Source organism: Drosophila gunungcola, chromosome 3R (genome assembly GCF_025200985.1).
Source record: "Drosophila gunungcola strain Sukarami chromosome 3R, Dgunungcola_SK_2, whole genome shotgun sequence".
NCBI classification, from domain to species: domain Eukaryota; kingdom Metazoa; phylum Arthropoda; class Insecta; order Diptera; family Drosophilidae; genus Drosophila; species Drosophila gunungcola.
In genome coordinates this window covers 4,779,904-4,905,970 of record NC_069139.1, presented here as the reverse complement: position 1 = coordinate 4,905,970, position 126,067 = coordinate 4,779,904, and the positions used below count along the sequence as shown (strand labels likewise).

Sequence of the window (126,067 nt, the reverse complement as noted above, 5' to 3'; positions counted from 1 at the left end):
GTACTTGGCATTGAGTCTGATGGAATGATTAGGCACTGACACAGCATCATTAGAGTTGGAAACCCGCCCTCACTTTCCGCGCTTCCCCCCAACCGCCCTCAGGCCTTTCTCTTTTCGCCTGATCATGTTATGGCATATTCAGTTAATGTAGTCAAATTACATTGCCTGGAAATGCAACTCGCAGCCTACAGACGCATATTCGTTTACCCAGACCTAAACTCCAGGCCCCAGATCTCACATTCGATGCTGCTTTTGGCCGAAACCATGACCATGGCCCATATGGCAGCAGCAGCAGCGGCGGCAGCGGCGGCGGCAATTAACTGCAAAATGTCATTAACCAGCGTCGTAGGTGAGAGGACAAGAAGAAAAGACGGACTGACATATGACAGGCACATCAAGCTGCCCGAGCTGGGCCCATCCCCATCCCCATCACCATCCGAAAACCCGACCAAACCAAACCAACCCAACCCAGTTGAACCCGGTTCAGCATCACTAAAAACGCCCTCGCTCGGGCCAAGCCCCTCATCCACCCTCAATGCACAGTGAAAAATTGTTTATATAATCTAAAATGTGGCATTAAAATATCAACTTCTGCCTACTGCCTCATTTACGTATTAAGGAATTCCTTAATAAACCATCAATTTTGCGGTATTAAACGATGGCTAATAAATTTCGTTATCAATAGATGTGTTAAACTCCAGTAAAAAGATTATCACTTTTTATAAAGCTTCTATTATGTATGTTTCTATGTTGTTAACGCTTTATTAGCAAATAAATATTAGTATTGCATGTATCAAAATTTAACACGTCAGCTTGTTATTTGTTTGCTAAATAATTTTACATCCAGTCATTGTACAATGTAACAAAAAATTAAAGATTAGCTTAGCCATATACGTTTTAATTTGAATTTATTCATTAATAAAGAAATTTATTGGCGGTTAAGTACGCAATGGTTGTAAACGGTTAATAAAATTTTTAATTTTAATATATGAACATTTGACAGATGCTTTTTAATTAAGTTGTAGTAAATAGCTTAAGTCAGTATTACACTTTCTTGAAGTTCTTTTAGTAACAAATTAAATTATTTAAGGACCTTTTCTCTGTGTGCATCCACCCCTCCCTTGGCTTCACTACTGATGGCTTGTGTATTATGTTCCCTGGACGTTCCACCTTGGCATTAAACGCTTGATTAAATTTCACTACAAATGGGTTGGGCAGGGGGAAGTGCACACACACCAGCAGACGCTATAGGGATAGGGATACATATGCATATCCATTTATTATTGGAAAAAAGGTCATCTCAGTTTCTGCGTCCATATGTTGTGCCCTGGACAGCTATCCATCCATCCATCCATCCATCCATCCATCTATTCATTTTGTATCTGGTATCTGGTATCTTGTATCTCACAGCTGCTGCATGTTTTGACTGTCATCGCAATTAGAAAGCTCTGCTGATCTCTCACATGATTTGTTCTTTTTGTTTTTATTTTTTTTTTTTTAGCCGATAGCACTTGCATTTAATTTCCCATGAAACAAGTTCCTTTCCGGCGGAAAAAGAGGGGTATGTATGTATATGTACAAAAAAAAAAAACAGAGAAAAAGATATAGCAAATTGTGGGGAAGCCTGAAAAGTGCGGCGCAGCGAAACGCGGTGAGAAAATGTTTTGCATTATTTACATTTTTACTGCAGTTAGTTATGTATGTTCTCCGCTCCGTTTTGTTCTGACTCGTTTTGGCCATTACTCCGCTGCAGGACATCCGTCATCCGTTGCGCTTGCATTGCTTTCCTGCTCGCATTTTTTTTTTTTTTTTTGATCGTTCTCGTTTGTTTCGGCTTGGCTTTACCGCTTGGCTTCCTGCCGCCTTTGAGACCTGCTGATGTTGCTCTCATTAACAAATTGTCAGGTGTGCTGGCCGCGTCAGTTATCCGTCATGCTTTGGTTAATCAGCACAGAACCGATCCCCACAGAACCCAAGCTATTTGAAGCGGAGACGCAGACGATTTTAAAGTCGTCAAATAAAACACAGAACATTGCACATAAACAATCTGAAAAATCCAAAAACAAAGCCTTTTCGACTAGGAGATACTCATTGCCTATAAAGCATGTTATATATATGTTCAACAAGCTCTATACAAATCAGTGGCTTACCTAGGTCATCAACTTATTCATCAAATTACAGGCTTTTTATCAAGAATTCAAGAGGCATATAGTCACAAGATAAAAATAAACTGTTTGTTTGGTTCCTAGAAATCAAGATTAGATCGTCAGATCACCTTTTAAGGTTTAAATAAATTCTATTATATGATTTAATGAACCATTTAGGGGAAAAACTAATGATTACATTATTCAAATGATATAACTAATTGACTTGCCAACTAAACCCAGTTGTGTTTAGCCACAAAGATCTACCAGTTCTGATTGGCAACCAACATCTGGTCGAGTGAAATACAATATACCCATTGAAGCCCACAAGTACCGGGTACAAAAACTGCCGTTCAGAACATGCTTGCAATTCAACTGTAAAAGCATTTAAACGGAAAGTTTGTCGGCTTCCCAAAACTTCGTTTCCCTCCCTGGATGTGCGATCAGGTCCGGAACCCCTTTACTATCCATATAACCCTTTCTCAACCGATTCTCCCTTTGTCTTCCTCATTTCACTCACTGTTTACCTGTTGCTCGTAAACAAATGCCGCCTTAATCAATTCGTAAAACTGCTCAAACTTCAAGTGATAACAAACAAAGGCGAGACAATCGCTTGGCTGGTTGGAAAGAAAGAAAGTCCCAGGGATCAGGTTCCCCACTCCGAACCCCACACTCACCCCCTTATCACCACTATTCCCGGAGTTTATGGCCAAGACATCGGCAGACACTGGGATGCTGCTCCATGTTTATTTTCTCACACAGGCGGCAAAACAAATAAATTCCGTTGCCTTTGGAGAATTGATTTTTGAAAACCTAATCAAATCGAACAGCCTCTCTGCACTTCAGTTCTAACCCTTTTCTCGTTTCGGTTGAGGGTATATTGCTTATGGCACTTAAATTGTAAAATTGGTGGGGATATGAAAAAAGAATCATAAAGTAAAAAAATCGAAAGTAGTAAAAATAGTATTAAATTTAACTGCCAATGCAATTTTTTTTCAATTAGCTGTGAAAGAAAAAACGTAGTAAATGTTTATTAATTAATAAAGGCAGGGTATGTTATTTTAAAAACAAAATTATAAATATGTATTACCCATTCTTTTAATTCATTCGTTCAGTGTTCTCTTCCTCTTAGATTTCATAGGAAAATATTATTATGCATATAGACCCATTCTTCAAAAAAAAGAGGTATCCCAAGTGCGGCACTATGAAGTTTACCCCTTCGACTCCCAACTTTTTTATTGACGACCACCAGGCGACTGATAGGGCCGAAGATTTCCCATCCCTACTCGTAATTAAATATCCAAATTGAGTGTAAGCAAATGCCGCCGACTTCTAGCCCTGCCAGCTATGCAGGGGTTGGATCTGGATCTGGATCGGGATCGAGATCGAGATCGAGATCGAGATCTTTATGTGGAGATGTATCTGTTTGTGGCTGGAAATAGCGATGCATCCAAGTGAGGCATTTTGTGCAACACACGCCAAAATGCGAAGAAGTCAACGGGGGTGGCAGTGGGGGGTGCAGCAGAATGGTGGGGGTAGCATTTGCATGGGCTGTGTTTATGCACTTTCCCCCCACCCACCACTCCACCCACTCCCTTTTCTTCGGCTCTTTCCTATTTCTGTCTTTTTTGCTGCTGCTTATGCAAACGCATGGGGCATGTCTCCCGCAACTGTGATGACTCCAACTCCTGCACTGAAATCAACTATCCATTAAACTAATATAAATATTTGTTGTTTAAAATTAAGAGTATATAAAAAAATTTAACCAAATTTGTATTTACTATTGATTTAAACTATAAACTAAAAAGGGTAATACCACTTTTCTCTATATTTAGTTTCTATGAGTAACAGTATGATTATAGGATCTAAGAATAAAGCATCGGGGTCACCAAAAAAATATCAAACTGATCTTGCTCCACATCCATTTAATAGTTATACAACTTTAAAATTAAACAATTCAAATAAACTTAGTAAATTTGTAATGACCTTGTTATCCATTACAAGTTTATTATTATATATATTTAAATTCTCAAGGTTTTAAAGATTTATTCCATACTCGTATGTAATTTTAGGTTTCAAAATGTTAGATCTATAATATGAAATTTTTTCCAGTGCACCAACGATACAACTTCGGCTCCATCTGGCCGCTTTTAGTTTTTCTCCAACGGGCATAGACAATGAAAAACATTTTCCTGTCGCTGTCTCTGTTTTTGTGTTCACTGTTGTTGTTGTTGTTGTCCATGTTCCTGTCCCTGACTCTTTTAGACCCCCCCCCCCTTCCTTTGGCCCCTTTGCCCCATGGACCCTCGCCCCTGTCCTTGCTCCCCCCTCCCCCACTTAACCCCCTGTCGCCCATCGAACATCAACATAAAAATCCATGTGATGTCGATGACTTTTTTGTTTGGTCTGCTCTTTTTTGTTGTTTTCGTGCTCTATGCGTTGTCGTTTGCTTTTTTTTTCCTTCTTTTTCTTTCTCCTGCTCTCTCCGTCACTTACATATTTAAATGTGCATATGGTATCCACTCTCTCCCCGTTTTTTTTTTTTTTTTTTTTTGTTACCGCCGTTGCGTAGTCGCATGTGAATGCTCTCTAATCTCCTAATGTCGTTGAACCTTTCCTGTACTTTTTTATTGTGCCGTAGTCGACTTTATTGTTATTATTATTTTGCGCGACTCTACGTTTTGTTTGCTTATTGTGTTTGCTTTTGCAGATTCACTCGCCTGTTCTCCTTCACCTTCTCCGCCCCCGCTCTCTTTTCCCTCTCGTTGCGTACTTTATGTCATAGCGGACAACAACAAGAACTGCCGATGACAATGATAACAGCAGCAGCACAAGCACAAGCATCAACAACAACAACAACGACTGACAAGGGCGGTTGCAAAAAGGGCGTGGTGGGGCTGGAACTTCCAGCTCTTCCAGCTGCAAAGTCTTCCTCTTTATTTTAGAGCATGATTAATTTGATCGACTTATGAAAAGTGCACTTTCATCATTTAAATAGTAATAGTATTTTAGATTTTTATTACAAATAAAAATATTTAAAGTCACATTGTTTTGTTACTTTTGTATATAATCTTAATAAATCCTTTAACATTTTGAAATTAGCCCTAAAGATCTTTCGAAACATTATTTATTTAATCCTGAATAAAAAAGAAGCAAGAATATTTTAATTATTATAAAACATTATATCAAAACATTTTTTAAAACGATTTTATAATTTAGAACTAATTTGGTTTTACTATTGAGATTTATATTTAAAAATTTTGATGTTTTTTCAATTTGGAATCAATTTTAATTTTGTATGAATGTTTATATTAAAAAGTGATCCACAAGTTTGTTGCAGGGTACGATACAAAAAACCCTGGAAAATATGTTTTGCCATTGCCCCTGACAAGTGCACACGTGCATTCTGCCGCTGCCTCTGGGCAATTATTTCCAATTTAGCAAAACAACACAACACAACACAACAACAGCAGCAGCAGCAGCAGCAGCAGCAGCAGCAGCTTGCAGCAGCTTGCAGCATGGAGCATAAGCATCCAAAGCTATAGATTGGGCCTCTGTTCGAGATCAGGGCTTGGCTCTTGGCTCTTGGCTCCGGACCTGCTCCTATTGTCTTTCCATCAGTTCATTGCCCGATGCCCAGATGCCCAGATGCAGCAGCTCTAGCATCATACTATAAAAGCACACGAAAAAAAAAATGTATTTAATTGTTAATTTGATAATGCCAAATCAAAAGATTTGTTGCAGAACCTATTATTAGTGTTTTAACAATTTGACTTTACAATAAATATCGAAGAAATTATTTAAATTGCTTTAATTATATTGCTTTCTCTAATGTTAATACCTACTAATTTAAATAATGAAAATTGAATACTTAAACTGATACCATTGTAAACAACATATTAAATAAACCAATTTTTTTTTAAAACCTAATGATTGATGTCAAGCAAATCCTTTAAAAAGTCATTGATTGATATTAATGATTTGAAGAAGATTTATTTATATAATTTAAATACAATTACTTTATATGTAATAATATATATATAATATAATGCTTTATACTTATGTTTCCCTATTACCATAAATTAATTTGCTTTATATTTGAATCAGTTTGGATTTGTTTCGGTGCATCCCCAACCCAAAAGCGATCCCCATCATCAGCTTGGTCATCACGGAGACTGAAGACTAGAGACTAAAGACTGGGGACTGGGGACTTTGACTGGGGTCAGGTCTTCTCCAAGCTTCAAGCTTCGAGCTCCATGCTCCATGCAATTACTCCATGTACTTGGGACTGTAATAACACGGACGCGAACTGTACGTAAACTGGTTGCAGGATGCTGCTCCCGCTGATGTTGCTGTTGCTATTGCTGCTGCTGCTGATGATGTTGCTGTTGCTGTTGCAACTTGGAGCCGGGCAGCGACTTTCTAGCCGGTGTTATCTGTCTATATCTATCTAGGAAAACCAGTTATTGGGGGCCCAGGCTTGTTGCACGCCCATTTCGAGCCGCTGCTCCTCCCCAGAGCGGTTGTTAAAGTTAAATGTTGATCGGAGCAGGACTAGACCTGTTGCTGGTTGCTGGTTGCTAGTTGCTAGTTGCTAGTTGCTAGCTGCTGGTTGTTGCTGATCGCCGATGTTGCTGGTTGCTGGCTTTGTTTTGCTGTCTGCAGCTATAGCAACTCTCAACTTGCAACTCCCAACTGGATTTGCCGAAGGCTGTTGACTCCGTTGTTTTTCTATTGCCAGTTCAGAGGCTCTGGAGGCACGACTTCCTTCTTGGTTCTTCTGGCTGGGGATATATGTATGTTCGAAAAAAAAACAATTCCTGCCAGCTGCGAGTTTGTTGACCCCGCAAGTGGGGCTATTCTAATGCCCGGCAAACGTGTTTGGCAACTTGCAATTCGATTGGGAGTGGGGGTTTGTTAAAATGGGAGTGGGTACGCTGCTACATCAACTCACACTCCCACTCCAATACGAACTCCCACTCCATTGATTTCCAGTGCCAAAGCAGAAATAGTCGGGCCGAGAAGTCATCGCCTTACTAATTGCCCACTAGTGAATTGAAATTGAAATTGAAATGAAATTCGCATTTCGCATTGAAGCGTTAAGGGAGAAATCAAATGAAAATGGCACATTGGCGCTGGTGTTTCGCAAAAACGAAATGGAAACAAACGGGGAATGAAACTAAACCGATTTAAATGGCAACGAACGAGGAAAACGGGTCGAGGTTTTTAGTTCGCCAATAAACTGGATTCCCTTGATAAGAAATTATTACATATTTAATGTTGATACTTGCTTGCACACACTGAAATTATAAGCAATTCCGTAATTTTTACTCTGGAATACAAAATTTAGTCGTAAAATAAATATTTTATAATTTGCTGTTAATATTAACAATCAAATTAGAAAATATATTCAAAATTATAAATAAAATAACATAGACATTTTAACTTACTCATGAACTTATGTAGGCTAATGAATACTTAATTGTTTATACCTAAAATTGCATTCAATTAGTTTATCATGTGTTAACATTCGAATTAGGAGAATCAAGATAATGAGAAGAATTAACGTGACTAATTGCTCTAAATGACATGCTATACAAGATATAACCAAAAAGAGATTGATTATCAACTTGTTTTTGGTTGATAAATACAAACAATTAGTAGAACAACATTTAATAAATCAACAGTGTAAAAGCAAAGCCACATAAAATAATAATATAGCATGGTGGTTTTCAGTTGTTAGAAGATACTTTTGTAAATATATTTACATGACATGTATAGATATATTATTAAGCTTTAAACATATTGGTTTTTTTAATAATTCAAAATATGTTTCTTATGAGTTCGTTTCCATTAACCCCGAAATATTTTCAAAAGTAATTCAAATAAACAAAAATAAATTGAAGAAAAATTATAGAATAATTTTTTGGTAAATACTCGTACGTTCACCTCCATTACAAAATTCGTCTGATTTCTGTAGTCCATCAACCCGAAACAACTTTATTGACACGGGCATAAATATCAATTTACGCCCATTTTTTTTGTTGTGCCGATGATGGTTTTATTTTTCGAGCACCATCTGTTGTGTGCCAGTGTGCCTGAAGGGCAAGAACTGGGACCAAGTGGATCTGGGACTGGGACTGGGACTGGGACTGGGACTGGGTATGACTATAAGTCCCGGGGCTGGCCTGTCCATCATCATCGTCGATTCCCGACGACCAATCCCCGAGCTCCGAGTCCCGATTGTTGGTGGCTGGGGACTGGGGGCCAATCAGTCAGCGAGGCACTCAGCGGAGCGTGAATGGCAATTGCCGATATCCACACATTCAATTAATAAAATCAACAGCCTTATCGCAATGGCAGGACATGTCATTAGCCAGGCTTCAGACTTCAGACCTCAGACTTCAGGCTTCAGGCTTCAGTTGTGGCTCGATTATGGCCGGGAAACGAGTGGAGAGGTGGTCGCGATTCCTGCTCTTGTGGCTATATCGTATGGCACTCGGACTATCGCTGCTCTCCTCGAAATTGGACAAGGATAAACTGCAGCTAAGGCCCCCAAAAAGGGGCAGCAACAATCGCATCCTTAGCATCCTGTGGCGCTGTTTGGTGATTGTAATATACGCAGGTGTTTGGCCCACACTTACCTTTCCGCTTTTGGCAACAAGAATAGAGAGCTATGCGGATTTGGTAGCTTCACTTCAAGTCCTTTCCGTTTCCATTTTGGCAACCATATCATTTATAATCCAGGCAACGGGGGAGAACAAATTTCAAAAGGTGATGAATAGATATTTGGCCCTTTACCAGCGGATATGTGCTGCCAGCCGTTTAGAGCAGTTGTTTCCACCGAAATTTGTGGTTTACTTTTTGCTCAAATGGTTCTTCACACTGTGCGGTTATTTCCATGAGTTTATACCGCTGCTCAAGGGAGAAAACTTTGCAAGCATTTTCCACTCGGTGGCTGTCGTCATTGGCGTTTACATGTGGTTTGGCACGGTCTTTGTCTTGGATGCCTGTTTTTTGGGATTTTTGGTCTCCGGAATCATGTACGAGCACATGGCTGCGCATATTTTGGCCATGCTAAAGCGAATGGAACCCATTGAATCGCAGGAGGAGGGTCAGCGAATGAGTCACTATCGCAGGATGCGACTCCTGTGCGATTTTGCAGACGAGTTGGATGAGTGTGCGATTATCTACAGTGAACTGTATGAGGTCACCAACGCCTTTCGCAAAATGCTGCAGTGGCAGATCCTCTTCTACATCTACTACAACTTCATAAACATTTGCCTAATGCTCTATCAATATATTCTGCGATATCTGAACGACGATGAAGTGGCTTTGGTGTCTTTGGTCATGGCCTCTGTCAAGATGGCCAATCTAGTGTTGCTCATTATGTGTGCAGATTATACAGTGAGGGAGTCGCAAATGCCTAAGAGATTGCCACTGGATATAGTGTGCAGCGATATGGATCAGCGTTGGGATAAGAGTGTGAGTTTGGAGGGGTTTTAGCTACGATAAATTGTATATTTATATAATCTATTTACTTTCCCAGGTGGAAACTTTTCTTTGTCAGCAGCAAACGCAACTACTGGAGATCAAAGTATTGGGATTTTTTCACCTAAACAACGAGTTTATCCTTCTCATCCTATCTGCCATTATATCCTATCTCTTTATACTACTTCAGTTTGGCATAACAGGTGGCTTTGAGGCATCCGATGAAATTAAAAATCAGTTTGATTAAAAAATGTAGAAAAGGTATTAATTTGTCCCTTTAGATTTATTAAACAAATATTTTTAAAGTGGTCCAAGTAAAGTATTTAATATTAGGTCTTAACCTTACACAAAGGCAAATATCTAACATGTTTTCTCAACACCCTCGCTCTGTATTCTCTGAATCTCTGCCCATCATTTAAGTTAACCTCCACCACTGAAGTTCACCTGAACCGCCGTGAGTTCATTATCGTTCATTATATCTCATACCAGAAGACATTCTGATACAATTTTCAGAGTGCCTCCAAGATGAGCTCGTTAAGCGACCAACGAAAAAATTAAAGAAATGGGAATGAACAACAAAAAATTGAAATTTCACGTCTGACATGGTGTAATTAACATAGCTCCCCCAACTCCAGTACTCCCGCTATTCAAATCCCATCTTTATTACTCCCACTACACTGGAAGAAAATGCGGGAAAAATGTATAATTAAGAAATGCAAAAGTTAGTGAATAAAAAGTAACAGTATTACCTAGTTTGTTTGGAAATAAACATATTTAAGTAAGATAGGTATGTTTATGATGAAACTATTTAACTATGGGAACCAAATAGTAATTGTTAATAATTTGTTTTTGTTATTTGATTTGGTAATGTTTTTTTTTTATATTTTATGTTTAAGGAATTTATTTAAAGCCAATTTCCCATCAGTGTATATCGCTTTCCACCCCCACTTCACTCCATCACTTGATCGTCATCGCCATCGTCATCGCCATCGTCTCGACTCAAGTCTTTGATTATTTTGGGCGTCAGCGGAGCGTAACGCGCTTGTCACGCCTATTATATATACTATATGCTCAGAAAATATATGTGTATAGTATATATGAGGTGGGGTTATAGGAGAGGCATCTGAACCCGGGATTCGATCCCAACTGACCCGTGAGTGCGACGGTGGCGAAATGGAAACAAAGCAAACACAACGGCAGAAATACGCGCCTTGCGGCCTGCAACTGAATTAATTTCCGAGCTCTCTGCTCCGCTGCACACGGTCTGTTTTTTGTTTTTGGTTTTTGTTTTTGTTATTTTTGTTGTTGTCAAGAGGGCAGGGGATTCATGGCAGCTTGGTGGTGGGGATCTTCCAATCCCTGACACTGACGAGAGCCACATTCAAATTTTTCGCTTGCTTTTTTTTTTCTGCGCCCATTTGGAGCTGGCCAAAAGCTAGCTGGCCAAGCCATGCATATTTCCGGCCAGCGAAGCTCTGATCTGATCACCGGATCCAGACACAGGCACAGGCATGGCACAGGCATGGCACAGACCCACCAACCATTCCAGAAAACTGAGCAACGTTCCCGTTTCGCTGATTTCCTGCCGTTCGCAACATTTCAGGTATTTTGCAATGTAATTAGTTCGGAAGCTCGGCACCGGCACTGCGATTGGATTGGATTGGATTGGGCTGGCTGGCAATCGCTTTTGTAACTGGGTAGCTGGCCGCCACTTCGGAGTCTCAGCTGGAGCAGCGGCATTGTCGGGATGCCGCCGCCAGTTGAAAGATGCCGCCGCCCAAGAGTCGCGGTTGCATGTACCACCCAATTCCCCCTCCGCCCACATACTCGATGTCTTAAAGCATTTGTACACATGTAACTTGCGACGCAGTCAACGCTCATTGCACTTGCACAGATAACAAGTATGAACTATCACATACCCAGCAGGTTTTTTTTATTAATTTTAATTTCTTTTTATAAAAGCATCCAAATTGTTCTTTGATTTCTAAAAGGATTAAGGCTTAATGGGCAAAATGTGCAGCCAAAACATCATTACAAACACCTTTTTCTTTTTTTCCAATCAAAACACATTATGATTTTTTTAAGACAATTTTTAAATAGTTCTTAAATCCCTCTTCAAGCATAATTTCCTTAAAAACTAAGACACTTCAATAAATATCTTTGGGAAATAAAAAAATGTATTACAAACTATTCAATGATAAAAGGTTTCATTTCGTAAAATTTGCAAACGAAGTAAGTAAATAATATTCAAGCTGCAAAGCCCTTGTTATTTTATAAAAATATCTCTTTCCCATTTTGTAAATTCTACTTAAGGAAATGCATTTTAGTATCATTTATTTGTATATATTGCAATGCAATAAACCACTTTACAGCTTATAAAAGGGGCATAAAGGGGCATTTACATACTTTTAATGTTAACTACGCGTGTAAACATTATATAAAATTAAAATTCCTTTAAGCAATGATATTTTAGAGTAATAGGTATCAAAAGATGTACAACATTCGGCATTCTATTGACTGAAAGACAGTGGGGTGCCGCTGCCTGTGCCTTCGGCGTCTTATCAAGTGGGCTGGCTGGTGAGCAAACTCGGCGGCAAACACTTTGACCTTTGAGGAATCCACAGAAGCCGCCGCAGAAGCCGAACATGCGGAGAGCAGCAGCTAGAGTACGTCATGTTCCACATACTTTCACTTACGAACCAGCAGAAACAAAATAGAAACCACAATCGCAATCAACACGGAACGTGATCGTGAGTGTGGGGAAGGGGGGAGCAATAGAAAGAGATCGTGTGTCCATAAACGTGACATAAACAAAATAACAACTTCATTTGTCATAGGACAACAATTGAAGAGGTGTTTGGCGGGCGGGGGGTGGAGCTCCAAAAAATGAGGGTAGTGTTAAATGGGGAGCTCGGCAAACAAGCGTGCCCCAATGTTGTTTGATCTTCGTTTGTGGAGCAGACCGTCTGTGGAGTCTAGACACTGCCACTTCCCAACCCAGAATGAGAACGATAAATTCCCTGATTGTGGGGCTGTTGTTGCTGCGCTCAACTGTAGCACATACGATCAGAATGCATAGTAAATTAAGTGGGCGACAGATACGCGAACAGGCACAACAATGCCCAAAGAAAACGATCGCGAAAGAAAAACATCTGTAGGTTGTGTTTGTATCTCGAAGATGAAGATATCGACGCAGCGGTGCGGGGGAGTGACCCCGACTGGCCCCGTACTACGCTCTTCAGATCTCGTACGTTCAAACGTACCCACATACCAAAAACAGCAAATGCCAAATACCCGTTTTTGGCCTAAAAACCTACAAAGCCAAACAACAAGTTGCCCAACCAGCGAGAATAAACTTCCACGAATTTGTGTATGCCCTACGCAGAAACTCAAATAAACTTCGGCGTAAATTAAAACTGGTCTGGTTTTGTATAAAAAGGGTTAAGGGCTCTGTTACAAATTGTTATGTAACTGAGTTTTCATCAGAAATTAAACGAGCTTGTGTAAATTGCGTAATATATATAGGTCATTTAGCGGATATTCTTTTAAATGTCTGCAATATAGTCAACTTTTGAAAATGAATCTTAATTCTATAAAATAGGTATACATTTAACCATTTTTTTCTTCAAAATGTATAGCAAAATCTTGTTCATTCATTATTGCAATATATTAAAATATGTTTAACCAATAAATCAATAAGACATACACGTATAAAGTTAAATAAGCGATTCCTGTTACTATTTGCATCAAAATAAATATCAATTGCACTATATATATGGCTAGATAAAATTCTTAACAAACATGGTTCTGAAATACATTTTTATATTTGTTCTTCCATATTTCTATTTACCCAATAGCCTTCACGTTATCTTTGGTCTGAACGCATTATTTCATTATCAAACCACACTCAAGTGTTTATCTTTATTACTACATCATCATTACGGCTTAGGGACAATTTGAATATTACAAAAGGGGAACATTGAATGAGGTCAAGAACCCGCTGGGACATCAAAGTTTCGCTATCTTATCTATTGGCTTGCATTAACCGCAGTTGCAAACGTTGCGGCACGCAGTTCAAATAAATTCCCCCGTGGTGGAGTACCCGAATTGATACCCTACACTCGATCGGTGCCGTATATACGATGCACTGCGTCATTTGTGATCGCTAAAAAAAATGCCGAAAGGGTGGTGATCGAGAAGCGATCCAACACGCACACATTCTGACACAACCACCGCGTTATTTGTGTGTTCGATGAACCGAAATTCGAAATTCGGTGTGTGTCTGACCCACTTTCCCACAAATTTACGCACTTTATGGCAAATGGAATCCACACATGAGCGTTAGAAAGAGCATAGCTGCGAGAAAGAGTTGGGTAGAACATTTTAGAGAGAGAAAGGCATATTGAAAACAAGCGAGAGAGAAGTAAGCTATGTTGTCCATTTAATAATTGAGGTCGACTACAGGCGATCGTAAAAGAATATTGATTTGTGGGTTTTGCTTGTTGCAGTTTTTTGCTGCTGTTTTTTGAGCTTCTGCAGAAAAAAAAATACCTTTAATTGATTCCCAAAATGCATTTTTACTTATAAATTGTAAAAATATTATACTTCTATAGGATTATTTCTAGTTGTTTATTTAATGACTTGATTCAAAAGACATTTCAATATAAAATAATATAAAAAAAAGGATGCTAATGATTTTTCTCAGTGGGCTTTCCCATTTGTTGTCGTTGTTTAGTGTTTTCTCAAGCTTCGTGTTTCTCTTATTCTTTCGTGTAATTTACGCAACGTTCGCTCGTTTGTCGTTGTCTCTCGGCTACTTGTCTTTGCATTGAGTCGAGAGCAACAACACAGCAGCAGCAGCAACAACCTCACAGCAGCAGCAGCAGCAGCAACAACAGCACGAGATCAACAACATCTGCAGCAGCGCTGCTCGGCTGGCAGTTGTTGAACTTTTTTCTTTTTGTTTTTTTGCAGCTCCCAAATCTGAAATCACAAACCAGTTTTGAGACCTGGGCTTGCCACACGTCTCGGCCAAATCAAAAAGCTGGCCAAAGCCAAACGAAAACTTGACGTACATCGCCCCCTCTCACTCTGCCCCGATGATGTTGCTGCTGTCCCGATTTTGCTGTTGCTGTTGCCGCTGTAGCTGTTGCTGCTGCTGCTGCTGCCGTCGCCGTCGCTGTTGTTGTTGATCTTTGTGGACTGTACTTTTTTTGTTGTTTGTTTGAAAGGCAAAAGTTGCTGCTGCCCGCCGGGGGGAGTGTTGATTGAAATCGATCTGTGGCAGAGCAACATGCAACATGCAATGTGCAACATGCAGCATTAGTCACTCAGCCGGCCAGCGAGATTCAGCCAGATTTGACCTTGCCGCAGTGCAACGGCAGCAATCTGTTTGCAGCTGCGTATATCTATAATTTGGCTGGGCTTTAAACTGATCTGCTGGCCGTGTAATTAATCGCTCAGCATCCTTCGTCCCGCAGAAACGTAGGCCCCCCGCTTCCCACGAAAGCCCCCCTTTTTGCCACGCCTAGTGCTTGTCGTTTTTGAAAACGAGCGCATAAATGACGCTTTCCTGTGTACTTAAGGTGTCTAAACTTGACTACCGTGCGGAGTTGTCTGTCCCTGTCCCTCTGCCCCTGTACCTGTAGCTATACCTATAACCATACGCAAACCCAGAACCATTCCCATTCCAAATCTCAAAATCATCCGCAACCTTGCCCAAGACAACAACTCTGATTGCTGTTGCTGTTGTTGCTGTTGTTGCTGTTGTTGCTGTTGTTGCTGTTGTTGCTGCTGTTGCTGCTGCTGCTGTTGCTGCTGCTGTCGATGACCATTATTTTAGCTGACGGCGATATATTTGCTCAGCCTCAGCACCGGGGAACTCGCATCTGTGCGTCTGTCCGAGTTCATACACTGCAAGAAATAGTACTTAGAAATCATATTCATTTTTTATTTTTATTTTAAAAACATTTGCTTCTAGTAGCATGTCGTTAAATAATAAACTTAATTTTTATTTTGTATATAGATTTTCTTAGATAATTCTATGTAAATTGCTCAGTGCAAAAGGTCACTATACTTTTACTTTACAACCATGTACATTTAAACAGATTCAATTATAATATAAATACATTGTAAGGCAACATTCACCGGTTTAACAAGCTTCAAACATACACAACCTTGTTCTCAATTCCTCTTCAAACGATTTATATTCTATGAGATTAAAAATCGAGAACATAGCCTTGATGTCATTTATATGGAAATAATTTGTCAGTAGAGAGTTTTTATAAGATGAATGCATATGAAATAAATTAAGCTGTCGGGGTTTCATTTTAACAATAAAGGTATTATAAAGTAATTAACTAAGGTACCATATATACAGCTATTTTGTTGTACAAATTCAATGGTATTTCTTGCAGTGTGAATCCACGGGTCCATCGGCCGCGCTCTCTGTTTTCTTTGGGGTGTTGGCTACCGTCGGCCGGATTGTTGGATCGCTGGATCGCTGGATCGGTAGATCGGTGGATCGGTGGGGCTTTTTGTTTTTGCTGTACCGGCACTGAGGCACTGTGATGCCCAGATGTACAGCCACTGAGCGGAGCATGACAAACAGTTGCAGCCAAAGCAAATAATTAGTATACATCGATTATCTTGCGCCCAGGTTCGACCTGGCCCGTGGCTACTGTGCAGAGCTTTGGCTATATTCTCGATCTTGCCGCTCTTGGCTGCAAAACTGGATCCGTCTCCAGATGTTGGCTCATTGCACACGCGCTCCTACAGTATCCAGCATCCAGCATCCACTTCCACATCCACATCCACATCCAAATGGGCGTGTGTCGAGCGCCTACGCGCCTCAAAAACAGCCCACAAAACGGGTTCCCCTTCGCAGCTCGCAGTTTGCAGCTCGCAGTTTGCAATTTGCGATTCGCGGCTGCGGATTCGGATTCTCCATATGTGTGCTCGTAAAATGCTGAGCCAGAAACTGTACCCCAACCCAACCAGATCTCGGGCTATGCCCCCAACCCAACTCCAACTCCAGCTCGAACTCCAACTTTAACTCCATCTCCCAACTCGGGACGTGTGCTCAGCTCGTGCCAATTTCTTTGGGGCCTGCAACTTTTACAGTCGCCTGCGAAACGTTTTGTCTTCACTTGGTTTATGCATATAAATACGAATATTCACATACAAATAAACAAGGTATATAGTTATAATAGGGTGGATCGATTTGGTATGAATATATGCATAACTCTAGGCAATAATAGGTTATTAAATAAAGCACAATGATTTCTATCTGCCCAAACAATTATTATGTTAGAATCTCGAGATTTAGATTTCTTTAGCACACTCAATAGAAAAGATTAAGGGTCAAAGTTGATCTAGATACACTTGGTGCTCAGATTTATTCAAGATATTTAATAGATTATTCACAATATCACATTAACTACTAGAATTATTTATATAACTTTCTTCTTAACATTGATTACATTAAATAGTACATTTTCTTGTTTATTCAAACCGATCCACCTTAGTATTCATACACAAGAGTAGTGTGTGTGTGTGTTTGTGCATAGATGGCAACGCGTCTAGAAAAGGTTGGGCCGCAATTGCATTAATGTGCCATTTTTAATTAGCCCCATGAATAAAATTGACAACCGAGTGGGACTTGAAAAAAAAGGGGGGAATCGAGGGGGTCACCAGCGATCTACGTGCTTTTGCAGTTCAAAAAGCAATAAAGTTGATTTTAGCTGCGCATGCCGAAGATGGAAAATTCCAATTCACTTCGTGACGGCACCTTGATTGAACATGACCTAAATTGGTTGATGTGGAAGCTCAATAATTGCCTACCTAGTCGATGCAATTATGAAAAACAACAACAAATTGGTGTGATAAATTCCAAAAAGCATTGATAAGATGCAATAAATTTTCAGGGCTCATTTAAGTGTTGGATTTGGTGAAAATGAGTTACAAAGTTATACATGTATATAAAATTGTTGACATAAAACAAATATATTTAAAAGGGTGGTAAACACAATTATTGAAAATTTATTATTATTCAATTATTCTAAATGTTGAAGCCACTATTTAAACAATGTTTTAAAAAGATTTTAGATATCTTTAAGCTTACTTAGGCTCAAAAAAAAATATTTTTTAACTATGATGATCTTAAATTCCATTCTATAGCTATAAATAAAATATAAACGAATTCAAATATCAACCAATTTTTGTACCCCACCAAAGATAAACGACCCTTTGAAATTATGAGAGATAAATATTACACTCGCATCTTTCAAGTAATTTTAAGCAGAAAAAACCTTAACAATAAATTTAAATGTATGATGATTGCATAACTGTTCTTCGCACGCGTAATTTTTCACCTTCTGGGACCCACAAAGTAAGAATCTTTTATTTTTTCTGACTGCCCCGCGTGTTCTTCCGTTGAAACATTCATGACCAGATGTAGTCCCATGTAGATCAGATTAGATAACTGGCCTGCGGCTACCTCAAGCTGCTTATATCATCAAGCTGAAACGAAAGGCTTATATCATCAAGCTGCTAACTCGAAGCCCTTTTTGCCTAATTGAGCAATAAATAAATTAGAACTAATTACGCCCATTGTCGATGGGTAAAAAGGGTTTTGCGTTAACTTTAGCGGGCGTCTTCTTATTTTATAGCCATTCAATTTGGGTAGAATTATGGCAATCAACTGGCCAGCAGTTACATTTTAGCAATTCTCGATGGGTTTCCGGGGCCAGAAAAGCTTTTAGGGCTAATGGGTTGGGTATTTCGTTCCCTGCTGATTTTCAAGTTGCTACCGGTTGCCGCTCTGATTCTGGGACTCTTGATTGAAATCGAGGCTTTCATCGGCACATAATCATCGTAATGATGATGAGATTTCCTCCATCCGTTCGTGCCACTCGATTTAGCTGTACTTTTTTGGCCAGATGGGCTAAGTTGGTTGGCCAAAAAGCCAAGCACACCGCTACCTGCACTCAGGCACTCCAGACACTCAAGGCACTCAAGCTCCCAAGTTCGAGCTCTCGACTCGAGCTCAAGTTCTTTTGTCTAGTGAAATGTTGAAAGCATCATTAATTTTTTTTCGTCTCTCTTGATTCCGACTTTATGCCTTTAGCTTTGCCTCGCACATAGTTGCAGGTAAGTATAGTATGATAATTGCGGAATGAAAGGAGAGAGAAAGATTCACTGAAAAAAAGTGACCCATAATTACCCGGGCAACAGAACAATCATGGGAAAACTGACTGTAACTTGGCTCGGTCCTGGGCTCGGTCTCACCACCACCCCCTTCCACCCCCTTTCTGTGTCTCTGCTATGTGTCTTATGAAGTACAATTATTTAAGCAATGCTATGTTTTATGATTATCTTGCCGTTTACACAACACGCACAATAAAACCCAAAACGAAGAAGGAGGGGAATTACAGTCAAGCCATATTTTGGGTCCGTGTTTTTTCGACTGCTTGATACCCATAGATCTCATTTTATGTCATATGCAGGCCCAAGTTTTTTAAATAACGCTATTAAAGCCACTTAACAGACAGACTATATTCAATATACTACCCAAGCATATATTTATTTGACCTCAATTTATAAATATAAAGAAAAAAATTAAATTACAATATAAAATTAAGTAAGAATTGAACATAGCGCTTCATAAGAACACTGAAAATAAGTTACAAAACTACACCATTTAAAGTGGAATTTTTAAACTTTTTTGATCCAAAATATTTCATTATCTTATCTTTTCCTTTGTGTTCATAATGTTAATTGCTGTACTATTGTATTGTTGTTATAATAATAATAATATAAATCACTACAACATAATCTTTTTACCATTTCTTAAGAAAGAATTAAAACTAAAACAATTTGATTACAATTAATGAGATTAAAATAAATAATAAAATAAATTAAAGGCAGCTTCTTTTGTTGCAAGTATCTTTTAGAATCCAGCACACTCTTCAGACCAAAGGGTATATAGGATAGTGCACCCCAGAATTCCAGTTAAAAGCGAACAATCTCAGCAGGAGCAGGAGCCGAACCGATCAGGGGTCATTATTCTGGGCCCAGTTTTCACTGCCGAGATAATAGTGTTCATCACATCTCGGTTCTCTGCTCTCGGGGCAATTTGATTTTTTATTATCGCCGCCGTTTGCCGGCCCTTTTGTCTCTGTTTTTCTTCTTATTTTTTTTTTGTCTTTCGGTTTTCTGAACCGTCCAAAGAACAAGTGCAGCGGCAAGTGCAGCTACCTTTATGGGTTTTTGTCGTTGTAGTGGACCGGCTCTGGGTACCCTAACCTATGCTAATTAGAGCGACGGCCTCGGCCTTGTTTTTATGCGCCTCTTAGCGTGAACCGCCCCCCTCCCCTCACTCCCTCTGTCTGCTCCCGGTTGGTGCATAAATTTTCTGCTTGACGTCAGCATGAATGTTTAATTAATGCCGCGACCAACTTTCATGGGAAAATTTGCAGCGGAACAAACGGTTAGCCGGAAATTGGGAATTGGGTCCTGCAACTGCCGATTTGAGCTTGCTTGGGTTTTTTTTTTTTTTCCATAAATTCCGTTCTTTATTCATTGTTTTATTTGCGTGCAACCGCAGGACAGGTGGGCAGTTAATACAGGTGTTCGCATTTGGGAGGAGGGTGTAATGCCGCAAGTAATGCGTGACGCTGAATCAAATTTGCTGCGACTGCAAGCCGTACTGTACCAGAAAGGTCAGATAGGTGACCATTGCCGAGAGAAAGAACAGGGTCAGCTCGTTGGAGACCTCGAAGAGGTCCAAAGGACACACCCGCAGTTCCTGGCGGTGGAGGCGGCCCAGGAAGAGCTCCAACTGGAAATATAAAAAGTTATTCATCTGGATTATAGGGATAAACAGGGTCATTACTATGTAATGGAGTACATTTTCAGAATTTAAAGATTTAAGTTCATTCAGATGTCAGGAATTTTGTTAATTTGTTGTATTATCGTCTTATTCTTAATAGTTTGGAACCAAATTAACAAATAGTATTTTTATATCAATAATTTGTTGTAAAATATTCCTTAAATGTTTAGAATTAATCAGGTCAATACTGCATTATTGAACAATTTACAGAACTATGCTTATTGTATTTTGAAGATCAAAAGCCATATGTATATATCAAGGAAATGATTTATTTCTTGCACCATTATATTAAAAAATGTTTTTTTTTTTTTTGAAGCAAACAACATAAAAAGTACTTCTTGACTAAAATTCTTGGTAGTGTCTTAATTTCATACACTTAAAAGTAATTTTTTACCTTTCGATGGTGATTCTTGCTCTCAGTCACATAGTAGTTCTCCAGACTCAGTCGTTTCACCAATCGGGAACCACTAACAGCTGAATGAACAGACATTGTGAGCAGCACCACATCCATGAGCAGTTTGATAACCAAACCCCAGAAATTGAAAATGTACTGCTGCCGCAGAATGGCATGGTAAGAAATCATGGCCATGGCAGATAGGCTTTGGGCCAAGGTGAGAAAAAGTGGCAGATCGAAAAGCCGCTGGAATTTCCGAGACACCTGGTGGATCTCCTCATAAAGATACAAGCACTTATCCAAATTCGATATGGCTTTTAGTGTTGGCTGAGAATCGTCTTCTTCCAGAGAAGTAAGTTGAGCTTTCAATTGACAGTCCACATAGTTGTTTAGGTCCTTGTAAAGGATTCCAATGCTGAGGTAGCCAATAAAACACAGATGCATAATCATTCCAGTGCTAACGGAGGTGTAGAAATCGCACAGCATAGTGAGCAGTATCCAGGGTGACAACATTAAACGGAAGGCAAAGAATACAAAAAGTAGGGAGATCACTTTGAAGGACATCAAAGCCAACTCATGACTGCCACCGAAACCATTTTTTTGAGAATTTGTTAAAACACTTAGACGCCGAAAGAGCTCTAGAAATCGGTTGATCAAGAGAAGTAGCTCATTGCCAAACCATAACTGCAGCACTAGGATAATGGCACTGCAGATCACACATCCCAACAATCGAAGAATGTAGAAAGCTCGAAGATACCAATCGGCGAATTGGCCAGCCCATGAGTCATAGCTATAGACGTAAAAACAACAGGCCAGAAGTCGAAATCCCACACAGATCCACCGAAATCCCCGTCGACTTCTGGCCACCAGGCGCGAATCCTTTCTTTCGATTCGAAAGGTTATAACTCCAAAAGCCGCGCCATATTGAAAGCAAATGCGAAGCATCAGCCCAGATATCCTAGAAGCGTTAAAGCAGCGCCATATTCGCGGCATGACTAACATAACTTCAAACGCCAAAAGATATCAATATATTTTATTTACCCATTAAGTAATTAGTTTGACGATTGGCTGAGCAGCCAGTCACCCAAGCACTTGTTGACCCCTATCTGGATTTTATTTTTAATTTAACTAATGACAAACAAGCCAGTTTATTTAATTGATTGATGAGGAAACTATTATTACAAAAAAAAGGAAATATTGGTAAATAAATTTTAAGGAAGTTAAATGCTAACTGAGTCTAGTAAGTTTTTTTGCCATACAGCAAATTGTTAGGTTAAGTGATAAATAAATATATAAAAATTTTATTGTTATATGCAAAGCTTTTCCAGCCTAGCAACAAGAATTATTTAATGCTTAAGCGATTTTTTCTTGGTGCATTTACAATCGGTTGGTTTGAATGCCGTACTGCACCACATAGGTAAAATAGGTGATCATGCTGGACAAAAAGAACAAGATGACTTCGTTGGAGACTTCGAATAAGCCCAGTGGTCTGACGCGGAATTCAAAGTAGTTCAGGCGACTCAAGAACATTTCCCACTGTTGAGAAATATAAAAATAAAGATAAGTGTTAGAACGGGGACTATGGAAGATATGCAACCTTCATGTGCCACTCCTTGCAATCACTGATGGGGCAGTGCTCCAAGCTTAAACGCCGCACCACTCGGGAGCTACTGACCGCCTCATGAACCGCCAGGGTGAGCAGTATGACATCTGCAAAACTCTTCATTACCAGACCCCACATTCCGATCTTACTGGGATATAGCTCGGATCGAATGATCACCTCGTAGGACATAACAATGGTGGCAAATATCTTGCCAATGAGAATTATGAGAACGGGCAGTTCGAAGAGGCGATGAAACGAGCGACCGACTCGTCCGATATCGTCGTACACGGAAATATACTCGTCCAAACGATACTCAACGATCCTCAGTTGGCGGCGACTCACAGGACCTCCGCCGGGACGCTCCAAGGATCTCAGCTGCCGTCGCAGCTCAGAACGCACCAATCTATTCGCCTCGGAGTACAGAGCAGCCACTGTGAGGTATCCAAAGAAGCCAATGTGAAGAATCATTAGGGAGCCAATTTCCAGGATTATTTCACCCAGCATGGACAAAATACTCAGCCAGTTGGGTGGATAATACAGCTGCCACAGCTCACAATACAGTTCGTAGACCAAGCAAACAGTTTTGACCAGTAGCATGAAGAACTCCCTTTTACCGCCAAATCCAATTATTTTCACGGACGACAAGCGACGAACGCGTTGAAAAAGCCTCAGGAAACTATTAAAAATCCGGAGCAGTTCCTTTTCATAGCCAATCTGAACCACCACAATGCTGCCGGAGCAAATGAGACTGGCCGACAAGCGGAGGCACTGCAGCAACCACTCGTAGGGATCCTGGATTTGGGCGACATATGGGGCACAGAAACAGCAAACCATTGTGGCGCAAACGAGTCGTAGGCACAGGCAAAACCACTTGAATCTGTGCTGATTCCGACCCACCAAGGACCTGTCCGAGGTCCTTTGTCCAATGTCAAAGCAAACCACACCCAGGACTCTGGCATAGTGGTAACTGCAAAACAGGATTACCGCCGAGAGAGCTGGCAGGCTCACCTGCCGACGACGTCCAATCATGACTGAACATCCACTTGTCTTTTGCTATATCATAGCTCATTCATAGCTCCATTTCATTACTTCCTTTGTTTTGTTTATTTTAGTAGCTTACGTATATGTTGTGATTCGGCTTAAATCAATAATGCTAACATGATTAGGTATAACTATAACATTGACATTGTTTAATCTATTAAGTGTTCAAAATGTTCTATTTAGTCTAATATAAAAGCAATTTTAGTTTAATTAATATTATGTCATTTAAATAGTTAAAAAGCAATAAAAAAACTTTTTCAAAAGTTGTCTTCCTGTTGCAGATCGGACGACTATAGCTTATGGCATAAGGAAATAAAATTTTAATTTTGCTGTGTTTTAATATTTTGTTCAGTTCTTCGAGACATTGTAATTGTTTATTATTTCTGAATCGGACGACTATATTATATAGCTCCCATAGAATATTAAAAAAAAATAAAGAAGAAAAATTATAACTTTTTTAATTTCCATTTTTATTTAGGTAATTTTGGACATAGTTTATGGTTTAATGATAGAACGATCGAATAATTCAGTTGAAAATAATTATAGCTTCAATGGTTTTAAGAATATACGCATATAAATCTAAATTTAGATGTCTTAAAGACTCATTTATTTTTGCAAAAGCTGCAAGGGTATATAAATTGCGGCTTGCCGAATTTTGCTTCCATTCTTGTTAGGACAAAAATTAAAATCATCTTCAGTTTTTGCTTACGCTTATAATTTTATTAAAGCTAGTTTTTGCGAAACTGGATTACACATTGTACTATAAAAACCAAATAGCTAACCATTCCAGATACAATGACAAGAAACTGTTTGTTGGAGAAATCAAAAAGTCCCAGGAGACGAACCCTAAACTCGTTTAGGTTTAGATGGGTCACAAAAATTTCCACCTACCGCCAAAAGACAAAATGTTTAGAGTTGCGATTTGATTAAGAAATTAACTCACCGTTTTAATCCAATCTTTTGACTCGCCGACTAAGAAAATATCCAAAGTAAGTTCTCGAATAGATCTAAATTGATTGGCTACGTTTTGAGTGGCCAAACTACAAATAAGCAAATCGATCATAATTTTAACAAAAAAGAGCCATAGTTTAATCTCAGAGAACTGCAAATCATTTATCATTTTGAAAGAGATCACTACTATTTGAAAAAGACTTTGAACACCGCTCAGAAATAGATGAACACTGGAAATGTCCTGCAAGGAAGTGACCACATAAGTAATATCCCCACAAAGCGACATAGTTCTCTTCAATCTTTGGGTTTTATTTATCTGGTGACGTGAATTTTGATACCGTTGATTATTTTTTAAGCACTCGATTTGAAGATTTTCACATAAGTTGGCACAAAGAACACCCAAGCTAAGATACCAAATAAAACTTATACGCATAAACGTATTGCTGGCAATAATAACATATGTGTGACTGGCTAACACGATGATATTTTCTAAGCTGAAAGCCCATTGAATTATTCCAAACAGGAAGACTATTTCCTGAATTTGACAACCAACCGAAAGAAGGATCAGCAAAAGCGCTCGTCCGCCTCCAATTGACACTGATATCCGATTAGCCTTCGGGTTTACCTGTCGAAAGATGTCCAAATATCGATTAACTAACTTGGACACCTTTGAACCATGGAAAACATTCAAGTAGATCATCGACGTGTAGCAGGGAACCAAAAAAACAAGGCGAGTTGCTTGCAGAATTTGTTCAATTAATACTTTTCTGCTTGATATAAACCCAGCGAGAGTGTAAACATATATGCAAAGAGGCACGAGTCGCAAAATAACCATGTAACACTTCCACCTGGGACGATTGCTCCAACTTTCCTCCAAGACCTTGACATTATTCTCCAGGTTTCTAAAGCGGAAGCAGATCAATCCAGTCCATTTGGCGCACAGAAACATGCAGCTAAGAATTCCGGCGGATAACTTTGATGCATCCATCATCGAGCCGGACTTGTATGCATTGGACACCGATCGAAATTGAAAAATGTTCAAAATGTTCGAAGTCCTTCTGAATGCATTTTGCCATTGGCAACTTAGTTGTGGAGTGACAAGTGGGCGTGTTAAATCCCTTGGCAGGTGATGACAGATAAAACTATAACTAAAAAGTGTTGGCATATTAAGAAATTAAATGTTTCCCTGACAATTAATCAATTAATATGAGGTGCTTAATCTAAAAAAAAATTTAAAAAAAAAAATAAAAAAAAATAGTTTAAAAAATGATTTTAATTTTTAACTTTAAACCATTATACAACAAAATAACTGAATGATACATCTACGAAAATAAATTAAAATTAATAAGACTTAATTATACCAAAGCTCAATTTAATCTAATTAATTTTATTTACATTTATTTTAGTTCAACAAGTAAAAGACAGTTAAATCCAAATTAAATATTTCCCATCTTTATTGCATATTTCTGGACCACTAAATTAAAATAATAATAATATAATCAGCAAAAGCTCTCGTGTGCCTTCAAATTCAATTTTCTTCGCTTAGGACAATGCTCTCACTCGATGGAAGATGCAAAGGCATTGATTTAACAACCTTATTACCTTTTTTTTTTGGGCCATGAAAAATCTGCAATTTGTGCATCAATAAAAACGTCGTAATCATAAGGTCTCTATAATTGTGACCATGTCTACACTATTTGTCTGGCACAAAGGGGCATAAGACTCACTTGACTGTTTGACTTTCAATTCAATTAGAATAAATTCGAAATTCAATTCAACAAATTAGGGCAAACTTAACTTTTGAAACGATCTTTGGATCATTACTCAGGTGTCAAAAAGATATTATATTTATGTACTTAAAATTCCCTTGGGCGGGGCATACCCCTTTTAATTAATAAGCTTACACTGGTAAAAACAACATAGTTAATCCAATATTTTGTAAACATTTAAATATTTTTTTAGCTATTTAATATTATAATTTAATATTTAGTTTTAATATTATAACATATTTTTATCAGAATACACACTTTAATTTTATTTTCCAGACATGCAACATTTTTTGGGGAAACACTTATTCCGGCAAAACTGTCGACATCTCAATAACAAGGCAACACGTACTCATTTTGGGATCACGTTTCTGAGATCTACGAATACGTACATAGTATAGTATGTTAGGTTGGCCCTTCTCAAGAACCTCAGTCGAAGTTGGCCTGCTCATCACTCACTTTTGCTTTTGATTCACACGCTCACGATCCCAGAAGATGGGATGATGGGATGCGATCCTGGCTCTAAGCTCGCTTCCCTGAAAGGCAATGTAAATGACGCCCCCATTTCATGCTGTACGTGATCTTCCCATACAATATCTTGTGAGTCACATCGCCGTTGTTTCACTGTCCTATCCGAAAACTGGGCACGATTACAGCGCGCAGCGATTTGCGTCCGCATCTGAGAGAGATCTTTCAAGTCCGTCAAGCAGGGAATCCCCCCATCTCCCCTCAAGTCGCCCCCACCCACGCCTCCCCTCTGGGATTTCGCCTTTGTCTGACATTTGAAAAGAATTTTCACGTTGTATGATATATTTTTTCCCCTCATCTTCTTTATTTTCTGTTCGCTTTGGTTTTTTTTCCTTCTTTTTTGTTTTTTTTTTTTTTTTTTTTTTTGAGGGCAATTACAGTAACAACGCTTGGGCACGTACATTTTCCGGCATTGTACGAAAATTGTGGGAACAATCAACGAAATAAACAAAAGTGCTTTGCATGCCGTTGATTTGTGCTGCAAATTGCCCCGGACTTGGCCAACTGGCCAATTGCTGTGGCCACAACAGGCAGCATTAACCTGAGTCGGACACCAAGTCTATCTTATCACACCGAAGACGCAAATGCCTTTTTCAGTTAAAAAATCATCATTAATAGTTATAATTTCTAAATTGAAACAACCACAAAATATTTAGTAATTTTTTTCAACTGCCATTAAATATTTTTTAAGGTTTTTTTTTTTAAACCCGTAAATAAAAAGTATATTTAAAGAAATAAAGGTGTAAATTTTTAACTTATTTTCGATGTACGATTTTTAAAAATTTCTTGGAAGGAAGAAATTTTTTTTAACTCGTTACTGATTAGAAAAATTGCGTTTATCAATACTCTTAAATCATAATTTTAGCAGTCTTAGATCAGAGAACATTGAAACTTGTTTGTAACTTTGTAATGCAATCCTTGAAAGTGTTACTTCAAACCTATGCGATAAATCAAAACCGAACAGAGATTTAATATTATAAAATAATTTCTCTGATTATCATCAATGCATTGTTGAAAGCTTGATTTCCTCTTATAACTTTTTTTGATCAATATGTGCCGTATGGTAACTTTCTGAAGCAAACGTATTATCCCCTTTCCTGGAAGGGTATTGGAAATGATCCGAGTCGAGTGAGGTTAAGGAAACGATGTAAAGCCACAAGTTGGTCAGGAGATTAGAGCAGTGGCCGAGGGATCAGCTCCACTGTAGCCCAATCTCCTCCTCCCTTTTTTGTTTTCTGTTGCCCCTTTGTTGACCTCACGTGCGAGGGAGAGGGCTGATTGCTGAGCGAGAAACGGAAGAGGGGGTGGGTAGGGGTTGGTGGGGAGGGGAGGGGAACTCAGTTCAGGGCTGATTGATTTCAATTTCTGCCTCGTACGATTGTCGGATGGCCTTGGCTCGCTTTTCACGCTTTTCCAGACATTGCACCCCACTCGACTGCAGCCGCTGACATTAATGGTGATTAATGCGAAAACGGAATGCAATTAAATTCCGCCGTTTGGCCGTGCCATAAATTATTGTGATTTTGCAGCGAACAAAAAGTCAAATAAAATGTGAAAGCAAGCAGGAATAGAGCAACAAAATACTTACAAAAATGAGACACCCTGTTTTCGGTTTTCGGTTTTTTGCTTTTTTTTTTTTTTAATGGCGCTGGCTTAGCAATACCGTTATGGGCAACCCATCGACGTCATAAATTTAACTTTGCAGCTTTGAATTTATTGCGTGGCGAATGCAAAGAAAAACTCGATTCGCGAATTGCGAATTGCGGCCAACGCGACTTTGTCGAGAGTACAAACACCTCTGCCAAGATCCCACTCTACCTCTCTCTTTCCCGCTCACTCAGCCTACAATGACGGTAAAAATAATAGCTATTACAGTTAAAATTGTATCATACGAAGGCCCAAGAACAAGTACATAAAAGTATCTATTAGATATTTCCTAGACAAACTGTCTTTTTAGTTTTTTTTTTAACTAATTTTTGTTTACACATTTAAGTTTTGATTAATTTATTTAGATATAAATTATTGCATAGAAGTGTTAAAAGTCTAAACACTAAAGCGTTCTTTATTTTCCAACGTATCCATTAGTATTCTCAGTAGAATTTCTAGAATTTTAACTATTTATACAATTGCAACGAATAATGAATCTATATTATTAAAACTTAATAAATAAAAAAACATTTCTATGTCTTGAAAACATTAATTTGTAATGTGGCAATGGAAAGTCCGAGCTAGTAGTGTGTTCTATATAACAACTATTTTAGATAGATACATTCGAGATCGTCGCCGTTCATTGATATCACCTTGAGTGCTATTTATTCATCCAGAATTGTACGCCTGGGCTATGTTGCGTTACGTGAATGCGAATGCGTGTGTGTGTGACTGCGATGCCAGTGCAGAGCCATTAAAATCTTGAAATTGCATGCTAATAACCGTACCAGGCCGCTAGTTAAGTGGGCAAATATGTTGTACATGCTTGTTACTAAATGCAGAGCATGTAATTTGCTTCTCTGCCAGCAGTGGCATTATTATTGCATATTGCATTCTTGAATCGCTCAAGCAAAAGCAATACAGCCTAATGTCTAGCATTTATATACATATGTATTTATGCATTATTGCATTATTATTAAATATTACATACACTTTATATTTTGCCACAAGATAGAAAAAAATCATTTACATTTAGGGGAATGAACCCCAAAATTTTCTTTAAGTTTACCATATCACAATGATGTAAATTGATTAGAGTTTACCCTAATATAATTCCACTTGATACTTTGAAACACTTTTAATCTAACTTATAACACTTTCTTGAAGGGCCTATTTCCCAAAGTCACGTTGAGGCTCTAGTTTGTAACCAGAGAAAGTTAGCATATCGGTGTGATGTTAATTTTTTAAGCGACAAACCTGAAAAAGACAAAAAGGCGAACTTTTCATTGTCATTTTCGTTTTGCCAACTGCCAGGTTTTAACTATAAATGAGCTATCTGATGATTAACTTAATGTCAAAGAAAACAAATTTAGACTTATCCAACAAATCTTAAAAAAAAGCTTTGATTTGCTATCTGAAAAATACATTTAACAATGTTCCTGTAAGTTTGGAATCCGCATCCGTTTGATTAAGAGTATGTAAGAGGGGGTAAAAAATGAGGACGGTGGCCAGCATCAATCATCATCAGTCGCCCAGCGATCGTTTGTTCGCCGGAAGTCACAGCCAATCTAATGTTAAGTGCCCACTCCACTCCACTAGCTACATAGATATAACACACATACGTATAGCACACAAATAACGACTAGAAAGCATTTTCCTAAATGTCCGCGGGCCATGTGTGCCCATTGAAAGACCCACAAGATGCACAGTGAAGCCTCTCAATTGGTACGGGTGATTAGCGATGAAAGCGAATAGAGGAAAACACACTAATTGGAGAAGGTTCGACTTCCTTTCCACTTCACTTTTTGATTGCATACAAAACCTCTGCATCGAATATAATTAGAACAGGGGGGCCTCGATAAACTGATTTAAAAAAAAAAATGATTTAAAAATTAATAATTTTAATGAGTACATTTTAATATAAAAATTACCATATTAAAATCTCTGTTCTCAATTCTTTTAACAATAGATCTTAATATTTCTGGTACTTAAAAGTGATTTAACCACATGGGAAAAGTCAAAAGTGGCGCCATTGTTGTTCCACAGATTGTCCGATTACTTTGTTCATCCAAACTTAGGTTTCACTGTAAGTGGAAATAAATAAGCGGCCCTTGTCTAATGGAGAATCTGTTGCATCCGCAGCTCGAGGCCCAAACGCTGAGTCATTCCATCTATTTATTTTTATCTTTCTCCACTTGTGTGCCACAACTTTTCTTTACGCTTGAGAATAATCGCGCCATCTCGGCCCAAAAGGGCCCCTAGAAACAATTCAACAATTCAACCAACCAGCCAAAGTAGGCAAATAAAAAGCTTTTAAATGTTTTTTGTTTTACATTTGTATTTTTAAGAGTTTTTTTTTCGTATTTTGTGTTTTTTACTGTTCCTTCTCGCTTGAGAGGTACAGTAAAAAAGTGTTTTTTTTTCATCATGTTTGCATAAGTTTACAAAGTTTTTAAGGAAATATACACAGTATTTGTTTTTGTGGTTTTACTCAGTTAGCTGCTTGGAGTTTGGTACTGCTCCATACAATATACACAGTTTGGTTGTTCAAAATATATTTTTAAAGGGGTCTTAGAGGGGGGGGGGGAAATAATTTTGCCATAGATACGAAATATTATACATAGACAGTACATACAATTTAAAATGTCACATCGATAATGTACATACAATAAATATGAGTTTTAAGTGTGTGTAAAAGTGTGTGGGAAGGTGTGTAAGGTGGGGTATGAATGAGTGTGTGTTTTTGTGTGTGGGCTAAGAAGAATTTTTAAATAATTTCAATTATAATTACATTTAGATAAACAAAATAATAAAATTGTTTTTAATGATTGAGATCATGACACAAAGTAAATTGTAAATACTTTTGGCACACGCGTGCATCAGGAACCGAAAACACGCTGAGAACGCTTGAATTGGTTTGGATTGGGGGTAAGTGTCTATATACCGGATGCATGGCGCCGATCGCTTGTCTAAAATTAGCATTGCCTAATTACAATTTAATCTAATTCGTAAATCTGCCACTAACAATTTAAGTCTTTCGCTTTTTCGCTACAATTTACGTATTGCCAATGTACAAATAATTTTCTTTTTACACATAAATATTTAGCATACACATATCTATAACTTAATAATTTCCATAAATATATCGATATCGCCATGCATCCGGATGTATTTTTATTATTATTATTATTATTATTATTTTTGCCTGTTTTTGGCCGTGCACGCGCGCCGATCTTTTCTGGTTTTTCATTTTGTTGTTGTTTCTGGTTGGCTGTTTTTTTTCTTTTTTTGTTTCGCTTTCTCATTTTTATGCAACAACATTTTTTGGGACCGTCAAGTCTTGGTTTAAACAAACGTACAATCCATACACAAAAGTTTCTGTGCATGGGGGAGGTACACAAAAAAAAAAATAAACAAATTATTTTAGAAATTAAAATTACGTTTCCAATAAATATCATATATTGCAATTGTTGCTCCACCAGGGGCCATTCGTCATTGTCCTTCTCCAAAATTACTGCTCCTTATCTTCCAATTCGCTAGTATTATTATCCACATGATTATTGTTGATGATGCTGTTGTTGTTGCTGATGTAACGATTCTTGCCGCTTTTCAAAATCCCCTTGTTGTTGGCCTTGCGAACGCGGTAAATGCCTGCAACGATAAGGAAAAAAGGGGTAAAAGTTTAGTATTGTGAACTGGTGCAAAATATACTGTGACTAATCACAATGCAAAATGGAAAATGGGAAAACAAAAATAAAAGTGCCAGCGTCATTTCTGACCTTCAGAAGGCAAAAGGGAAAGCAAGCAATGCAAACGTGGTGCAGCGAATCTAATTACTTGGGGTACTAGTACTACCACTGCATACGTGTCAGTGGGTGTGTTTTTCTTGGTCAACGCATTCTTATCTCCCCGGAATTATGCACACTTGTGCAAGCTAAAATATACAGAGAGTAAAATCCTATGGAGAATAAACCTATGTATACCTGGTCATTGGCTGGCCGATAAATAAATGTCATGGCCATAGCGATAGCTGCAATCGAAAAAAAAAACTGCAGCTGTGCCAATGTCTAGGGGGGTATGGGGGCTACATTCCAGGGTAATCTATACTACACAGAGGCGAACGTTCGTCTAACGTTAAATGCGTTCTCATCGACAGATAGCCAAATGGCACATCAACCTCACAAGTTGTTGATTTTTATGGTACAGGCACAGTCTATCTTTATCAACTTAAATTTCAAAACAGAACTCTGCATGAATTTAAAACATTATGGACAAACTAATGTTAATAGACTTAAAAGAAATTTCTTATATTTTTGTATGCTAACAATTTTTCAACAGATTATGAATTCAACTACTTCTAAGCCTTTCTAAATTGTAATTTCACAATTCCGGTATTTGCATAACAAAGAATGCACAAATCAAATGTCATATGTCATTTCTATCAAAAGACCTTGAAGTTTTTATAATAATGAATGATTAATATTAACTGATAAGCCTAGCTTATAAACCAGAAATAAAAGAAAATCTATTTGGGAATGAAACGAAAATAGTATTTACGCTAAAGAAGTTCGACTGTACTTCTATCAAGTCTAGTTCGCTAGCAGCTGCGGTTGCCTCATCACGTAAACCGCTGGAGCTTAGACGATCGTTTGGAGACGACGACGATCATCAAACCGCAGCCACTGAGCAGTGACCCAAAAGCTGAAAAGCCGAACAACAGCAACAAAAGCGGGGAATACAAAAACAAGAAAGCCTCAAATCTGGCTTAGAAAACCGAATACCTAAGCACCCTTGCAATTCAGTTCGTCTATTAAGTATAACAAAAATATTAATCTTAATATTTCCGTTTTCTTTGAAATATTCAACACAATTACACTTTTTATATTTAAGATGAGTTCTTATACTCAGTAACAATTAATTTAACAATGAAAAGGTATAAGTTTCTCTCAACATAATTTAGCAATAATAATAAGATCATATTTTGGTAAGAGTGGAACGAAAATGAAATGGGAAACCTTTCTTTGGGGGCGTTACAAAAGTGGGGCCGAAACTTAAAAGCCGCAAGAAAGAGAAGGGAAATCGCTGGCAGCCAAAGAGTCGCGCGCTGCCGGCGATATAATCAAATTTACAGTTATAGAAAATTATAAGCCAGCGACAAAGAACGTCAAGCGAAACAGAGACAAAGAAGAAGAAAGATGGGGGGAAAACGGCAAAAAAAAAATTGATCGCCCGTTGTAAAGAGCAAGTGGGGAGAAAGAGAAAGAGAGAGAGAGTGGGGGAGTGCGTTTACCGTTATCATTATAAGCACGCAGCTCCAACTAGCTCTCTTTTCCTCTATCTATCCCCCTTTTTCTTGCAGAACAACAAAACGCGTTTTGTTTACGAAATGCGTGTGGAGAGAGAGGCGACGATGAAAACAGGAACGGCAACAAAGAATTCACATTATAAATATTTATGTGGGAGCCCGCGAGAGTTTCTGCATGCATAATTAAAAAACATAAATTTAAAAGGAAATCACACCACATAACTTGCTTTTTGGGGCGTGGCAAGAAATGCCAAGCAAAACAAAAAGCATGAAAGCCAAATAGACCGCAAATAATATAATCCAAAGTCATGATTTCAGAGCTACAAAACATTCAGGTTCCAAATTTAAACGTTTTTTTACAAGTCTACAAAACAATTTTTTTCCAAAGGCAACAGCACGTATTATCACTCATACGTACTGTTGGCTTTGATTTTAATATTCAAGTTTGCCCTGAACACACATTTTATATGTATCTATTTGTTCAATCACTAAATTCATCACCGATCATCAGATCTTTTTTTTACTAACTGTTAGGTTAAAGTACAGTGGAGTCCAAAACATGGCGAAAAAAAACGCGAGAGGGCGAGATAACAGAACTTGTGTCTAATTGATTTGATTTTTTTTTCTTCTTTTGGACCCGTTTTTCGGACCTGCCACAAAAGTACACAACACAACAAAACACAACATTTGGCGCTGCTGTACTTACGCGATTGGCGTTTGCTTGTCTGCGTGACCTTCACGACGAGTTTTGAAAAACATCAACAACGTGCGTGCGTAGTACTACTACGCACAATAACACAGATACACACGCACACCCATGCAGAAAGCTTATCAGCGAAGACGACTAAAAATAAATACGAAAATAAGAAATTCGCGCCAAAACGCAAAAAACATCATCAGCAGGCAGACAAACAGAGAGAGAGAGAAAAACAGGCTCTCTTTTGAAATTGATATATATGTATGCGTGTGAGTGGGCTGACGTCGTCGTATAAGAGTGACGCTATTGTTGTTGTTTTCTTCTGGTTGAGATTGCGTTTGTCGTTGTGGGTGCGGCTTTTAAAACAACAATAAGTGGGGAGCCCACTAATACATGGCCAATGAAATCCACGTACAGTCGCAGGCGTGTGCCCAAGTAGTTGATTTTTTTTATTATATTTTTTATTTTTGTTCCTTTTTTCATGGCGAAACTGCAGCTAGCAACAACAACAATAAAAACCAGAAGGCGTTGGCGCTGATTTAAATTTAATTGAGGCCTCTCAATTAATTGCCTTTGCATTACTCGCTTGTATTTTTCGCAGTTTTGCTGCAATCTCTTGTTGCGAAAATAAAGAAAGATTTTTGGCGCGCGATTGTTATTCAACAGTTTTTATTTTGACGTACAGTTTGTTGTTTAGCTTTTTCGCTTTGACACACTGCCAAAGACAAACTGGCGACAGCTCTCTCTCTTTCTCTTCTCTCTTCCTCGCTCTCTGTTTGCCACGATATCAACGGAATATCAACGCAAAGTAAATCAGTCATAAATAACAATAAGCCCAAAATTGGAGGTACAGTCGAACATCTATATGTATATATCGAAGAGAACTATCTCAAAGATTCAGGAAAATATAAATATTTTACAAATACAATTGCGTAATTTATAAGAAATTATCATACAATAAGATTTAAAAATTGTTTGAAAAATGTGTCAAAACACCGTTAGTGTTCCTTGCCAATATTCAAAATCTTCCAAGATTTTGATTTGTATTTGAAGCACTTTATTGGAAACCCAGTTTGAAATTCGACTTATACAAGTTCAACTGTGACGCAGGAAATAATATTTTGCAAGTTTCTCCTCAAGAGTCAATAACACAATCGGAGCCTTGACATGCGGAATTGATAACGAAGTCAGAGCTCCACAATGAAAGCGAAGTGTGAATAAAGTTCGCAGCGTTTTTGGATCGTAAAGTGGTTAGGAAACAGGCGGCCAAAATGGAACGGGGCAAAATAACAAACGTCTATCAAAACAAAAACCGAAAAACAAGCTTTCCATGCAGAGGAGAGATTCCGAGTTCGTACGACAAAAAATACGTGAAATGAAAAGGGAGCCCTGCCAAACAAAACCGATAAAAAAGAACCATTAACGGCACTTAAGCTAGTCTAACAACACACATCAGAGTGCACTTTGTGTGCACAGCTGTTGCAAATATCGATTAGGCTGTTGCCTGGCCGATTAGAACCTTCAGATATTAGGAGATTGGATTAAGGTATTTGGATATTTCGAAATTATAGTCTTCAGTACTATATATGTATGTATGTATGGAAGAGATGGTCAAGAGATTGTTTTAAATTCATTAAAATTTAAATTGAATGCTTCTATTCACAAACCAATCATTAGATTTACATCTACGACTATTTCAAAACGGGCAACATTTCGAAATATCAGATGTATGTATGTAAATATAATAAAATACTAATACTATACCAAAATAAAAATCTTTCGGATACGCACCTGAATGAAACCAAAGAAGAATCGGAAAAAAACTACCCAGAATGGGAAACAGAAAAATGACACTAAACGTGACAATAAGAATCAACCCATGAAATAAAAATACGAAATTAGAAAAATCTGGAAATAGGGGTGGTTTTCCAAGAGGTTCATGGGGGTGAAATGAAACCGAGTAGAAGGACGAGCACAAAACAAGGACTGCAAGAGGAAGGAATAACGGATAAAGAAACGAAAATCAGGTGCCTGCTTATTGGGCACCGATGAACAACACTACATCTTTTAAAAATAAAACTGAAGTTATTTTTATATATCTGATGTTACTAAACATTTACCTTCATTGCTAGTAAAAATAAAACAATAACGTATTTTGGAAAACAGAACATAAACAGTTCTAAATTAGTTTCCCCTTTAAACTATAAAACAGTACACAGTTTATTCTCCTATTTAAAATTTCGTCATTTAAAACAGTAAGAAGATTATAAAAACTGTTTGCTATTACAAGAGTTTTGGAGAATTATTGTATGTATGTATATGGTCGATAGAACTTGGGAATTTTGAAATGTTTCAAAAAACTACATAACTAAAACTTATAAATCAAAAAATGAAAATTTTTTCAGACCAGAAATTAAATGTATTTTCCGACCAATAGATATAGTTTGTTTTATGTTTAATATTTTTTGGGAAGCTATCAATTATTATACGAAAAAAAAACCAAAGAGTATTCCTGTTTCGACAACTTATTTTTCAGATATTTTAATGGAAGTCTTGAAGGTGTATTATGGGAAAAAGTAAACATAAAAATCATGGGAAAAAACGTACCTTTGAGGCCTTGTGGCTGCGTCGCATATGGCTTTTGGCCATGTCTCGTGCTGTTGGCCAAATCGGCACTGCTGTCGCTGCTTTTGTTGTTGTGTGTGCAGTTCTGGAGGATCAGCTGTGTGCTGGCGGAGATCTGGGCGGCGGTGAGGGCCACGCCCCGCGCCACTTGACTGGATTTCGGATTGTACTCGTCATCGGCATCGGCATCGGTACTCGGTATCGCCCGGCTGGTTGGGTATCGCATGCCCCTCACCGCATCGTCCTGCTCCTGCTCGCGCCGCTCCAACTGCAGGATATCGATGTCGTAGCGCTCCAAGACGTTCAATGCCTTCAGGCACTGCTCCTGGGCCAAAAGCTGATCGATTTCCTTGTCGCCGGGAGTGCTGTCAAATAGATTCCGTCGGATTCTTGTCTTTTCCGAGGCACTGGGCGGTGGGCGTGGCCCTGGTGGGGGTTGCTGACGGCCCAAACCCATCGGCTGACATAAAATGGCCATGATTTCGGATTTATATATATATTTTTTTCAAACTTTTTGTATCTTTGTATCTTTTGTATTTTTGGTTTGTTTGCAAGTATTCTCGCTTTGTTTCTACTTTCAGCTTTCACTTGAACTTTCACAGAAACACTGCGCGAAATTCACGTACGTATTTTATGCATTGCAATTGCAGTTTCAATTGGTTTTCTACCGCTGACGATATATTTTTGTGTATTTTTTTCTGTACTTTGGCGTAGCTCTCCACTTTACGACTTTCACGGGAGAGAGCGAAGAGAGGGTAGAGACAGAAACACAACCGTTCAAAGCGAATTTCGAAAAACGAATGAGCACGTAAAAGGAAATTGCGCACAGGGAAATTAAACATTTAACATTGCTCCAACATAATGTTAGTTTACATTTGCCTTAACATGCTTACTCGTTCGAAATGAGCCGGCGTACAGTCGTCTTACAGCCAATTCTCTCAGGCATTACGCTCTTTGGCTGTTAACCGTATGTTACGTAGTATGCACGGCTTACGGAGAGAGTGAGAGGTGACGCAAGGTGGAGAGAGGCCAGTGCGGTGACGTCATAGACTGCCATTGCTTCTCAAATATTAAAATGAAGACTAGTCTCCAAGCATTAAATTTGCTTTGTTGAAATAGCTTTAATTAAATATACAATTTTATGTTTTATTGTATTTAACATTTTATTTTGTTAAGTTTTATTTAAATTAACTTTTACTTTTTTTATCCTATGCTATTATTTGTATATTTTTAGGGTTTAAATGTTATGTGCTTTCGCAGATATCACCAAATAATACTGCTATATACTATACACTCAAAAATGAAAGGGGTACGATCAGTAAATGTTTTATTTTTGTTAATTTCGACTCAAAAAATCGTGATACACATGATGCATTTAAATTTGTTTTTTAAACATTTGACTAGAACAATGACATCATAATCCCTGGTAAAACATGCCAAAGAGTAGTGCCAGTATGGCTACACCTTCCAAGTTTCTATTTCGCCCTAAGAGAGCACACTTACTACAAAGAGTACTTGCCTTAATGAGAGATCTCTACAACTCGGAATAATGTAGTATTTCCCCTGCTATGGTAAATACTAGACGGACCTACGATATTGATTATTTACATGTAACAATAATGGAAAGTGAATCTGTTTTTTGTGTGTGCCAATTATAGACCGTGTAAATACAATTAGTTATGCTAGACTCCCGGCTTGTTTTTGTTTGGCCCACACAAATACCAAGCTAAAACGCTAACTAGCTGATGTGTTAGCGCGTTTTGGGGCCCTAACTCAAGGTCGAAACGGGCTTCATGCGGCATTAAACGACCTAATTGTCCAGACGTGCCTAGAAAATAATAACTTGCCGCAGGAAAAAAAAATGTTCTGAGGAACAATCTCTATAATAGAGTGGTAAAATATGTAAACAAAACACAAAAAAAAAAAAAAAAAAAAACACTTTCGCGCTCGCGGCAACAATTCAAGCGTAACTTGAACAAACGAAAGTGAAAAGAGTTGAAAAACCGCATTGAAATAGAGGTAGGAGTTGCCAACTACGAGTGCTGCTCGCAGTCGTATCAATGTGGGCCACAACTCATTTCAATTTTAATAGTTGCTGAGTCAGCCGAGAACCGGGAACTGATCTTCGAGAGACTGGAACTGTGGAGCAGCTGGTATGATATTTGGCCCTCGGATCGGGTCCTCATCTTTAGGCCCATTTCGTCTGGCTCTTTGACCGCCGAACCGATTAGTCATTTTAAAGAGTGGCCCCGGACAAAGGCCGCTCCCAAAGGATTGCGATTTATTATTGTTTTCAAGCGTACAGTGGTAACTCGTAAAAGGGCTTCTTAGGAAATATGTGAACAAAAATTCTAAGGGCCTTTAGGGCACTTAAGGATCCTTGCAAGAAATGTTGATAGGGCTTTGCCTTACATACAAATTACTTAAAAATAATATGTATTGAAAGCATTTTGGGGAAATATATTATTATAAACTTGAAAAAATTTGGAAAATGTATTCAACTTATGTTGTTGTGATGTTATCATCTTTATTTTATTTTATTATTTATAAAAATGAAATCGAAATATTTCAATCACCAGCCATCAGTGTGTATTAATAAGGGTATTAAGAATACTACTTTATAAGAATTTACTTTATAAAATCAAAATATTAAGGAAAGTATTTTTCAATATAAACTCAAAATATTTTGAAAAATGTAATCAAACATTTTAAAAAAGTACAACGACTTTTACCAAATTTAACCTGGCTTTTGGGTAGTATTACCATCTTTTAATGTTAATTATATACCAGCGATCACTGTATACAGATGATTATTGTTTTCCCTTCCTTATTTATATTTTTTTTTGGCGCGATGTCCAAGTTCGGATTGGCAACTACCTGCTTGAAAGGTGAACAGGGGTTGAGGATTCCGGGTTGAGGGTTGAGGGTTGAGGGTTGCGACTGAGGATCAAATGGGATCGGGTGGATGTGGATGTGGATGTGAATGTGGAAGTGGATCGGTGGCACAGGTCGGAGTGGTGCCAGTAAATCTATGCAAAAACCAACCCTCGCGCCAAAAAATCTATATAAAACGAGGCACTCGAAAGGGGAACAATGCAGTTTGGAAATGTGTGAAAGTTGCACATAGCCGGATCCCCTCTTTTCCGATTTTTCCTCTAATCTGCCACCCTTTATTTTTCGAGACTGCGTCATTTCCTCGAAATGCGTTTCGGCTTCACTTATTTTTATTTCGTAGCTGCGCTGATTTTTCACTGGGCATTATTTGAATGCATGTCAGGGAGTGTGGAGTGTGTGCGTATGTGTGTATAGTATATAGTGTCTGAATATTTTTATCTTTTAGATGTTTTCTGGGTACGTGTCTGGGTCTACCGATGGGCTACTTTCCCGCCGTCACTTCCGCCGAACGCAGCTTGTCTGCGGAAAAACTCAAGCTGTTTTTTTCCTGGCTGGGCAGAAATTAGTTTATGGCCGACGTACCAAGTAACCCCGACCAGAGAATGAATAGAATGAGCATGAACCCAACGGAACCGATCAATGGAACTGTCGCACGCGCCGCTCATGAGGTTAACTGCTGTTTTAATGTCGCAATACTGCAGGGAGTACCAGATACACCAGAACCAGATACACAGAGGTTGACGTCACGTTCGTTTAATTAATAAATGAGCTCATTAAAGAGCCCAGTCCCAGTCCCAGTCCCAGTCGCAGTCGCATTCGTAGTCCCCTCCTTTCTTTCTTTTTCTTTTTTTTTTTTGATGTGTGCAATGTGCAATATGGATTTTGGTCCGGGTTGCGCGTGGCAACAACAACTGCAGATACGGTTGGGTGAAATGTATCTAGCAGATATGCATATGGCACTGCAAAAATTATGCAGATATTTGTTTCATTTAAAGCTGGGTTTTAATATAGTTTCTCGTTTTAATTCGACCAGAGAAAAATCACAAAATGAATACACTCTATACTCGACAGATTTTAATGCAACCGATAATAAGTTTATTTTTATTACATTTACAATATAAATGCATGATTTGACTTATTTCCTCTAAACCAAAAGGTTTCCCTTTTATTAAATCATAAATCGTCAATTTAAATGGAATTGATATAGTATTAATCATAGCATTGGCATTCCCTTTAAATTGGAAGGATCATATACATAAGAACATGAAACGTGAAAGAAAATGATGAAAAAATGGTGATTCATGTCCTTAAAAAAGAAAAATATGAACGACAAGCTCACCTATTTCATGGCAAGTAATATTTTGTTTATTTACACTATTTTTTCAATTATAAATTTAATAGTTTGTTTAGAAAACTTAATAAAGTGGGTAATGTTAATAATCAGATTGTAAAGAACATTATGATTTTGATAAATAGATTGTTAATATGTCTTACTCAAATCAAAGTAATCAAGTAAATATATGTTCAGATTACAAACCTGACTGGACGTTAAAAAATACACAAAAACAAATCTAGACCTTTAGTATTGAAAGTGTTGTCGTGAAAGTGTCTCCAATTACTTGAGTATCGTGTTAAATCGAGTGTATTTCCAGCTGTAACCACGTTATTAATTTGAATGAGTGTTAGTGTTTTTTTATTGAAAATAAAAATGGAATATTTATTGTAGACAGCTTATAGTAAAAGTTAATATGTAAAAGGTGTGCAATAATGTAAAAACTAATAATGGAATACATTTTTGGTTAAGTTAATTAAGTGAATTTGGGAGATTGTATGATTTTTTCCGTGTATTCCGTGTTTCAGCCTATTTTTAGTGCGTAGATGGGTTTTGAGGGGGTGGTATATATGGATATATGGATATATGGATATATGGCTTGGGGATTCAAATTGGAAGTGGGGGCCTTGGGTTTGGTGGCCCTCGTCTTTGGCATGGGCATGCCTCACAAACTCAACGCCGAACTCATGCAGATGGAACCTGTCCCGCTGCAGTTGCTTTCCATTTTTGCGTTTTTATTTTTTGAGGCATCTGTAAATTTTGCGCCAATTTCTGCGGCTGCTGCTGTGGATGTGGCTATATGGATGTGGCTATGTGGATGTGGCTATGTGGCTATATGGATGTGGATGTGGATGCGGCTGCCCTCATCATCGGTGGCACACGGACACGGATATGAACACGAATACGTGTGCGAATACCTGCTGCTGGTAATTTTGAGCACACATTTTTTGCGCCAAAACCAAAACCTGAATCTGACACAGCCCGGTGCAATCGCCCTCTCCCTTTCCCACTGCACCCGCTGCCCGCTGCCCGCTCCACATCTCCCTTTCTCTCTTCCTCTTCCCGTTTCCGCACTTGAAATACATCCCCATTTACGAGGTGAAAAAAAATCAGGACACTATCCGGTCATCATCCTCGGATTTCTATCTATATTTATTATATTTATTTTTGAGACTCTTTCATTTAAGTTTTATATCGCCAATTACTAATGTTTCTGTAATTTCTACACTAAGGCCTTTTTTAACCTCATCATAAGCTAAAAGTAAATTTTTATCTGCCAAAGTCTGATTTTCTCAGTTTATCATCTACTTTTAGCTTATCAGGAGAAAACATTTGGACAAAGAACATTATAAGATCGAAATAAGAACTGAATATTAATTTTTAAATTTATTTTAAAAATATATTTTTAGAGCTTACAGTTGTTGGTTATTTATAAATTTCTTATCAATTAACTAATATAAAAAAATTAGCATAACATTATTACGATATAACTTTTATTTAAGATTGATATGCCATTATATGTATATTGTACATTAATAATTTGTTAGAAATTCAGTTGGAATAAGAATTTCCTTGCGAATAATCTCTATCCAGAACCTATTTGTATACCAATTTCTCCCAGTGCACTGCCACATCCTCACACGCGTTCGAATATCTCGTTGAGCTGCTCAAGCTGGAACAAGTGCTTTGCTTTTTCCTTTCTCCCGCCTCGTCCAGCGTCTCGTTTTCCTCGTTTTTTCTTTTTTTTTTCTGGTTTTATTTTTTGAGCAGCAGCCGGAGAATCGGAGTACGAAGACGGAGTCGGCTCAAAGAATTCTCGTTTTGAGCCGCCAAAAGTAACATCTGCTCCCCAAAAAGCATAGACAGCCCAGGAATTGTCGTTGTCCGCTTTGGGTTTAATTTTGTTCCCTTTTTTTGTTTTTTTTTTTTGTTTTTTGTTTTTTGTTTGGCTTTTATTATGGCCTTGCCAAAAACAAAACGTAAACCGAAGCGGGGAAAAGGGTTGAGATATGCGGTTTTGAGCAGGGGCACCGAGATCAAATCAGGAACTTTCGGAGGGGCGATAAATGCGTATCAATTGGACACTCGAGAGATAGAATTACACGTTCCCATTCCAGTTCGTTTATAGGGGGTTTGTAATTATGGCCAGACCTTGATTGCTCTCATTGTCCCCGATGGTGATTTCCTCCACTCAGACTGAGTGTTAAAAGAAAGTTTTTGGAAAGAGATCCGATCCGTTTGCTGAAACTCTTTTATGTTGATCAATTACTAATGTGTGCGTTTATTGATATTGTAAGTCTTGATCAAAGTATTTATGTAAAGGAAAGGATTTCATTTGATTTGAATGTTATTTTATTTGTGTAAATTTGTAGCAAGGTTCTAAGCAAAAAAAAAAAAGAGTTTTAAAAAATACATTTTTTCCGAAGGCTTAAATATATTTTATCTTGAGTTGATTACTTTGTTTTGTGTAAAATATTTAATTTCCAAAATATATAGATAGATAATATAAATCGAGATATAAAGTTTCCTTATACACAAGATTAGGTGTGCATTAAAACTGTCTGAAATTGTTTTTTCTTTTTATGTATGACAATAAAAACCAATAAGTTAGATGATTCATGTTCATTAATCACATTGCCAGATATAGTTGTGTAACTTTTGAAGAGACAATAATACAATGAGCTTTATCGCTTCTTGATAACTGCCTTTATGATTCAGATTCTCTGCTTTTGAAATTCGGCAAGCGTATTTTGCCTTACGAGTTGTCTTTTGCCCTGAGTCTCCCCCTCCAGTTTTCCTGTCCGGGTCGCCGAGTGCTAATTTGCTTCATTTATCTTTCCTGGTTGCGGACGGACAACTGGCCCTTCTTCGCCTTAGCCCTCTTCCGCCCCGATTTCAATCCCGATCGCTATACTATATGCACTACAATTACTCTACGTGACTGTTGGTCGCTTAATTGCAGCCAGCAGAGTGGATGGTTCGAGTTCTGGTTCTGGGGTTTCTCCCTTCCATTTTTGTATATTGTATTTTATTCTGCAAGTACGTCTGCTGCCACATAAATCTCACGCGCCTCCGATGGCATTGGGTGTCCGGTTCTAAGCGCTGGACATAATAGATAACACTGCCGGCCGCAATTAGCCTCAGCCCCTTGGAAATAGGGGCTAAGGCTACACAGATCTCGGGTTCTGGGGCGGTGGTTTTCTTCGCTTTCGCCCAGATGATCGTGTGACTGGCCAACGGGAGAAAAAAAAAAGCTAATGCTAATGTCTTGACCACCACCACTGACCGAGATCATAATTCACAATACATAATTCAGTCGTCGCGAGGGAAACCTAAGACAAATCGCATGTGTAAATGGCTGCTGAAGTGGGTCGCGGGCATAAATCAAATCGGTGGGTCACTTACAGCCATGCCTCGCTAGGTTGTTGCATGCAACACGCCAGTTGTACATGTACCATAAGTCGCGATTTGTTTTGTAAGTTCCCAGTTGAGTGACCCACTTGCGGATTCCTATTTACCTTGGGTGTGTCCGCGATCTCGGGCCGTTACTTTTCACACCCAAACTGGTTGGAAATGCGAAAACTAGCGACAATTGTCGCTACCATAAAAACGGGGAAGCGGGGTTACACGGTGAAAAAATATGTCACATATTTGAATTCCAACTTTTAACTCGGTTGTTGTTCTATATCACATTTTGGTAATCTAATTTTAAATAATTGGTTGAGGGGATCTTACGAATGTTAGTTTTTTAGTGCTGAATTGTTTCTTAAATAAGGAGGATCGATCTAAAAACTTATTCTTGCTTTCATAAATAAAAATTTAATTTGATGTTGGTAGAAAGAAGACTTTTTGCTTGAAAACCTACCTAATTGTGATTATAGTCACCAATTTCGTAATAAATTTATTTTAAACTAATTTAATCACTTAAACCTATCACTCTATAACCTGTAGTTATTTTTAAACAAGTAAGGTCAAACTTATTATATTATTTTTTTGGCATTAAGATTGTTTGACTGAATGCAAACTGGCAAATGGCTTTTTTTACAAAAACTGTATACCCCTACTATGAAAATAATAAAAACAAAATTAAGAAAACTTTATTTTCTCGGTGCAGTCACTTGGAAAATGCACAAACAATAGCGGCCAACTGAGAACCGCCAGCATAATAATTGATCGCTGCGGCGGGCAACTTTCCAACTGGTTTTATTTCAAACCCAAAGCACTATCAAAGATTTTTCCTTAATTTCCCACCAGTTTTATCCAGTTTTTATTGCCCTCGTTGCCGCGTTGCTGCATTGTCTAAGATTTCCTCTCTTTTCGTTTTTAATTTTTTATTATTATTTTCCATTCGCCGCGAACAAAAGAGTTTTCTTTTGTAAGCCCAAAGTTTTCCATTTTCCTATACCCCCCCCCCACTCCTCGACAGTTTTTGGATGAATTATGAGCCAGGGAGTGGTGACCTCTTGTTCTCCTCACGGGTGGTTACTGGTTCCTCGGTGGCTTCATTTCATATGCACGCCAAGGAGTCGGAGTCGGGGGAAAATGTGAATGGACTCTATTAATGTAATGCGATCTGCGGCGCATGGAAAATCAAATGAAATGAAATGAAATGAGCTGGTCAGTGTGAGAGGCAGTCGTTTTGCTCCGCCTGTCTTACAGCCTGATGTTGATGTATCTCCGTATCTTGTATCTTTGCCCCTCTTATTGTGTGTATCTTTGTATCTGGCGGTGCACTAAGCTGACAGCATCTGGTCAAGCTGCCGGCCGGGCAAACTATTTCTGGCATATTGCAGTTCGCGTTTAATTTGGCTGACAAACATGCAATGGCAATGGTCCAGGTCCACTGCAGTGTTTGTCAGCTGCCCAAATATTTCGCCCTCGACTGTCAAACATCCCGCATTGCATCAACACCCCACTACTGCACTGCAAAGAATATTGAGGTATTTTAATTTACTTTACTCTTCAAAATTAAGTTAAACTACTTTTTTAAGCTATTATAAAAATGGGATAACAGCATCTTAAAAATATTGACACTATAAAAGAATCCTAATTATAAACCACCTAGCTTGTCAGTCTGTTAGTTTTATGTTTTATATTAATATTGACAATTCAAAATATGCATAATTTGTAAGTTAATTAAAAAATGTTTTTTCTTAGAACGTTTGGTTGTTATTTTAAAAGAAAAATATTACAAATATATCATAAACTAAATTTTAGTCTGCCAAAACTCTCTCTTCACAGAAATATTTACTTTAAAAGACCAATATTTTTGGGCTTGTCAAAATAACTTTTTTTCCTATATAATTAAGCAGTTGTATTTTCTTTGTGTGTCATCAGACTTAGACTCCCTCGTTCGTTCGCTCGTGTCTTGGCCCTTTGTCAGTCAGCGGCATTTTGTTTATTTTTATCTGGTGCTATTTCAGTTCGGTTTTCCTCTTGCATTTCCATTAATTTTTGTGCGCGGCTGCGCGTTTTATTTGGTTTGGCTTGGTTTGGTTTGCATTTGCAAGTCAGGCGACGGCGACTACGGTGAAACGTAAATAAATATTTACCACACCCGTACCCGTATCCCTATCCGTACATTTCATCTCTGGCAGCGATCACGGCTGGCTTCCTGTCCAAATAATTGCGCATCCAGCCAACGCCAACAGATGGAAAAGGAAGTGCACACAAATGCGATAAAATTAAAGTACTACAAGAGGTGCTGGGATAGAGCATTTCGTCTATATAAATGTCTTTGATTTATAAATTAAATTAAAAGAAAAAATTTAAAATCCATAGTACACATGATAGATTTTTTAAAATTTTTAAATATTTGAAAATAGTTTCTACAATTAGTTTCTTTACATTATTTGATCTATTAGGCTTTTAATAATTTGGTGCAAAATTAAATGATGACATCACATCAACTTTATATTGAATTCGCAATTCAGTGCAATATGAATTTTGTTTGCACATCAATATGAAATTAATTATAGGCATGTTTATTTACATAGATATTTGGTCATAAATAATGGGTTTTATATACATTTCCATTATGAGCTTAGGGTTTATTGTTATTGTTATTATTGTTGTCTTACAGAGACCAGACCAACGTCGTTTATTATAGTTAAAAAATCATTTCCATAATATGTGGAAATCCTTATGTGATTGCCACTCAGGGACTCTATAGCTCGACCCGTTATAATATCTTGTTACATCGCCACAAATTGCCTTAAGTATATATAGCCACACATTGATGTGGATTATAAATAGCCATGCCAAGATTTTTCAATTAACAAAGCCATTATGCAATCCATCGAGTTGTATGCGAGTTCGATGTTTGCCCTAGTTACTGGACATATGGCCACGCATATGAATATTTCTGAATATTATTTTGTGTGAAGATTAATGTGCACTGAAAATATAAATAGTGTTAAATGGAAGCCTATGTGATCGCATGCAAAATAAAATTAAAGTAAACAAAAAACCCTTAAATGCATTGGCTACCTTTATTATTTATTTATTCTGCAGAGCAAAATGTTTAAAATCAACATATACGATTTAACTTTATATATACGATTGTTGTTTTGAAAATACCATTTTAATATTAATTTTTATTTTATTTATAAAATCGTATTATTTCTTATGATTAAGAAATACAAATACTGATGTTTTATTTCTTCTCCCATAAAATTATAATAATAGTCGTAATTTTAAGCAAATATCTATCTATATATGATCTTTCCTGTGTTATCGTATTATTTCTTGTGATATAGAAACTGCAAATATGTGATATTAATAAAGTGATGTTTAATTTCTTTGGGAATCAAATGCTAATCGCAATCTAGTAAAAATGAACATCTGAATCAAATTGATTTGATCATTGATCTTGTTTTTTCTGTGTATGCCCACTTGATGGTCGGTGGAACGTGTGCTGCTGTGGACAAACATATCATCCCATATATCCCGGACTACTGGGCGTAATGGTGTCGGGGTCGAGTGCCTCCGGGTTTCTGAGTTTCGGGTCTGGATTTTTGGGACGGTACCGCGCTAATCGACCGATTCTCCTACCGTTAAGTGGTGCTAAATGCCATCGCCACGCAGACGGAGTTCAAAAACAAATCGGTGGCTTATTAATGAGCTCGGTGGTTTCCATTTCTGTTTGTGGCGCTCTCCGTTCGCATAATTAATCAGCACTGAAATGCCGTCTCTGACGAAATCCGCTGAATCTGCATTTTGAATGATTCACATTTGGGGATGGGTAAAATTTACCACAGATGAGAAATTTAATCAGCGGGTTCGATTTCCGCTGGCATCATAAACATAAATGACTTTAAGTGTCCGCTCGCTCACCAACAATATAGATTTGTTCGCATATATTAGCAGCTGATCTGATGACGTTTTCCCAATCATGCGGGCCCCTCGATGAAAACCCTCTTGTCATGGTTTTTCGTCATATTGCGAGTGGTTTTTTTTTTATCCCCCAAATTCGATGTGCTTATTGATTGATCTATGGGGGTGGTCGGTCCATTAAACATTAATTGAGGGAAAGTTGTGACAAATGCAGTTTATATTAGTTTTAAGACTGCCAACAGATGGTCCTAAATGGCATAGAAGTGGAGTTAATTAGTATATGTTTGTTTAAATAATGATTAACAGAAATTCATGGATACAAAAAAAACTCAAAGCAAAACAAATTAAATGATTTAAATTATAATCTAAATAATAACCCAAGTGGGCATAAAACTTTTCAATTTGAATTCTGAAATAAATCTGATATTTTAAAGTAGTTTACATTTTCATTTCAAAGCTTAATGTATATAACAGCCCATATAGTGTCAGTATAAAGGTGTAAAAACATTATAAATTCATTTGTAACAAAATATACATTGTCCCCTTTTAAACACACTTAACTTTTTAAAATATTTCTTGCTTTTTAGTTTGCTCATAAAATTTCATCGCTACACGAAATTCAAATAGTTATCATAGATGAGCTAACATTGCGCCTAACAGCACTTGATATTTAACATTTAACTGCTGCCAACTAACAGCACATTTTCGTAAGCTAAAATAACGTAACAACGCAATGCTTACGTTAAACGTAAACAGCTGGTTGTCATTGTTGTTAAGAATTCATTTCTTTGGTTAAATAATTGTTTGCTTTATAAATATCTTGAAATTAAACAAAAATGCGGCGTCGTGTGGGCCTGGGAGCCATTCAGCAGCAGAAACTGGCTGCGGAGAAGTACAAGGACAAGGGCACCGACCTGCAGGAAAATCAACTGGAGCAAATGACCAAACAAATGGATGTTTTTCGGGTGAAACTGGAGGAATTCGCGATGAAGCACAAGGAGGACATCCGCAAGAACTCCCAGTTTCGCAAACAGTTCCAGGAGATGTGCGCCGCCATCGGGGTGGATCCCCTGGCCACCGGCAAAGGATTCTGGAGTGTCCTCGGCATGGGCGACTTCTACTACGAACTGGGTGTCCAGGTGGTGGAGGTTTGCCTGGCTGCCAATCACAAGACCGGTGGTCTCATGGAACTCGACGAGCTGCGGCGACGACTCATCGCCGCCAGGGGTCAGAGTTCAGTGCACCAGGAGATCACCAAGGAGGACATCCTTATGGCAGCCAAGAAACTGAGCATCTTTGGCAATGGGTAAAGTTTTTTTCCTATTTAATTCATAATGTTAAATAAGTTCAGACGCTTCAGATCACATGATTAGCTTAGGATCAATTTGAGTCCACCGTTAATGGATACAAAACTGTTTTATATATCACATTTTAATATATTTTTTGTCAAAAGTTTTGTTGATTTTTTTTGATCCTATAGAAATGAAAAATTTGGGTTATGGTCGAGAGTTTTATTATAACTTAAATATTATAATTATTAAGATATTATTATATATATTATTATGTACCTTTAACAATGGTGAAGATCAGACTGGGTATTACCCATATGCTTATGAGATTTTGAAGCTCAAAGATTTTTATATCCTTTGAAAAATCTTCTTTTTTTTTTTCTTTCGAAGTTACTCATGAATTGTTATAATTGAACCTTATCCAGCAAAACCTAAATATGCTGTTCCCAGTTTTAGTAAATTACTTTTAAAAACTAAAGTCTTTGTTGTTCTATGTTATTAGTTAAGATTTTTAATTTTATTTAAAAGCTCTTCAAACACATGGGTATAATACCAAATTTAAACCAAAACTATTTACTTTTCATTTATTTACAAAACACTCTATTCAAAAATGTGATTTCAGCTTTGTGGTGCACAAACTGGGCAAGGGAAAGTACATAGTTCAGTCCATTCCCGGAGAGCTGAGCATGGAGGAGACCAACATTCTGAACGCAGCCTCCAATACCGAACAAGGCTGTGTAACGAAAGGCCAGCTGATACAGGACTTGGGGTATTTGCTCTCCTTATACTTCATTCATTCAAGGCTTAATAGATTTTCCCACTTTTCCCCAGTTGGAGCGACTATCGAGCCCAACAGTCACTGGACAAGGTGCTCGGCGAGGGCCTCTGTTGGATTGACAAACAGGCGGAGGAGGAGCCATCCTACTGGTTCCCCAGCTTGTTTCCCGGCCGCAATGCCCAGACTGCAGTCGCCTCTTAGTGTTCTCGTTCAACTAATTTAATCTGTACAATGGTAATCATAAAATATAGCTTTGTACAACTGTAAAATCAGCGTCTAGGCCTGCAGTGGCTGCCTCAAGCTGTCTCCGGCGGCGCCGCTTTTGAGCATCTCGTTGTCCGCCAGCAGCTCGGAGTTCTCCTTCCTCAGCTGGTAGATAACCGACTCGAAGAGCTGCGTGATGTCGTCCATGGCCGTGCGGTAGTTGGACTTCATGGTCTTGTGCTTCGACAGGAAGCGTTCCATTTGAGTCTCGTAGTGCTTTTTCCTACAAATATTAAATTACACAAAAACAATTAATGCTTGAAGCTTTATTACAATTTGTAAAATGTGATCACATTAGTTTCGTTTATGAAAGTATAAAGTTTCTTTATATTGTATAAAGATAATTGATCAACTAATTGTTTTTAGTGTCTAAAAATACATCCACCAAGAAGGATGTATATGTATTTTGTATACCTACAATTTGGAATCTCGATCATCTTCTTCTTGCAAATCGTTGAGCGATTGCTCCAACGCGCTGAGTCGTCTATAAGTGACTTCCACCTCGGCTTCCAGCTTGTCGTTCTGCTTCAAAAGCTCTTTGCATTTTTGCTCTAGGCGATTGTTTTGCGTCTCCAGCAGGTGAACCACCGATTTGTGTTCCGCCGAGTCCTTTTTAAGCTTTAAACAAAGATTTAAATTAAGATAATTAGAATGTAAATTGATAATTATTAGTTTTGCTCACCTTTTCCTTCATGGATGTAATGAGCGCGTCCTTCTCCTTGAGCTTATTTTTCAGCTGGCCCACTTCGGTGTCCACACGCGTTGAAGCCTCCTCCATGATGCGACCTATATTGCTGGCCAGCTGGGTGACCTCCTCCTTGTGGGCCTCGGCCAGATTCATGGCCTCCGCCTTCTCCCTGGTGGCCTCTTCGCTGAGCGTGATGGCCTCCTCCACCTTTCGCATGGCGGTGGTCTCCCGCCTCGTGCTCTCCACCAGCAGATTGTGGGTGTGGCTGAGGGTCAGCTCGTACTCCTTCAGCTGCTTCTGCAGACTGGCCACCCGGACCTGATCCTGGTCCTGGACCTTCAGCTGCGACTGCAGCTGCTGCAGTTGCTCCCCGCCCCGCTGCTTGTGCTCGTGGAGCGCCTTTATGGTCTCCGCCTGCGTCCGCAGCTCCTCCTGCTGGGCAGCCACCTTCGTCTCCAGCATTTTCACGGCCTTCGCGTACCGCTGGATGATCTAAAAGTGAGTTCCGAAAAACGTTAGATAAGATTTTGGATTTTATTCGTTGGCTCCATAAAAGAAACGTCAAATACAATCAAGTTATGGCTTACTATGTGCTATGAAATAAAACTATAAAAACAATTTTCAGGACCTTTAAAATTAATCTATTTTAGCAACCACATATGTAGGTTCTCTAAAATGTACCAATATTTTGAAAATATTTAAAATTAATTACTGGCATAAATATTAAACAAATTGTAGTTGATCAACCAATGGGGTTTGAGTAATGAGTTTTTCCCTATCCAAAAAATACCTGGTCATCAAATAAATGTCAGTTACAATCAATTCATAGCTTTCTATAAAATAAATGAAACATATAAGTTGAGTATTTTTATACTTATTTTTTTTTTATAGGACCTCTAAAATATAATATGTTCAAATATAGGGAAAAAAGTTAAAAATCATTGGGATAAATATCGAATAATCGCTTTCAAATAAATATCGCTTTCAAATAAATATCTAACTTCAAATACAATTATGTCGTGGCTTACTGTTAAATATATTAAATTTAATTGTTGCTTTGGCTCTTTAAAATCTAGAAAAATATGAAATATATTTAAAACTCATCATTTGAAAAAAATATAGAATAACTCTGGGGTGATTTTACAATTTAAGTAAAATTTGTCCTTTTAAATAAATACCTGATCATCACCGGACTGTTGCATCTGGACGCGATAGTTCCTGAGCTCCAGTTCCATGTTCTCGATGGTCCTTTTTGAATAGTCCTGCATGGACTGCAAGCTCTTTCGCTCCTTGCGCAGTGAATCCACCTGTTTCTTGGCCGTCTCCAGAACATTGTTGGTCAGTAGAAGGCGCTCCCTGAGCTCCTGGTAGTCCCCACTGGCCAGGGTTTTCCGGCATTTGGCCAACTCGCTGTTTAGCCGGCGGTTTTCTTCCACAACCCCGTTGACATGGTGCCGCAGATTGGCCTGCTCCTGCCGGAAGTTTCGCAGATCCTGGTTTGTGTCCCGCACCAGACGCTCCACTCCTTGGGCCACTTCACGCACACTGCTGCAAGGCGGGTTAATATGGCAATGGGTTAATTGCTGGCTTTATTATTGCAAACAAAGGTATTTTAATTTGCCTACCTTGGAAAAGCATGCTTGTTTTCCGGTTGTGTCATGTTCGTTTTGTCTGTAATCACATTTTACTCCGAATTTTAAGGAGGTTAGCTAAGCATTGCTAAAAATGTCTTTTATTATATTTTATTTTATGATATTGATTAAATATTTTTGTAATTTATAGGATTTCTGATTTATTATAGTTTTTTTTTTGAGTGTCATTAGATTAGGCAATAACTTGATTCAGTTGAGTTTGTGAATATTTGAAGAATTACATTTTAACTTTATATTCCTTGGGTTTTTTTCCAACATTAAAAATTCATTTGTGTGTTTTTTTTTGCTTATATTGAAATCTATATAAATGTTACAGGTCTATTAAATACAAATGGGTTATTTAAAAGCACATGAAAAGTAATTTTTAGTGACACCTGACAACAGAGTACAATATATATTTGGAATTGAGTTCAAGCAAGCTTTGAAGCTACATGGTTGTAATTAAATATTCCCTGATTTTAAGTAGCACTTTTCGAATATCTTTAAAATATTTGTTACTTAATTTTGTAATTTTCTCGCGTGGTGAGGACAATATTTTGTTTCACCGGTTCTATGCCACTGGCAGACTTTTGCTGTGCGTTGTCAATCTGTGACAACCTGCCACCCTTTAAGCAGGTAGAATGTGTAATAAAAAACCAGGAGGCACGAGTCCTGCCACGGCCGCTGACCTCCGGCAAGTGTCCGTTGTCCTGGGCAACGGAGCAGCCAAAACAAATAGTGAAGTAATCTAAAAATGGTCAACTTTTCATTTCAGTCGCTCGCCATGCCGCTGTTCAACAAGAAGTTCGAATCGAAACCGATCCCAGTGCGTCAGGGTCGGTGCAATATTGGACATCCTGTGGCCACCGAGGATCTGGACGATTTCCGCCAGATTTCCCTGACGCTGGGCAACAAGGAGCTGCGCTTTGCCGACGGCATCTGGATGCATTCGTCGCGAAAGGGAGACGTGGATGATATGCTGAGGCTAAACAAGAAATTCCGGGCCCTCGAGGAGGAGAACAATATGTGCAACCTAAAGATCGAGGTTATGCTGGATCTGCTGGCCGAGCATGCCACTGAACTCAATGAACTGAAGCCAAAGGAAAAGTGAGAGGAAGCTCTTTGAACAATATTATATCTAGGATAACAAAGGTTAAAAATGAGTTGAGTTTTGGGAAAATAAAATCGCTTGTATTTAAATAAAGTTTTTCAACTTTGTAAATTTTATATAGTTATTTTGTTTAAATTCATAAAATAAAGTTTTAAAGTTATTAAAAATTATAGATAGATAAATGGGCGGCTTATATTTCAAAATGTCCTCTAACAAAATATTATATTATATCTAAAATTGGTCTTCAACTTTATAATTTTTATTTAATTGTTTGGTTCAAATTCATAAAATACAGTTTAAAACATTATAATTTAAGCTAAAATAACTATCCCGCTTCTATTGTTTAATGACATGCTCCAGTAGCTTCAAGTGCAACAGCACTAATTTAAAAAATAAAACTTCTTAAAAACGTATCAAGGCTGATGAGTGCCAGAAACAACGGCGGAGTCCTCCTCCTGTTTCAATTGAATATCCGCCAAAAGCTCAGAATGCACTTTTCTGAGTCGAGAAAACTCTGCGTCGAATTTAAGCATAAGATTATCCATGTCCCTCTTAAAGCTGTCCAGTATTCTTTGCTGCACCACTTGATATGCTTCGATTTCATTTTTGTGGCGCTTTTTTCTGTTTACACCAAAACTGGGATTAAATAATATTAAAGGTACAAATTGGTTTTGATCTCACAGTTCAGCCTGGTGTTCCTCCATATCGGAAGTTGGCTCATTGACTGATCTTTCCGCCTCGGCCTCTAGTTTTTCATCTCGTTTAAGAGCTTCCCGATACTTCTCCCTCAAACGGTTTTTTACAATCTGGGGATCTTCATTCGTTGTTTTGTATTCGGACTAACAGATTTTACTCACATAATTATAAATTGTATAATAGTTTTAATTTATTTTAAAACTTACCTGCCCACGCATGGAAACACTACCACTTTCACTCTGGTTAAATTCGTTTCTCAGTTGCTCCACTTTAAAGTCAACAGATTTAGTGACCTCTTCAACCGTGCTGTCTATTGAATTAATGCCCAAATGAGGGGCAACGAACAGAAGGTTTTCATCCTTGTTCTTCAAGTAAAAGCGGTAATTATCGTCCTGATTGTTATTCATTTTTCTAAACTTCTTATATAGCCCCAAAAGTTATCTAACTATTTTTTGGTGAGAAATGCCTAGATCAACTTGAAATCAAAGCCGAAAATTCTATGAATTTACACAAAATACGATGTGAAATGTAAACTTAAGATGCAAATGCGACATGATCCTATTCAAAAATAGTTACTAATAATTTTAAAAAGGTATTGCAACGGTAAACTGTACAAGTATTTAGTGTTTAAAATTCATAAAATAGCCTTTGTGGTTAAAATTGCAGTTACACTTTACAAAGTCATTTTACAATTATCTAAATAACTTAATATAAATGACTTTGAACGATTTTATCAACCTTAATTGCCATTTATTAGGTTAATGGTTGTGTACGAATTCAAATGCTGAATAAGTACAATACCAATTGGGCTGCGGAGAAGTGAATACGTCAATAGATCTTTTCGTACTGATTTTATTGAGCATAACTTGGTTTACAATTAATATGTTGTTAAGGTCATATGATGAATCTAAAAATAGTAGCCCTTTTTTTTTTGACAAAGTCATTTAAAAATTATCTTAATAACTCTATTTAAATGACTTTCAAAACCTTTATCATTCCTAATTGTCGTCCAATATGTTTATGGCTCAAGGGAAATCAAATCGAGTAGCAAGCGCATTTGTTTATTTATCGTAAATACCATAAATATAGTTTGACCCAAAGTTACCTAATTTCGATTAAGACCCAACCACATACTCGAGATCTGTTTATAATGCCACATTAATCAGTTTCACATGCCCATCGGGGGAGTTATACTATAGTTATCAAGCGGTCTGGCTGGGGGCTTTTGTTGACCAGCCCATTGGGCATTAATTTGGATTTGTTGCGCGAGCATTCGAGCTGGTCAAATTGGTGGCATTGTTGTCGCCATTGGCAGCAATCTATAGACGCCATCGGTGGTATTGCTATCGCAGCGGTCCGCCGACGAGCTGCCGCTGGCTCCCGCTTCGTTTATAGGCCGCCTGATAAGCCATGCCAGCCGATAAACCCGGGCAATTGAACGGCTCCCTCGCCGTGATAAAACCCATCGATGAGCCGCACAAGAGCTGTATAAATAGCGCTATGAATTTACATGACCTCCGCCAGTACTCCACTCTCTATCTGTATCTGTATCTGTATCTGTATCTCCTCTCCTTTCGCCGAGCTATACCAATTTTCGGATCGCCCGATAAAGCTTAGTCTAATCTTCAGGGGGGAAACGGAATTGGGTGCGGGTGCCTTCACTGGATATGTACATAGGTGTCTGCCTAGGCCCCATATCGGTCCACTCCATCGACTACTGTATATTTACGCACCGATATTGATATGCGATAAGCAAAACTGCTTATAAAACACATTTATTTTGTTGTTCCCAGCAATGCCAGCACCTACAGCAATAGGACACTGAAAAAAATGTAAAACAAACAAACGTTTAAGATACACTTTTGTATGTTCATCCTATTTTTAAACATTGAATAAGACTAAAAATAAAGTTTAATATGTGTTTTATTTTTTTTATATAAAGTCTAATTAAGAAACAATTAAGAACATATTAGTATGTTAAATTAAAACTTAAATAAAAACTCTAAAAAATTCATTAACAAAATACATTCAAATCAAGGTATTGTTTATTTTCAAATATCAAAATAATTAACAAGCTTTTTATATTGTTTATTATAAAAGGGTATTAAGAGTTAGAATCCAAGTTTTACAGCGAAAATGTTTAAAGTAAAAAAAAAAGAGATGTTGATCATTTTTAAACCTTGTTAACAGACAAACAGATTCTTTTTTAGAAAAGTGCTCTTTAATAAATGCAAATTTTTGTGGTAAAAAGTATTTATATTTCCTAACTGTTCATTTTCAGTTTTGTATATATTTGTTTCATAGTTTTTCCCAGTGCACTGCCCACGTCTGACGTTTGGCCGCTGCCGTCGCCTCCGATGGGTAACACTTGTTCGAATCGTGTATTACAGTAGTTTGTTGATAGCCAGCCCCGCGAACGGAACGCGTACGGAAGAAAACGATCGCGAGATCGATGTGGCTACAATATTTACCGACCACAATAGCCAATTGCCGGGAGAAAAACAAAAAAAAAACAAAGCAATTGAAGCTGCAGACGGAGAAGCACTAACGTTTTGCGAATTTCGCAAAATTCACTGGCCAAACGGCGCAGTCTGTGTGGCATTAGGTAACCGGAGAAGCAGACCCGGAGTTCCGGATAACCAAAAACCAAAAAAAAAAAAAACCGTATCAGCTGAAGAATGGCGAATATGAAGCTATCGTGTCAGTTGTCCATGTGGTCTTAGCCACACAGTATGAGTGTGTTTGCTCCTATTTTGATTCCACTGCTCGGTCAGCTCGGTAAACAAATTGTCTATTAAACAATCAACTTTTCACCTAATAAATGATATCGTATAAATCAATTGAGTCGATGCCAATCAAGTGGGGCAACACAGATAAATCTCCATCACAATGGGCTGAGATCGCAGATCTTGGAAAGCAAACGAAATGCATAAACAAACGTCCCTCGCATCAAAAGTGTTTTATGAGTTTTGTGTGTTTGTGGTCGGGCAGAGTGATCGGGAAATGATTTGTTCGTGACATTCCACTTAAAGGAGGAACACACAATTATTTAATATATTATAGAATGCATACAGAATATTTAAATGACAAAGAGCAACGCTACATGTTTCGCGACTATAAAAATCCAATCAAAGTGAAGGCTTTATCTCTTCCAATCAAGCCGTATTAAAAACTCAAGTTTTGATATTTTATATCCCCATATGGGATCATAAATATTCCACAACAATAGTCATTTTTCGCATCACATACTTCCAAAATGGATCATTAAGTTTTGAATACAATTTCCGTTTCGAACAGTTTACCGTTACAGCCCTTCTATGCGCTTCTCAATCGATCGAGTGCTCCCGAAAGTTCTTTGGTAGCCGCCATTCAATTGATAAACGGGCATTATCGCTGTGGCAATGATTTATTGTTGCATAAATGGCACTTACTATTTATTAATAAATGGGAAGCGAAATTCTGATAATTTATATATATGAGACAACCAAGGATTTGTTCCCCAGTGCTTGTGTTTGTGTTTGTGAGCCAATGTAGAGCACCCGTTCGCTTCGAATGGTCGAGTAAATAAACAAAAGTGGATTTTTACACTCATCGCCGACAGCGCACAATAAAATGTGTGAAAAATGTGCTTGAGCCAGTGGAAATGCAACCGCGTAGACCAAGTAAATAAATAAATAAATTCAACTTGGAGAGCCTCGAATGTTTGCTAAGAAATTAAATGAAAATCGATCATTTCGGAATTGAACGAATGGCCAGCCAGTGGATTGCCAAATAAATAAATGCCAGACCATTGTGTGTGCTGTGCCCCAAAGTAACTAATTAAAGTGTTTGACAGGTTCCTTTGGCGATAACAAGTGGAAGACAATGTCGTGGATATGCTAAGTGGAAATGGATCCGATGATTTGTGATCTGTGGTCTGGCCACATCTGGCTATTGATTCTCATTTGTTTCTGCGGCTTCAAACAATCTAGCGGTTTTTTTGTGGACTATACAGGTGAGTTATGGGTGATTAAGGTATTTTATTATGAAGTGCAACCCGAAAAACAATTTGCTTTTACTCCTTAATAATTTGGGATGGCATCAAGCTATTAATTATAAAATTACTTTAAATGTTTTATGCTGATCAATCCTAAGTTGGTTAACCTTATGTAAAAGAAAAACCATTGAGGATTGACACAAAAAGTACTGTAGAAGCTTCATTGTAACTCCACGTTTCCGCATTCATTCGTCAAAACGCCCAAAAGGTTAATCGCAATTTTGGAGAGCACAGCGCTTGATAAGATACTGTCAATTTGGCTATCATCGATACAGAAAATAGTAAACAATTTTCTTGCCATTGCCTTGATTGAATGGTTCGCCTTTTTTTTGTATATTTTCGCCGCTGCAGAAAACACGGAGCTGATTCAACAGAGAGCCGGCTTTGATGTCAAGCTGCAGTGCAATCTCAAAGGTTTGGTGGACGATAACATGTTGGATGACATCAAGATACATTGGTACTTTAAGGTATTTATTGACTATACTTTTTCTTAAATCTTTTAAAATACATTCCCTACCTCCTAAACATTAGCAATGCAGTGAAAACAATTGTCATCAGCTGGAGTCCGTGGATGAGTGGACTGCTCTGCCTTGTGAGCCAAGTCTTTGTCGTCCGGAATTGTGGCTCCGGAATGTGACGGAACGGTATTCCGGACTCTACAAGTGCAGCATTAATCCACACATTTGGGATAAAACTCAAGCTGTGGATGTTCAACTGGTTCGCACTTATCAGTTGGATGTTAAAAGTGAGTTGTGCAGGGCAAAGTATTTAACTAAATATTCAAAAAAATTTATTTGTTTATTTAAAAAAAAAATTAAAATTTAATTGAAATGAAAAAAATTTAGATATATACAAAATATTAATTTCCTAATTTTCAAAAAATAAATAGAATATATTTGCTCATAATATTTTTTTTTTGTAATTTAAAAAGATTTTTTTTTAAGATTCCAACTTAATTTTTCAGATACCTCCTTGGCTGCTCCCGAGTTTGTGGACTCGTATCCCAATAACAAGACCTCATTGGTGGGCAGTAGGGTGGTGTTCCAGTGCCGAGTTCACAGCGAGGAGCATCCCACAATCAAGTGGTTCCGCCGACAAACCTATGCGGGAACTCAGTCAGTTGGAGAAGCCTCGTCTACACCCACTGCCTCCAATTTCAGCACACATATTGTCCGCTATAATGGTAGGACATATGAACTGCTGTCCACTGATGCCGAAAAGTTGATGGCACCACAGATATATCTCAGCAAGCTTATTTTGGATGGCGTGAGATTGAGGGATGCAGGCCATTACGCCTGCGTGGCCATCAGCTATCGAGGTCACAAGATCCGGGAGGCATTCCTCGATGTTATTCCCGTTCAGGAGGATTCGGAAAAGGAGTACTGGTCGGACTACGATAGTAGCGAAGAGGGTGTAACAGCTAGTGATCCTCGGGAGTTCCTTTTGCTCTTTTTAATGCCCTTAGGATTGGCATTACTTCCACTGACCGTGTGGTTCAGTTACTTGTTGTACAAACGCTGTTCGGAGGCTCACAGTGAGTGCCAGCGAATGGATTCGGATGAGGATCTGGACACAGAAAGGTGCGTCTTTGGAGGAAATTGACACTTTAAGCCATAATCGGAAATGTGCATCATTACGCTTATTAAGTTTATGAATAAAGACTGTAAGAAGAGTAAAAGAATTTGTACATATGTACATATATGTAAGATTTAGAATAAATGCTATGATTAAATTTGTTTTATAATTCATTTTGCTTTCTTTAGCACTTCTTTCTCATTTCATGAAACAAAAATCTACAAACGATTTTACAAATCATCATTTTTCTATGCTATTTTGTATTGTTAAACAAAATATGTTTTTAGCGGAAATTGTTAAATAATTTAACTACCCTAGCTAACAAGTCATCTGGGCTCCTTCCCTCACCTAAATTTCATTTAAAATTTTATATAACATATAGTTTTGTGCCATTTGGTTGAATGTGTTGGTTGTGTTCGAATTTTATTAAGGCAAGCTATTGAAGCAAAGTTCAAAATTTCCGTCTTATGAAATTCCAAATTAGTCCTCATTTGGGCACTAAGACCACCACTACCAACACCGAGGTTGTAAGCAGCAACCTCTAACACACTCAGCAGTTCCAGCATCCTCAACGATCCTTTAAAGTGCCGTCTTCCACCTGATGATCTCTGAGATTTGCCTGCAGTTCCATTTGATGCGACAACTTCACGTTCAGTGGTCAAACAATTGGCAGCAGTCGAGGATTGTTCATAACCTTAGCAAGATATCCATCGAAATCCACGCAGCATGTTGAACTACTATGAGTACTTTTTGCCCGGAATCTATGACTATCCGGTGACTCATAGTGCCGAGGATACATTCAGTGCCTATTATCTAGATCCCATCCTGGCCAGTGGCTCATCTCCATGGTCGATTTCCAGTGCCACCTATGTGGCTGGACCGTTGGGCGTGATCAACTACCTGTCGGATGTGCAAACCCACTTGGCTCTGCCGATCAGCCAAAATCTGGTAATCGGTGGTAACCTAATCTATACGACCCTCAGTTCCGGTACCCTGGATTCCTATCCACATCAGTCGCACCATGACTACTCGCAAATGGAGGAGGATGGTGGGTACGGGTATGAGTTTCCCCAGCTGAATCTCTGCCTGGCCCATTTCATTTCCGGTTCCGAGGGTGAAAGGGAGCCAGTGGAGGAATCCCATATGGATCAGTCGGCTGATTCCCAGTGTTTTGCAAAGAGTAACTCATCTGTGGAGATCAGCGAGCAGTCGGAATCCGGGGAATCTGTTCAATCCGAAGAAGTGCCAAAAAAGCAAAGGAAGGTATCTCATAAACGCACCTATGAAGCCGAACAGGGTTACCTGGTCGAGGAACCCACCAGTGAACTTTCTGAGGAGGATGCCGAGGAACTGCTACCCACATCCAGGAAATAGATACTCCTTCAGTTGCTCCTTTTCATTTGCGAGTTAATTTGCACTTAATTGTGTTAAGTTCAAATTCGAGCAGTTGCAAAAATCGACCAAAGATGCGTGTTCAGATGTATGCAATTGTGTAGAATTGTAAAAGCTGTTCAAATTTCATTTATCGTGGCAATTTGATAGTGAGCACAATATATATATATTTTATAAAAATGGTTTTGTGTGGTGGAAATCTTTAGACGAATTTAATATTGTTACCATAGCATTTTTAAAAACTGATGCTAACTTACACAAGCGTTTTTGAAAACCTATTGCATTATTATTATTACCAAGTAACCTAATATACTACAAGAATAGCTAATTTTCAGAAAAGTACAAATTTTAACGTATACGTGATATTTGTCATGAACTAAAACCAATTATCAATAAAAAGCTAATTTTCCCTAATTCCGTGAAATGGAAAAAGATTCATTTTAAATACAGAGAGCCTTTTCAATGAATACGATGATTAGGCAAAACCATTGTTTTCAAATGTTCCACACATATGCGCAAATTAGGGAACCAAATCTAATACAGAGTAGCACCTAGTCGAGATCTAATTTGCACTTCCATTGAGCAACTAATTTAATTATTCGCACATGTTCATTGGATTTGTTCTCAGTTTCTCACTCTCTTTTGTGTGATAATTTGTCTCCCTGTCTCTCTGCTTTTCTCTAGCTCTCTCTGTCCCCAAAGCCCCCTCTCTTTCGCTGCTTATCGCCCCCTCTCTTTCTAACTGTGGGACTGCCTTCCATCGTCAGCCGCTCAGTTGTTGTACGGCTTTTGTTGCCATCGGACGTGACTTGTATTTATTTATTGTTTGCCTGTCGACGGGGCCAGCGAAAACGAAAACGAAAACACTCGCTATAAAATAAACAAAAAACTATTTTTAGGCTGCAAATTTGAATATATTTTGTTAGATCAACTGCAGCAGCATAGAGCCCATAATAATGGACTGCAAATCGCGTCGCGGCACCAAAATATCGGTGATCGCCTTGGGCAGTGCCCTCTGTTTCGTGATGATGGCATACTTTGTGTTTGGCGACAGTAATGACGAGCAGGGTCTGCGGAATCTGCGCATGATATCCATAGTAAGCTGCAGCATGAGGCTATAAAGCTATATAATAAACAATGAAAACTGAGTATGGTGTTTATCAATCCAATCCACCAGCTGTTCCGACACGGGGCCAAGAATCCGAGTGGCTTCTATCCGCTGGATCCGTATGCAGCTCACGATTGGCAGGGCGGCATGGGAGCCCTTACACCGGTTAGTACAAGATACAGTAGAGCTTCAGTAGTCAATGATTATCAGGGGTTTAACATCACCACAATTTGTAAAGGTACCATTTCAGTAACTAACAATATGCCTCATTTAACAACACAAAACTTGTCAGCGATCAATCAGTACTAAGGGTTAATGGCAATTGTTATCATTTAAATAACGAACAATTCTTTTTAATTTCTCTTATTTTACAACTCAAAACTAATCAGTGATCATTTAGCATTTGAAATAATATATGTGGCATTTTTATCGAGCTCATGAATACCAAAATTATATTTTTCAATTGGTTTCTTACTTGATTTCGATATCTAATATAAAAATCATTAAAACCTTACCCAAGATTCATTATTAACATTTACTCTTTAAAAAGTGCAATGTAAAAACAAAAATTAGTTTTAGCTTTTTATAGTTCAGTTAAGTTATAAAAACAAATAAAGTACTTAGCCCAGATGCTTATATATCTATAAATTTGTTTCGAAATGATAAACAAGTTTCTGCCTTCCGACTGTCACAAATACCTATTAAAATTTATGGTGTAAAAATAAATTTTAGACAGATGCCTATAGCTAAATTATTTCAGAAATTACTCAAGTCTTTTGTTTTTTGTTACTTGAAACTTGTTCTCATACATCAACAAAATCGTCGTAAAATTGAAATATTTGTTGAAGGAATTCTAAACTATTCTAAGCTTAATATAACACAATAAGACGATGACTTAAAACTCGTTGGAATATAAATAAAATTTATAGTAAATTTAATGCCCGTATTTATTATTTAACAAATATTTAAAAATTAATAGTGTTGTTTCTATACAAAGTAAGACTTACTTGCATCTTAATAATCCCTGAATTCTTCGTTTTGTGTCTGTAACTTTTTGTTTTTAAGTTAACTGATCCAAGTCATATAGGTAAACAAATCTTACACAATAAACTTTTAATTTCTTAAGATAATAATGTACCCATTTGTAATTAACTATTTATTTCATCCATCATAGAAGGGCAGTCTGCAGGCGTACAACCTGGGGAAGAATCTGCGGATGCGGTACTACCGGCTGCTGCCCTCGAACAGCCTCTACACGCAGCAGCAGGTGCACGTCCTCAGTTCGGCGGCGGAGCGCTGTGTGGTGCGTCAATCGTTCCGATGAGAAACCCTCTATCGAGTCTTTACTGTAGCTATCTGTGCGAGAATCGAGATGGGGGTGCCCTAATCAGTTGGCCGTGTGTTATCTTTTAGATGAGCGCCCAGAGCGTCTTGGCCGGCATGATGCCGCCGCTGGAGAACAACAATGTGCTGCCCATTCCCTGGCAGCCGGTGGCCGTGAATACGCTATCGCGAAATGATGATATTGTGAGTGCAATCTTATAGTCATTAACCACATGCAAGTCATTATATAGTGCGATATCACTTCTAGCTATTGGCCCAAAAGAAACCATGTTTGAAGTACGACAACATCCTGCAGAAACTCTACAAATCCCCACCCGCTGAACTTCAAAAACTCAACGAGGACAACCTGGAATTGTACAAGCTGTTGACCAAAAATACAGGCAAGGTGGGAGAGGCTCAGTGAATGAGTTACACCAACATTGGTCGTTAATTCCATTTTTATCATATCAGAATGGCTCTTATCTGTCCTGTGAAATTGTGTTTTGAAAATATCTCATTAGGCTTACTTTTTATAGCTTATCAAAGGGCAAAGCATATTATTTTTTATAAAAACAATTTGTATATCATTACCCTTACTACTGTTCGTTATAAAATAGTTTATCAATATTTTATTTAAGTCGCTTTGCTAAAAACTTATTTCCTTTTTAATCTTATTGAATTTTTAAATTATAATGACATTTAAAATGATAACCATATAATAATTTCAATTATAATTGTGATTTTATCCTTTAGAACATTTCCAATGTCTTGGACGTGGAGCTACTATATGGCACTCTTAAAACCGAAGAGGAAGCTGGTCTGGTGTTGCCCGACTGGACTGAGAACATATATCCCGAGGAGATCAGACCACTGGCCGAGCGTAGCTATACGCTTTTCACCGAAACCAATCTGATGAAGCGGATTAAAGGTGGAGCTTTCCTCACCGAAATACTCTTCAAAATGCAGAATAAGCGAAAGAGAAATCTGAATCCCGATCGCAAAATATTTCTATATTCCGGGCATGATGTGACACTGGTTAACGTAATGAATTCCTTGGGGATACTGGACCAAACCACCAAGCTTCCCGAATATGCGTCGGCATTGGCGTTTGAGCTTCATCACAGCAAGTCATTCAGCGATGGCGACTTTGAAGTGAAGGTTGGTGGTTGTTGCATTGATAAATTGCAGATACTTATGTTATTATTTTTTGGCAGTTGGTTTACTATTACAACAGCGAGGACAAATTCCCCAAGGAGCTGACCATTCCCAATTGCGATGCACCTTGCTCGCTGTCCCAGTTTGAGGCTTCGGTGAAGGCCCTACTTTTGGATAACTACGATGAGACCTGCGAGAATCATACGACTGACTGTAAAAACTAAAATTTCTTCCATTGTTAATTTGTTTTTGAGTGTTAAAAGTGTGTTAATCTGGCATTTCAAAGAAATTTCCAGAAATTGTTGTGGGCAACTCTGTACGATTTAAATGGTTTTAATATATATTTAGCTTTAGTTGGAACATAACTTTAGATATTATTTCTTGACAGAATGAAAAATCTGGACTAAAATGACAAAAAAAAAATTGGATGAGGTATAACTTCATATTATACGTTATCAACAGGATGTTCTTTTAAAATCTCTAGAAACTTTGTTAACACCGCAATATGCTCAGTTTTTGCTCCAAAAAATGTTAAACTTTTAATAAATATGTACATAATAAGACAAGAAGGCTGTTTTTCACATTTCACATAAGGCTGTCTCCTGAAATTAAATCAAAAGCTGGCACCCTTGTCCTCGGCATATAAAAAATATATGGGAACTTTCACCTTTTCGCTGACATGAACGATCTCGGTGTGACTTATTAGACGGATGGCAGCCAGTCCATAGAACAGCATTGGTAAGCCTAGGATAAAACGATATAGTAGATATACTAGGCAAAGATATTCAAACTTGAATAAGATTAAAGTTATATGCTCTTAATGAGTTTAGACAGACTTTTTTTTCATGTGATTCACTTACCCAAATTAATGACTTTTAGGAAACGAAAGAATTTGTCCTCCAGCCAGAGATCCTGAACCTCCCTCTTGCTACAGTGATACTTCATATACGGATAACAGGCGGTGCGCAGAATGTGGTAGTTGGTTCCACTGTCCAGAGTCCAGTTGAAGTGCGACATTCCCCGCTGATCGTTGGCCACATCCCGGAACTAGGTTTATGGGATACCCTTCTTGAAATTTGTAAGCAATCCTTGAGAGGAGAGTGGCGAATCCTACCTTCACGAAATATGATGTCCAAGGTGGCTCATGGCATTGTTTCAAATATGCGGTCAATACTTCCGAGGCTCGAGGCTTCAGTAAAAGGCGGGTGAGCTGCATCCCTTTAATATTTCTCTACCTTATTGCATCACAAAAATAATAACAATTGAGCTGGCACTTTTTTGTTATTACTTGTTTGACTCTTATCGAATTCCCAGCTGCTCTACAATCGATAGTAGTAGAAGTAAAGGTCTCAGTGCTGTGCAGCTTTGTATTTCTATGATATAAAATAGCTTAAAATTTAAAATATAAATAAATAAGTTTAAGCTAAATTAACTTAGTAAATTTGTATTATTTGAAAAGCCTTATGGCTTTTATATATATAATTTATATAATTTTAAACTGATATACTACTTTAACTTAACTAAATTTTCTTACTCAATTTGTACTATTTGAAAAGCCATATTATGTTTTTAAACTGATACTTCCTTTATTTAACTAAGCTAATTTTATTTATTAAATTTGTTTTGAAAAGCCATATGTTTCTTAAACTGATATATTAGTTAAATACTGAAGGAAATTTACTATAAAGTAGCTATATTTACAGCTTGTGTTGTCTTAACCATCGATTGCACAGCATCAATCGATTGTATAGCGCGCCAAACTTAAATTATTTTCTTAATAGAGTATAAATGAGTGATTTTATTTACCAATTTTGTAAGGATTAGTGTGAAATATTGTTCAAAACGTCTCATATTTTCAGACTCCTGGCAGTTAGAAGCACCAGCAAGAACACCCTTCTGACGGAGCACTTTACGCTGGATGAGCAGGTGGTCAACGAGGAGCTGTTGCAATATGAGGAGGGTTCGGTGGAACGCACGGCACTGGAGAACGCTCTACTGGGAGTTCTTAACAAAGTGGAAAAAGTGCCCATTGTGATCAATGGCCAGGAGTTCCAGGCCAAGGAGGAACTGCAGCAGGTACTGCCTTACAAAATACAACAACCTATAGCCCACTACGGCCACGCCCATCGCGTCCTCATCCAAATGGCCATCGATAAGAGTTTGGAGGCTCAGGTAAAATGGGACAAGACCAAGCTGAGTGAAAGGATTGATATTTGGGAGCGGGCTGCGGAGCTGATAGCCGGAAAACATCGCTACAACATTATGGCGGCTACAATGTTGGGCCAGGGAAAAACCCTTCGTCAGGCGGAAACGGATGTGGCCGAATTGGTGGACTTTATGCGCATTAATCCTGTCTTTCTGCGAGAACTGGCCAACTATGAACCCATTAATGGCGCCCTTCAGGACTGCAGGAATTCCATGCGGTTGAGAGGACTTTCAGGTGTGACTTTATGGCAAAAAGCAGAGGTTTCTATTATCAATTTATATATATTTTTTTTATCTGCAGGATTTGTGGCTGCCATTAGTCCCTTCAACTTCACGGGCATTGCCGGCAATTTGGCCTACACACCCGCCTTGATGGGCAACTCGGTGCTTTGGAAACCCTCCGATTCGGCCATACTCTCCAACTATTTTGTTTTCAAGGCCATGCAGGAGGCGGGTGTGCCCCATGGGGTGGTGAACTTTGTGCCCGCCGAGGAGATGACCTTTGCCTCTGTGATCACCCAACATCCAAAGCTGGCGGGCATTAATTTCACTGGCACTTCCAATGTGCTCAAAGTGCTCTGGCAACTGGTGGCCCAGAACATTAACTTCTATGAGAACTATCCCCGTTTGGTGGGCGAGGGAGGTGGCAAGAACTTCCATTTTGTGCATCCTTCGGCAGATCCGGAAATGGCTGTGGCCTGCACCATCAGAGCCGCCTTTGAGTACTCCGGGCAGAAGTGCTCCTCCTGCTCGATGTTGTATGTGCCGGAATCACTGTGGGCGGATCACATACGGCAACCGCTACTCAAAGTCACTTCCTCCCTATTTGTGGGACATGCCACCGACTGCGACTGCTTCTGTTCGGCTGTGATTAATCGGAGGGCCTACGATCGCATCTACATGTGGCTGAGATATATCCTCCAGAGTCCCAGTTGCCAACTTCTGATCGGCGGAACCTGCGATAAGCAAAATGGTTACTTTGTGGATCCCACGGTGGTGCAGGTGAAAGATCTGGATAATATCATATGCAGGGAAGAACTGCTGGCACCCATTCTGGGTGTCTACGTGTATCGGGATGACAAACTCAGGGAGACCATGACCAAAGTGGCGGAGATTAATCATGGGCTGGCGGGTTCGGTGTTTGCCAAGGACCAAATCTTCATTCAGGAGGCCTACGAGGCCTTCAGATTCAATGTGGGCAACCTTAATGTGAATGACAAGTCCACCGGTTCCATGGTGGGTCAGCAGCCTTTTGGAGCGGGCCACATGACCGGTACCAGCGATAAGTTGGGAACACCCCACTGCCTGCTGCGATGGACCTCACCGCAGGTGATCAAGGAGTCGTACAAGCCGCATGTGAACATCTATTACCCGTATATGCAGATCACTGAACAAAACCAGGGCATCATTCCCTTGGAGAGCGAGCAAAAGGAGGCAGTCGCCCAGAATAACAGCTCCTTTGTGGCCTCCAGTGAAGAGGACAAGCGCCCCATTTAACATCTTTTTAGAGCTTTGTATTCATGGTTAAAATTTCTGTGAAAATAAATTAAAAGAAAATAGTGAAGTAGTTTTAGCTCCATTAAAAAAATCTACGCTGGTAAAAAAAAACTTAGTGAATTTAAATAGTTTGTACACAAACTAATTTATCGCTTTGATTTTCATCCATTGCTGCTTTTAGTATTTAAAATTGAAAAATATCCAAATTTTTTAAAATTTGTCGTTTGATATCTGAAAATGTAATTTAAATTTCAAACATATTTAGCTTAAATAAAAGCCACTTTAATAAAATAGGAGCTATCTAATGTTTTCCAAATTAATTAAAATATTTTAATATTAAATTTACTATTACTATTTCATATTTAATATTTAATTTTAATTATTAATATGAAATTTGGAATTCAATGGTCAGATATTTAATTTATGTATTATTTTATTTATTAATTCATTATTTTAGTGCTTGATAGACCTTAATTTTAATCCCTAGTGACTTTATGACTTATCTCAACACTTTTGAAAACAAAGTCAGGTATTTCAAACAGCTAAACATGATAAAATAAAACCCACTCAAAACACATGAGATGTCCAGATATTTGTTTATAGTTTCCTTATCCTTTGTGATACTCATTTCAATTTCTATCAACTTCGCCGAATTAGAAGTTCAAAAGGTCAAAATGCCTTTCAAGGAGGCCGCCACTTGGTCAAGAATGCTGGATGACATGGGTCAACAGTCGCATGTCCACAGACTATATAATGCCTATCGCGATCGTTTGAGAGTCGAGGGTGACGATGCCGAGGGCGAGGGCGAGCTTAAAATAAGTCCAAGGGAATCGAAAGATGTAGCTAGGAAATTAACGGAGCCCATGACCATAGAAAAAGCCTTTTTAGATATTCCCATTTTCTCCGATGAATGGGCTATTTCGCGTGGAAAGTCAAACAAATCAATTGCTAAAGAACAAGATCGTCCCATTATCCAATACGATGCCACCGATGATCATCCAAATCCATCTGGAAAATGCCTTGCCCGACTTCCAAATCTGAATAGCGAAAATCAAAGTACTACAATAAAACCAAAGGTTAAATCTCCACTGGTGGGTAGTATGATCATTCTAAAAATGGATGTGCCAGAGAAAATGCTAGGAGTTAAGCCTCCGGAAAAGATGAAGGATCCCGGTGAACGCCGAATTTTTGAACTCAATCAGATATACAACGAGTTTTTGAAGTCCTGGCAACAGCCTGTCCAAGATTTGACCGCCAAGACTGAAACGCCAAATAAAAGTTCTGCGGGATCTCAGAGATTGAGTGCATTGTTCGAATTAATGGATGTGGTGGAGCGCCTTCAAAAAAGCGATTTGGTTAAGGAATTAGCTCAACAGATTAACGAGGAAATGGAACCCAATCTGCAGAATCAAATCAAGCAGGATGCTCTTTTGGTAACCGAAAGTAGAGCCTCCCTAAGAGCCATTAAAGAGAATGATCTCTCTGGGATTTTTGAAAATGTGGAACCCGGAAGCACTTCTAAAGCTTTCAAGAGAATGTTGGATGACATAAACTCCAGAAGATCAACGATCAAAGCTGGCGGACTTTACGATGAGTACAAGAAGGGTTTCTGTGAACTATTCAGCAATCATAAATTTCCCAGGGAATCGCTGATAACCAGTGAAGCTGATTATCCTTCGGACAGCGAAACGATTCGAAAAAATAATGACAATTTTCCCTGTCGATGTGATAGCTCGAAACCGACCTCTTTAAAAAGTAATCAAGCAATTGCATTTTCCAAACCAAAAATAAACTATTTAAAGGCCCTGGAAACATATGTTAAAATGTTCAAGGACAGTAACCAGAACGACGGTGTTGTTCCGGCTAAAGGTCCCAGAAAAAACGTAAACTATATGAAGGCCCTGGAAAACTTTATTAAAATGAACAAGGAAAGTAATGAAAACGGCGGTTTGAAGCCTTACTACTTGCCAAATTCTAAAAATCGTCAGCTAGTTTGGAATGATATTCCATTGATTAAACCAGGTATTAGTGAAACCGCCAAGAAAACTTTGCAATTTAAGCCAAAGTATGCGCCCTCTAGCACTGTCATTAAAGAAAATGTGTTACCTAAAGAGGAATCCAAAAAGGAACACAGTTTTAAATCGCTTCCAAAACAAGACACTAAAAATGAGCAGTGTATTCCCAAAGCTGAGACCAAATTGGAGCAGTGTACTCAAAAAACTGAGACCAAATTGGAGCAGTGTACTCCGAAAACGGAGACTAAATTGGAGCAATGTACTCCAAAAACGGAGACTAAATTGGAGCAGAGTGTTCCAAAAAATGAGACCAAATTGGAGCAGGGTAACCCAAAAACGGGGACTAAATTGGAGCAGGGTAACCCAAAAACGGGGACTAAATTGGAGCACGGTAACCGAAAAACTGAGACTAAATTGGAGCAGGGTTTTCCAAAAACAGAGACTAAAGCGCATCAAACAAACCCTTGGCAAGAGGTTTTCTCAGGACTGGATCCCAAGCAAATTATCAGCGGATTGAAGGCCATCAAACAATCTTCCTTCTTCAACCTGGCTGATGAGTATCAGAAGCAAATAGACAACCTAAATCAGGCCTTAAAAACGAAGCAAAGTTGGTGGAAGGAGGTTGTGGAGCGGGGCAAATCTCCTGTCAGAACACCCATGAAACGGAATGTACCCATGAATAATGCCCAAACTGGAGCTGCTATGCCGGTGCCATATCCCGAGGTTCTGGTCAATCGGGCACCACAAATGGGTGTCATTGATAACATGGCCTCTCAAATGAATCTTTCGCCCTTGGAGATGGCTCAAAGAATTGTGGCAAATGGTCAAAACTGTGCGCTCAATCCAGGTGTACCAAGAGTTGGTTTTGTGCAAACTAACATACAACCAGGTATGTAAGTAAGACAATGACTTAATAGTTGTTATATGTATCTCCTTTAAAAGCAAGTCAGATCGGAGGTAGCTTCAAGAAAGGACAAGGTATCATGTGCCAAGTACCTTGCCAACAAGTGGGCTCGCCGTTACAACAACCCCAACAGCAACCAGATTCCCAGGAGCAAACGGAGCAGATGGGGATTTCCCCGGTCCTAGACAAGATACTCCAGCGTTTGGAGAACATTCAGTCCTCCAAACGCAATCAGTCGTCGGAGGAGGAGTCGGCAAAGGAACTGCCCTGCTGCTTTGTGGATCCAGCTGATGGTTTACCATACCACTTTGAATTAATGCTTAAACTAATTTCGATTATTACAGGTGCCCCCTGTGAACTGAACGGCTCCTGGGAATCTCTTGTCCTGGGAGTTCGCATTAACATCCGATCCAATGCCACAACAACTGTGGATGGGGAGCAAAAGGCAAAGGCCACCTGTTCGCAACACAAAGGGGGTCGTGGCCATCGTAGATTTGTGCGGCAGTGCGTCAAGATGAACAAGAGTCAGTTGAAGGATATCGCAGAGGTGAATTCCACCAAACATCATGGCGTGGTCCTAAACGTTAGTGTGCAGGAGACAGTGCCGCCGAGAGCACACGATCTGCTGGAGAACCTCACCGACTGGAGCTTCTCGGGCCATGCCTCAATGATCCTCGGCGGACCCATGTCGATCTCCTTTCGCAAAGGCAACTCCAATCTGATTGGACACTTCGTTGGCTACTGTCGCACCTGCGGTTGCGTGGACACCATTTTCGGGTCCTGGACCTTTTGTCAGCCCTCGCGGGATTGTCAGGATGTCTGCATGTCGATTGTGGATCGGCGGGACATGCTGCGGAGATACAGCATGGATGAGCGGCGCAAGAATCGATTCAAGGAGCAGCTTTACATGGGCAGCAAGTTCGCAAAGATGGAAAAAGAGCGACTGCGATCCGAGCTGGAAAAGTCTCATTACCAAACTCAGGGTGTAGCTAGTGCGAATTGTCCTAGTCTTTCTAAAAGTCAAAGCTGTTAAAAATTTTATTTTGATTTCTTATGTACTTTAATATTTTTTATAAATGTTACTAAGTTTGTGCTAAAGAGAAAGTGTTTTGATTTTAAATAAACTTTTAACGAAAAACATAATTTTTAAACAAAATATGAAAAATTGCAAAAATGTCCAAAAAGGCTTTTAAAGCTGTTGCGCAAAAGTATGCAACAATATTTTTTAAGTCCTGACATCCAATGGATTTATTATTTTTATTTTGATACTGCATACTTTTAGACACCCTTTAAGTTATTTAAAAACATTTCTGTTTAAACTGGTTATTTGTTTGTCTACAAAAGAAAACAGTATCCCAAATCCAACGTTTCCAGTTAGTCTTTTCAAGTCAATGTTCGCAGTTTATTTTGTCACGCACAAGTATGTACATATCTTACAACCGATTCTCCTGCCTCCTTTGGTGGTGAATGAACGACATGGTAAAACCAATCGAACGTTTCACGCAATGCTCATCCATTTGTCCGTCCAGGATGCACTGCCTCAACAGTCCCGCTGCGTAGTTCGTGATCCTAACTTTAGTGTCCTCGCTGTCAATCCGTTCCAGCCGCTTATCCACCTTGTGCATTAGGACATAGGCCTCGGGATAGTGGGCCACTTCGCAGGGCCACCGAGGAGAATGCGGATGATCCAGGGACACTATGTACTCCTGCGTTCCAGAACTATCCTCCTGCTTAGATCCACGTAGCGTGTTGGCCTGAACCAAAGCCAGTGCTGAGATGAGTAGAATCACGAGAGAAGAGTTCATTGCAATGACTGTTGTTAAACTGTGAAAATGCGTTCTATAAGTCACCCTTTTTATAGGCCGCACATGACAACAAGAAAAAAGCGCTGACTGATAATCGAGAGGAATCACTGTGGGAAAAAGGGCTTCGCCCTCACATTGTTGCTATTCAGACACGAGCTTCTCAACTTTTGAGAGGGTCAATGTCAGGTCACTGATTAGCTGTAGCCTTCATATAATAATTGAAATATTGGCAAGCTGCATCAATGCCATAATGTTTTAAAACGATAAGGAAGCTAAGGAATATTTTTTTATTCTTATCAAAAAAATACACAATGTTTGTTTCCAAAATGACTCATAAAATATATTAAGTACACAGTTTTCCCTAAATGCAAAGTTACTTTTTAAAAAATATTAAAAATTGTAAAATCACTTCTTGTTCTTATCGATCTTATTGGTAATCCAGTCCATGATTTCCTGACGCAAAAAAATATATATATATATTATATTTAAAATGTTATATTAAATGTAAAACTTCACCCACCGGAATTCCAGCCCCTGTCTGCATAGAACATTCCTTAATGCTCCAATCACGACCCTGTAAGCGTTCCAGACCCATTAAATCGATGACTGTGGACACGGGCAGAGATCCCGAGGTGTCCTTTTTATTGGACACGATCAGCAGAGGAGCTTTATTGAGTTCCTGGTGCATCAGGACATCGCATAAAACACAACGAGCCTCACTTAGGCGCAGTGCATCCTTGCTGTCCAGTACAAAAATCTATGCTTTCGGGAATATAGTCAAGTCTTTAATTTTAAAGAAAACCTGTCTTACCAAGACCTTTGCTTTTTGGTAGTAGTTGGGCCAAATCTGCCTGTTCTTCAGTTCGCCGTTAATATCCCACAACTGCACTTTGTAATTATTGATTGTGAGGGTCCACTCACTGACCTGCTTGTTAGGTTCTTTTGACTGTAATAATTCTGGAATACATTTGGAAGAAGCAATAAAACTCCAAAGTCTTACATCGCCATTATAAATTTCCGCCAGTCGGGCTGTCAACGTTGATTTCCCAGCATTATCTAACCCTAAGATGAGCAGACGGGATCTGTGTGAGCCCGTGGGCAGAATCTTTTTAATGAGCGAAACGGGTCCGTAAAAACACATGGGGATTCGAATGTCACAAATGTTTAAGTAATCAAATTTAAGGGATTTACAAGGCAGAGCCTTCTACACTTTGTTAATCATTATAAAGTCATATAAAGTTGTTTCCGATGTTTAGGTAGGTTAGGTATTTTTCTTAAATAGCTTCAATAGTTCTTTTGCTAAAATAAGTTTTAAAATATTGAAAATTGAATTTAAATCTTTTTTTCAGATACAAATAAAAGTATATTTTTGAAAAAAACTGTTTTCAATCAATTGCTTATGAGAAGAAATAAGAAATAAGTCATGAATAAGCGATTAAATCCTTAGTTTATATTGAGTTGACATTAATATTACGTATATATTTGTAATTTAGATCTTAGTGAAAACTTAACAGGCGAAGATTACGATAATAAGGACTACTTCTTCATGTTCTTGCAGACCCAGTCCATGCCCTCCTTGAGGCCATTGCCATCCACAGCGGTGCAGGCCTTGATTTCCCAGGTCCGCCCCTGCAATTGCACCAAGCTCATCTTTTCAGCCACCTCGGAGGCACTCATGGCATCCGGCATGTCCTGTTTGTTGGCGAATATCAGCACAGGAACCTGTTTCAGCCGGTTGTCCATCAGCATCTCGAACAGTTCGCTGCCCGCTTCAGGAAGTCGAGTCCGATCAGTACAGTCAATTACGTAGATCTTAGAATAAATAATAATAATTTAAGTAACCAATAAATATTGATATCTATCAATGTCTCACCAGCACATCAGTGTTAGCAAAGTAGTTCTTCCAATACGGCCTGATCTTCCATTGACCTCCGATATCCCAAACATTGAGCTTAAAACCATCGGCTGCCACGGACTTGATGTTAAATCCGGCCGTGGGCGTTACCTGCGGGGTTTCACTCCGTATTTTATGGGGAAAACGAAACCAGTTCACGGCCCTCATACGCACCGTGGTTATGTCCTCCGAGGCCAGTTGCTTCAGTATCGTCGTCTTGCCCGCATTGTCCAATCCCAGGAGCAGGATGCGAGCCTCCTTTTCCGGATTGGGTCTCAGTTTACGCAGAAGCGAAAGCAGACCCTTAAAGAATTTGAAATATTAATCATTTTTTGCAGGAGAATATAAAAATTCAAACAATGTTTAGAATAGAAACTCCAGAAACATCGTGTAACCTGATTCCCATCCAATAACTTTTGCTCCTTAAAGTCAAGTCTTGGTAGTATTCTCTGAAAAAACTTTGATATGCAAGATTGTGATTGTGAGGTGGACAAACGAAGTTTTTTTTTTACAAGAGAAAGAGTTCAACAAATAACTGTTAGTTAGATCAAAATATTGCATAAAGAAAGTCGTACTTTCAATCATTCGAGTTGTTTGCCTATATTTCTAAGCGAAATGTATCACCAAATTACTTTTTTGTTTGTATAAATGTGAATTATTTGCGAATCGATTTAAAAAAGGCTTAAAAGGAAAAAAATGCACTTGCTGATAAGTGAAAAACAGCTTATCAATTTTTACACTATTACACTGAAAAACAGAATGGTTTGAACTGAGATAAGTAAGTGCAAAGATAAGTAAAAAGCAAACAAAAATGGTGGATTTCAATAGGCTGCAAATGATAAAAGTTTTACTAAAACTGTGTTCAACTGTTGCTTCTCGTTTTTCCAAACCACCCCCATTTTTTGAATACCGATATGTTCGCGCCAAAATTGGGGTCTTAGTGCTGGAAAAAGTTCTTTTGGAAGCGCAGCCAACATAACAAAGTAGTGTTGAAAAGTTTTGGTTTTGGTTTCCATGGCGACGATCGCGAAATGAAAACAAACCGAGCAATTACGGAATAACAAGGCACTTAATTGGCTGTTACCGAACCGGGAGATAACCTACCATCCTCCAATCTACGTGGGAACGAAAGTCGAAACGATATCTAGATCTATATCTATATCTATATCAAGATCCCTCGGATCCGGTAGTCCGCTGGCTGTCCGGCGACGAAGTCTTCTGGTGGTCAAAGTTAGAAAAAGTCCGATAATTTGGAAAACTCGGGCACTGGATCATCCACCACCAAACACAACATCACAGTTTCAGCGCTGCACAACTACTAAAAACATATACAAATTCGCTCAACGCTCCAACAAATTCTGGACAGCAACAACAAAGCGTCGCCGAGCAACCGCTGCAAGGGAGCGAAAGAGAGGGGGCGAGTGGAGAGTGGGTGGGGGAGCGGAATCGGAATTGGAACGGGAACGGGAACGGGAACGGGAAGAAGATGCCGCTGCTATTTACGGGCTTCAACGCATTTGGCCAGCATGAATGTGTAAGCGGAGACGTCGACTGCGCAGCCGGCTTCAGCGGTTTGTAACCGGCAACAAAAGCCGACGATCACTTAGTTCTTACAGTAGACACTCACTAACTGGAATCAGAAGCTTACTTTGCTAGGCCAAAGCTAACAGCAAACCCAGACTGTTTCTATAGCCTTTTGCCTAATTGTTCAGAAATACCTATACACTATCTGTAGAATGAAATCGAAACTTAAGTCACCTTTCTTGTTCTTTATTTAATAAGATAGATTAATAAAAATAATACTTAAGAAATATAGATTTGTTAGCTGTAAAATTGATTTGCTAAAATTTCTTTACATTTAGAAAACTACACTTAGAAAACTTTGTTTTTATAGGGACTCCACCGTATGCATACTAATTCAATCCTGCCTTCATTACAGAAATAAATGCGCCAGTCTCGACTGAGAACCAGTGCACGATCTCGATCGGCTGGCGGTATGCGGCTATCGCTTTGGGCCGGAAGTTATGGCTGCGTGGCCTCTTGGATGATGGCCCAAATGAGTGCGTGACCCTCGAGGCGGCGGGGGACATTAAAGCCCTGGCCGCTGGCGATTCCTACTGCCTGGTACTGCTCCACAGCGGTCTACTGTACCGCGTGCAACCCAAACTGCAAGGGGAACTACTAGTTGTTAGACTAGAAGCTCCGCCCCAAACCAATTCAGGAACAAAGCGCTCCATCTTTGGGGTTCCGGTTCCCAAGGCTCCCCCATCGCCGATCATCGAGCATATTGCCTGTGGATCCCATATAAACGTAGCGGTCAGTACGGAGAACTCCGTGTACAGCATTCCCAGTTGCCTGCATCAGTTTGCCGAGCGGCAGTTCCGAGTGAAGCAGCTCCAATGTGGCCATGAACACGCCGTACTTCTCAACGTCAACGGTGACGTATTCACCTGGGGAAATGGACTGTAAGTGGGGGCCATAAATGCACTTGGTTGTGCAAAAATACCTTTACCGAAAGTCTATTACTTCTGCCGGAAGTTTGGGATTACCAAATCGAATTTATTTTTTCTGTAAGGGTATTTAAAGATTTAAAGCCGTAATCTAGCGATTTTCTTATTCCAATTTCTTGCTTTTTCTGCACATTCGTGTCATAATTAACAGACGCGGACAGTTGGGTCAGGCCGTACTGAAAGTGGAGGAGACGCCGCAATTGCTGGAGGCGCTGGCGGGGATTAAGGTACATATTTGCTTCGTCCACTTATCAAAACAGTGACAATCTCAAGTGTCTTGCAGATAACTCAAATAGCTGCCGGTGGTTGGCACAGTGCGGCCATATCCGCCTTCGGAGACCTCTACACTTGGGGCCTCAACTGCAGCGGACAGCTGGGAGTGCGGGTGATGAAACCCGGGGGCTTCCTCAAAGAGCCCACTGTATATCCGCTGCCGCAGTTGCAAGATCTACCCGAATGTTGCTCTTGCTCCAAAGGGCAAAGGGCGGAGGGCAACGATGATCACGACGACGATGACTGTGCCTGTGCACCGCTGAAGGTGTTCGCTGGATCTCGTCACACTCTGCTGATCCGACGGTGCGGGCGGCTATGGGCCAGTGGATGGTGCAAGCACGGTCAGTTGGGAAAGCAGCTCCAAAACCTGTCTTATTTGGACGCATTTCGGGCCCTTGATGGAATCTGGATGAACACTAGCTGCGATAATGTTCTCTGCGGTCCTTGGTCAACGCTGCTTTATTTAAAGCAATCAAAGAATTGAAAACACATATGTACAGTGAAAAAGGCTGTGAATCTTACATGAAAATCGTTTCAAAATATACCATAAAATTTACGAAACTTTATAATTACAAAGTTTAAAACTAAAAAATACTTTCAACAATAAAATGAAAGTATGCCAAAGTTTATATACCAACTCAGCTATTACAGCTGTTTCAAGATTTTTTTTAAAGTGTCTCAAAAAAGTCAAACTCATTCGTGTAACTTAAATGTAAAATGATTCCAACATAGAATTCTACAGAGAAAGCGACCCTCTGCGGCGAAATTTGGAAGCCTTAAGTTAAACTGTGCCGTCAGATGTCAAACAAAACATGTATAAGTGGTGTAAATTCTTAAGTAAAATCGGAAATTTACCAAAAGTATGAAAATTCCCTGGAAAATTTGACCCGGAAGACGATTGCCATCGACGTCTGCTGGTCTTCTGAATATGTTATATAGATTGGCCAAAGCTAAGTAGGCCTCGAGGTATGTGTTGAACTTGGGAAAATCAAAATTACTCATATCCAACTACAGGCTAGAGGTGCGGGAAAATCGTGGTTCATGGCGTAAGTTAAAATGTTAGGGGGTTATCTATATATCTTGATCTGTTAAGAACTCCCTTTACACCCAGTCCCAGCGTATTCATCGTCCTTTTTTGGCGCCTCTCCGTGCAGCTTCTCTACCCGTATGGATACATGGACTGTTCGCTGCAGGATGCCCTGGCCAACGACAACCTAATATGGAGCATGGGGGATCGGGATCGGAAAGAGGGGCAGCTATTGATGCTGATGCGCAAATCTTTTCGGACCACGACCATGCTCGTGCTGATGATTGAGCTGATGGCCATGCTGGAAGCAGCCCTGAATTTCCCACTGGACCTGGCCGCCAGACTTTAGTCCCGGGATTGAACTCTGTCCCTGGTCAGTCTTCTCGCACCGTTTCATTTATTGTCCCATCAAAGCAACACTGCTCAAATAATTTCGACTTGGGGTAGGACTGCCATTGTGCCAATGTTCGTCGTCGTCGTAGTTGTCGTCGCTGCCCATTTAATCAGTAAATTTTATTTTTAAAAATGCTATTAAACAATATTTGCCTTAGCAAAAGTCAGACGCGTTCGCAGTGCAATAAACTTTTCAGCACTTGAGCCGCTCGACTGACTGATTGACTGATTGACTGCTTGACCGAACGACTGACGTTGGGATATTTTCTTTGTTTTAACTTTAACTCGGCGCGAACTCGTGATTATTTCGATTTCGTGGAAGTGCGTTCCACGCGAAGGTTTCGATTGGAATTTCATGCGTGGCATATGGGTTATATTCGTTCTTATTGCAGTTTAATTGACTCGACTAAAATGCTCCTTTTGATAGCTTAAGCCCTCTTAAAACGGATTTTTTTTTTATGGTTTTGTTCTGCGAATTGTTTCCAATTCCAATGCCACATAATAATATATAAAATGCATTCTTAAGAAATATTAGAAGTAATAAAATCTGTAAGGGTTTTTAAAGAGATTACTCCTTTTTTATTTTAATTATTTATTTATATTAATATTTTCGTATTTTTATCTTTTTAAAGGTTTTTTTTTTAACTTTGTCCGCCAGTACATTAAAAGCTTATACATTTGTATCTACTATCGTACATGATTCGCCTCTATTATGAGTTTTTTATTATCTGACAAAATGTTTGTACGCTTTAGCCGTAGACAAATTTTTAAAGCTAGCTGTTTGTTTTTGGTAAGCGTTCCATGAAGGCCTAACAATTTTAAAGTCTCAGTTTAAAATAGATCGTTTTCTTGTAGCGCCTTTAATCGTCGACACAGCCCCACCATTTATAAATGCCCATACCATATATATGTACATTCACGATCCTATAAGCGAATTTTCCGCAGTATAGTCCGCGAGCGGGTTCAACGCTTTTATGTTATTTGCCAAATGAAAAAGTAAAAAACAAATGTTTATCTTATAATGCACTGGGTTGGCAGTTCAGCGGAGTTCTGGCGACACGCACACATGGTGCGTAGATAGGCTTTGCTTTTGGGCTTTACTTTTTCATTTTATGATCGCTTCGCTTTTTTTTCCCCTTTTTTCGTTGGCAAACTTTGTTATCGTCAAAAAAAGAAACTCCCGTCGGAATATGGTCGTCTGTGTGTCAGTTTTAGGTCGCGAAACTATTTGCAGCTAGAAATTGCCACTGCACGGTGACTAAGATAAAAAGAGAGGGGCAGATGCGTCCAGAAAGAGAGGGCGAGATCGCCGGGGAGTTCAAGCGCCTCGCTCAAGGCAGCTCTGCTGTCTGCAGCTTATCAGGGCAACTGGAACCACAACCACTCGGAGCGGCAAGTACGAAAAAGTGCTAATTGTAAACCCTACCCCCCCTCCCCCTCCCTTTTCGAGGCGTTTTCGTTACTCGAAAATTGTAATTCATGCGTGCCCAAGCAGACGCCAAAGTTTCAACAGAACTCAGTCAAACATAACCGACAAAAAAGTGCCCAAGAACACTCCTCTTTGGCCAGGGAGTCAGTAGTAGTAGTAGTAGTGGAAGTAGTAGTACTGGAAGTGGCATTAGTTGTCTGCACCTTCGGTTTGGGGAGTGTTTATGTTTGCCCTCTGTCCAAGGGGCAGCTGGAGATCGAGATCCCTCTCCAAGTGCGTGCCACTCCGCATGCAACGCTGAGCAGTGGCCTCCAGTAGCCGATTCGTAGTCAGATCCATGTCCATGCTCAGGAGCAGAGCAATCAACACCCGCCTCAATAGAAGTACAGGCAACGCTCGTTAATGTGCCTCAAAATGCATGACGGAAAAGGTAGCGGTTCAGGATAATTTTATATCATTTGAAATAAATTAGCTGTTTGTGGAATTAATTGTGTATTTTTTAACTGCTCTGGTGAAATTAACTTATGCTAACTTTACTCTAACATTTACACCTTCAATTAAAATTAAACCTGGCACAAACTTAAGTGCGTCTTAAAATACAATTAAAAACAGTATTAAAGTATAAGCATTAATTCAAAACTTAATAGTAAAGTCCCTGCTCTTTTTTGTTTAATTTCTGTACCGAAGAGTCTAAATATGTCTAAAACCACTTGAGTTTTATTTCGATACTCTCGTATAATAATAATCAAAATATTTTTATTAAAAATAAAAGTTTAAGTGAAAAACACCAAATTAAATTGTTATAATTTTTATCTCCTCTTATCTGTACGATGACTTACATATATTTTTTTAAAATAAGCTTTTACATTTAACGACCTTTCACTGTACTAGGCCTTTTTTGTGAGTTGTTTGCGAAATCATCATAGCTTGGCCCATTCCCGCTGCACTCCCTTTTCCTGACCTACCTTGGCGCCTGGCCTGGCCAACACATGTTCGCCTGCAGTTCAGTATCTGTGTGGCCACAGCCTATTTGCTTTTGGGCGTACATTGAACCACAAAGGGCCAGAACTCGGCGCCACCCCCAACTAATCATCACTTTGTTGCTGCGTTAATTACTCGCCTTGGATTTGCCAGTGCCAAATCCCTTTGGAGCTTACCATTTAAGTGGAATGCACCAAAAAATGAAAAAAAAAAGAAACATAAAGTACACACAGGGAAAAGGAAGTCGTGCTGGAGAGCGTGTTCCCAAAACGTTTTGGCATCCCAAATGGATGTCGGTGCTCCTCCCCTATCACTCAAAGTGCCATAAAAATTATGCATGAATGTATTTGCTTCATTTCTGCACTTCTTTTTTTCCCCCATTTTGGCCAAATATAAAAAGTGCCGCACACCCTAAAAAAAAAAAATAAAAACCAAAAAAATAAAAAATAGAAAAAAAAGGGAGAACGAAAATGAAACGAATGCAGGAGCGTCGCATTTTTACGGCTCCATTCATGTGACGACGGAAGTGTCAAGTGGCTGTTGGCAACTCGTCGTCGACGGGAAAAACTTCCCAAACCTCCCCCCCGCCAAAAAAAAAAAAAAAATAAAAAAACAAAACGGGTGCACCCACCCACTTTTCCTGGGCGTCCTTTTCGTCAACGTCGCCTCTGTGCATCGAAAATGCCGTTATTGTTGCCAGTTGTCTACATGCTCTATGCTCCCATGTACATCACATCACATCAGATCCCCCTTGGTGCCCCGTTTTTATTTTTTTGTGCCCCCCCCCCCCCCCACGAAACCCTTCTAACCATGTCTACTACGTGTGCCCAAGTTGCATTTTCGCTCTCTTTCACACCCTCTATCCCCGTCTCATTCCCCGGCACCACTGACGTCTGTCGTCGAGTGGGCAAACTTTTTAGCGTATGCATGTGTATGTTTCGTTTTTCACCATTTCTTTCTTTTTTTTCTCACATTTTTCTCCATTTTTCCCATTTTTTTTTGTGTGTACTTTGCTTCATTTTTCTATGCCCTTCATTTAGCTGGCTTTGTTCTTTTTGGGGTACAGTTGTGCTCGTAGGGTTAAGTAGCCTCTGCCCCGGACGACAAAGTAGCTGCAGATGCCAGTTCCGAAAGTTGACGTCTGCACTTTTTGGAACAGGCAGTGGAAGGGTTCTCAAGACAGAAGTCTTGAAGTAAGACAAATATTTGGATTGTTTAAATGGCAGCAAGCATTGCATCGATAACGACACCATCAATAGAAAATGCGTTTAGACCACCCAAAAACTTAACGATTTACCAAGGCTCAAAGTAAATGTTAGAATTTTTGGTTTAAGATTAAAAAAAATTTATGAAAATATTAAAACCTCAGCTATACCAATTTTCAAATAAAATTCCCATATAAAAATGTATTGTATATTCGTAATATTTATTTATTGCTAGATTATCAGATTTCCAAACTAGAATAAAACAAAATTTTTATCTTTCCTAAGCAAAATGACCGCCAACTTTTTTGTTAAAATATTTAACCCATTTTCCCAAGTATGACAGCTCTTAATCCTTTGGGTGGTAAACTTTCTTATCAATTTTTTTAAAATAATAATTTTGTTTTTTGGAATTATGTTTCCCATATCTTGTTTAAAGCTTATTCTTGGAAAATCGAGCGTAAAGATTTTTGAGTTTTTCTTTGAACAATTCCAACGTCACAGGAGCGCTAATAAACTTTTCACAATTATTGGTTTAATTCCATTACGCACAACTAAGTAAGTAAGTGAAAATCCTGAGTAAAAACTCAACGGGCATGCCAGGAAAACTTCACAGAGAGTCACTGCAATTAATGGCATTTAACTATCAACCCTTGACCCGTCGCCTTGGAACAAAACTCCATAATTTGGCACCCACTCCTGCTGAAAATGCCATGACAGCTGTCTAATTTGTCGCCGTAATTTGCGTTGACAAGTTGATTGTCCCGCTCATGCCAGGCACTCCCTAATTGCAGTTAGCCACTTACATAACCAGCAATGATAGACCCGATTACATGATTACACTGCTGCCCGCAGAGTCCGGGCCAAAATCCACGAGACCACGACAGTCTGGTCCATGGGGCATTCGCTTTCGCTTTCGCTTTCGCTTTCGACGCCCGTTGATTTCTGGCCTAGCGCATCCTCGGCGACTCGTTGGCCATTTGCATTGCACTGCCTCCACTGCCGGTCTAACGAAATTCTGTTGCCACTTTTCGACCTTCACTGGGGCTTCCTGACCCACCCCCCCACCTGCTGCTGCTGCTGCTGCTGCTCTTCCACTGCACTTTTTGGCCAAACAAAACGCCCAAAACGGCGTCCCATCGTGGCCATGGCCATGACCATGCTGTCTGGCCCCGGTTGCCGTTGCCGTTGCCATTGCCATTGCCTTCTCTCGCTTGTTATTTTTGGCATCACCAGCATCAGCATGGAAACGAAACGAAACGAAACGAAACGTGCTGCCTGTCCAACTGCATTTCCCGGCTGTGGCCGCGTGCCACCAGTTGCCTGTTGCCTGGTGGCGGTACACTGCACCAAACGTGTTGCCAGTGTCATTTTTAGCAACCATTTTGTATAAGTTAAATTTGTTGACTATCAAAATACATCAAACCAAATAAAAACATTAATTAGGTTACGTAAAAAATTACACAAATTAGCTTAGTTATAATTTCCACCTACTATATTATGATCAAATAGACAATTTAATAGATATGTATTCTTTTTATTTGCTGAAAAATTTTGACTATATTAAAAGCAAGAGTTTTGCAAATGTAAATTTTGCAAAATTATCGTTAATCAGAGCTTGATATTGTAAGGTTTGTAAGGTAAGGTTTAAAAATTTTGTACATTTTCATAAAAAAAATGTCTGAAATTTTTATATGGTAAAAGTTTTCAAGATATCACTTTAAGTTATACGCATTTTTTAAGGCTTAAATATAATTGTTTTAAGTATTTTTTGCTTGCAAATAGTGTCTGTGAAAAATGCAACAAATTTGCTACTAAGTTTTTCTCCTTGTGCACATATATCTGTGGCATTGGGGCGATGCCGGGCACTGGAGTTGGACTCGGATTTGTCTGGCACTGCATCCTCTGGCGGTGGCGATGGTGATGGTGATAATGGTGGCAATGCTGTGGTGGCATTGACATTGGCGGCGAAAGTGTGGCACCAGGCAGGCACACTTCGCAACAGTTGTATTTTTGGCTTGTTACATGCCGCCATGCCATTCGAATGCCACACTGCGTATACGTAATGTGAGCGCTCCATTTTTTTTGTGAGTGCTTAAATACAATGATTCCATTGAAACAGTATGAATGGGAGATTACGGCATTATGGTTAAGTTAGATCGTCTCCATGTCGCGTTGAAAAGTTTGGGAGAGTTCTTCAAGTCGAACTGAATATCCTTAGAACTTGTGACTTGTGCACTTCAACTTTTTCACTCCACAACTTTTCGCTTGAAGTCGCCTTCGCTCTCGTATGCCAGAATCTATTCCCATTTTTAATCTCACTCTCCTTACGATAATATGCACAATTTTTTCCAATGTCTGGCCAAAAACCGTCCACATGGCTGTCATGTCTGTATTTTTGCGTTTTTTTCGTTTTTCCGTCTGTCTTTCGGCTTTCGGCTTTCGGCTTTGCTTCCCCGAACCCAAGTCAGCCATTCGATTTACATGCTTCGATACTTTGCGATTCTCCGACTCCGTCGCCGTCTCCAACTAGCAACTTCATCTCGCATGGGTATGGGTATTTTTCTGCTGGTCTTCCATCTATTATTTTTTTTTTGCTTCTTTTGCCCCATGCTTTTTGCTCGTTTGCATATTAAAATTTCATATATGAATTTTTGCTTTATTAATATATCTTGCAGTTATTTTCGTTGGTTGGCTACGGGTTAGTTGGGTTCTTGCTCCATTTGCCCCATCAAAATGGATGTTGAAATTAAATTTCATTTGTGTCTTCACAGCTTAGTGAGGAGAATATGCGGAAGAGGATGATGTTGATGTTGATGGTGATGGTGATGGTGCGAGAGAGTATTGCGGTTCTGTTCTGTTCTGTTCTAGGGGTTTTTTGCATCTGGCCATGGGGCTATGGCTATGGCTATGGCTATGTGCATGTGGATCTGGATCAGGGGCTTAGCCAGCGCGAATTATTGAATTATTTCGCCAGCAGCTGGTAAATTCGATTTGCTCGCTGGCTGCCATATCACTTGCAGCATATGTATCCGCATCTGTGTATCTTATTCGTCGTTCGTATCTCTGTATCTACTGTATGTTACGTACATATATAATATTCCCATCAGCGTGCGGAGTTCAACTAATTTGTTTTTACTTCATTGCATCGACAGAGCGTCGTCGATGACGACGGCGACGTCATTGAAAATTAGACAAATTGAAAGAGTCAAAATGGCAAAAAATATAAAAATAATGTGTGAGAGGAGGGAAATCAGCAATTCCATAAACACACCAGTCTGTGTCGTCTGCGTTGAGTGTGAAGAAGTTGAAGTTGAAGTTGGCGAGCCGAACCAATACAGATGCACAATCAATTTGCACACACCAATACAGCGATGGCATATCATTTAAGTAGCAAATATCGCGCCCCCAAATGTGATGACAGTAGGGTTACTCAATTTGCTTAAGTAAGTCAATTACTTCGTTCAAAAACTTGGACTTACAACCGAAATTATTCACTTACCATTTATTGTTTGCATATATGTGACACAATGAAAAAAAAACTGTATTAGACTTCGAGAAAAAAAATTGTTTGGATTTGTCACAAAATTAATATTAATAAGAAGTTGTGTTACGACTTTAACATCATAATCTTAAAAAAAACAATATAAATAAAGTATATTATTTCTTATTTGTTTATGATCGCTCTGAATGGATAAATGACTGTAAGAGTTTTAAAAAGCAAAAAAATTTCCAGCCTTAAAAGCTTTAGCATACTTTTTGGCGTCTAACCATTTTAACCTTTACGTTAATAATAATTAAAAAAGTTTATGGTTTTCTTTTGAAGTCACAAATCTTGCTGCATAATCCTCAAAGTCTTGATCGTCACTATAATGTGAATGTATTAAATAACCCTGACCATCCCTACTAAAAGACATTCTATCACCAACTCTTTTGGTTGTTTTTGGCTTTTGTTTCTGTTGTTGTTTTTTTTTCGTTGCTTATACTTTTTGTGCGCTTCGACGCGTCACCGATTCGCAATGCGTGCGTTTGTGTGTGTGCTTGTGAGAGAGTGTGTATGCGTGTGTGTGTGTGTGTGGGAAGTTTATTCAACCAAAGGTTCGGTTCATTGAACTTGGCCAAATGGAATGGCGAATATTCGGTTGTCGTAGGTTAGTTAGGCAGTCAGTCGCACATTGTGCATTCACGAAATGAAGTTGCGGCGAGTTAAGCACCCTCACTTCCTCTCTTTCTTTTCCCCTATATCCTTCTCTTTCTTCACTTGATGTTGCCATCTCTTTTGCACATGTTGGGGGGGTGGAGTATGGCATTTATGAGAAGGCACAAAAGACGAACTGAATGGAATGGCCGGGTTGACAAACTGACTTGACTGACTGACGAAAACTGTGACGAAAAGTGCATTGGCAAATGCATTCGCACTCGCACACACAAATGCACATATCAAAAGCGCATAAAAAGCAATAAGTGAGCACTTTATGGCACTGAGGAAACGACGTTTGGGCAGCCTTCTCCATGTGTCGTATGTTTGGCAAGTGTGGGTTAAACGCACGGAGGGGTTAAGAGTGGGGGGGGTCAATCCGCGTAGGGCGCTAAACAAACACTGATCGTTAAGCAAATAAGACAACAAACAGCGGCTCAGTTCTGCAGTTATCAAAGATATCGATAAACGTGCAATGAACCTATTTATTCTCGAGTATTGTAGACATATCAAATCTCGACCTCATATCAATCAAGTACCCTCCAACATTATGCCGAAGTCTTTTAGCAATTACTTTATTCTTGTAAGCTAGCTAAATATGAAAGTTATAAAAAAGTACGCATGAAAAAGTAATCATATTGGACAAATTTTTTATCAAATAAACTTTTACAGATTGGTATTTTACTATTTTGCTTGTATTATTAAAGTCGTTTTAAATCGCAAGTCAATTAAAGGTTTCGTTTTATTATATTTCAATCTGTTCCCAACGATTAAGATTTACTTAATCATTTCACAAACATCTTATTTAAGACTTTAAATTGTAACACTTTTCTATCTTATGATCGAACAAATTAATAACTATGAGATGTGTTCTTTTAACCAGCTTGTCTGCAGCCATTTCCCCTCCGTAATTTATTTTCAGCTTGTTCTTGTTGCCAAATAGGCGCCTTTCTGTTCTATGAAATCGTACGCCTTGGTGGCTTCTGCTCTGCTTTGATTCCGCTGCCTTTCAATTGTCACCGAGGAAGATCCGCCAGTCAACGCCAACTTACCACAAAATCTGCTGAGGAAGGGGCAGAGGCAGGAGGCTTGTTTCGGATTGGTGGCGTCTTGGTCTTGAGGCAAATGGTTAGATGGCTACGGCTACAGCTACAGCAACAACAACAGCCAGAAGACCCGAGTGACGGAGGCCCAAAGCTTTCATAGACGAAATATGAGGCGCAACCGAAATGGCAAACGAAGCCGGGTCGGAACCAGTAGACCAATCTTCTGCCTTTGCTCCATACTTTCCCCTTCCCCTCCATGCTCATTTTGCATATGGGTAATTTGAGAACATTTGCGCTTTAACTGCATGGGAAAAACAAAAATAAAAAAACGAATGCAGCCGGCAAAAAAAGAGATCCAGCTAGAGAAATATGTGCACATGTGTCGCCTGCTTTGGCCTGGCCTGGATATCGACAGTCGGACCTCGCTAAATCATATTTCATATTTCAAAGCCCCAAAGTTAACCAATATTTTTGAAGAGTTTTTTGAACAAGGTTTTTAATGGATTCGTGATAGGACTTAAAATTCTCTAAGTTTTAACTTTTATGAATAGTTTTCTTTTATTATTCATTCGATGAATAGATAGATAGATATGGCTCTTAAATTTCATTCGAATTATAAAAAAAGTCGAGTGAATTAAATTAAAAATGTGTTGCTTAAGGAGAGTTGTTTCAAAAATCGATAGGACTTTGAAATAATTTGTAAAAGTGTATGCTGCAATATATTTTGAATCCTGAAGTCATGTGAATTAAATATTTATGAATGTTCTTTTCTTTTTAATACTTTTAGATACCTTTATCAAAATCCCAGTGGTTTTTGTAGCCTTTACATTTAAGGCAAATTACAAAATTGATTCAAAAGCTATCTTTCTGACCCTTGATTTCAATATATAAAATTTTGGCCATACAAGTTCAGTGTATCCGATTCCGACAGTACGCACATATCTCGGCGACCATGTCCATGGTGTAGTGCTTTCAAAGGCCTAAACCGATGTCCCCTTGTTGCTGGTTGTTGGTAGTTGGTTGTTGGATATGTTGTTGGTGCTATTGTAACTGACTTTGAGGGCTTCATCATCTGCTTTCGGCTGGTTACTTGGGCTCCGCCGACGAAAACTGACAGCGACCATGGCGTGGAGTCGACCAGATCCAAGTGGTATGGCACAGTGTGGTGTGGCATGGTGTGGCTCGGTGTGGCTCGGTGTGCCTAGTGCAGTGTGGAGTGGCTTAGGCTTAGGTTTTGGAGTAGGCGCTTCCAAGGGTAGGAGACACCAACAACGTCAACTGGCGGCTCATTTCAAGTTGACTTTATTTTCAGCGTCTACTCGGCCGGTGTCCGTCCTTTGGTCTTTTGGTCCCTCGGTCTCTGGGCCTCTTGGCTTGCATTTTTACTTGGCACTCTCTTTATTTGCATTTCTTTTTAGGTTTTTTTTTGTTTTAGTTCCTTTGGCTCCGAAACTTGATGAATTGGGAATTAATTCCTTTTGACATTGTTTTTTAGCATGCGAAAAAAAAAATGCAGAATACCTCTTGGGCAAAGTTTGTTTGATATCATCTTGGGTTTTCGATCAATTTAACTTTGTATATGAAGTAAGGCTTTTAACATGATTTGTTTAAGCTACATTGACAGTTAATAAGTAGTAACCATAATAACCATACCAAAAGTAGAAATGTAATGCTAATAGTAATATTTATTTGAATATCTATATTTTTTTATTTATTTAAAAATTGGTTCGGGCGAAGGGAAACTATGTTGTCATTAAGTGATTCATTAAAATTATAACTAGAAATAGGTATAATATTTTGAAAAACGTAAAAGTTTGTTCATTTAAATTTCACCTTCCTGACCTTTCATTTTCCACACATTCCCTTATATCCCATGCTTTTGTTTCAATACATTTTCAACCGACATTTTGGGCATTTGATATCTCTTGTGGCTGGGGGGACTCAATGAAATGTTGTTTCAACTAGCACTCTCCCTTCCAAAGCACACATATAGGCATTTATTTACACATTGGCTAAGCCTGTGACTTTTTCGCTATCCCCGCCCGTAACCCTCTCCCCCGGGATTCCCCCGAATTCCCCGCTTTGGCCAAAGTTCAATGCACTTTTTGCGCAGAATTTGTTGCCTAACCAGCCGAAGAACAAACGCACAGGCGGACAATTCGTTTTGTTGCTGTTCTTGTTGTTGATGTTGTTGCTGCTATTGTTATTGTTTTTGTTGTTTTCATTGATGTTGTTGCTCTCCTACTCTTTGGCTTTTTGGTTTCCTTGTGTGTGCGTCTGTATGTGCGAGTGTTTTTTTCGTGTTTGGCGTTAACATTGGCAGCAGGTGTTTGACATTGCGTCAAAGGTATTGCTGCTGCTGCACAGCGAGAAAATCGTTGTATCTATTTATTTGTAATCTTTTCTTTATATTCTTAAGTCGATCAATGATTAGTATTATAATACTTTTTTTTTGGTTTGATAACATGAGTTCGTTGTTTGTTTAAAAAAACAAATTTAAATTTAAAAATTAATTTTATGTATGTACATATTTTAAAACCTTTAAGGTAACATAATATTTTTTTGGCTTACTCATATCCTTTATAAAAAACGATTATTAAGTTATTTCGAAAATAGAACGTCAAGCAACGAATTGAATGTTAACTGACAAAGCAAATATATTAAGCCAAAATAATTAAAATTTTTGAAAAAAGACCAACCTTTATTTCTGGCACCCAAACCTAAGGATAAAGGTTTTTTTATAATTATTAGGGAATACTAAGAGGCAATACTGGTTTTTTATGTAGAGGCCATATAACATAGGCTAACAAACTATTATATCATATTATGTCTGCAACTCTTTAATAAATCAATTTAATTTCCGGTTTTAATGTAGATTTTCTTGCTGTGTGCGGTGGTTACTTTTGTTGCTGGCGATGTTGCTGCTGGTGTTGTTGTTGCCGCAGTTGCTGCTGCTTTTGCTGCTGCCACGGACTGGTTGCCTTAGCCTGCCTCAATGCCTGACAGCCTGCCACAGGAAGCCATACTATACTGTATTGCGCCCTGCTGGAGAGTGTGTGAGTGTGCTGGCCAAGTTGTTTTCATTGTTAACAAGCTTTCTGTTGTTGTAGGTCGCAAAATGTGAGCCAAATGTGAGGGCGAGCGGGGGCACGAGGGATGGTGAGCCATTTCAGCTTATGCGAAATTAACTTTCGGCGTGTAAATGGCTTGCACAATTAGAGCTTGAATTGTTTTTTTTTTTTTTCGAACGATGCAAGGGTGCTAATTATGCGAAAAATGTGGGGAGAAGTCTTTGGCAGATGGTCATCTATTTACGAAAAAGCATCTGTCAGTGGAGTTTCTTTTATTTATTACTTTACTTTTCAAGGAAAAAGAGAATGTGCAAAAGGATAGGGTTATTTTAGCATCAGTTGCTTAGAAGCATTTATTTAACTGTAAGTTAAATCTCCAAGCTATTATACAAAATGTTTTTAAATTTTAGAAAATTTTAATTTAAAAAAACAAAATAATTTTCTATTGGGCACATGTGAGCACTTAGCTTGTATAGAATGAAGGTAATTAACAAATAATTAGCTATTGATCTGCTCTATGCTGTTTACAAAAGCCTAATAAAAATCCGCTGCTAATAAAATAATTCATTATACATCCTTCAAATTGCATAAGCCTGCCACTCGTTGGTGGATAATAGCCCCCGACCATTTTCAGATACCAAACCGATTGAGGTCCTCGAAAGGCCTTTTGCCCGCAAATGAACGCACGAATAAGTTTTCACAACTAACCGACCAATCGGGCCGAATGAAAAACTAAATCAAATAGGCCTCGAACTGAAAGTCGGAAAGGCGGAAAGTACTCGACGCAGTGCTCGATATGCCGATGAATATATATTCTAAAATAAATATCTGTTCGACTGACCCCCCTTCTTCGATTGATGGCTAATTTGATGCCCATTTGCAATGGGTTTTTCCACGTTTTTTATATTTTTCTTCTTTTTTTTTTTGCGAGCTTCTCTTTTTGCCATTGGCCAACCAGCTGCAATTGAAAGCAAATATTGCGTATACGCCCCCGGTTCGCCGGCACTTACGCATGATGTTCTGTTTGGCCATTTTTTTTAAGCCTTACTGCTACTGCTGCTGCTGCTGCTGCTGTTTTTGTAATTTTTCTAAGCCGAATAGGAGCAAAAGGGGGGTTTAGGTAGCTAATGGGGTATTGGGTTGGGAAAGTCTGCATGCATAATGCATGTGTAAACGCATAAAAGGATATTGATCTGCCCCCAGCCAACAAAGCGACCGCTATGCATCAGCCGGGCTTTTTAAATGGGGTGGGGAGGTGACGGGGCAAGGGGGAAGTGGGTGGTGCAATGGGGTTGGGGCATACCATCAGCCGCAAAACTTTTTTTTTCGCAGTGAGAAGGAGTTGGCTAAGACAGCAAGAGTGCTGCAGGCCTCGAAAATTGCGTTCGCATTTCTGTATAATTTTTCCCCCTTCAGTTTACGAATGTGTATGCCATATAGAAATTGAGTGTGTAAGAAGGGGTTTTGTATATACTTCGGCCATTATATGCAATTCTGCGGCACAACTTACGCACTTTTCGTTGTGCGTTTTTGTTTTTGTGCTCGCATGCGTCACACGTCCTGCGTGAGGACCTCCAATTCCCTCCAACACCCCCCACCCCACCCCCTTTTCTCCTCCCGAGTACGTGAGTTTGTGCTGCTTATGCAATATTTATAATTATAATCATATTTTCCATTCCCATTTCCCGCACAATGCATATAACTCTAGCAACTCATTCTGCCGCACTGCTGCACCGTGCTCAGCCTTAAATTGCATTTAAAAGATTCCCGTTTCCATTCCCACTCCCAAGAAGTCCTTCTGCCTTTTTTTTTTGTGAGCTACTCGCCTTGGGGCACTTCCTGCCGGCCAAAAAGTAAAATTCATTTCCCCAACTCGGCACAAAGCCCTGTCACTCAGGGCCAAACGAAAAATGTTTCTGGCCCAAAACAAACCGAAAATGCGAAGGCAAAAAAGTCGAAAAAAGACAGAGAACTTTGCATTTATAATTAAGCAAAAAATAAGGGACGGCAGACGCATTGAATGGCTTTGAGATCCCTGAGGCAGATATAAAGATTTTCAGTGGGAGATTACTTAGTCAAAGGAGCAACAAATCTGTTAAGTTAAGTAGCTTAACCAAATCGCTATCAAAGGTATAAAATTAAATGCGTTTGCTGCTTTAAAAAAGAGCGTAATAAAAGTAGACTGACTGATTATTTTTAATTGGTGCGATAATCTTACAAATGTATTATCCGAAAAAGAAAATTTAGGACTTGGAATGAATTCTTATGTCAAACATAATTTAAACAATTTTATTTAGTATTCTAAATGTTTGTAAGATCTAAGTAGTCTTTAATTTCTTTAAAACGAAACACATTTTGAAGAGCTCCGAAATCAATTTGTTCATGTATGTTTCCTTATTACTTTTTTTTATTTTTCGTTTTTACCAAAAGGCGGCCTGCAGTTTGATATTTTAGCGTGTGACGAATTCTGGAATTATTTGTTTTCCCTTGTTAGCCGTAAATTTCAGCGCTTTTCGTGTTGGCCCGTCTTTTGGACCACCGCATATTTGACAAAAGCTAAGCCAGTCCAAGCCGGGCTAAGCTGAGCCGCGGTTAAATGGGGGAACAAAACGAAAAAAAAAAATAACACAAAATATACGAAAAACAATGTTAACCTTTTCTATGCAGCCACTACATCGAAACGGCCAACGACAAATTTATGATAATTTCGAACGAAAAAATTCCGCTGATGTTGCCGCCGTTGGCCGAAACCGTAGAATGACATTAGTACATCGTCCATTATTGCCTCGAAACATGCTCTTTTGTTGTTATGGTCGAAACATTTTCATGGCCTGTAGGTGCCACGCCCCCTCCTTGTTGTCCGCCTGCACCGCCCCCTCCGTGGAAAACTGCTTTTGCTGTCACGGCCTTTTGTTGGAAAGTTATGACCGCCGGCGAATTGTAAATTATATTTAATTAAGGCTGCATTTCGAATACAAACCGAGTCTCAACTTCTTTTCATCCGTTTTTAAAAAAACCGTCAACAGCGGCAGCGTCGAAAGGAAACATTCAATTGCATTTTTAATTAGGCGCTTGTCTCGGTCCTTCGCTCATCGCTTTATGCTGATGACTGCCACTGCCATTTCGCTTTTCGGAATATTCATATGGCCCACCAGGGAGATATATGGACATCCCCCATGATTTGTTAATGGCCAGGCTTTGCATGTCATCGCCAGTGGTCCGTTGACATGCAAAGCGTTTAAAATGGTTAGCACACACCGGCTAGATCCACAAATTTTGTGTATGCAACTGGGTTTCAGTTTGTAATTAGGTTAAATGCTAACCAAGCTAAGGAATCGACCGGGATTTGTCAGGATATCAGTGTAAAAAAGATCAAAATTATAAATTTTATTTAGGCAGCGAAAATAGCATTTTTTAACTTCAGTTTTTTCGAAAAACATAGTATTTTTTAATTTGCATTTGGATTAATTTAACAATTTAAGTATATATTTATGTCTTCATTTTTTCTTCATTTCTGCTGATAATGATGGACTTTTTTAGCACCAGTTACAAATATCCTTACATGCACCTTCATAACTCACATCCATTACAATCTATACATATTTATGTGTGGATTTTTTGTGTCCGCTGCACTTGGCACTCGTAAATTTTTGGCTATCGCTTTGCTGGCCAGAAAAAGCTGGCAGGCTGACAAAGTTCTTTTAGCCAGGCGAGTTGCACATATTTTAGCCAACTTTTTTCAATTCATATAGGTATTGGCCAACGGGCAACAGGCAACAGGCGGCAGCTGCTGCTGCATTTGCCGCTTGCTATTGGCCAACTATGATGATGCCATGCCACTCACAAGGAGGCAATCGACATGAATGTGAATGTGAATGTGAGTGTGTGCCTGTGCGACAACAAATGAAATAAAACCAAAACAGCGAAACACAAAAAAAGTGGTTCTCTATATATTTTTCTAAAATCAAAACGTCCACTTTTTGCTCATCAACGCCACTGCCTGTTGTTCTTGTTGCCGTTGTTAATGCTGCCTTACCAACTTTCTGTCTTTCTGGCTTGGTCTTTGGCCAAAGTTGTCGCCAGGCTCTTTTTTGTTGCTCTGCCGGCCAGTTGCAGCAATGTCATTAACTTGGCCGCCTGCCTTCGTGCGCTGACATGGCAACATGATGCGCGATTTGAGCTTTAATGTTCATTCAGTTCTGGGCACTCGCTGCACTCAAAAAAATGGTTACAAATAATTTAGTAATCTTCCCAGGAAGATTAGAAAATTCGATGTTTTCTATACATATCTCCAGAAAACAAACCATAAAAACTACTAAAAACATACTAAACCAAATCTATAGATTCTATGGAACTTAAATTTTACCATGAAATTAAATAGTTATTAAATAAATTAACCACTTAGAGACAAGATGAATATAAGGTAATTTGAAAACTACTTAAAAATAAAAATTATTTATTCAATCATTCTACCTAATTAATAAGTGATTGATAATTTTTAAAAGTGTGTTACTTGTGGCGCTGCCGCTGCTTCTAATTTTTGCCAAAGTACAAAAAGTGCGTGTGCAATTATAAAACGCATTTCATTGCAGGATGGATACAAGTACAACCCATTTTAAGGCCCAACCCAGCTCTCAGCCCATCCCATCATGGTTGCAGAGGCAATGACTTTGATTTCGTGTCGCCAAATTGTTGAGTGGATCTGCTGCAAAGGAAGAGGTTCATTAAAAAAGTATTTCAGCGCTGATTTTGCCACACATTTTTTGATTGCCCACTGGTAGTGGCCAACTGGCAAACTGGCCAACTGGCAGCTTCTTGGCCATGGTCAGTGAATCGAACGGAAGGAGTTGCTGGGCACAAAACGGCTCTTCATCATCCCAGTCCCCATCATCATCATCAACATCATCATCATCATCAGTGGAGTGATTACCTTTGGTGCACTCGAGATTTGTGGTTTTTCGAACTAAAGCTAGGGAATATTCCTTACGGACGAAGGCTTCAAACGAATTGAGTATTTGTGCGTAGAGAATCGCAGCGAATACCGCCAGTGATTGACACTCAGGAAATGTCAGGGAATTTGATTGGCTTTTATGATCGGCCGCTTAAGGTATTAGACAAAAAGAGAATTTGCATATTTTTGCCGCTGTCTCGTCTCGCCGGATAATTAGAATTCATAGACATGTGTCGCGGCCGGACAACGAAACTCTCTGAAACTGAAAAGCGGTAGTTGGTAGCTATTCACGAATGCATTCGGCTTAAAGGTTCATTGACGCGTCCCACAGCGGAGGACAGAACAGGAATCAAAACGAAATGCGCCAAAAATAGCTAATATACAGCACACAAAAACCAGTTACCACAAAATGCAAACAGTCCGGCCGAGGAACAGAGATGGGGCGAGGTCGAGCGAGACACAAACACAGCCGGTAAATTTTCATAATTTTTGCATTTTTATAGAACACTCTTATAAAAAGTGTCCAAAGAAGAGATCTTGAAAGAGACACTCTGCTACAGAAGTAAAAAAAATAATATACCCTATAAAAATCGTAGTCTTTCAATAATAATTTCCCTTTAAAATCATCTAGAAAATGTTCTGTTTTATTACCTTGTTAACTAAGCCAATTAGAAGCTTTTATAACCAACTGGCTAGTTTTATCAACGATGTGTTTACATCAACTTTCAAATTAAGCGCATTAAATCATAAATTGTCTTTTACTGACAGAATTCAAAGATATATAATCTTTATTATTTGTATTTACCTTCAACCAATTACCCTTCTTCTTGATTTTTTTCTAGGGTGTGTAAGGTTTTTTTGTTGAGTGCTTTGACCACTCTCAAGGTTGTCTCTATTGAGGACCCTATACAAAAATTTAGCCCAGAGTGGTTACTAGTTGTTGTTTAGGTGGTTAAGTTACATTTCTTTTACCGTGTATAACCAATAAAAAAGATAGGTAATTGCTCATTTAAGTCATCGGATTTTATTTGAGTATCTATACAGATTCTGTTATATTCCATTCTGAAGTAGTTTGTTTTCAAGGAGTTTGTGTACAAGAAAAAATGATTTGTTTGTTTTAAGTGGTTTTCTTTAATTTCATTAAATAAGATTAATTTGAGTATTTTAATTTTAAATATGCAAATTAAATATAGTTTTTTTATTAGTCCCCAAACTTCTCAATTTTATATAAATTAGTAAGTGTTATTTTATAGTCTTTTTAAAACAAAAGTCTCAAACAACTCTTGATTATGGTCCCTGGTTTTGACCCATCATATCTTCTTTATATATTTGTAATAAATTTTATTTTGGCTCTCTTGCCGGCTAATAGGCAATTTAATATGCAAATTCCAACCTGTGTGGTCTGGGCTAATTACCTGGCCATGGGATTGGCCATCGAAAGTGCTCTTGATCTGGGCTGGCACAAATTCCGATCCCCTCCATTCGATTTCATTGATGCGATCGTCAAGTGGCGGTGGCTCCACATCTCATTCATTCATGCTGGCTGCCGGCATATCCTTGGCCAGCATTTGGCTACCTCAGGTGCTCGTACTCGGTGGCTCAATGGTGGTTCTATGGTAGTGGCTCAGTGGCAATATTGCTGCCTGTGTTTGGGACACACCTTCTAAACGCCACGCTAATCACGAGCAGTCGTCGAAGCGCCGCCAGCAACAACAGCAACAAAGGCAGCAGGAATAGCAGCAACAGCAGCAGCGCGTGGATAAATCAAAATGCAGTTGCGAGACGTGAGCAGAGCCGCCTTCTATCCACGACTCCACTGGCATCATCATCCAAACACAGGCCATACTCCATACTCCATACTCCATACTCCCAGCTCCATCCTCCATACTCCTCCAGCCTCCTCTCGGATTCTGTCTGCATAATCCGCGGCCAAAGAAAGTGCCGCACATGGGAATCACACTGAAGAAAAAGGGTTTTCAAGTCTGGACTGAGTTCTTAACACATCTGTGCTCGATTTACCTACTTCATTTCAAGCTGTGTATTTTAAATTAATACTTTATGACAATGATTTCAATCTATTCAAATAAATAAATAAATGAGTATATAATTATAAAGTAAAGATTTTTGTAAACACCAATGTTTTGATGTCTTAAATTTTTATTAAATATTTTGTTAATTTGAATAAATAACAAATAAATAATACATTTTGTTCATTTTATTTGGAACTTTATTTATAATACTTAGTTTTTTTCTAATTAGGAAAACTAAACAAGCGGCGAAAATATCCTTTTTTTATGCTGAGAGTCTTTGACCTTTTTTGAGCATATACTAGAAATATTAATTGGTAACAATTTTATTTTTATTTTTATTTAATTTTAATTATTGGTGGGTATCAATACGATGGTGGTGGGTATCGATACGGTTTTAATTTTATTTGGAATCAGAAATGGGTTAAAGGAATGGAAACTATCGAATGCCAAGCTATTTTCCACAGTGTGCGGCTTAGCCGCTCTTTGGCTCAATGGATGCTCAACTCGGCTCGGCTAAAGAGCTGTTGCTATAGCTGTACACCGGCTGATCCTCATCCTCAGCCTCATCCTCAGTCTCATCTTCATCTTCGGCCAAGACAAATGCAGACGCTGGCTCTTTAGCCGTATCTTTCACTTTGATTGTGGCTGAGGCTGACTCTGTGTGGCTCGTGTGGGGCTCGTGGGGCTGTGAAGCTTAAGCTTCGCTGGGTGGTGGTGCTCCACCGACAGTCGTTAGCCTTGTCTTATTGCTCGTGCTGGCCAAACACTTGGCTACTTGGCTACTGGTTGTTTACATATGTACGGCTTTACCGGGGTATAACTCAATCAGCCCGAGGAGGAGGAGCCGGTGTGCGTTTGTGTGTTTGGGTCAGGTGACCCGCAACAAATTAGCCAGGAAGTTATGAACTGGAGACCGGCCTGGAATGCCATGTATCTGGTGGATACAAAACAAGATGCTCTGGCCATAGTTGTGGGCTATTTCTAATGAAAACCTAATTACAAAATCAGCCAATACTCTCAAGAGCCGCACATAATTAAGGCGCACACTTGACTTGGCTCTGTCCTCGTGTTTTCCTCCCTACTCCTCGCCCAATTGTCTCCGTCGCCGTCGCCGTCTCCATTTTCCATTTTTCCCCTGCGCGCAATGAAAAACGCATTTAAAAGCCACATTAATGACGCGGAGTCGCTGCGACCACTTTGGTAAAATAGGAAATTGCTGCGTTCGGTTCGGCTGCTCTCCAGATTCTGGTCTATCTGTTTTCCTTTTTTTCGTCCGCATCTGCAGATAGCGACACAAAAACGGTTTGCCTTCAAGCCAAAGTCGAGCTCGCTGCTGTTCGCTGTTGCTGTGTTGCGAGCGTTTTCAGCGCATTTTTAGTTAATTTACCAGGAAAAACATTTGAAATTCTTAAAAAAGTCGCAACAAGAAGTTGGCTGCTCGCTTGGCGGCTGGAAAAAGTCACATCACAACGATGTCGACACAACGCCTATGTGGATTACTCTATTTGAAAGTAGGGTATAGCTGCTAAGCTTTGCGGTATTACTTGGATCGACTTTATAATTATTAATATTAAAGAAGTTGAGATTTAAAACAAATATGAATTACTCTGCTTAGTAACTTTCAATATGTATATAAATATCATCCCTTATTTTGATTTCGTTAGTACACTAGTAAGAACAACGTAGTAAGTCAAAATATTTGAACTACGGTTTTTTGTTATTTTATAAATGAAATTATTAAATTATTCATCTGACTATTTTGGGAATTGGTTTAAATATCTGAAGCTTACATTTGAATTTGAAACATGTTTAACTTAAAAAATTAAATGCATCGAATAGGAACTATTTCAAATCTAATATTTTTCACATTCACTAAAATATTTTCAAGATAAATAACGCAAATTTATATTCATTGCATTTAATATTTTATGTAAATAAATTAAAATTTATCAGTGTATGATAATAAAGTATAGATAGTTTCTCCGATCGTTATAAAATGTACAATATTTTTTCCATGCAGAAAGAATGCAGAAAGAGTATAAAAGTTCGTTATTGAACACACTATTTCAGAAGTTTGTTTGGTTAGTTTGTTCTAAACTTGCTGTTGTTCCTTCTGTTTTTCATTTTGTCGCCACCGCCGTTGCTGCATAGACTAAAAATCGCATTCGATCATTTATGGGATTTTATTTGGCGCGTCAGTGAATGTTGCCAAGCAATTTATTTATGACATTTTTTGCTGGCCAGCTTGGGTTGGTTCTTGGTTCGGTTAGCTGGACGTAGATGTGGATGTGGATGTGGCTCCGATGGATTCGTGCAGAAATTTCTGCAACGCATCGAAATAGTTGCGAAGGCACAGCCACAGCCACAGCCACAGCCAAAGTCAAAGTCAGTTGCAAGTTCCATATTCATCAGATGCGACACTCTTCATTCTTGGTGTTTTGTCGTCTTGTTGCTCGATTCTTTGGCTTGTCTTCGGGTTTTTCGTCTGCCGCTTTTTCTATCGAAAAGCAAACTGGATTTCGTCTTAAATGATCCTCCAGTTGTGCAGTTGCAGCTTGCAGTTGCAGTTGCTGTTGATTTTGCCATTGCATTTTAATTAAATGCATTTTAATGAGGCATCATCGCCGGCCACCGATGCGACTTTTGTACATCATCAATTACACAAACGCATTTTAAATGGGCTGCCAACGGCTGGGAACTATGTGACTGCGATTCATTCCGTTGCAGTTCTGCATTCATTTTTTATTCAGGTAATTATTAAGCTTATTTAGATTAGACTCGGCTCTTGTGGCTTCGGGCTGTCTATTGCGGTTGCCGCTGCCTCCATGAAATAGATGTGAAAAAACCAACTAAAACTGTTTGTTTTAATTCGATTTGAGTCTGTCGGGGTCCGGAAAGGATGTGTTTGCATCGTCCTGTTTGCTAATGCACGCAAATGGAGAGTCCTAGTTTGGTTTACTCTGCTTTACGAGGTGACGAACTTATGGTTTTACAAGCAGGGCATATTCGACTGGTAGAAATAATACAAAAAGAGTATTTAAAAGTCTTGATTGTAGAATAAGGTAGAGGTAAAGATTATCAAGTAATACAACAGAACATTATTGAAATTTGAAAGTGATTGATTGTTTTAATTTATTTGGATTTCTTAAAATCGGTCAATAATATTAAATACAATTTAATAATCAAACAGGTTGTGAGGTGTTTTTTAATACCAATTGCTTTGGTTTTTTTTTATTTTCATTTGTAAAATTGTTTTTATGTCTCGAAAGATATTTCAGTATAAGCAATATTTTTTTACTTATTAAAAATGTTCTAAATGAAGGGGATCTGCCAATCCATCAGGCCCATTTGCTTCTTGCCTACTCATTCACCTGCCGTTCCTTCTCTTTAACCCCCTTCCAACCTTTTAACCCCCATCTGCCCTGCAAGCTGTTCAAAAACTTTTTCCATTTTTTCAAATTGCGTAATTTTCATTAGTTTGCTGCATTTGCAGACAAATTAAGAGCTTCTGCTGCTGCTGTCCTGCCTGCCCAGGACCCTTCACATGTCCTGCCCCCACGATTGCCGCTTTTGCATCCAAAGTGCGTATCTGTGAGATACGCATATGCAAATAGCTGCCTGCAGGACCACCCCGATGCGATGCGGTTTTTCAATTTCTCTCTCTTTGGCTTTTTTTTTTTGCAGCCTTTTTGTACGCAAATAATTGTGAATTTTTTCCCTCATCCATTTTTGTTGGCCTGCTGCGGCAGGTTATTGTTTGGTTTGGTTGCAAATCCTCTTTTTTTTTCTATGCCTGAGTGTGCATATTTTTTATTTTTAATTAAAAGCGGAAGTAAAAGCTGGGGGGCATTCTGCCGTGCGGGGGATTCTGCTGGTTTAGGATTGGTTTTCGTTCGGTTCGGTTCGGTTTGGTTTGGCGACTTGACAAGTGTGCGTGTGGGTGCGTTTGCCGGGCACTTTGGCCCGTTCATTTCGCTGTGTGTAGTGTTTTGCTAACAATGCAAATTTCAGGGCATTGTTACAGCCCCACTCCCTTATGTAACCCCCTCTTAACCCCCGCACTCGACACGCACACACAACAAACGCATCAAATCATCAGCGGCGATTTCAGGCAGTCATCGTCATCAGATGAAATGTCAAATGCGTTTCCCGCCCAACACGGCCAACACAAGTGGGCGAATGCAAACAGATACTGGCTACTGGTAATGCCAACTGCTAACTGGCGACTGCCACCGCTTAGAGCGGCACAAACTAAACCAAACTCAACAACAATAAAAACATGGCTACAATTCACCAGCTGAAGAGTTTTTCAAATAACGAAAAAAAGAAAAAAACGTGGGCTGAAAGGTGGGGGAGTGGCAGCGGAAAAAGGGAAAAAGTCAGGCGAAAAAAAAAGAATCGAGAAAATTAAAACAAAACAAACAGCCAACGCATCCTCAGCATCATCATCCATTTATGCACAGGGAAAATAATATTTAAATAATTTTGGGGGTGAGTCGAAAGTTTGCACTATTATTATTAACATTTTCGTAATTGTTTATTTTTCTTAAAACTTACTTTTAGAGAAATATGAAAATGACAATTGCAATTGAGATTAAGGCGCTTCTCAAGTAAATTAAACAAAAATTTTATTCAGCTTTTGAGATTTTAAAAATATTATATATCTATTGATTGAAAATGTATGGCTTAAAGTACATTTTATAGCATATAAAATGTATAGTTGTTGTTCAATATTCGATCAGCTTATATAACAGCACTAGTTATTATATACAAGGACATAGATTATTTTTTTCTAGTGTAATTCTGAATCCTGCATCATCCTTTGGCCGTTATGCCCTGCTTTGCCTGCTCCGTTCCACGCATGAAGAGATTTCGGTTTAGCTTTTGATTGACGAACTTGGCTCGTTGTTTGTCCCTCATCCTTTGCCCCTCTCCCTCTCCCTTCCCCTCACCCCTCTCCCCTTCCATTGCCTGCTGCCATACGCTTTTCACTCAAACTCATCATCGTCAGCGACGCATTCAAATCGTTTTGATGGACTTCTCCGCCTCAACTCCCTCTATATCCTATACACCATATCCCATATCAAGCTCACGCAGTGCATCCTGGCACAAGAACAAAACAGCATCGAAAACAAAAACAAAAAAAAACGGATTGAGAAATGGGGAAAAAGTGGAATGAGTCTGGCACAATATTTGTATTTTACGCAATTTTTACTGACGACTGCCATCATGTCTGAGTGACTGAGTTGGCTCCGTTTTCTGCTGCCTGATTTGCAAACCGATTTGCTACATTGTTCACGTCAGTCAGCGCATTGTTGATTATCAGTGCCGGGTGGTTATGGGTTGGACTTCATATGGTTTGGGGTTTGAGGTTTAGGGATCGGTTCGGTTCGGTTCGACTGAGAACTAAGCCCCATGTTTGCCCAGCTATTCATTGTGTTTTGGATTTTTATTCTCTCATTTTTTTTCGCTGATTGAAAGTTTGTGCGACAATTGTTGTGGCAACAGGAAATGGCCCAGAGTCTAATTAAACAAAATGCATACTAGGCATAAATGGCGTGGAAGGAATTATGCCTAGTGGTGGTACGGGCTTTCAAAAGAATTTATTTTTATTAATATTTCAATAGAAATCATTTAAATTATATGAAATTATTAGCTTGTCATATCTTAATTATAAAAGTCTGTTGATTTCATATTTTCATACATTTACTTAATTTTATATATAAACTATTATACATTTTCGTAAACATAACGTATACGCAACGTTTTCATTTTATTATTTTTATTTAAAATTAATGTTACCTTTTTTATTTTAAATAATTTTACAAATTTGTTCATTTAAGTCCTTTTTTTAACCACTTACTTAATAATTATCTCCCCAACAATCCAATCTGTCCTTTATACAGCTCAACTATTTCCACTGCAACGCCTTTGCACAGTTAAGTTGCCATAAAATATGCCAGAAACAACCGCCTCTGGGAATCAGTACAAAATTAAATTAGTCAGCTGAAAGTTGGCCAGGATTCTGCGGGGGAAACAAACGAAACCCTTTGGCTCGGCATAAACTGTTGCCAAAAAGTTTTAAGCTGCATTTGAGGCTTGTTTTCACACCCGAACAAGTTTGGCGAGCAAAGTTTCGAGTGGCGCTTGTCTTGTTTCATCTTCTCATCGCCATAATCCGTGACGTCAACTGCGGTTAGCCGGATTCGCCATGTAAATGAGACAGGCAAGCCGCAAAGTTTGGCATATTTTGCATCTGATATTTTGGCCACTTCTGGTGCAAACTATTACCAAACTTGTTGCTGTGGCCAACTTGTTGCATGTAGTTTGCTTGTGTGTGCAAAATTTTCGAGCTCGTTATCCAGCTCATGTCCTTGTAGCTGTTTGGGTCAACATCCTGCTGGTATTTCGGCATTTGAAATTGTTTTGATAATTGAAAACCCATTGAAGTCGTTTGGAGTCACTTAAATCTAATTAGTTCGAGGGCCAGGATGTTTTACTAACAAGGAACTCCACAAATATAAAGTGGTTTGTCATATATAACAGATAGCGTATAGTGAAAATTTTAATTGTACTAAAATTGCTTCTGTGGCTCTCCAATTTATTTGTTTATGAGCTTTATTTAATTTTAGTAATTGGTAAATTTAAACACGTTTTAAAAATATTTGTTAAGAAAATTTAAACTGACTTATTAATTAATGATAAAACACCTATTAGTTAAATAAATCTGGTATTTTATAATCTTAACAAAAATACTAGTCGATTTCTCTTCGAAAATAGTTTTGTTCTTGGAGAAAGCATGCATTTTTTTAAATAGCCAAATCGAAGCAAATCAAATCGCTGCATTACCGCTTAAGCCTTTTTGTAGGGCAAATCAGTACCAGTGTTCAGCTTGACTCGCAATAATCACCTGCAAATGACGAAGCCAAAGAGGATTGCAACTTTTCATCTGAAATTGTGGCTAATAAAGCCGATAGAAGAAAATAATACCACCCTATTGAGGAATCTGAAAAGATAGCCATTTTTACGTTTAAATAATAAATAAAATATAAAAGTTTTATCAAACTATTAGTCAATAAATATGGTTGGAGTAGTAAAAAAAATTCTAGTTTCTGCTTCCTTCTGAACAACTTGCACGATTATAACTTATTTCCATTTCACTAAAACCAATTTAATTGTGTTTGTCTATGCAATTGCATTTCTAAACGCTTCGCTTTGAAGTAATATGTATTTACCATAACAAAATTGATATGACATAAGACCACCGGAACGAGGGAAACTTGAAAAGCGACTCAAATTAGTATCGGCAGCTATGTAAGACCGCGAGTTTCGCCTAAAAATGATACGACCATGTTCAACGGCAATATTGGTTACAACTTTCCTGCATATATTGTTTTTAACCATACAAGCAAATCATCACCGTCAAAGCCTAACACACCGGGATAACTTAAGAATGTCCGCACTCGGAGGACATCAAAGGACAACCAATACTTTATCGGAGAACGAGCTGCGTGTTCCAGCCCTCGGAAAACTGGTGGTTTTCTCCAGTAAGTCCTGCCATGACTGTCAATCCTTTGCATCCACGTTTCACAAATTGTTTCGTCAACTGCATAATTGGCATAGAGTTCTGGAAATCCACAAAGTGGACTGTGAAGAAAGTTCGAAAGTCTGCCAGGACTACCACATAAAACATTTGCCCACTCTGCGCTTCTTTCATTTAAATTTCCAAAGGGAACGCGATGGCATTGGTATTGAGATCAGAAGTCGAAAGTCCCAAGATATAACCAATGAACTGGCCACTCTGCTGGCTAGTAACTCGCATAAAGGTGGATCTTCCCATGAACCGGTGTTTAAGTCCCTGCAATCTAAGGAAACTTTAAAGTCGCTGTTTCATAAGGATAAACATATGAAGTACTTGGTACTCGTCTTTCAGCCCAGGCATTCCAAGATCGGATTAAAAACTCTTTTAGAAATGTTGCCCCATCCCGAGGTGGCTGTTCGAATTGTTGAGGACCCCCAACTGTTTGCAAATTTCGGCTTGGAACCCTTTGCCCAAAAATTAGTGCTCTTCGATCGGAAAGGTGTGAGCCACTCAATGTTCCCATCACAAAAAACAACTAAGGCTTATGTGGACAGCTTGAAGAAGCTTCTAAAAACTCTGGGGCAGCGTTCCCGAACTGTTTTGAGGAGCTCAAACAGGAAAAACTACAAAGCTCCGATTCACAAACGTAGCCCGATCGGAGAGGACAAAGCCGATTCAAATGATAGTGAAGAGAAAGAAATTACCCTAAGTCAGGACAATCTAAGGATCATCGATTACGTTCTCAATAATCCATCAAAGATCTACCAAGCAGATATTGAGATGGCTATTGGTACCTTGCTGCACGTCGAAATACCCAAGATCAAAGTCATAAGGGGCGAGGCACTGAAAGCTTTAAGAAGGTTCTTTGAAGTGCTGATCCATTTAAGTCCTGTAAGCGAGAAAAAAAGACAGCTCCTTCGGGATCTGCTAACCTGGCTAAATAAGTACGACGTGTTGACGGGAATTAATTTCATTGACCTGGTCAATTGCTATGAAACGGAATATGGAATGGTGTTCACTGCCGCAGACTTTGTGGGCTGCCGATCAACCCAGGCATTAATGAGGGGATTTTCTTGCTCCCTGTGGCATCTATTTCATTTCCTTACCGCCGAAGTGACTGCCAATAGTGGAGTCAAGCTTATAGCCACTCATGTTATCCAGACAATCAGTGATTTTTTTAGATATTTCTTTCCCACCTGTGTGTCGTGCTCAAAATATTTTGAACAAATTTTCAAGCTTCAATGTATCTCTAAGATGAAAAATTATGACGAGGAAGTCTTGTGGCTATGGCGGACTCACAACGCAATCAACAAACATCTTGCCTACAAAAGAATTGAGGATCCCAGATTTCCAAAGATACAGTTTCCCGACTCAAATAATTGCCCGGAATGCAGAAAAAATGGCAATGCTTGGGACAAAAATGCTGTACTCCATTATCTAAGAGATATATATTCAAAGCCGAAACTGAGTCTTATTGGCCTGAATGAGTCAACGAACTCTGTCCACAAGTCTAAGAGAACCCATGACACGAAAAATCTTTGCACTGCAGGCAGTTTACGAAAAAATTGCCACTTCTGTGTCTTTCTACTGCATGGGAAGGATCCAAGTAAATTAAATTCCACCATAGAACCTTAAAAATCCTTAGCAGTAAAAGTTAATGAGTTCTGACATTATTCTGAACATTTTGTGGTGCTTACATTTTATTCTCAAAATAAAATCTGTTGTTATACCTTTCTTTGATAAAATAAAGCAGAATGATACTGTACGTAAATTCTCCATTCCTATTAATAACTAGCTACAACTAGAAAAAAAAACCCTGAATTGAGGAAAACTTCGTTAATTTAAGGAATAAATAAATAAATAAAAAAATATATACAAAACAAAATAAATACAGAAAGTACTACATGCCAGCCTCTCAATGCTAATTTAAAAAAAAAACAAGAAGGAAAGCAAACTTCGGCAAGCCGAAGTTCATATACCCTTGCAGCTATTGCATTAATTAAATACTTTTGAAAACATTTAAATTATGATTTACTTGAGTATGTGCTAAAAAAAAACATTGAAACTATGATTATTTGCAGCTCAATTATTAGATAGTTATTTTATATATTTGTATTATTTCTATGGGAGCTATATGCTATAGACGTCCGATTTTGATAAAATTTATACCATAATTCTGAAATAATTAAACATTGCTATATGTCGAAGAACTAAACAAAAAATTAAAAAACAGAAAAGTTATAATTTTTTTCATTTATTTTTCCGATTGTTCCTATGGGAGCTATATGCTATAGTCGTCCGATTTTGATGAAATTGAAACCGTAATTCTGAAATATTAAACCATTACTATATCTCGAAGAACTAAACAAAAAATTAAAAAACAGCAAAGTTATAATTTTTTTTCATTTATTTTTCCGATTGTTCCTATGGGAGCTATATGCTATAGTCGTCCGATTTTGATGAAATTTAAACCGTAAATCGGAAATATTTTACCATTACTATATGTCGAAGAACTAAACAAAAAATTAAAAAACAGCAAAGTTATAATTTTTTTTCATTTATTTTTCCGATTGTTCCTATGGGAGCTATATGCTATAGTCGTCCGATCCGGCTCGTTCCGACTTATATACTACCTGCAATAGAAAGACAACTTTTGGGAAAGTTTCATGCAGATAGCTTTAAAACTGAGAGACTAGTTTGCATATAAACGGACGGACAGACGGACAGACGGACAGACGGACAGACGGACATGGCTAGATCGACTCTCCTAGTGATGCTGATCAAGAATATATATACTTTATAGGGTCGGAAACGTCTCCTTCACTGCGTTGCAAACTTCTGACTGAAATTATAATACCCTCTGCAAGGGTATAATGTGTTCTTGTTTTGCTTATATTAAGAAAGAGAAAGAATGAAATCAAATGAATAAGTGAAGCAGGTCCAATTGAAGCAATTATTTCCGGCAATCCAGAAACAGATTTATTATAATATTTCCAGTAACGCCGCAAAACGCTTTTGGAAACGATGTTTCCAGTTCATTCCACCACTTTGGTGCTGTGGGCATCGTTGATTTTCATATTTTTACCCTTTTCCACGGGTAAGACAAGACCACACTTTATTTACGGAAAGAATGTGCCCGAAATTTTGAACTCAAAAAGTCTGGAGAAAATCTTGATTAAGCCGGCGCTTGGAAAGCTAGTGATTTTCTCCAACAATTTCTGCAAACAGTGCGTGTTGTTCGAGGACACGATGGAAAAACTAATTTTTAAAGTAAGTAAATGGCGGAAAGTGCTGGCTGTTTACTTTTTCGACTGCACCAAAGGGCACAACATAAGAGTCTGTGGCGATCACAGGGTTCGACAAATGCCCACTCTAAGATTCTTTCATTTAGATCTGGTTGGTTATCACCACGGATTCGAAATAACCAACCTGGAATTAACTTCAATTGTGGAGGATCTTGTTGGACTTCTCAGTTTTGCCGAGCACCGTAGTCTAAACTTCGATGTTGTTCTGCACAATGAAACTTTGAGTAACCTCTGGCCAGACGATGAGAAGATTCAATACATTGTACTCGTCTACCAGCCAAGTCGTTCATTTCTCGGATTGGAGACTGCTCTCGATATGCTGCCCCACAAGGAAGTGAGGGTACGAATTGTTGAAGATGATCATATTCTCATGGACTTGACTGCTGGCAAAAAGCTGAGCATTTTCGAGCGGAATGGGAAACAGCATTCCTTTGAAACAGCAAGGCATTCGGTCAAAGCCTATGTTCATCTCCTGCAAAAGTTCCTAAAAGATGAAGGCTATCCAAGTACCCCATCGCATCAACCCATAGTGTGGGCGGAAGGTGCGGATTCCTATCAACTGGAGCAGAAAGAGATTGAACAGTATGTGTTGAGAGCACCAGTGAGAATATACCGTGCTGATTTAGAGCGGGCTTTGTACAAACTGCTGCACATTGAGATCCCCAAGGAGCAAAACCTAGAAGGCGACAGCCTTGTTGCTCTGAAGAACTTTATGATGGTTTTGGCCAAAGTCAATCCACTAAACCGGAAGGGTAAAATGATGCTTATAGCGATGCACAAGTGGCTGGAGCATAAAAATCACCTTACAGGAGAAGAGTTCCTGCTGCGCGTGTATACGTTGGAATTGGCTCCAAGTTTGGTCTTCGGCGGAAGGCACTACGTGGGCTGTGTTCCCTCAAAACCCTTCCTGCGAGAGTACCCCTGCTCCCTGTGGATCCTATTCCATTATCTAACTGTGGAGGGAGCCAATCTAAGCGAGCCATTCCAGCCGGGATTTGTGGCAAAAGCTATTAAAGGCTTTATCCAGCACTTTTTCTTTGAGTGTCCTTCCTGCGCCGAAGAGTTTCTAAGCATAGCAAAGCCTTTGGATGTGAAATCACACGATGAAGAAATACTCTGGCTTTGGGAAACGCATAATGAGTTCAATAAACGTCTGGAAGATGACGGCACTCTAGACCCAGAATTTCCCAAAATTCAGTTTCCCAGCAAGGCCAGTTGCCGTGATTGCAAAGATGAAAATGGTTGGATGCGACCGAATGTTTTAAAATACTTAAAAAGTCTCTATAACATCAATAACCTTAGTTTCTATGGAATGTCCTACACCATAATATACCAATATTAATTATTAAAATCAGCTATGGAGTAGTACGGTTGTTTTTCGCAGCACAACCAAAAGCGACGCTAATGAGATAAATGTATTACGTTTTTATTTTTATTTAACACAATAAAGGGAAACGCAAATCCATATTAGCAAAGGTCTCATTCAAAAATGATTCGTCTCTTCGGACTATCGTTTTTTCTTATCGTGATTGCACGGGGAGGACTTTCGATTCGGTTTAGAGATGGGGAATCTCTATACTCACCAGATGTGGATAATGTGTATATGATGAACGGAAGGACTTTTTACAATTCTCTCAAAGAGCCAGCCCTTGGAAAGTTGGTGCAGTTTATGAACATTTTCTGCGGAGACTGTCGCAGGTTCGTACCCGTCTACAAGAAGTTGGGTGTCGATCTGCAAAAGTGGAATCGTGTTCTCCGTATCTATGCCGTAGACTGTGCCCAGGAGGTCAACGTGAAAGTATGTCGGGATTTTGAAATTGTTAGGACGCCCTCTATTCGTTTTTATCCCTCAAATTTTGTGAGCACGGGTAGTTCGCTCGGCACGAATATTAACACATCGGATCCTGAAAAAATAGTGGAACAACTTATTGACCATTTGGCCAAAAATGACTACACTGGAACCAAGGATCGGAAACCCATCTTTCAACATATTCAGAAAAATGAGAATGCGAAGAGTATCTTCGATCGATTTGACAAAGAACTGCCATACATTTTGCTGGTTTTGCAGCCTCAGAACTCGAAGATTGGAATAAAAACGGTTTTGGACCTCCTTCCTTATCCCGATGTGGCTGTGCGGATCCTGGATGACACTCAGCTCTTCTCCCAATTTGGCCTTGAGCCAGCTGCCCAAAAAATAGCCCTTTTAGATAGGTCTGGAAAGGTGCATCCATTAACGCCAGGCGGAGAAAATAGTTCTGCTTATGTGGAAAGCGTTGTTCAATTTCTTGAGCCAAAAGGACATACAAGTGTTCCCAAATTGCCAACAACTGAAGCTCCCAAGGAGCTATTGCCCAATGGGATTGATGGTTTTATTCTGGACCAAGTTCTGAACACACCACCGAAGCTCTATCAAGCTGATTTGGAGCAGGCACTCGACCAAATCTTGCATATAGAGATACCTAAAACGAAATTAATTAATGGATACAAGTTTACGGCCCTACGCCATTTGATAAGAGTGTTCAACCGCTTTAGTCCCTTAAACAAAGAGGGAAAGCGTCTGCTGAAAAGTCTAGTGAAACATTTGACTTCAATAAGTGAAATCACTGGAGAACAGTTTGCGGATAAACTGAAAGAAATCGAAAAGGGGCTGGGAAAGATCTTTAAGGGGAAGCGCTACGTTGGCTGTCTTGGGTCCAAAACCTTTACGCGGGGAATCCCCTGTTCCTTTTGGACACTGTTCCATTACTTGACTGTGATGTCGGCCCTCAAACCAAAAATTTATAAGCCAAAGTGCGTGTTACTGGCCCTTTTCGGATTTGCCAAGTTCTTTTTCGGCTGCTCGGAGTGTGCCATGCACTTCCAGGCGATGGCCAAGCGGCGGAAAATAGGACAAGTGAAGTCCCACGACGAGGAGATCCTTTGGCTGTGGGCGGCCCATAACGAGGTAAATAAAAGGTTGGCTGGCGACCCCACGGAGGACCCCAAGTTCCCCAAGAAGCAGTTTCCGCAGTGCAAACATTGCCGTGCCTGTCGTTGCTGTAAGAAGTGGAAAAGACCTGAGGTATTGAAATACCTTAAAGGCCTGTACAATTATAAAAATGTGAGCTTTTTTGGACTGCCTCACCTTCGATATTTATAACGCAAATGTATATAATCAAATAATAAGCGTCAAAGATATCAAATCTAAATTAAAAATTGTGAAGTTAATAATAAAAAAAACCAACTTATAAAGAATTTTTTGTTGTCTTTTTCAGAGAGCCTGATTTACTCTTGATATTTTAGATACATTAATTTCCTCGCAGTGTAGTCATTTATTTTTTTACAACAGATGACGCTTTTGACACTATGGCTTGCTGCGGGAATGGAGTTGCTAGCGCCCTCTGTTGGAGTCATATATATTTTGATATTGGTTAACTAAGTACCGGGTATCTAATAGTCGACACGTTCGACTTTAGCGTTATACAATTAGTGTAAGGAGCGAAGCTAATTAAATATAAGTAACCACGGCTATACCAATCGGATCTTGGCAATACTGCGCATTGGCATAAGTTAACAAATTAAAATGATTCGGCTCTTCGGACTCTCGTTTTTCAAGAGCCTCCTCTTTATCGCGATTATACCGGGAGGATTTTCGGTTAGATTTAGGAGTGCTGAAGCTGAGAAAGTATCCCTATACTCACGTTCGGATAATGTGCATGTGGTCGAAGGCTTGGTTTTTCAGAAAGCTCTAAAGGCTCCAGCCCTTGGAAAGTTGGTGCAATATCTGAACATTTTCTGCGGACACTGTCGAAGGTTCGTGCCCATCTACAAGAAACTGGCTATCGATCTGCAAAAGTGGAACCGTATTCTGCGAATCTTTGCCGTAGACTGTGCCCAGGAGGACAACGTGAGTGTATGCCGGGATTTTGAAATCAAGTCGACGCCCACACTGCGCTACTATCATTCAAATTTCGTGAAATCGCGTCATGGACTCGGAACAAATTTACCCATTGAGAGTTCCAAGAAAATCGTGGACCTGCTTGTTAAGCATCTGGCCAAAAATGACTACACTGGAACCAAGGAACTAAAGCCGATCTTTGCTCCTGTTCAGAAAAATGAGACTGCAAAGAGTATCTTCGGTCGTTTTAACAGTAAGCTGCTTTATATTTTGCTCGTATTTCAGCCGCAGAACTCCCAGATCGGAATATTAACGCTTCTGGACCTTCTTCCCTATCCCGATGTCGCTGTGCGAATCCTAAATGATGCTCAGCTCTTCACCCAATTTGGCCTGAAGCCTTCCGCCCGAAATATTGCCCTTCTAGATAGAACTGGCAAAGAGCATCCATTAAGGCCAACCGAAGAAAGTAGCTCTGCTTACGTGGAAAGTGTTGCTAAATTTCTAGAACAAAATAAGCACACTAGGATTCCCAAATTGCCAACAACTATAGCTCCGAAAGAGGTATTACCGCAGGGGATGGACGCTATTATTCTGAAGAAGGTGCTGGCTTCACCACCGGTTGTCTATCAAGCCGACTTGGAGCAGGCTCTTCATCAACTTCTGCACATCGAGATTCCCAAGGCGCCACTCATTAAGGGGGAAAAGTTTTTGGCCTTGTACCGTCTTATTCAGTTGTTTAACCGCTTTAATCCTTTAAACCAAGACGGCAGAAAGCTACTTTTTAGGCTTGAAAGTCACCTAAAGACTATTAAGAAAATTAAAGGAGCCGAGTTGGCGAATAAAGTTACGGAAATCGAAAAAAGTCTGGGAAAAGTCTTCAAAATATTTCGCTACGTTGGCTGCATTGGCTCTAAGCCTCTAATGCGCGGCATCACCTGCTCATTTTGGACACTTTTCCACCATTTGACTGTGATGTCGGCCCAAAATCCAAAGGTATTTAAGCCCGGCTTTGTGATATTTGCTCTCTTCGGATTTGCCAAGTACTTTTTCGGCTGCACTGAGTGTGCCAAGCACTTCCAGCAGATGGCCAAGCGGCGAAATGTGGAATCCGTGAGGTCCCATGACGAGGAGATACTTTGGCTTTGGGCAGCCCATAACGAGGTCAACAATAGGTTGGCCGGCGACGCCACTGAGGATCCCAAGTTCCCCAAAGTGCAATTTCCGCTGCGGAAACACTGCCCGGCCTGTCATAAGAAGCCAAATGGATGGAACACAGCCGAGGTGTTGAAATACCTGAAGCGCATCTACAGTATTAAGCGCGTCAGCTTTTACGGATTGCCCACCTTGAGAAGAACTTAGAAAACTACGACATAGCTCAAGTGCTTATCAGCAGGCAATAAACGCAATCAAAATAAATGCCAACCAAGTTGTTGTTGTATGTTATACTGCTCCTGCTACCTATATTTATTCGACTTTTCGGTTTCTATCTTTTGTGCATAATACAAAAAAAAAAAATAAACATACAATTTTTTGGAATTCATTTGGGTGTACCTGGATAGAATACCGAGCCACGAAATTATGAAAACCAGTTTTGAGAGAAAAGAGAGATTTGGGATGGGTGATTTAACAAGCGAGGCAGGGCGAATCCAAATGCGGCTATAATTACCAAAGAGCCCTTGCGATTGGATCAGTTTAAGTGGCCCATTTGAGTGGTGAGCACCGTCGTGTGGAAATGACTTGGATTCGGCAACTCCAGACGCTTCTGTGCAGCCTGCTGCTGCTCTTCGCCCCCGAAGTGTTTGGCCGCACAAATGCCAGAAGGACGGCCAACGAGGCCAGTCTCTATAGCGATGCGGACAATGTGATTATGCTGGACATTGGCTCACTGAGGCCGGTCCTGAACCTGCACACCAACAAGCTGGTCCAGTTCTTGAACACCTTCTGCGGCGACTGTCAGCGCTTTGCACCGGTCTACAAGGGTCTAGCCCGCGACCTGTACAAGTGGCGCAGACTGCTCCGATTCTATGCCGTGGATTGCGCCCAGGAGCGGAATGCTGAGCTCTGCAGGGTGTTCAGTGTGCGCCAGACGCCCTCGCTGCGCTTCTTTGGTCCCGACACGGAGAAGATGCAGAAATTCCTTGGCTCTGTCATACCCACCCAGGATCCCAAGTTTATAACTGCCGTTCTGGCCGATTTATTGGGACAATATGAGTACGCAGCCGATGTGGCAAATTTCCGTCATCTAACACCAAACGATACGGCAGAGACAGTATTCCGGGATCATCAGAAATTGGACAGCCCCGTCAAATACATTGCCCTCGTGCTGCAGCCAAAAAAGGCATACATTGGCAGGGACACGCTGCTGGATTTGCTTCCCTTCAAGGAAGTGGCAGTGAGAATTGTCCCCGATGCCCAGATTTTTGCCAACTTTGGTCTGGTACCCACCAGTGAATCGCTAGCAATAATCGATCGAGGTGGAAATGCCCAGTATCTGGAACCTGCTTCCAATACAAGCCAAGATTATGCGAACACTGTTGGGGATTTCCTGAAAAAGCTCAATTTTAAGCCAGATCCGCCACTGCCCATCGTTGTGGCCACGAACGACAATGAGTTTCTGGATCAGCGGAATAAAGCCGTCCTTGCTGAGGTCCTTAAACCGCCACTCAAGATCTATCGTGCCGATCTGGAGCAGGCCATCGACAAGATCCTGCACAACGAACTTCACAAATACTTTTTCTTTCAGGGTGGAAATGATCTCGCCCTGCATAACGTAATGAAGGCTCTGATGTATTTGAATCCCCTGAATAAGGATGGTAGGGAACTGGTGTCCAGAGTGTACCGCTCCACACAACGTAGATTGGACAAAGGATCTGAGTTCAAGCAGTTAATTGAATCAGAGGAGAAGAACCTGAAGGTTTTCAAGGCCAAGCGCTACATTGGCTGCATTGGAACACGACCACTCCTGCGGAGTTTCACCTGCTCCCTGTGGACACTGTTTCACCACTGGACCGTGGAGGCAGCGAAGAAACCGCAGCAATTTCAGCCGGGCAACATTCTAAACACCATTCATGGATTTGTAAGGTACTTTTTCGGCTGCTCGGATTGTTCCAAACACTTCCAAGAGATGGCAAATCGCCGAAATATGTCGCAAGTGAAAACCTCTGACGAGGAGATACTCTGGCTCTGGGAGGCCCACAATGAAGTCAATCAACGCATTGCTGGCGATCCCATCACTGAGGATCCCCAGTTCCCAAAGATCCAGTTCCCCAGCAAGGAGAACTGTCCCCATTGTCGGAATAATAACTCCGAGTGGCGAAAGGATGAAGTCTTAAAATATTTGAAACACCTATATGACATCAAGAACGTAAGCTTTTACGGGCTTCCCACCTCGCAGGGATACGATTGAAAATACATTTCTAGTACTTAAACTACTTCACATAAATTGCATTATAAACATATGTATAATCTTGTCAAATATTACTTATAATCTTTATTTGTTGGGTCAAAAAGTAATAAAGTAAAGGTGAAAAATATTAATAGTTTCAAATTCTTTGGATTTAGTTAAGGTTTAAAACGTGCATAACAATTTATAACAATTTTTTTCGGTTGCATAACAAATGCGAAACAATTTCAATTTCTGCTACAATTACATTTTTTATAAGTAAAACTCCATCACTGCTTCGAAATGAATTCAATTCTCAAGTGATCCCTGTTCTTTGTGCTGCTTTTATACGGCAAAGTGGTTTCCCAGATCCGGATTTATCATCCGAGTGACAATGTTGAAACGGTCAACTTTGAGTCACTGGGGTTTATACTTCGAAGACCGGGCTCTTAATTACTACAATTTTTCAGCTCCTTCAGCGACGATTGCTTAGAGTGTGCTCCCATATTTAAGAGTTTGGCCAACGATCTGAGGAGTTGGAGTAGGGTAATCCAAATGTATGCTATGGATTGTGGTCAGGAAGAGAATGTGGAGATATGTCGCGATTTGAACATCAGTACTATGCCTTCGCTGCGCTACTTTCCTACCAATTTTAATGAGAGTTTCCTGGGAGCCGAGATACCAAGCAGAAAACCAGAGATTATCAAACGAAATCTGACTTTTTTTTTGAGTAGCCTTGAGCTAAGATATAAAACGTAGGAGCTTTTTAAACCACTAACGCTAAGTGACTCCGTTGCCAGAGTTTTCGCCTCACAAAATACCATGCCTGGTGGTCTTAAGTACGTAGTCCTTGTTTTTCAGCCAAAAAATTCTATGATTGGATCAAGCACGGTTCTCGAAATACTGTCCTACACGGTAGCAAAGGTGCGGATCACTGAAGACCGTTAGATCTTTGCCAACTTTGGCCTTGAACCCTCAACACAGAATCTGGCCATCATAGATCGGGCTGGAAACCCGCTTCAGCTGGCACCATAAATTGAGACAGGTGAATCATATGCCGCTGCCATAAATGAGTACCTTAGGTTTTTCGGAATTAAAGGGGCAAAAAGATCTTTTGGAGATGCAAGAAAATGCGATCCTTAGGCAAATTGTGAAGAGACCTTTACGGGTCTATCGAATCGATTTGATCAAGGGCATCGACAGTATTTTGCACACCGTGCTTCCCACCTGGGATACTAATCTAAATCTATTTAAGACAGGAAATATTAAACAGAGAATTAATAGATTGACTTTCATTTATTTTTGGCTAACAACTTAGATGCACTGCCTAATACCTATAGTTTATTAAGGTCCGCTACTCAATTCTTTATGATAAATATCCCAAAGTATCCCATATAGTATTTATTAGACTGATCTGGAACGGATATTACCATACTCTTAGCTTATATATATATTATTATACAGGGCAACATCAAAACGGTTGTAGGCTACCTTTAACAAAACGGAAAGTTAGGGTGTAACAATCTATATATAACCCTGTTACTATCAAGTAACCGAATTACTGGATGCATATCCATTAAAGCAAAAGTTAATTTTTTATAATTACATTAAGACTTTCATTGATTCGTGCCGGTTTTCTAGTAAAGCGACACAAAAACAATTACCCTGGGTTCTTTAAAAGGGCTCAATATTAGTGAAATTAATAGTCGATCTGTAATCATCGTTCCAGAATGAAGCCGCTTCTCAAGTCGCCAACTAAGGCCACGTCATTGGGCCTTTGGATGCTTCTGTTTTGTGCCCAGCTTTTATTCTGCAACGTGGCACTGGGGTTTGTGCCATTTACTATTTGAACACCCATCGAAATGAGTAAATTTTGACAACTATCTTCAACTTAGGCAGGTCAAGAAGCAAGTCTTTCGAGCCGATCTGATCAAGGGCCTTGACACGTTTATGCACACCGTGATTCCAAATGCCACACTTATGGAAGGAGATAAATTGATGGCGCTAGACGAGTTCTTTCGTGCCCTTAAGAAATTAAACCCACTGAATAATAATGGAGATTTGCTAGTAAGATACGCTTGGCCACCAGTATTACCTCCTAAACCGTTGACGGGGAAGCAGTTCTCTGAAAAACTAAAGTCCCTAGAGTTGAAATATCAGGAGGTCTTTACGGCCAAGGACTACGTTGGTTGCGCATCCAACAGCTCCAGCTCGCGGGGCTACCCCTGCGCCCTGTGGACATTGTTCCACTATTGGACCGTGCAGAACGGGCTGCCCTCTTACCCACTCTTTCCGGGCAACGTTCTTCGGACTATTTGGAATTTCGTCAAGTATTTCTATGATTGTCCGGATTGCGTGAGCAACTTTGAGAAAATGGTCAAACGGCGACCCATTGAACTGGTGAAGACCCATGACGCGGAGATACTTTGGCTCTGGGAAACGCACAACGAGTTCAATAAGCTAACTGCCACGCAGTTTCCCAGCGCGAATATGTGTCCCACCTGCAGGAACAAAGACCAAAGCTGGAGGAATGACGAAGTGCTGAAATACCTGAAAAGCCTCTACGCTGAGGCTAATTTCAGTTTCGATGGCCTGTCCACTTCCAAGGGATACAAAATTAAGTCTTTGTAAGACATGAAATTTAAATTAACATGGGATCATTGGAAAACCCACTTTTTTTTGTTGACTAACAAACTTTTAAAATAATAATGCCTTTGACCTTTAGTTTCTTAACATCAGCGGAACTAGGTTTATCTTTGAATAATGAATAATGAATTGACTTTTTTTTCCTAACTGGTAATCTATGTCTACAAAAGTCCTGCTAGACACGACCAACATTTCATCACTTCACCACCTTTTAATCCAAATTCCAGGAATACAATTACAAGTCATTTTAAATAAAATTAATTTTAAATGTCATTGGATTCGGTTATCTAATCAAAGCGAAAAAAAAAAGCGTATCTATATTCTATTATCGTAGTTGCTTTTAATCAAAAGGAACTGTGGCGGAGGCTTGTTCAACTTTACCAAAAATAAAGCTAATGGAAAAGAGTTTGCCAAGGCCAAACAAAATAAATAAAAATAAAACAAAATTGATCGGATTCGCTAAAAGGGGTGAAACAATTTAATTTTCTTATGCCTAATTGTATTTGTCATGGACTCAAACATTTACGAGCGATTGAGATTGCTAAGCTTCTGAAGTTAGTTTAAAAGATTCGTGGTCTGGATAAAATGCTGTTAGTGGTATGCTTCGCAATCCTGAGTTTTCTTCCAGAGCCCGGAATTTCCCCGGCAGAGGGTGCTCGAATGGTGAGAGTCAAGGCCAAAGGAAGGTTTTCTTGGTTCAACGTGACCTTGAGCGAGCTTGTGAGCAACAATCCCATCTCCACCGTTATCTACTTCACTGATACCAAGTTGGGGGACAAATTGGATGGCCTTGAATCGGTATACGACGTGCTCTGCCCCCTAACCCAGTTCCCCCGCCTCCTGGACGTTGTCCTGATCAATTGCAACAGGCCGGTGAACAGGAATGACTGCTCAAGCTTTAACTTCAAAATGCCAGGACTTCGGTTCTTCCCCACAGAGTTCAAGCGCAATGGTCTTGAAATTCCGAAAGAATCTTCTTATGAAATGCGGAATTCGGTTATGAATGCTCTGGTGCCGGTGAAACTGAAGAAACCCGGCTCTCCCAATTTCGATCCCATCCTGGCCACGGATTCTGTAGCATCGCTCTTCAAGCAGGCAGCTTGCAAATGCATACACTACATTGTTCTGGTGGATCAATCCGAGCCGGGATCCACAGTGGGTCGCGACACTGTATTTGCCCTTCTCAATAGGGAATCCATATTGGTGCGCATTGTGAACAACGCATCTTTCTTCGAGAACTTTAATCTTAAGTTCTTGCGGAGGGAGAACAAACTGGCCATTATACCGCGTTCGCGCAAGGCCTTGCGATTGTATCCGAGAAGAGCCAGCGGAAGGGCATATGCACAGACCGTTAATAAATTTTTGGATGATTTTAATTAAATTTGTGTCCAGTTTTATTTGCAATTTATTTTTGTAAGTTTTTTGTTTTTTTATTTTTAGCACACAGGGGGGGCGGCAATGAATTTTTTGAAAGTATGCAAGTCCATCAACCTTTGGACTTTCGGATTGGGCATATTTTTTTTAACATACCGAGGCTTCAAACATTTAGATATTTCTGTGGATACAAAGATTCTTTCAAAAGGAAGTATTTTAAATTTGAAACTTTTAAGCTTAGAGCTTCTCCGCCTCTAATAGTGACATGAAAAATGCATAAATTTGCTAAATTAAGCGTTTAGATTAAATGAAGCGACAATGTGTGTGTTCGCCCATCTACAAGCACTACAACAACCACCATCCCGTCCAATCGAAGCCATCATTTAGGTCCTGGCTGGCGGAGTGTGAGCCAAGTCAACTGACCTGGGCTAAAAGAACGGCACCCGTATTACGCCGTTTACCCGCACATCAAACTGAACTGTTCGTGAATTATTTATAGAACATTTTTGCAAAATATCTACGCACTAATTTGCGTAAAGTAATCGATGTGGTGGAAAAATTTTCACGCATGCACACCTGAGGGGAGGCGGCCACCTGACAAACGGACAAACGGACTGCGGACTGCGGACTGACTTATTTGGAGTGGGCGGCCGTTCGTTCGTTCGTTCAGTCATGCCCAAATAAGCAACAGCAAACGGAAGCTAAAAATTACCAGATACACTTCTGCCCCCGCACCCGCCCCCGCCCACGCCCCCTTTTTGGAGCCCAGGTGAAACGCCCACAAAACTTTCTTCATTGTGCGTAAATTGGCGCCCCTCAAACAGAAACCACCACCAGCCTACACCCTACAAGCCACCCACCGCATAAAAAGAGTTAAACGCAGTCACTCTGCTGCTGCCCTGCCCCCACGTAGTGATGTGTATGTAAAATTTATAATATACATAAATAAATAAAATGCACGCAGTTTGGGATTTGTGGGCGCGGCAGAGGGCAGTGTGCAGTTTATCGATATTTTTCACTCACCCAATTGATGGGTGGCGTAAGTGCAGGGGAAAATCCTTTGGGTGGAAAGGTGGAAAAACATTTAATGCACAACTGTACTTTGCTGGATTTTTGTGCGTGCCCAGGAAATTGAAGGTTCCGCGAATAGTTCTCGAGGCCTTTTTCTCAGGCAGGCCGTAAATTTTCGCCACCGGAAACCGGAAACCAGCGCCCATTTGTACGAATAGCATTGCCATTCCATCCATCTTTCGTTTTTAAGGCCCAAATCGGTGCGTAAAGTGCGTAAAATATGGACAAAATGTATGGTGGCAGGCCCTTCTTAATGGAAAACGGATATTGTGGCTTTTTGCCCGAAGGGGAGATCCTAACTGGAGGAAGTACTCTAATTGGCCCCGAAAAGATTTGCATAACATAATTGCCAGCTGGCTGGGGCAGGCAGAGATCGCGACTTGGCATGACTGGGTTGGGCGTGCATTAACCAAAAACAATAACCCCAGCCAGAATTATGCACAAATTATTGTTTAGGCATTTAAATTGCCACAACAGTAGCGGCGGTGAAAAAAAAGAGGGTTACGAGAAGCGAAAACAATAAAATGCCAGCTGAAGAAGCATCAGTGGAGGCAGCGCGTTCGTTGTTATAATTATGTAAAAACAGTCTAAAGATTGACTTGACTTCTATACCCACCAGCACACACACACACACACACATACCTACACACCCCTTACACCTGAGTGTGCATGCGAAGGCAGCATAAATTTAGTGGCAAGCGGGGGCAGGGGGTTCTTTGCAACAACAACAACCTGGTAATTATCAGGCCTTAGCGGCAAGCAACATTGTCTGTGTTACTTGGCGCTACCGTTCGCTAGCCACCCCCCACCCCCACAATCACCCCTCCCCCCTCCTCCCCAATCCACAACATTCGCACGCAAAAAATGTAAAGTGAAAATATTTTTAAGGCACTTGTAGCGAAGCGGTACCATCAAATGGGTGGGTCCCATTTTGCCGTTGGCTGCCACTGCCACTGCCACCACTCCACACTCCATATTCTATGCCGAACTTGAGCTTTTTTCTATGTAGCTACATATAATTAAAAATAATATGAATAGAACAGAAAAAATAAAACAACAGCAGCAGCAGCCACAAAAACCAGGGCTTCAGGGAAAATTGACTGAAGCTGCAGATGCTTTACCTGGTACCCTATAAAGGGCGTTTAAATTAGTGCTTTTAGAACATTTTGGAAGAGTTATTTCTAATTCACAGATATCAAAAGGATAACAAGTATATTTGTGAAAATAACTAAGATTTGTAAGTATTCGAAACTCGACGTTGTTAATGAACAAATAAAAGTACTTAAAGGTACACTCTTTTTAAGTTTAGTGGGGCTTACACATGTTTTGAGACAATTTGAGCATTTGTTTAATGAAATATATGGTTTCCGAATTTTTAAAATTTGGGAATATAATTGCTTGTAAAAATTTTATAAAGCTTGAGGTAGTTTGAAGGACAAATATAAATAAAGTTTGCTTGGGTAATAATAATTAATCTATTAAAGATTTAACTAACTAAACTAAAGATAAATTATGATTGGTATTAGGATTTTTGTCAAGTACTCTCTTGACTTAATTTCATTTTAATATACAATTGACAAATTCCAATTCCAATTCCAAAAAATTCAATCAAATTAAAAACCCGGAAATCTTTCAACTCTCTCATGTTAAACGTTTTGGCAGCCCTATTTAGCCCACTTGCCCCAAGAGAAGCTAATCTGGGCATCGAAAAAAAAGGGCGAACAAAATATCGTCAAACCGAATGCAATTTGGCAACAATTTTCCCAAAGTTTGTTGCCACAACACACAGCAAATTCCGTTGATGCTCCATGCCGCAAACACCTTCTGCACCCCCCACTTCTCCGCTGAGGCCGCAAATTGCGGCAGCGCGTAATTAAAACAATTTGTGCATAATTTTTGTACAAGTGCAGCCCAAAGCCAAACCCAAGGCTCAGACCCTCCCCCTTGGTGGGCTTTTAAATAATAATTTGCTTAGTTTATGAAGTGCCCGACAGAGTGTGTGTGTGTGTGGGTGTGTGTGTCTGAGTGGGCTACATAAACAGTTCTCCCAAACCCCTTTTTCCACCCACAACCTTCAACAACCCCCCTTTCCAACAGTTGTTGCGCACAATTTACTCACTTGGTTGCATTTTAACATATTTCGTTACGTTTTCAGCCAGGCCGAAGTCAATTGTTGCTGTTTTTTCAGTTGGCTGGCATGTATTTTTCATTTTTCTATGCCTGCTTTTTGTTGTACTCACCTTAGGTTTAATTTGTTTGGGTTTCATGCAGCAGCAGCAGGAGCTTCTGTTGTGAATTTCATGTGCATCTGCCGCTGCAATTGCCTTCTTTCTCCCAAGTCGAAAAATATTTGTGCACGCAAAAAATGTTAATTGCCACAGAAGCAGCAGCAGCAGCAGCAGCAGCAGCAGCAACAGCAACATCATCAGCAAAAAGCGAACCATCAATGTGGCCGGGGCATTAAAATATTTAGGTTGCTATTGCTGCCGCTGCTCCCAGCTCTTCCCAAGCCTCAAACTCAAACTCAAACTCAAACTCAGTCTCAGACTCATTCGAAGTCGCAGTCGCAGGCCCAGTTTTCAGTTGCAGTCCCTGCCTGAAAGCCCAGAACCTGGCTAAAACGCAGCCTCCCCGCTGCCCCCGCTCCATTCTGCTGCCGTTAATGCGACTGCAACTGTAACAAATTGCAATGTCGCACATCTGTCTTCCCTGGCGTTTGTCGCTGCCTAAAAAAGTTCACAAAAAATGGATGCCGGCTAGGATGACAGAAGTCTAAAATACTCTTAAATGAAACTTAGGAAAAAAGAACTCAAGTACCTTGAACTGTAATGAAAATAATGTAGGCTTATAAGAATTTATATTATTATTATTTTATTAACCTAACATTTCTAATGACTAAAAGCTATATTTTTTTTTTTTGTAAATCATAACATTGTGTCATCATGGTTTACAAAAAATATAGTTTTAAGTATAGTTTGGATATATATAATTTTACTTATATATAATGCAAAAAAGATTTAATTAAATAAAAACAACCGTTTTTCAAATGTGTAATTGAATTTTAATACTCACCATTTTTCTGTTTTATTATTCTCTTAAGTAGTCAAATTTTCTAAGCAACACTTGCTTGTAAAAAGCTTTTTATATATTTTACGCAAAAAAGTATGACAGATATATATATTAATTAATATTAATCTTGTAAAAAATCTTCAAATTAAATACTGTGAACTCATATGTGAGTTTTTTATTATTTATTTTTTTAATTAGTCTTCCAAATATCATATAAACCTTTTGTAAGGGTATGAAAACCATAAAAATGTACTACAAAAACCAGGGCCCTAAGTAAGAGAAGAGAGACCATAGAGCAGCTTGAGGTCCAGAGCGATAGACTCATATTTATTTTTGTTAAAAACTACAGAAAAAATTGTCGTTCTCCTTGCATTTGTTTTTGTGGCTATTGCCGTCGCCTTTTGTTGTTGTTGTTGTTGTTGTTGTGGTTGTTTTTGTTGTTGGCTGGCATTGGCAATGGCAATGCCAATTACCGGCGACCGGGAACCCTAGCAATTTGGCCATATCCGGCCCCCCTGGCTGCGATGTTTGCGCTGGGCCGAAAGGAAAAATCAGGTTTTTCCTTCACTTGTCCAACTCAATGTTGAACCAGCTTGATTTTCGCTACTATTTTTTTCCTTCCCCAGCCCCCTGATTTC

General features: G+C 39.3%; 27 protein-coding genes across 35 annotated transcripts; 17 read left to right on the top strand and 10 right to left on the bottom strand.

Moving 5' to 3' along the window:
• The first annotated feature begins 8,579 nt into the window (after positions 1-8,579).
• On the top strand, positions 8,580-9,882 carry LOC128251959 (gustatory receptor for bitter taste 93a). Its single transcript, XM_052979251.1, has 2 exons — positions 8,580-9,629; positions 9,694-9,882. Exons 1-2 carry the CDS (start codon positions 8,580-8,582, stop codon positions 9,880-9,882), a joined length of 1,239 nt encoding a protein of 412 aa, XP_052835211.1.
• A 10,264-nt stretch (positions 9,883-20,146) lies between these two features.
• Positions 20,147-21,922, bottom strand: LOC128264674 (putative gustatory receptor 93b). The gene is made up of 2 exons (XM_053000303.1): positions 20,921-21,922; positions 20,147-20,475 (listed from the first exon to the last, which is right to left on the bottom strand). Exons 1-2 carry the CDS (start codon positions 21,920-21,922, stop codon positions 20,317-20,319), a joined length of 1,161 nt encoding a protein of 386 aa, XP_052856263.1. The 3' UTR covers positions 20,147-20,316.
• Positions 21,923-22,297: 375 nt separating this feature from the next.
• LOC128266005 (putative gustatory receptor 93c) lies at positions 22,298-23,552 on the bottom strand. The gene is made up of 2 exons (XM_053002269.1): positions 22,518-23,552; positions 22,298-22,456 (listed from the first exon to the last, which is right to left on the bottom strand). Exons 1-2 carry the CDS (start codon positions 23,550-23,552, stop codon positions 22,298-22,300), a joined length of 1,194 nt encoding a protein of 397 aa, XP_052858229.1.
• A 740-nt stretch (positions 23,553-24,292) lies between these two features.
• On the bottom strand, positions 24,293-25,548 carry LOC128251831 (gustatory receptor for bitter taste 93a). The gene is made up of 2 exons (XM_052979024.1): positions 24,508-25,548; positions 24,293-24,451 (listed from the first exon to the last, which is right to left on the bottom strand). The coding sequence occupies exons 1-2, from the start codon at positions 25,504-25,506 to the stop codon at positions 24,293-24,295; spliced, it is 1,158 nt and encodes a 385-aa protein (XP_052834984.1). The 5' UTR covers positions 25,507-25,548.
• Positions 25,549-30,819: 5,271 nt separating this feature from the next.
• On the bottom strand, positions 30,820-37,893 carry LOC128251688 (gliolectin). The gene is made up of 2 exons (XM_052978788.1): positions 37,066-37,893; positions 30,820-32,107 (listed from the first exon to the last, which is right to left on the bottom strand). The coding sequence occupies exons 1-2, from the start codon at positions 37,559-37,561 to the stop codon at positions 31,968-31,970; spliced, it is 636 nt and encodes a 211-aa protein (XP_052834748.1). The 5' UTR covers positions 37,562-37,893; the 3' UTR covers positions 30,820-31,967.
• Positions 37,894-49,380: 11,487 nt separating this feature from the next.
• Positions 49,381-50,982, top strand: LOC128251681 (vacuolar-sorting protein SNF8). The gene is made up of 3 exons (XM_052978776.1): positions 49,381-49,952; positions 50,558-50,704; positions 50,767-50,982. The coding sequence occupies exons 1-3, from the start codon at positions 49,483-49,485 to the stop codon at positions 50,912-50,914; spliced, it is 765 nt and encodes a 254-aa protein (XP_052834736.1). The 5' UTR covers positions 49,381-49,482; the 3' UTR covers positions 50,915-50,982.
• LOC128251694 (protein chibby homolog 1) lies at positions 50,807-54,478 on the top strand. 2 transcript variants are annotated; one of them, XM_052978810.1, is made up of 2 exons: positions 50,807-50,947; positions 54,072-54,478. In XM_052978810.1, the coding sequence occupies exons 1-2, from the start codon at positions 50,945-50,947 to the stop codon at positions 54,405-54,407; spliced, it is 339 nt and encodes a 112-aa protein (XP_052834770.1). In that variant the 5' UTR covers positions 50,807-50,944; the 3' UTR covers positions 54,408-54,478. The 2 variants fall into 2 exon arrangements, with proteins under 2 accessions (XP_052834770.1, XP_052834762.1); XM_052978802.1 differs by lacking the exon at positions 50,807-50,947 and adding an exon at positions 53,572-53,932.
• On the bottom strand, positions 50,917-53,439 carry LOC128251671 (paramyosin). Its single transcript, XM_052978763.1, has 5 exons — positions 53,291-53,439; positions 52,844-53,213; positions 51,660-52,157; positions 51,396-51,595; positions 50,917-51,200 (listed from the first exon to the last, which is right to left on the bottom strand). Exons 1-5 carry the CDS (start codon positions 53,323-53,325, stop codon positions 50,990-50,992), a joined length of 1,314 nt encoding a protein of 437 aa, XP_052834723.1. The 5' UTR covers positions 53,326-53,439; the 3' UTR covers positions 50,917-50,989.
• Positions 54,479-54,643: 165 nt separating the features above from the next.
• Positions 54,644-55,670, bottom strand: LOC128259898 (uncharacterized). Its single transcript, XM_052992527.1, has 3 exons — positions 55,310-55,670; positions 55,089-55,246; positions 54,644-55,028 (listed from the first exon to the last, which is right to left on the bottom strand). Exons 1-3 carry the CDS (start codon positions 55,508-55,510, stop codon positions 54,821-54,823), a joined length of 567 nt encoding a protein of 188 aa, XP_052848487.1. The 5' UTR covers positions 55,511-55,670; the 3' UTR covers positions 54,644-54,820.
• A 1,812-nt stretch (positions 55,671-57,482) lies between these two features.
• On the top strand, positions 57,483-60,837 carry LOC128266352 (uncharacterized). 4 transcript variants are annotated; one of them, XM_053002821.1, is made up of 5 exons: positions 57,483-57,881; positions 58,939-59,097; positions 59,491-59,606; positions 59,671-59,884; positions 60,104-60,837. In XM_053002821.1, exons 2-5 carry the CDS (start codon positions 58,992-58,994, stop codon positions 60,739-60,741), a joined length of 1,074 nt encoding a protein of 357 aa, XP_052858781.1. In that variant the 5' UTR covers positions 57,483-57,881; positions 58,939-58,991; the 3' UTR covers positions 60,742-60,837. The 4 variants fall into 4 exon arrangements, with proteins under 4 accessions (XP_052858781.1, XP_052858779.1, XP_052858780.1 ...); XM_053002819.1 differs by having other exon boundaries at positions 57,483-58,765; XM_053002820.1 differs by having other exon boundaries at positions 57,484-57,708.
• Positions 60,838-61,050: 213 nt separating this feature from the next.
• On the top strand, positions 61,051-62,286 carry LOC128261383 (uncharacterized). Its single transcript, XM_052995059.1, has one exon. It carries the CDS (start codon positions 61,441-61,443, stop codon positions 62,086-62,088), a length of 648 nt encoding a protein of 215 aa, XP_052851019.1. The 5' UTR covers positions 61,051-61,440; the 3' UTR covers positions 62,089-62,286.
• Positions 62,287-62,788: 502 nt separating this feature from the next.
• Positions 62,789-66,033, top strand: LOC128261369 (lysosomal acid phosphatase). 2 transcript variants are annotated; one of them, XM_052995038.1, is made up of 7 exons: positions 62,840-63,203; positions 63,284-63,379; positions 64,389-64,517; positions 64,628-64,741; positions 64,806-64,943; positions 65,291-65,695; positions 65,752-66,033. In XM_052995038.1, the coding sequence occupies exons 1-7, from the start codon at positions 63,063-63,065 to the stop codon at positions 65,914-65,916; spliced, it is 1,188 nt and encodes a 395-aa protein (XP_052850998.1). In that variant the 5' UTR covers positions 62,840-63,062; the 3' UTR covers positions 65,917-66,033. The 2 variants fall into 2 exon arrangements, with proteins under 2 accessions (XP_052851006.1, XP_052850998.1); XM_052995046.1 differs by lacking the exon at positions 65,752-66,033 and having other exon boundaries at positions 62,789-63,203; positions 64,806-64,938; positions 65,291-65,477.
• A 185-nt stretch (positions 66,034-66,218) lies between these two features.
• On the bottom strand, positions 66,219-66,709 carry LOC128261391 (uncharacterized protein C15orf61 homolog). The gene is made up of 2 exons (XM_052995074.1): positions 66,553-66,709; positions 66,219-66,436 (listed from the first exon to the last, which is right to left on the bottom strand). The coding sequence occupies exons 1-2, from the start codon at positions 66,707-66,709 to the stop codon at positions 66,306-66,308; spliced, it is 288 nt and encodes a 95-aa protein (XP_052851034.1). The 3' UTR covers positions 66,219-66,305.
• A 52-nt stretch (positions 66,710-66,761) lies between these two features.
• Positions 66,762-69,456, top strand: LOC128261360 (delta-1-pyrroline-5-carboxylate dehydrogenase, mitochondrial). The gene is made up of 3 exons (XM_052995026.1): positions 66,762-66,897; positions 67,552-68,132; positions 68,199-69,456. The coding sequence occupies exons 1-3, from the start codon at positions 66,818-66,820 to the stop codon at positions 69,392-69,394; spliced, it is 1,857 nt and encodes a 618-aa protein (XP_052850986.1). The 5' UTR covers positions 66,762-66,817; the 3' UTR covers positions 69,395-69,456.
• A 458-nt stretch (positions 69,457-69,914) lies between these two features.
• LOC128266390 (uncharacterized) lies at positions 69,915-73,557 on the top strand. 2 transcript variants are annotated; one of them, XR_008269055.1, is made up of 3 exons: positions 69,915-72,298; positions 72,356-72,606; positions 72,658-72,790. XR_008269055.1 is itself a non-coding variant. In XM_053002882.1 (3 exons), exons 1-3 carry the CDS (start codon positions 69,976-69,978, stop codon positions 73,344-73,346), a joined length of 3,267 nt encoding a protein of 1,088 aa, XP_052858842.1. In that variant the 5' UTR covers positions 69,915-69,975; the 3' UTR covers positions 73,347-73,557. The 2 variants fall into 2 exon arrangements, 1 of the variants encoding a protein (XP_052858842.1); XM_053002882.1 differs by having other exon boundaries at positions 72,352-72,606; positions 72,658-73,557.
• Positions 73,558-73,693: 136 nt separating this feature from the next.
• LOC128266392 (uncharacterized) lies at positions 73,694-74,148 on the bottom strand. Its single transcript, XM_053002883.1, has one exon. The coding sequence runs from the start codon at positions 74,116-74,118 to the stop codon at positions 73,747-73,749; it is 372 nt and encodes a 123-aa protein (XP_052858843.1). The 5' UTR covers positions 74,119-74,148; the 3' UTR covers positions 73,694-73,746.
• Positions 74,149-74,432: 284 nt separating this feature from the next.
• Positions 74,433-75,432, bottom strand: LOC128266080 (ADP-ribosylation factor-like protein 3). Of its 2 annotated transcripts, none has more exons than XM_053002352.1 (4): positions 75,119-75,432; positions 74,930-75,043; positions 74,639-74,875; positions 74,433-74,571 (listed from the first exon to the last, which is right to left on the bottom strand). In XM_053002352.1, the coding sequence occupies exons 1-4, from the start codon at positions 75,257-75,259 to the stop codon at positions 74,524-74,526; spliced, it is 540 nt and encodes a 179-aa protein (XP_052858312.1). In that variant the 5' UTR covers positions 75,260-75,432; the 3' UTR covers positions 74,433-74,523. The 2 variants fall into 2 exon arrangements, with proteins under 2 accessions (XP_052858312.1, XP_052858310.1); XM_053002350.1 differs by having other exon boundaries at positions 74,930-75,064; positions 75,119-75,347.
• Positions 75,433-75,546: 114 nt separating this feature from the next.
• LOC128266066 (ADP-ribosylation factor-like protein 3) lies at positions 75,547-77,263 on the bottom strand. 2 transcript variants are annotated; one of them, XM_053002346.1, is made up of 4 exons: positions 77,117-77,263; positions 76,187-76,315; positions 75,992-76,123; positions 75,547-75,930 (listed from the first exon to the last, which is right to left on the bottom strand). In XM_053002346.1, the coding sequence occupies exons 1-4, from the start codon at positions 77,117-77,119 to the stop codon at positions 75,655-75,657; spliced, it is 540 nt and encodes a 179-aa protein (XP_052858306.1). In that variant the 5' UTR covers positions 77,120-77,263; the 3' UTR covers positions 75,547-75,654. The 2 variants fall into 2 exon arrangements, with proteins under 2 accessions (XP_052858306.1, XP_052858298.1); XM_053002338.1 differs by having other exon boundaries at positions 75,992-76,315.
• A 41-nt stretch (positions 77,264-77,304) lies between these two features.
• LOC128266061 (probable E3 ubiquitin-protein ligase HERC3) lies at positions 77,305-79,409 on the top strand. The gene is made up of 4 exons (XM_053002336.1): positions 77,305-77,583; positions 77,952-78,477; positions 78,674-78,749; positions 78,806-79,409. The coding sequence occupies exons 1-4, from the start codon at positions 77,499-77,501 to the stop codon at positions 79,277-79,279; spliced, it is 1,161 nt and encodes a 386-aa protein (XP_052858296.1). The 5' UTR covers positions 77,305-77,498; the 3' UTR covers positions 79,280-79,409.
• Positions 79,410-79,700: 291 nt separating this feature from the next.
• LOC128266088 (uncharacterized) lies at positions 79,701-80,689 on the top strand. The gene is made up of 2 exons (XM_053002358.1): positions 79,701-79,841; positions 79,907-80,689. The coding sequence occupies exons 1-2, from the start codon at positions 79,837-79,839 to the stop codon at positions 80,169-80,171; spliced, it is 270 nt and encodes an 89-aa protein (XP_052858318.1). The 5' UTR covers positions 79,701-79,836; the 3' UTR covers positions 80,172-80,689.
• Positions 80,690-106,449: 25,760 nt separating this feature from the next.
• Positions 106,450-108,470, top strand: LOC128265371 (sulfhydryl oxidase 1-like). The gene has a single exon (XM_053001339.1). It carries the CDS (start codon positions 106,463-106,465, stop codon positions 108,338-108,340), a length of 1,878 nt encoding a protein of 625 aa, XP_052857299.1. The 5' UTR covers positions 106,450-106,462; the 3' UTR covers positions 108,341-108,470.
• A 1,245-nt stretch (positions 108,471-109,715) lies between these two features.
• On the top strand, positions 109,716-111,477 carry LOC128265404 (sulfhydryl oxidase 2-like). The gene has a single exon (XM_053001390.1). The coding sequence runs from the start codon at positions 109,730-109,732 to the stop codon at positions 111,350-111,352; it is 1,623 nt and encodes a 540-aa protein (XP_052857350.1). The 5' UTR covers positions 109,716-109,729; the 3' UTR covers positions 111,353-111,477.
• LOC128265388 (sulfhydryl oxidase 2-like) lies at positions 111,390-113,161 on the top strand. Its single transcript, XM_053001371.1, has one exon. It carries the CDS (start codon positions 111,500-111,502, stop codon positions 113,147-113,149), a length of 1,650 nt encoding a protein of 549 aa, XP_052857331.1. The 5' UTR covers positions 111,390-111,499; the 3' UTR covers positions 113,150-113,161.
• A 411-nt stretch (positions 113,162-113,572) lies between these two features.
• Positions 113,573-115,391, top strand: LOC128251830 (sulfhydryl oxidase 1-like). The gene has a single exon (XM_052979023.1). It carries the CDS (start codon positions 113,573-113,575, stop codon positions 115,244-115,246), a length of 1,674 nt encoding a protein of 557 aa, XP_052834983.1. The 3' UTR covers positions 115,247-115,391.
• Positions 115,392-115,579: 188 nt separating this feature from the next.
• On the top strand, positions 115,580-117,424 carry LOC128265380 (sulfhydryl oxidase 1-like). Its single transcript, XM_053001358.1, has one exon. It carries the CDS (start codon positions 115,620-115,622, stop codon positions 117,291-117,293), a length of 1,674 nt encoding a protein of 557 aa, XP_052857318.1. The 5' UTR covers positions 115,580-115,619; the 3' UTR covers positions 117,294-117,424.
• Positions 117,425-118,962: 1,538 nt separating this feature from the next.
• Positions 118,963-121,297, top strand: LOC128265475 (sulfhydryl oxidase 2-like). Its single transcript, XM_053001509.1, has 2 exons — positions 118,963-119,097; positions 119,165-121,297. Exons 1-2 carry the CDS (start codon positions 119,000-119,002, stop codon positions 119,898-119,900), a joined length of 834 nt encoding a protein of 277 aa, XP_052857469.1. The 5' UTR covers positions 118,963-118,999; the 3' UTR covers positions 119,901-121,297.
• LOC128251829 (uncharacterized) lies at positions 120,501-121,295 on the top strand. Its single transcript, XM_052979022.1, has one exon. It carries the CDS (start codon positions 120,501-120,503, stop codon positions 121,293-121,295), a length of 795 nt encoding a protein of 264 aa, XP_052834982.1.
• Positions 121,298-126,067: the final 4,770 nt, after the last annotated feature.

What these genes read in the sequence shown, in the direction of transcription:
- LOC128251959 (XM_052979251.1), top strand. Translation starts at nt 8,580, where the DNA reads ATGGCCGGGAAACGAGTGGAGAGGTGGTCGCGATTCCTGCTCTTGTGG. An exon ending in ATCAGCGTTGGGATAAGAGT is followed by an intron (nt 9,630 to 9,693) that starts GTGAGTTTGGAG and finishes TTACTTTCCCAG; the next exon opens with GTGGAAACTTTTCTTTGTCA.
- LOC128264674 (XM_053000303.1), bottom strand. Translation starts at nt 21,922, where the DNA reads ATGTTAGTCATGCCGCGAATATGGCGCTGCTTTAACGCTTCTAGGATA. An exon ending in GCAAGAATCACCATCGAAAG is followed by an intron (nt 20,476 to 20,920) that starts GTAAAAAATTAC and finishes TTATATTTCCAG; the next exon opens with TTGGAGCTCTTCCTGGGCCG.
- LOC128266005 (XM_053002269.1), bottom strand. Translation starts at nt 23,552, where the DNA reads ATGATTGGACGTCGTCGGCAGGTGAGCCTGCCAGCTCTCTCGGCGGTA. An exon ending in GCAAGGAGTGGCACATGAAG is followed by an intron (nt 22,457 to 22,517) that starts GTTGCATATCTT and finishes ATTTCTCAACAG; the next exon opens with TGGGAAATGTTCTTGAGTCG.
- LOC128251831 (XM_052979024.1), bottom strand. Translation starts at nt 25,506, where the DNA reads ATGATGGATGCATCAAAGTTATCCGCCGGAATTCTTAGCTGCATGTTT. An exon ending in CAAAAGATTGGATTAAAACG is followed by an intron (nt 24,452 to 24,507) that starts GTGAGTTAATTT and finishes TTTTGGCGGTAG; the next exon opens with GTGGAAATTTTTGTGACCCA.
- LOC128251688 (XM_052978788.1), bottom strand. Translation starts at nt 37,561, where the DNA reads ATGGCCATTTTATGTCAGCCGATGGGTTTGGGCCGTCAGCAACCCCCA. An exon ending in GCAGCCACAAGGCCTCAAAG is followed by an intron (nt 32,108 to 37,065) that starts GTACGTTTTTTC and finishes TTATCGTTGCAG; the next exon opens with GCATTTACCGCGTTCGCAAG.
- LOC128251681 (XM_052978776.1), top strand. Translation starts at nt 49,483, where the DNA reads ATGCGGCGTCGTGTGGGCCTGGGAGCCATTCAGCAGCAGAAACTGGCT. An exon ending in CTGAGCATCTTTGGCAATGG is followed by an intron (nt 49,953 to 50,557) that starts GTAAAGTTTTTT and finishes ATGTGATTTCAG; the next exon opens with CTTTGTGGTGCACAAACTGG. An exon ending in CAGCTGATACAGGACTTGGG is followed by an intron (nt 50,705 to 50,766) that starts GTATTTGCTCTC and finishes ACTTTTCCCCAG; the next exon opens with TTGGAGCGACTATCGAGCCC.
- LOC128251671 (XM_052978763.1), bottom strand. Translation starts at nt 53,325, where the DNA reads ATGACACAACCGGAAAACAAGCATGCTTTTCCAAG. An exon ending in AACAAGCATGCTTTTCCAAG is followed by an intron (nt 53,214 to 53,290) that starts GTAGGCAAATTA and finishes CCCGCCTTGCAG; the next exon opens with CAGTGTGCGTGAAGTGGCCC. An exon ending in AACAGTCCGGTGATGATCAG is followed by an intron (nt 52,158 to 52,843) that starts GTATTTATTTAA and finishes ACTCACTTTTAG; the next exon opens with ATCATCCAGCGGTACGCGAA.
- LOC128251694 (XM_052978802.1), top strand. Translation starts at nt 53,870, where the DNA reads ATGCCACTGGCAGACTTTTGCTGTGCGTTGTCAATCTGTGACAACCTG. An exon ending in ACCTGCCACCCTTTAAGCAG is followed by an intron (nt 53,933 to 54,071) that starts GTAGAATGTGTA and finishes TTTTCATTTCAG; the next exon opens with TCGCTCGCCATGCCGCTGTT.
- LOC128259898 (XM_052992527.1), bottom strand. Translation starts at nt 55,510, where the DNA reads ATGAATAACAATCAGGACGATAATTACCGCTTTTACTTGAAGAACAAG. An exon ending in GTGTTTCCATGCGTGGGCAG is followed by an intron (nt 55,247 to 55,309) that starts GTAAGTTTTAAA and finishes AAAATCTGTTAG; the next exon opens with TCCGAATACAAAACAACGAA. An exon ending in GAGGAACACCAGGCTGAACT is followed by an intron (nt 55,029 to 55,088) that starts GTGAGATCAAAA and finishes TGGTGTAAACAG; the next exon opens with AAAAAAGCGCCACAAAAATG.
- LOC128266352 (XM_053002821.1), top strand. Translation starts at nt 58,992, where the DNA reads ATGGATCCGATGATTTGTGATCTGTGGTCTGGCCACATCTGGCTATTG. An exon ending in AGATACATTGGTACTTTAAG is followed by an intron (nt 59,607 to 59,670) that starts GTATTTATTGAC and finishes CCTAAACATTAG; the next exon opens with CAATGCAGTGAAAACAATTG. An exon ending in TTATCAGTTGGATGTTAAAA is followed by an intron (nt 59,885 to 60,103) that starts GTGAGTTGTGCA and finishes TTAATTTTTCAG; the next exon opens with ATACCTCCTTGGCTGCTCCC.
- LOC128261383 (XM_052995059.1), top strand. Translation starts at nt 61,441, where the DNA reads ATGTTGAACTACTATGAGTACTTTTTGCCCGGAATCTATGACTATCCG.
- LOC128261369 (XM_052995038.1), top strand. Translation starts at nt 63,063, where the DNA reads ATGGACTGCAAATCGCGTCGCGGCACCAAAATATCGGTGATCGCCTTG. An exon ending in ATCTGCGCATGATATCCATA is followed by an intron (nt 63,204 to 63,283) that starts GTAAGCTGCAGC and finishes CCAATCCACCAG; the next exon opens with CTGTTCCGACACGGGGCCAA. An exon ending in CGGCGGCGGAGCGCTGTGTG is followed by an intron (nt 64,518 to 64,627) that starts GTGCGTCAATCG and finishes GTTATCTTTTAG; the next exon opens with ATGAGCGCCCAGAGCGTCTT.
- LOC128261391 (XM_052995074.1), bottom strand. Translation starts at nt 66,709, where the DNA reads ATGTCGCACTTCAACTGGACTCTGGACAGTGGAACCAACTACCACATT. An exon ending in CCTAAAAGTCATTAATTTGG is followed by an intron (nt 66,437 to 66,552) that starts GTAAGTGAATCA and finishes GTTTTATCCTAG; the next exon opens with GCTTACCAATGCTGTTCTAT.
- LOC128261360 (XM_052995026.1), top strand. Translation starts at nt 66,818, where the DNA reads ATGATGTCCAAGGTGGCTCATGGCATTGTTTCAAATATGCGGTCAATA. An exon ending in GAGGCTTCAGTAAAAGGCGG is followed by an intron (nt 66,898 to 67,551) that starts GTGAGCTGCATC and finishes TCATATTTTCAG; the next exon opens with ACTCCTGGCAGTTAGAAGCA. An exon ending in GCGGTTGAGAGGACTTTCAG is followed by an intron (nt 68,133 to 68,198) that starts GTGTGACTTTAT and finishes TTTTATCTGCAG; the next exon opens with GATTTGTGGCTGCCATTAGT.
- LOC128266390 (XM_053002882.1), top strand. Translation starts at nt 69,976, where the DNA reads ATGTCCAGATATTTGTTTATAGTTTCCTTATCCTTTGTGATACTCATT. An exon ending in GCAAACTAACATACAACCAG is followed by an intron (nt 72,299 to 72,351) that starts GTATGTAAGTAA and finishes CTCCTTTAAAAG; the next exon opens with CAAGTCAGATCGGAGGTAGC. An exon ending in CTTTGTGGATCCAGCTGATG is followed by an intron (nt 72,607 to 72,657) that starts GTTTACCATACC and finishes CGATTATTACAG; the next exon opens with GTGCCCCCTGTGAACTGAAC.
- LOC128266392 (XM_053002883.1), bottom strand. Translation starts at nt 74,118, where the DNA reads ATGAACTCTTCTCTCGTGATTCTACTCATCTCAGCACTGGCTTTGGTT.
- LOC128266080 (XM_053002350.1), bottom strand. Translation starts at nt 75,259, where the DNA reads ATGTGTTTTTACGGACCCGTTTCGCTCATTAAAAAGATTCTGCCCACG. An exon ending in ACCAAAAAGCAAAGGTCTTG is followed by an intron (nt 74,876 to 74,929) that starts GTAAGACAGGTT and finishes CCGAAAGCATAG; the next exon opens with ATTTTTGTACTGGACAGCAA. An exon ending in AGACAGGGGCTGGAATTCCG is followed by an intron (nt 74,572 to 74,638) that starts GTGGGTGAAGTT and finishes TTTTTGCGTCAG; the next exon opens with GAAATCATGGACTGGATTAC.
- LOC128266066 (XM_053002338.1), bottom strand. An exon ending in TTGCTAACACTGATGTGCTG is followed by an intron (nt 75,931 to 75,991) that starts GTGAGACATTGA and finishes ATTTATTCTAAG; the next exon opens with ATCTACGTAATTGACTGTAC.
- LOC128266061 (XM_053002336.1), top strand. Translation starts at nt 77,499, where the DNA reads ATGCCGCTGCTATTTACGGGCTTCAACGCATTTGGCCAGCATGAATGT. An exon ending in CTGCGCAGCCGGCTTCAGCG is followed by an intron (nt 77,584 to 77,951) that starts GTTTGTAACCGG and finishes CCTTCATTACAG; the next exon opens with AAATAAATGCGCCAGTCTCG. An exon ending in TTCACCTGGGGAAATGGACT is followed by an intron (nt 78,478 to 78,673) that starts GTAAGTGGGGGC and finishes CATAATTAACAG; the next exon opens with ACGCGGACAGTTGGGTCAGG.
- LOC128265371 (XM_053001339.1), top strand. Translation starts at nt 106,463, where the DNA reads ATGATACGACCATGTTCAACGGCAATATTGGTTACAACTTTCCTGCAT.
- LOC128265404 (XM_053001390.1), top strand. Translation starts at nt 109,730, where the DNA reads ATGTTTCCAGTTCATTCCACCACTTTGGTGCTGTGGGCATCGTTGATT.
- LOC128265388 (XM_053001371.1), top strand. Translation starts at nt 111,500, where the DNA reads ATGATTCGTCTCTTCGGACTATCGTTTTTTCTTATCGTGATTGCACGG.
- LOC128251830 (XM_052979023.1), top strand. Translation starts at nt 113,573, where the DNA reads ATGATTCGGCTCTTCGGACTCTCGTTTTTCAAGAGCCTCCTCTTTATC.
- LOC128265380 (XM_053001358.1), top strand. Translation starts at nt 115,620, where the DNA reads ATGACTTGGATTCGGCAACTCCAGACGCTTCTGTGCAGCCTGCTGCTG.
- LOC128265475 (XM_053001509.1), top strand. Translation starts at nt 119,000, where the DNA reads ATGAAGCCGCTTCTCAAGTCGCCAACTAAGGCCACGTCATTGGGCCTT. An exon ending in TTCTGCAACGTGGCACTGGG is followed by an intron (nt 119,098 to 119,164) that starts GTTTGTGCCATT and finishes TCTTCAACTTAG; the next exon opens with GCAGGTCAAGAAGCAAGTCT.
- LOC128251829 (XM_052979022.1), top strand. Translation starts at nt 120,501, where the DNA reads ATGCTGTTAGTGGTATGCTTCGCAATCCTGAGTTTTCTTCCAGAGCCC.